Source organism: Indicator indicator, chromosome 5 (genome assembly GCF_027791375.1).
Source record: "Indicator indicator isolate 239-I01 chromosome 5, UM_Iind_1.1, whole genome shotgun sequence".
NCBI lineage: Eukaryota > Metazoa > Chordata > Aves > Piciformes > Indicatoridae > Indicator > Indicator indicator.
In genome coordinates, this window is record NC_072014.1 from 34,668,076 (window position 1) to 34,812,254 (window position 144,179).

The window sequence follows — 144,179 nt, forward strand, 5'->3', positions numbered from 1 at the left end:
GCCCAAGTCGCACAGCTCCAGGGCAGCAAATAATAAGAGGGTGGCAGAACAGTCAAAGCCATTTCAATCTCTCTCCCTGGGCTGTACCCTTCAGTACTTTGACTCCTACACACCATAAAATACTGCAGAATGTGAGATGTTATAATTCTATGCATATCTCACGCAGAAGAGGAATAATCCCTATTAGTGACCTAACACATCTGAGGCTGACATGAAAACTGGTTATTTGTGCTCACCCTTACAAGCTGCTCAGACTAACGTTGCACAGAGGATCTATGAACTTTTCAGCAGAGCTGGTTCTGAGTCTGGTACCCTTGTATTGGGTGCTGTGCAAATAGCGAGCCAAACCTACCTATGCATGCAGAGAATGCATGGAAAGACCAGTGAGGATGCAATAGTGCAAATGGACTGCTGTACACCATTCAAAATGCCTTGCCATAGATTATGAGAACATGAGTCAGTGTAGAACTTTGAATAACAAAAAGATGATGGGGGAAAGCCCCTTTCACAGTCCAGCCACTTCAGATGTGGTGAGCATCTCATAACCCGGCCAAACTGATTTCATCTGAGGAATGGGATTGGCACAATTTAGGCATCTGGGGAATAGCAAGAGCAGTCTGAAACAAGATCTGGCACATCTGGCAACAAGCACAGGATCAGATGGATCCAGCTTCTGCACCACAGGTTGTGTAACCAAAGTGCTACCTCACTGGTTAGATAACAAAGGGAGGGTGCATTGCAACCCTTTTCTCTGACTCCAAACTCCTGTTCACCTGGAGTGCGATGAATAAAGTTTTTGAGTAAGATTGGGTAAGGTTAATCTCTCTCAGGCTGGCCAGCCACTAGTGTTGCTTCATGTTTTAGATTTCCAGGACAGATACTGTTTGTGATCTTGTTTGTAGGAATGTATTTTTACTACAGTAGTTCTATTTGTCATATTCCTTAATTAGGATTCTCAAACCTATTCTCAATTCAATCTTTTAAAACCAATTCACTCCTTTTAAATTTTGGTTTCCTGAATTGTTTTGGCCCCTGGTTATTGCTGGAAGACAGGTTACCAACTATTACGTGATTTTATATAAAATTAAATACAATATAAGTTTTGGAAAATAGAAAGACCAGTTATGCAGCCATAGATTATTTGTCATTAGCCCACAGCAACTTCAGTTTAAAATTCTGCCATTGAGTTGTCTACTACTTGCCTTGTAAAAATAAAATACTAACCATCTTTCCAGAGAGGTGATTGGAACAATATATTAAAAATGCAAGTCGTAGTGCCTTCAGGATATACTGTTTCTCAATAGGCCTTTGCTCAATTAATCAGACATAAAGAGTTTGGCAGTATCACCATCTGTATGCTGGAGTCAAGGACATCACCCATGTGTCACTCCTGTAATCAACCCAATTTGCTAACTCCCAAGTTCCTTGCCATGGCCTTTAAATGGAAATAAAGACCACTTGTTAATCATGAGGATAATGGATTTTGCTGTAATTGACAGTGACAGAAGTAAAAACAAATTGCCTTGGGCAAACAATGAACTAGAAAAAGCCTCAGCAGCAACTGGCTATGGTCTGCATTTCTGAAATAACAAAAGCTACACAAATCATGCTGAAAGTAAGCAGCAGTGAGAAGTGTCTGCATTTCCCAGTATTACTTGAGCCATCACATTCCACTGGCAATTTTATCCAGAGCAATGGGAGTCTAAGACATCTTAGGAAACTGAAACCCTTATAGTATACTAGAGTGAGAAACAAAGTCAAGTCACCCAAATCAGCTCAGAGGTGTTGAAAACTGTACCTGGTCCCCTGCATCCAAGCATTCATAGATTCATAGAACTGTTTGGGTTGGAAAGGACCTTAAAATCATCTAGTTCAAACCCCCCACCATGGGAAGGGACACCTTCCACTAGACCAGGTTTCTCAAGGCCTTGCCTTGAAAATTTCCAGGGAAGAGGCATCCATGACCTCTCTGGGCAAACTCTTCCAGTGTCTCACCACCCACACTGGAAAGAATTTGTTCCTAATATCCAGTCTAAATCTACCTTCCTCAAGCTAAAAGCAGTTCCTTCTTGTCTTATCACTACAAGCCTTTGTAAAAAAATCCCTTTCTGGCTTTCTTAAAGGCCTCTTTCAGGTACTGGAAGGCTGCTATAAAGTCTCCCTTCAGCCTTCATTTCCCCAGGCTGAAGAGACCCAACTCTTGCAGCCTGTCTTCATAGGGTTCATCGACTTCAAAACAGAGCTGGGCACTGGATGATGGCAGCAAACACTCTCCCTGCAGCCAGCTTGTGGCTGCACACTAGTTAGCCTAAAGTTAATCCCACCACAGAGATGGGGGCAGCCCTCAGTGATACCAGGAGAAGAGCTGAAAACATTAAAGCAAGCACAGCCTGGATGTAGCCTGGATGTAGCTGGGCCAAGTCAGGCTTACCTGCCTGGAGGCTGCTCTACCTCCAACCCGCTGAACCCAAAGCAAAGAAGCTATGCTTGGGTGGGTAAGGCCCAAAACATCCAATTGCACTTGACTAAGTGCTACAGCATGGCTCTGGTCTGTATCTGGACATGCAGCATCTATGTATCTGCACACATGGCTAGCCTGGAGAAACCATCTACAAACACACACTTGAGAGCTGCCCTCAACTTACAGTCTTCTCACAACATGAACAGAGAAGAGCATTACCTGGAAACCTGTGCACCTGCTTTAAATCAAGCAAGACATTTCAGTGTTTGCTGGTGTCACAGTGGTACTATTATGCTTCAATGTCATGAGAGGCATTGTGCCAGATGCAATATATATCAGAAGACATCTCTCATTCCACAATTAAAGGACAGGAAAGATCAGAGAGGACCAGGGTGAAAACTCAAATTGTCCAGCACACCACTGCCAGGGTGTTCTCTCCTCAGAAGCCTGCATTTGAAATATTCAGCTACACAGTGCTGAATTATAGTTTAAGATATTAAAATATCTGTCTAAATGTAAAGAAGGAAAAGCCTTTTTCTGTTAAAGTTGTACTACTCATAGTTATAGCAATAATTTAATTCAGTGCCATTTAATTTGTAAATGGTGGGCAGTATAAAGATCTAGCCTGTTCTTACCATGCAATGCAGAAACAAACAGTTCGAAAGCAGTGAAGGCCAAGATCTACAGGCAAAACTTATCTAGAAAAAACGGCATAATAATGGTCATTTTTATTTGCACTCTGCTCTCACTCCAGTGGGTGCAATCCGACAACAGATGTCCATTTAGAATTATTTTAAAAAGAACTAATTCATCATAACATTTCAGAAAAACCATATCCATTTCAGAGCTACCAGCTCCCTGGCTATGGGTTGCAAATTTAAAGGGCTACCAAGAGAATAGGATGGGGAAACAGTCAGTTTAGAAAGATCATACATTCAGACCAAGCAATGTAATGCAATAATCAGAAAGCAGGATGCCTTGTTAACAAGTGCGAATATCCAGCCCTGCTATTGGTCTGGGAGCTAGGGAAAGTGCTCGCTCTTTCCAGACATAACTTTTCCTTTGTCAATTTGCCATATAACCTTATTGCACTGTGAAAACAAGACTGCATTTACAATGTAGTTATTTGAAGATTTCACTTAGTTTAGCTTCTCTGGGCACCCACAGGAGGCAAAAGATTTCACATTTATTTTACAAAAGAACAAACCGAGTAATAATTAAATCAGGAAACTTGCTAAAGCAGCTACTTTTGTGACACTTCAGCAAATAAATGAAATTACAGTACTCTATATGTTGTATTAGAGCTCCTTGAGATACTGAGGATACAGTAAATGACAAATCCTATTAGAATAGAATCATAGAATCATAGAATCAGTCAGGGTTGGAAGGGACCACAAGGATCATCTAGTTCCAACCCCCCTGCCATGGGCAGGGACACCTCACACTACATCAGGCTGGCCAGAGCCTCATCCAGCCTGGCCTTAAACACCTCCAGGGATGGGGCCTCAACCACCTCCCTGGACAACCCATTCCAGGCTCTCACCACTCTCATGGTGAAGAACTCATAAGAAAAAAGGCTTCTGGGCACAGTTCAGTTTCAGGAGCATGGGACATGACAAATCACTGGGGTTTTTGCTATATTGGTCTGTTTCTGCAATAAAAAGGTTTAATGTACAAAGTAATATTAACACATTGACAGACATCATTAACACTGATGCTGTAGTACTGGTTCATTACCTCTTGTAGCTCTGAATTATTCACATTTAAGAGGTAGAAATTGTAGGAAGTTTTGAGATTTCTAACTTTTCCTAGGTTTCTTTTTCACCTTTTAACTTTTCTACCAGAAACATTGTGGACATCATGTTGGCATCTCTGATATAGTGCAAAGTACTTGAGCTCATCCTACAACACTCCACACATATCATCACTGATCCAATGACTCACAGGCTGTTCTTACATATCTTATATGTACAACATGAATTCTGAGAACCTGCTGTCAAACAGCATTATGAAAACCCTTTAGAGCCAAGTTCTTTAAACATTTATGGCTAACTGCTCTGCAAGTCGAGTGCACTGTTTACATTACCAAATGTCATATCTAATTCCCTGTTATGAACTCCTGAAATAAAATTATGTGATAATTACACAATCTGTTTGAAACCTGACAAATACATTCCCAGTACAAATGATTTATGAAAATAACGTGTTGCTATAGCATAATGGTACTTATTAATGGAAGCAGTAAAGCTGTTTGCTATACTCCAACACCACAGTGATTTCTTACACAACTACTGATTAAGCAATAGATAATGTAGGCATTTTGGAAACTCTATATGTCACAGATCTGTTCCAGGCTTTTCAAAAATTATGGCCTGTCTACCTAACTGGTCTGTTAGCAAGGTATAAGCTCCGTTTGGGCTGTTTCACTTACTCCTACCCAATTTAGTGCCACTGCAATAGATTTATGTTTAGAGTAACGCACAGTTTAGTCTCTTTTTGTAAGAACCCTCATTAAACAGAAAATTAATGATGTGGCTCATGTGGTGTGAGACATTTGTAATGCCTACTCTGGTCTCCTTCAAGGGGCTTGGGATTACTAACTGGTGAGAACGCAACTCCCACACCTGGGAAAGGCTCTTTGCTGGTGATTCACTGGCTCTGATGAGCAAGCTCTGCTGCTCAAAGATTGCCACTAGGGACAGTAATTGACAGGCACACGCAGCAACACCTGCATGTGGCATAGTGGCATCTTTGGCATGCCCCTCCACTATGTGCTCTCCCTCCCACCAAGAGGGGAAAGAATTGCTTAAGAGAGAAACTGATTCAATAGTTTGCTCTGTTTAAGAGTGGCCCTACATCTACATATTACATGACTTTCCTACCTCCTCTTCCTACCACATGAGAAGACAAATCTCTTCTCAATTGTTTCAGCATCATTATAATTAATATGTATGGCAGAGAATCAAATTAATTATTTCTGTGTTCAAATCCAATACTGGTAAGATGTTAACAATTTAAATGAGACCCTCAATTTTCTACAAATTTCTGCAGAGAGCTTAGTAATTGCTTTAGCTTTCTTCATTCTGCCAATGCATGCTTCATAACACTGATTTCATTAATGAGCAGCTAAACATGACTGCCCTGCTGATGATTTGTCCCTGTGCTACCTGTAAAATGTCATTTGAAATGGCCTGAGCTCAGTGAAAGGGCACTGAAAATTTTTAAGTGGCAGCACTTTGTTTAACTCCAAACTGTGACATTTAGAAGAAGATTGGTATTTTATATAGCCGTACTGAAAAATACATCCAGAAATTACTGGTACATGTTGCCAAATCATATCTGGTGTGGAGAAAGATGAAAACTCTTCCTATGACAATTTTCCTGAGATTTAATCAGGATACATATATATTCTTCAAGTGTATGGGTACTAGAATCATAATCTAATTAAAGAGAGGCTCTAATCTGGTTTGTGCTTGCCTTCACTCCTTTTTCATTAATACTAGATCTGTGGAACATGAACACTTAATATTTCAGAATTAATGACAAGAGGACCTCAGGAAAGGGAGTGGTTTAGAAGAAAAAGAAGCAGTTTAGGAGAAAAGGGGAGTTGGTTAGGATATGGCTAGCCTTCAGCAGCACAAAGGCCATGTTCATTTTGAAGAGAGGAGGAGACAAAGGGTGTCTGACATTCGCCTCTGTGGCTAGAGCACCATTCACAATTAAAAAACAATTGGCATGGGGAGAAATGTACTGTGCTGTTATCAAAATTTAGTCATCATTTTTTTCCTGTTTACAATACAAATGTTACAGAAAGAGTCTCCCACAAGAAATCACCTTTCATATAGAGGCTATCATGTCAAATGGGGTTATCCAGTTATTTTAATCTCAATATTCACTTACTGTACTAAAATCACTGAAGGAGATTAGTCCATTGGCACCTTATGAAATACATTAATAAAACTTTGATATTTGCAAAGTATATTTTGATTAGTTGCAGAAGTTACACATTTTAATACATCTAAGCTTTTAATCTTTGGAAGAAACAGATGGTTTGGGATACATAATTAAAAACAAAGCCTTACACATTTTGGGCTTGTTTGAGCTGACCTATTGAGAAGCAATCACACGGAGATCCACACCTAGGGATTCCCCAGGTAAATGAGCAGCAAATTTGTAAAAGGTGCTAATACTTGTAGAAGATTTGTAGAAGCTTTCTGTGAGGTCTCCCTAACACCTTCGCCCATGTTCTTTTTTCATCTAGAAAATGTTTTTATGTACTGAATTGTTTAAAGGGCTCACAAATAGTGTGTTTTTATGAACATATCTTTAACACTTCCCATGGTGGTACTTCACAGGGCTCATACCTTTCTTTCTCATCTGAGGATTCACCCTCTTGGTGTGGGGTTACACTTTTAACATGAGGTGATAACACCACCCAGCTAACATGTAATTTTTGCCAGATCAGATATTTGGGTTGATAATTTTTGTGATAAGCATTTATTTTTAACCACATTTAAGTTCCCACTCAGCTGAAAGCAAGATGAAAATTATATTACTTCTTCCTTAGTGATAGTCTATATTTCTCTGTGCTTAGCTGAGAAATTCTGCTATCTCCATGCTTTCAGGTGGGCAGGGGCACACTGGATAAGGAATGCTGCTTGCTATTTTAGTGAAAATTTATCCTTATTCACTCAAACCTTCAGGATCTTTTGTTATGCAAGTTTATACATGCTCAGAACTTGACAGATAAATCCAGCAGCTGGGACAACAGGAAGGAAGCCAGCCATCCCACAGTTGTCCTTCCTGACAGCCAGGAAAGAAAGAAGGTAGAAGCAGAATTGGTAAGAGATCACTACTGTGGATTGTGACACTGTCCAGTACAAACTCTTACTCAGTCACTTACTTGGGGAGCAATTAGCTATGCTGTACAAATTAATTAGCTGGAAAGGTTCACATTTGTACTGGATTTTGCTTCTACATCTCCCTTCCTACAAGCTGAGGTTATACTTCTTTGTATAAAAAGCTGATTTTTTTCAGTGATGTATTGCTTTCAGATGACCACAAAGCCTACAGGCACTGCTGAAAACTCCCATGAAAATATTTTTTGTGTTAACAAAATAAGACTTTTTTTCTTTAACTTTATTGTGATTCAACAAGTTCAGTTGAAGCATTCATAAGAAAAACAAGTCTTGTGACACACTAAAGGACTGGTACTTGGAAAAAGGTATATGCAAACCTATACTGCCAAAGGAAGTGTCAGCAAAATACTGTTCTCATGAATAATTTTAAGGTAGCTATTTAAATTAGAAGTACAGCAGGTGTTAGATACTAATCAGTTGTGCAAAGTAATTACATTAGTTCTATGTAATGTAATTGCAAATGAGTGTAACGGGCATTGAAGTATGGGTAGGAGATAAGAGCAACAAGGGTAAAAGCCTGCAACTACACAGGTGAACTTCATGCATTTATTTATGAGGCAAAATAGGGAATTTTATTAGTTTTTACCAGACATGTAAGCATGCCATGGCTAAGCAGAGTTACCTGAGTGCAGTGGAGTGTACCATGCCAACTGAAAGGCAAGTTGTCTATTCTCCACAATATTTAAAAGAGCATCTTGAAAAATTCAAAAATGCAAACAAATGTTAACCGCTGTTTAATATTCCCATGAGGGAATAAACTTCACAGCTATTTCAGGACTTCTCAGATAGAAGAAGGGAACTGCAAGGAGCCTCAGACAAATTTGATTCAACTGCTGGCTGCCCATCTTCCTTTCCACTGCCTTTCATGCACTCACATGCTGCAGGTCTCCCTTCAGCAAAGCTGTTTTGTTGACAGAAAGCCCGAATGTCTCCTAAGAGAGGAGCTGACTCACCATGAGGCCACTCTGCAATCTGACTGCAGGATGAGGCAGGTCCACTAACTATCCTATACCGTTGCAGATTAGCAGCATTTTGCCAGCAGTGGCAAGGACCTACTGGTACTGGAGAAACTGGGTTTCCTGCACAGAATGGGTTGTAGGCAACAAGTAAATATTTGAAAAGGTGCAAGGGTTTTCCTGGGAAAAAATCGTTGGTGGGAGGAAAGGGTTTGAGGGAGCCAAGACAAACTTCACAAGAATGCAAACTATTTCTGACTTGGGAAACAGGATGAGGTGGCTCAAGGCTGAGACAGGCCAGAGAGCAGAGAAGGAAGGAGAATAGGTTTCCAAAAATTCAGGCCACTCTTTTCAAAACAGGGTGAAGATTATTGAAGACCATTAAAATTTAGCAGTATGGCTTAAGATCACATGGTCAAAGCCAAACCTACTAGAAAGAACTTCCCAGGTGTACCACATTGCCACCAGCAGAGGAGCCATGCCCACAATGCCAGCCCTTCACAAGGCTGGCTGCACAATTTGAGATGCTTCTCCACAGGTAGAAACTCCTGGTTTCACCTTGACAGACATCTCTTCGGCATTTCCCACTCACAGAGTACTTCAACAACAATCACATGTCCAGGGACTGAAACTCAGGTCCTAGGGGTTCTCTGGTGAACCCGTGGTTCAAAACACAAAACCAGTCCTCATACTCTGAAATTCTGCATTCATCCAAGACAAGCTGTTTGAATTCTCCAAGAATCCCAGAGTGACGATTAGATCAATTCCTGTCCATTACAATTTGAAATTAATCTATTTTGCAACTAGTGAGTGCCCTTCTAGTACTTCACTGAACATTTTTGATAGATGGATGAATTTCAATAGAACAAAAATGTATCTGATAATGAAGTCATTATGCTTGTTCTGATTTAATCAGAGTATTTGTACTATATAAGCCCATTAGAATATCAATGAGAAGATGATTCATGCCAGGTTTCTTCAAGGCAATGATAAGCATTTTTGGCATGATTTGTCTCTCACAGGCATCCACTTCACATCAAACTTTGGGATGTTAATTCTGTGTCTCTGCAGCTCTATGATTCTATTTCAATGCTTTCCTATCAAAAGAAGGTACCACATGAACAACTGCATTTTACCTTTAAAAGGTATTCATGATTCAGATTAATACATAGAGATGAGAAAATGTGCAAACACACGTGTGACAAATCTTCTGGGGAAAATCTGGTGTCCATTTCTCAGTCACATGAAGAGTCAAAAGCAGGAAAGGACCAGGAAGACAGCAGTACAGTGCTGCAGTACAACAAAGTCCTCGTTCCCACACAACCCAGGAATCAGGCTTTGGGGACAAGTTGTTTATGCCCATTTGGCAAACACACGCTGCACCTATTTTTGAAACTGTCTCCCAACTCCAACAACTGTGAGGCCATCCCTCCTTCCAGTTCCAGCAGGTTGGACCCACCCACTAATCCTATATATAATCTGACGACACAACTCTGATCCCAAAGTTTGTGAGGCTGCTTCCTCTAGCCCCAGATAACTGAGGATCCACTCTCCTCCATCCCTAAATGACTGTTGAGCCATCCCCCACCCCAGTTCTCAATTCCTTTGGGACTCAGCCCCAAAAACTGTAGGGACAGGTTCTGACCCAAAGAAATTGTATCCCACCCCTTGACCCCAACAAAATCTCCTAACACAACGTCACCAGTTGTGTGGCTGCACTCACCAGCACCATGTTGTCGTGGAGAGGGTGAATAGGGATGGAGGATGGTGATTATTAATTATGAATTATGAAAATATGAGTTATGAAATTATTTTTATTATTATTAATATTCAATTAATTACTTTCTATATATTTATTCGGATCACGGTTGTAATAATATAGACCATAACTGATTTAGTATTTACAATTATACCCAATTATAATATTTACAATCAATTTCTAATTAAGGGGACGAAAGGGTGCAGTTCCGCCGCTTGTCCACTAGATGGAGACTCGACAAGGCGCTTGCGGCTGCTAGCTATGTAAGAGATGTTTATAACGTTATCACGAGGCAGGTTAAGCTGGAAATATCACATGGCTATGCGCGGGCGCTTTGAATAGAACGTTACTAAATGTTACACACATGAAAGATACATGCAGCGAGACAAATTGCCGGATCACGCGGGCTCGCTGGGTATCTGCTTCTGCCCAAGAATGGCCCCGTTCGGGCGGCGCTTGCTTTCTCCCTCCCGGCTCTATGGGGGTGCAAGGTTGGCTTTCTCCTCCCGCGGTCTGCGGGAAGGGCAGTTCAGTTCTTTGTCCTCCCGCGGTCTGCGGGGAGGGGTGCGGCTCCCTGACCGGAGGATGGCTCAGGAGGGCCAGGGCTTTTCGGTGCTCGACCCTACAATCGAGGATCGAGGACGGTTTTCCCGTAGGCAGGTCTCCGGTGGGGGGTGCGGTGACGCGATGCTTCCGCCCCTCGGCTCGGCTCGAGGTGAGCTGACTGCCGCTTCTCTGGGCGACTGCTTCCATTTAAATTATAATGGTACAGTCATTGCCTTGGCTTCAATGGAGAGGCTAATCTTTGTTCTCTCTCTTTTCCCTCGGGGAAAAATCCCGGGTGTTTCGCCCTGATACGGGCTGCGGAGCGGCCACAGGGGACGGCTCCTTTCACTCCCGCGGTCTGCAGGGGCCACGCAAGATGCGTTTCTGCTTATTTGGCTGCTTAATTAGCTTGCAGCGTTTCTGGACAGCCAGGCTTGGGTAGTCCTTCCCCCTTTGGGTTACAGCTTACCCTCTTTGGGGGCTTCCCTCAGTCCTTTTCGACTGGGTCTACGTCGCTTCTGGCGACGGGGTCATCCTTTGCGGGTCCTCGATGCACACTCCGTGGGCTGGCTTCCATGTTCACAGAGGCTTCCAAGTATGCTTGTGTGAAAGGCTTATAGCTTACACAATCGTGAGTTGCATGATGGGTGAAAGCAAAAGGAGAGAGCAACATGGCACCAAAATGGGGCAATACTTATAGACACTCGAGGCTGGACTTAGCCAACGGGCACACTTGCCAACAACCTGCTTCCACCTATAGAAAGGTGAAGCTAGAATTATGCCCGTAGATGGACAGAGCATAGGCATCCCATTGAGATGGGTGCCTGATTCTTGTTTGCCCCTTAGGAGACAGGCAGGTGCCTGAGCCTTTTGTCTTCCCTTCCTGAAAGGAGGGTGGAAGGGGGACTTCCCAGAACGTGTTGGGACAAGTTAGCTGGTATCTGGGGGCATAATTCTGGGCATGTGATGCCTTCACGACACATGTGAATGAAGGACCAATCCCCAAATCTAAATACTTTTGGAGTCAGTCCTGGGCCCCAACAACTGTACTCATACCTACCCCTTCATGGCCCCTGTTAACCTTGGAGCCTCACTCAAATGCCAGGTATCTTCTTCCCCAAGACTACATCCCTGTGAGACTTACATGAGATTTACCATCATTCTGCATTACCTACCAAGAGTACCTTGGTCTTAGAGTAAAAGCAATCCCATTAATGGGTTTGCCTTTTCCCAAGAACAAAGGAACCCACATGGTCATTGCCAGTCAGTGCTGGGACCTCATCTCCATACACAATATAGTGGGTTGGTTAAGGCATGGCCAGATCAGTTAGCACAGCTTCTAGCATTAACTAGACAACTGGCTTAGGTTAAATTTTCATCCCAGGTCTTGCCTGTCCTGTTGCCCATTGCTCTAAGTGCAGTCTCTAACAGTTCATTTCATCTTTTAGTCTTTACAGAGGCTGATGCCTGAGAGGAGTTGTGATAAACAGCACCAATTGCGTGTTCCTTGGCCCAGGTGTCATATTGTATGTTTCTTACCTTATACTCCAGTTCCCAAAGGCAGGTCTCCGGTACACAAGCCTGCAGTCCATACACTTTCCTTTGGACAAGCCATTGTGTAAGGTTGACTGTTAGCATTTCCCCAAGGCACATATCATGCAATGTCTAGAGAAGAAGAAAAAGTATCCATGTAGACACAATTCAAGAACGTGATTCATTGCTATTCTATTCTATTTCTATATTGAATCATACAAGCTGAGGACAACCTGATTGTAAGACATTTCATTGTGCCAATAGAAAAGCAGAAGAGGACAAGATTAAAGTGAAGTAGCTTTATGGGAAAAGGAGGAATTAACAAAATGTTCATCAAATTCTGCTGTTTGCATGACAGTTTTTAAACAAAATTTTAAGTCTACGTGTTATATAATCAGTATATTTGTAAGGATGTGAAATAACTAGTTACTAACGTAACTAAACTTTAGGACAATTTCTAATTACATCCTAGATATCTAAGTATCTCAAATAACAGTGTTCTGACTTTAGTTAAAGTGTTTCTGCTCTACATGTTAGTGTAAATGGTACTTCAAAGGTACATCTCATTAAGTAAAACACTTTAGGAAGAACTTAGACATTTCGGCTCTGGCATATCACAAATTTCAACTCAAGTCAGGCTGTAAACTGTGACAAACCAGAGGATAATGGTGCAATGAAACTTGTAAATGGTCCTTAACAAAAAAAATGAAAAAACCAGTTGCAGTAGTTTTAAGCTTCACAGACATTTATTTTTAAATTAGAATTGCTTTTTACTTTTGTCAAGTATGAATTTAATTTCCATGTTTGGAGTTACTACAGGCACGCTGAGCCTCACATACTAGGTGCTTAGCAAAGGTTTCACAGGCAGTAGAGTTCATTCGGCTGTTTATGACCCCAATACAGCAGAGCCATATTGCTCTCCACCCTCTCTAGCCTCCCTCTGCTTTATGACAGTTGTGCAGATCTCCCCTCCTTCTTTTGCCAGGTCCAGAGATTTACCCATCACCAAACTTCAATTTAAATTAAGAGACTATTATCCATTTCCTTGTGCTGATTTTGTCTTTTTGCAGAAAGTGATGCGGTGAGGACTAGAGCAAGTGCAAGTCAGGTGGGAAGAGCCCACAGCCAGAAAACTCTCCCTTCCTGGTGGTGTGAAGTCATTGCACCTCCTCATCTAGGACCTTTATCCTCAAATTCAGGCAGTTGGCCTTCACCTGCCCAAGGCACAGTGCATTTCAAGTCCACAGTGAGATAATCTGAGATCCACTTTCCTCTCAAAGCAGTGAAAGATTAGTTTCTGATCCTTATCTACATCCCAGAACAGAAAACACCCCTCTGAATTTCATATATTTTGATTCACATCTAACCCATCTAGAGGTCCCAACTGCATTCAAAAATAAATGCTGTGATGAAAGGCCTATTTGACCTCTGGTGGATATTTCCCCTCCAATCATTACCTTTTCCCAATCGCAATTCAGCTGAGACTGCATTTGGTCTAAATTGCAATTTATTGTTCAACAACAACCCATTTGATGACGGGTGAGTTATGGACTATTGACTGACACCAAATGCTGTCTCATACTCTTCTGTTAATCATTCAGCCTGCATAAACCATTTCAAGAGTAACACAGAAAGGAGTGAAGAAAGGGTGATATTGCATGGCAGAGGATATTGACTCTCATTCACTTTGTGTTTGGAAATGAAACAGTGATCAAACCAAGTCTGAATGCACAGCTCCTCATAAGAAACCAGGCACAACTAGAAGAACTGGTCTTAGAGGATTCTTTTCTAGAAGACTGAAAAGGCCGCTCAGTGTGGAGGGATCTTTCAGCAAGAATTTCTGCTCTAAGCATATTAAGATTTAAAATCTGCTTTCAGGAAAGAAATATCACATGTAGTTTCATGAACTCACCCATTTTTTCCTGCCATGGATAGATCAGCTAAAATTGCAAGAGAAGGTTCTCATAAAACAATAAGCAGTGGAGACATCAAAATGTGTCTTTGGCAGGGTTAAGAGTAGTTAAAATTCTCTGACTCTTACCAAGCATCAGAGTTCCTTATCTCCAACATACCTGAAAATTCACTATTAGGAAGCTAGGTTTCAGAGTTTTAGCTACTCTATTTATTTTCATAGAGCAGATAAGAGTCAGTGTTGACTAACTCAAGCCATATAGTCTGCAAGAGCTATCTGTACATGTTGCACAAATCTAAATTCACAGTGTCTTCCAGAGTAGCACAATAAAAATCTGTGGTCCAGGCACAGCAATGATAAAAAACAAAAATCTAATCAACCAATTGGATGCCTAGAAAATGTGATAGAAAATACTGAAATTAGAATAATGTGCTCAGATTAATATTAATCTTTCAGAATATAAAGATTGAACAGCCTAACTGCAAAGAAAGTTGAAGTTTTAAGCTTCAGGTTTTATTCAGTCTGCAGAAAGGCACAAAGATTGCTGAAAAAAGGGCAAAATGACAGTGCCCCAGTTTTAAAAATTGCTTGGTCCCCTTATTACAGCAATCAGCGTGAACATACGCGAGGAACACAAACCCAAAGCTCTGTCAGCATCTTCAGGCTCTCCTCACACTCTCAATCTTACAAGCAGAACACTTTATGGCTCAAGCCATCTGAAATAGATACTGTGGACAGCAGCACAAATAGTGAATTTGTCAAGAGAGCTGACACTGCGTTCAGCACATCTGTAATTGCAATCTGGCCCCTGCCAGAAGTAATTCCAAGCTACCACTTAGGAACAATATTTTTCTCCCCCTCCCTTTCTATTTTTAAAGAAACTCAGAGAAAGTCTCTTCAGATGACTCAGCACTCCTCACTGCTGTGTCCAGCCAGACCAAGAAGCTGACCCATATGTGCATGCACACCCACGCACAGGAGGAAAATAGAGCGGCTGCTGCCCATGTCCCCACAGGATAAGAAGGGTCCTCTCAATCTCTGCACTTGGTGAATAATTTCAGAAAAATAAGTGCTTTTCTTCAGTAATCTGGTAAACTCCTTTCCCTGTTGCAATCCTGTCAGCATCCTGCCTTCTCAGGACTGCTGCACCACCAGGGAAACTACCTGTTTCAATAGCCAGAAGGAGCTCCAGAGCTTGTCAGAGAGCATAGATACCTAGGCTATCACTTTCATTACAATCACAAAATAAAAGCATTTACAGCTACGTTTATCAGCAGTCTCTGAAAGCACAAAGAGGAAATGTCTGAAGCTTCTCTCTCCAGAACTTCTTTTGGACAAATACAGCATTTTCAGTGAAGGCAAAAGAGTTTTACTACAAAAAGTACTTTTGCTATCACACCCGCCTAGCACACAGCACACATTTATCCCATAAGGCACAGTCAAGAGGGAATTTTTGGTACAGGTGACTTAATCACAGTGTTACTGATAGAAAGGCAGTGCCAGGCTGTTAAGGCACACAGCAGGTGATAGAGACCTGCTAGCTATCAGTATGCTCTTAAATCCTTCAGTACTCAGCAACAGATAGAGTTAAGTGCTTGCTGAATTGAGATCTTCAGCATAATAGCATTCAAATGGTAACAGACCTTAAACCCATCTATTAATTTTAGAATAACAAAAAAAAAAATTCTGATACCTTAAACATAAAACCTCTGCTTCCCTTCGATCAGTGAAATTGTAGTGTACATCTTGCAAATTTAGATTAATGCATTGTGAAACTTGATTTGATTATTATGCACCTTTACACTGGGTTTTGTTTAAAACTGCTTATTCACTACCACATTGCATAAGATCACAACTGAAGCTAGAGCAAACACTTGATCAAAGCTGAAGTTGTTTTGTAGACAGGACAAGAACACTCAAAGAATTAACACACTTAAGAAAGGGTAAAGTTACTCAATTAAAGAAATCGAAAGTATAAGCTAGAAAACTGTGACCAGTTATAGTGTTTCTATTTGAATGGAAATGGAATGGTTTCTGCAACTTTATGAAAAGAATTTCTGTCCTGGCTTGTCAAAGACTGGTGCCACACTGCAGACACTCAGACCCACAACTTCTTATACCACAATTGCCAATCTGTCATAGAAAAAAAAAATAATCTAACATTTTCCAGGTAAGTCATTTTGCCAATGTTTTAATTTTTAAACAAATACTACAAGTTTTTTAAAGACAGAAATCAATGACTACTAAAATGAGTTCAATATAGCAGTTCCAATGCCAAGAAGTAATTATGGTTTATTAGATTTGCCATTTTACTGGAAATGCCCACACTGATGATAAATTATTACACCACTCAGTCTGGATGCTAGACCACATCCAACATCAGAAGAAATGACGACTTTAATTACACTAGCTGTGACATCATGCTGGTTCCTTGCATTCAGTGGTATCATCTTCCCCATGACAAAACAGGAAATGGCTGAAATTTCAATTCCATATAGCTATTGAAATAAATTGAATTTCAAATTTTTCCACAGAAAACTTTTTAATATTAATTTAAATTTTAAAAGTCTTTTTTATTAGCTTGCTTCCATATTTGCTCCACAGTCATTTTAACTGTATCTTTTGCAATTATGGGCAAGCATATTTGATTCAGAAAGACATTCTTTAATCCTTTATGTGGCCTTTTTTTTGTTGTTGTTGTTGCTGAGAATGTGGCACTAGCATCAGTGAGAGACACTACAGTACATGCAAGTTTGAAACAAATTGAGCAAGCCCGAAGCAGTTACCCCTTCACAACTTGCAAGCTCCTTCCCTTCACTATAATGCAGAGGCCCACTTGAAAGAAGGAGTAGAAATGAAAGAGGTCGTTACTGGCAACTGGGTGTGCTGGCCATGCTAAGATCACTGCCAACAGAAACCTCAGGAGTGGCATGGTTCAATGTTTGTCTAGAGATTCTGATTAGGGACAGAGGCATCCAAAGTGCCCACATGTACCTTCATTCCCCCATTTTGAGGCAGCGCTGTTGTTCCAAGCTTGGCTCAGCTCCCGCTGCTGACCTCCCAAGGCCTAAATACACAAAGCTGCCTGGCCCTCCTGTCATGGGATGGGTTGAATCTGATGAAGAATATGTTCAAAACTATTCTGCTATCATGCCAGCTTCAAAATCAAACTGCTGGTGGTTTGGGGATGTTGGTCATTTCCACTGGGGTGACTTCTGTGTGGTTGGGTTGGTGGGAATTGTTTTATTTCTGGGTTCATCTCAATCCACTTTTTTTGTGTGTGTGTCCTTTCCTCCCTTCTGTGTGGGGAGAGAGGGCTTGTGAGAGCTAGCTGTGTTAACCCAGAACACCTCCTCATACTCCCCTGGCCGGTCTACCCAGACAGCCCTGGAGCTGCTCTAGATGGATAACAGCACGGGATCATCCCTGAGGGGCTGGCCATAACCCCATCAGAGTGTTAGGTGGCTGCAGCCCTTTTAAGAATGACTGGGGAAGAATGGCCCCAGGCTAGTTACAGCCATGGCTACAGACGAAACATTACTTTCCTAAACTTAGTTCCTAAAGGGAGAAAATGTCTGAGAATCGTTAAAGAACTGGGGCTGGGGGGAGGGGAGGGCAGGGGAGGCATAAAAAATGGAGAGAGAGAAAAAATATTAAAAACAACTTACAGAGGAAGATGTGGAAATGTCAGCCTGCCAAGGACTGCTCCTGACGACACTTTGGGTTGCTAGCTCTTGCATGCTCACTGTCTCATTTTACACTTGTGACTGAAAGTTTGAGTTTGTTTATAGTCAAGCCTTGTGCGAGGTGTGCCTATGTCCAGGTGCCGGCTGCAGAAGCTCCTCCGTGAGGCGAGGCCAGGGCTGCCCCACACCAGACACAACTGGTTCCATCCGGCTCTGAGGGAGTCCCACCACGGCGCACAGCTGAGCCCATCAGCAGTGCAAGCAGCCCTTCAGAAAGAGCAAAACACCATGAAGGCAGTGAGGAAAACAGCACGAGGAACAGCTCAGAAAGTGCCCAGGGCTAGGGAGGAGGACGAGGGGATAGATATTTCTCTACAGACAGTGAAAGGACCATGTTGGAGCAGACATCCACCCTGTAGCCCATGGAGGAGCCCCCACTGGAGCAGATGAACATTGCCTGAAGCTGCTACGGCCATGAAGAGCCCACACTGGAGCAGGCGAAATGTCTCGGAAGGAAGGAACAGCAAGGAGGACTGACAGCCATAGTGGACTGACTACAACCTCATACATCTTCAACATGCTAAAATGGTGGATGTCTTACTTCAGTTGATTGACTGAGTCATTTAGAGCACAAATTCATTTGCAGCACCCTCCTCACCATTACAGACACACTGTTTATGATTCTTGGCCCTTCTGTCTTTACAGCAGGTCCATATTCACTGCACCACAGGCTGCAGTTCAGGCACAATTCAAAATGGAGAGGAGCCAGCTCAGAGCATGCTGGTATGGCAAACCTCTGAGGACCACATGTCTTGTAGTGCTCCAGGAGCGTAAGACTCTCCCTTTGTATCAAAAAACCTAGCAGATTTCTAGGGAATTCAATGTTGTTAAATAATATGTTTCTGAGATCAGGAGTGAAAAACAGCTCATGCCAAGAACTGGTCAAATTTAATCAAAAGCGTTCATCAGAAAATAGCTACAGTAGATGAAGGCTGAAATGTTTTTCTCTAAATATCTTTAGCTCAGTGGACTTTTGCTGAATCCTTGGCCTGGCTCACAGAGCAGAGCTGATTTTAGGCAGGCCTTGCCAAGATCCATAGATCGAGTGCAGATCTGCTACAAGGCAGATTTTCTATGAAAGGGGATGTTATCTCCAAGTTCTGTCAGCCGTTCCAAGACTTTTTCATTTCTGCCATACACTTAGGAAAATAATCTTCCAATAGAAAGCCCCACGAGCATTAAATGGAGCTGGGCTTCAACAGCTTCCAAATTCTTGCTGCAAAGGTAGGACTGAGGCTGGAATGGAGCATCCTTTATTTGGGTATTTGAGATTTGTTGGTAGAAAATTTTGGAAGTTTTCAGGTTTTCTTCACTTAGCATTGAACCTATATATCAAAGCAACACAGGCAGAAAAAAATCCTGGTAAATCTCTCTAATCTGTCCTTTAAACCTGAGCAGTGAAAATCTTACAGCCTTTTTCACTGCTGCTCAAATGAAAAAGAGACTTGGCAAAAGAAGAAAATCTTTTCCCAGGATCCATACACCAAGGGAGAGTGACAGACTAACCAGATGCAAGTCCAAGAAGCATTGATTTAGACTATATTTTAGCACACCATGATGTATTTCAAGCATCCTTATAGAATCAGAGTGCTTAGCTAGCACAGAAGTTCAAACATCTTCCTAATACCTAGGTCCTCCTTGTTGCATTTAAGTCCTTTACCTGTCATAGATCTGGAAAGAGTTTCTTTCTCTTTGCCACATTTTCCTCAGCTATATTGCAGGGCTGAGATTTTCTATTGATCCTCTCTCCTCTACAGGACACAGATACAGCACCTCAGTCTGCTCATACATCTCACTTTCAGTAGCTCAGATCTCTCTTGGATAGATTTGCTTCATATTATTAAGGATGGCACTAAGTATACCAGTGAGACCTTCCAGAGTGCTGTGTACAAACTATTTCAAACATTTCAAATGCCACATTTGTCCTTAAATGTTGCAGTATTTGCTATTTCGGAGGGGAGAAGGAGAGGTGCAAGAGTATGATGTTTATGATTTCCCTGACGTATCAGAACAGCTGGAGGATAAGTCATTGTTGCTCAAACTTCCATTTTATAAACATCATTTATCACCTGATTTCTACTTTATGTAACAAGTCCTTTTAAAATTTCGGGTCACTAAAAGGCTTACATTTCAACACCCTACCTCCTCTCCACAACACTTTTCTCTTAAATTCCTTGAGGAACTACCATTCTTCCTCAACCAAGCAGAAATCTTACCAATTACTGGAGGGAATCAAAGTGTGCTGTGTTGAATTCATCTTCTTTGTTCTTGCCAAAGGTGAGGACTGGGCTGGTCACTAGATGATTGGCACTCTCTATTAACCCCTCTCCCTTTCCAAGTGTTTTAAGAGAAATGGGACAGAAAAGAGAGAGGAAGGTGATGGTCAGAAATTCTTTCTTCACCAGTTTTTTTTTTTATTCATCATTTTGACTACATAGAAAACAATTTCACAATTTGTTGGTCATTGTCCTGGTTTTGCTGGAACAGAATGATCATCCAGACATGGTATGCCAGTTGTTAGCAGTTTTGAATCAGCCAGGGCAGTTGACCCCAGTTGGCTCACAGGTGTATCCCACACCAGAAAAGTCACACTCCGTATGAAGTGGGAGCTTTGCTGAGGATGGGGCTTCTCCTACTCCTTATTGTCCTTCTCATACCCATCCTTGGAGTGGCTTACTTAACATTCTGCTCCTGAGGCCTGCTTTCCTATTTAATGTGACCACCATGCATTCGCTGGGCCAGGTATAACTTTGTAGACTTTATACTGTCATTGGTATTAGTTTGGCTGTTTCATTAAATCCATTTTCCTTTCAAACCATGGGTCTCCTCTCCTTTTCCTGATCTCACTTCTCAGCTGGGAAGGGGCCACTGGGTGACAGAACAACTCCTAGAGTTTAGTCCTAGATATGGGCTCAAGGAAGACAGTAATTCAAGTATTTATGCTTGTTCTATGGTCCACTTCCAATACTGTAAGCAGAAAAACTCCCCAAATCTTGCACTGTTGCTGAATCCTTACACACGCCGGTGGCTATTTACATCAAATAAACAAAAGCCAATGCCCAGAGTTGCTAATTGGATTCTGTGTAATTGAGTCTCTCCAGGAGCCGCAGGGAGATGCTCCCCAGCTCTGCAGAGCACTAGCACACAGACTTTCCCAGCTGCTCAGATGAGGCTGCTGCCACATCTTGCATGGTTCATTGCAAATGAGCTTACAAAACTTTCCTTGAAAGTTTCACAATTTACCAAACTCTGGACAGTTTGCAGGATCAGGATGAACACTGTAATTGCTGCAGAAGCCAGCCAGATTCAACTGTTGAGATTGACAGCAGCTAAGAATATCAGAGGATTTTTCTCTCATCGTTCAATAGGAAATATCTCTGTGTATCTGCTCGGTAACTGCAGTCATTACCTTGGGGTTTGGCAAACTCTCTACATCTTGGCCTAGACCAGAGAACAGAAAGAAAATTGTGGCAAGGACTGCAGGGCAGTGTCGGTGCAAACCACATCTTGGAGTTAATGAAGTCAAGGAGTGAAGCTCTTCAAGCAATGAAAATCCCCAAATTAATGAAATTTTTCATTTCATTAGGAAGCGAATACTCTTTCTTTTTATCCAACATCACTGAAACCATAAAGACAGCCTCTATGGAAAGGGAAGATTCATCTGAAAAACTGGTTTCACCTTTATCCATTATCTTTCTAAAAGTAGCATCTTAATGCCTGTGCTCTGAGAGCTCTCCAGAAAGCCAATGGGCTTTCTTAATGAATTCTGTGCCAGGCTGTGGGAGGATGGCTCTGGCATTTATTTTCTCCCATTACTTCACCCAATGTTATAAATGTAGCACTGAAACTGAGGAAAGATGGAAATCATCAGTTCTTGCCTTACATGTGAGAATCTCTCTTTTTCAGTACATTTGGGTAGGTTTCCTGCCAGAGAGATCTCCAGTCCAAATTTCTGTGTGATATTTAAAACATAATTGTGTTTAACAAACCCAGGAAAAAGTGGCAAGTAATACAATATTGAAGTAAAGCCCAGATTTGTTTCCAAACCAGCCCTGCACTAGCTGATCCAGGCAGCTCTCAAGGGCTGTGCCTGAGGATGTGTCTGGCAGCATGGGATGTCACTAGGCATCATGGGGCTCTGACAGGGCTGGGTGTTGCAAGAGGGGTGGTTGGGCAGCCTCTGTGCCTGCTTTCAGTTCTGTTGGTTTCAGTGGCATCCCTGGACTCCTTGCAGGAATGGGGAGTGCAGCCTGGTCCTGCCATCCCTGTTCAACAGCATGCTTGGGGAGTGGCAGACTTTGGTGTTGGGATGTAGGAAGGTGAGTGACTTCACTTCTGATTACAGAATTCTGCAGGTTTAGCTTGACCACTCATGCTGTCAGTAATTAAATACTACTCTTTTACCTCTCTAAAAGCGAAGTAGTTTTTGTTTAACCAAAGATGCCCACTCTGGGCTTAAGACAACTGGTTATGATTTGAAAGCACTGGGAGACAGTGAATCAGCTGCTTCACTTGGTAATTTGTTCCAGTGATTAATCATCCTCACTGCTAAAAACTGGGCTGGCTTTCTCATTTGAATTTATTTGGCTTCAGCTTTCAGCTATTCATTCTTTTTATATATTTTTTCTCCCTGAGCCACTTAACTCTATAGTAACCATTACTTTTCCTCTGCTGATTTTCACCATAATCAAGTTACCTCTCCATCTCCTTTCTAACAATCTAAACTATATAAACTTTTTAAGGCTGCCACTTTCAGGTGGAGCCTAAGCAATCCTGTGTACAGCTTTTTTTTTCTATATGTCCAGCAGCATTCTTCAACATCTTTTTTAAAGTACCAGTCTCATTAAAATCAGATTAAAATGCATTTTGCCCACATAAGCCATACCTCCCAGGTCATCTGCATTACTTTCACAGATTTCCCCCTCCTCATGTTAGTTCTCTCTTTGCACCAGCCACGAGTTCATAATCTCTCTTGTTATATCTACTTTGATGAAGTGCAGGAGTGCTGAGGGGTGCTCCTCTCCAGTGACCCCAAAGCCATCTGGGGCAGGTAGCAGCTCTGTGTGCCACATGACATCTGTCTTTTTCCCAGCCTGATTCTGCAAAGCTATGAACCTGTCCCTCCAATGATAGAGAGCTGAAGCAGTGCCTGGGTGTTGTACCTGACCATCCAGAGTACAGCCAGATGGCCCAGGCAAGCTCCAGCCCCTGCGCCCCTCCGGGTGAGCTCCAGCCATCTCTTCTGTCTCACAAGAACCATTAGGTTTGTGTAATACAATGAGATTCACTCATCTTTACTTTTGTCAAGGTATTTTCTAGGCTGGCAGCATAATAAATAAGCAAAGCACACAACACACAGCTTTTGCTGATGTGTCTGGTGCAGCCAGAAGTCTCATTGCTGTATACCAATACCATTTAGCCCCTAAGGAGATGTGAAATAAGCAATTGTAACTCTGAGACCAACTTCATCTGTTCAACATTTTACAGATTCTAAGCAAAAGACAGCTCCTGCAAATGGGAGTGCCAAGCCTAACCTGTTGGGCTTCCTCAGAGAAATAATAGGACAGCATCTTTCCACAAAATCATCTGGAAAACAGCCTCTGTAGGAAGCTCTTTACAGCAACTTGTTTCTTGTGTTGTCTTAAGCTAGGTCAGCCATTACTCAAGGACCTGCCATAGCTTATAATTTGGCAGTTAAAGGACTGTGTGCGCGTAGAAGGTGGCTGGCAGAAAGGAAGGTACCAGCAAGTGTGAAAATGGGCAGCAGTGCTGGTTCCTGGCCACGCACACCCTCCTTTGAGGAGAACATGGTTCAAAGTTAACAAAGTCTGACTGAATGTTTAGGGGTTTACGACTAAAGATAATACAAAAGCCTCAGCTGGTCTTCTCGGAGGGAGGGAGTTCATACTTTAGGAGTTATTTTTTTAGAGTTAAGCTTAATAACAGAGAAACTCTTACCAAATACCAAGCTTTTTTCATTGCCTCTTTGCTGCTTGGTGTGATCACTATGGCAGGGGATTCTTCTCTCCCACTGTGTGAGGAGAGCACTGGTACAGTGCTGAAGGATACACAGTACAGCCAGCTCAGAGCAGCAGACAATTGTAAAGCATATGGCCTGAAGTGCCATACAGTACTAACACGTTTTATGTCTCTTTCTCCCCACTGTACCAACCAGCTGTAATAATTTTACTGTTTGGTTTGCTAATGGAGTCAAAGCAATCAAGAGAAGCGGCTTTAAAGCTTTATAAAACACACCTGCCTTGGAGTGCAGAGGGTGTGAAGCAGGATGAGGGAGTGCTGAAAGTCAGGTCCATTGTTCTGTAATGTACCTGTGCAGTGAACTTGATGTCTATAGCTAGAACTGTTTGTGCTGACAGATAATATATTTTCCTTTTCTCTATCACACTGCAATAAGAGTCTAAACAGTTTTAGTCTTTCTAATATCAATGAAATGTACTTTCTTTACCATTTTGGAAAGTTCTTTCTGGTTTTATTCTTTTTCCTGGACAAGGACTCTTCTTCTGTCTAGTACTTCCTGGAATTGGTTTTTAATTCCAATTACTCCACCTGTAGGTCATCCTGTTAACTTGAGAGGTGCAGCCATTCTAATTCTGCTTTCTCAAGTTTAGAACAAATTTTTCCTTGTTCAGATATCAAAATTAGCTCTCTTCACTGCCAGAGGAGCAGCAGTTACAAGCACTGCACATCTTGAGCAGAAGAAAAACAAAAAGGAGCATTAAGTGAAGCCCTAGCAGAAAGCCTGGGGAGTGTACCAGTGCCCTACTGCTGTGTTTGCTTGTAGTTAATCAGGCCAAAACTCAGGGAGCAGCCTGAGATGTGGGAAGATGGTTGTAGTGAGAGAAAAACAGGTCTGTAAAGGTGCAGCCATATTGCAGAAACACCAATTCGGTGGGCCTACAGGAAAGCTGGGGAGGGACTTTTTAGGATATCAAGTAGTGATAGGACTAGGGGGAATGGAATAAAGCTGGAAGTGGGGAGATTCAGACTGGATGTGAGGAAGAAGTTCTTTACCATGAGAGTGGTGAGACCCTGGAATGGGTTGTCCAGGGAGGTGGTTGAGGCCCCATCCCTGGAGGTGTTTAAGGCCAGGCTGGATGAGGCTCTGGCCAGCCTGATGTAGTGTGAGGTGTCCCTGCCCATGGCAGGGGGGTTGGAACTGGATGATCCTTGTGGTCCCTTCCAACCCTGACTGATTCTATGATTCTATGATTTACCTTTGGATGCAGTAATCAAATCTGTACTTTGATGTGTTTGGGCAGGTCTTTCCAGTTCATTTTAATTTGTGGGGTTTTTTAAATCCAGTTCAAATTTCCCATGAAAATCTGATTTGCATTTGGGATGGAAATTTCCATTTCCCATCAGTTCTGCTGAACTGATACACTTGGAGTTTCTCCCTTTTCTTCTCTGAATGTGGCCAGGGCACTGCCTCTCACTGCATGCATTCTCCTGTGTAACTCCTATTTATTCTTCTGTTTCCATGCATGTTGGTCACCTTCTACACTTGGGAAACTGCTTTAGATGCAAATAAACCCATTCATGGCCCCAAAATGAGGATTTTAAAAGTTACTAGAAAATTCAAAGTAACATATGACAGATCTGAGACTTTGTTGCTAATTCACATAATTGTTTTTAGGGGGTTTGATTTTTCCATTTTCTTCTTTTATTAACAGATGTTGTCTTTCATTATAAAGGGCCTCGAAGTGTTAATTGTTTACAATACTAAGCCTGATCATTCTTATCCTCTCTGGTTTTCTGCTTTTTCCTTCAGCAAGATCACCAATCAGTACACAGCACATTTAATTCACTTTGTAGATCTCAGTAACAGATTAGTAGACTGACTCCTTTTACACAGCATGCTGAGATTTAGAGAAACAGGAGTAAACAGAAAACATTGGACTTTAAATAGGGATTCAGACTCAAAACCAAGTTACCCTGGCTTGGAAAGTTTACAAGGAGCAGCTGGGCTGCAGGAACTGTCTATGTCCATATTTTTAGTGTGAGTCACACAGGAAAATATTGATTTAGTTTTGTCTGCAGGAGAGAAGGATGGGCAAAATCAAACTATTTGGTATTTCCAATGGGCTCAGACTAGGCACAGCTCAAGCTTCCTCAATTAAGGTGCCATTTTGCTGCCCTTGAGCCCTACTTTGTCATTGACTCAGATGGACCATTTTGGATGAGCTGTAGGGCACAAATTCTTAATTGTATTCCAGCGTTTGTGCTTGATCTTCTTGTAGGTTTCTATGCAGGTAAGCACTTCCAAGTCCTGAATTTTCACCTGGAGAGTTCTGGCTCCAAAATGTGACTCCAACAACAAGCCCCAGAGCCCTGGAGTGCTGCTAACTTGGAGTTGGTACCCATGCCTGAAAGGGTAAATACCTTCCCCTTCTCTCCTCAGCTACACTTCCCAGACCCATTCACAAAGGCCAGGGCACAGCAGAGGAGAGGCCTCAGGGTGGCAGTTATACAGACATCAACTTCTTTCCACCTAAAGGTGCTTCTCTAAGCATTCTGAGCATAAAGAAATGTTTTCAGTTGCTGAAAACTGGTGAAGGTGGTCCAGTGAGTAGGCAGTAGCAATGATGCTTGCCCTTGTGTTTCAACGCTGCTGTTTTCCCTGCTTCTTGGACGCATCTGTCACAGAATGCTGGAAAAAATGAGGAGAGTTTCCTCACTCCCCTAGGTGTGTTTGTGAGTCTCAAATAAAGGTTTTTCAAGGCTTGCCTGGAGAACACTAGAGAAATTCAACGTTCTGTCAGTGCTGGGACACAGGCTGACTGAGGAGATGATGCACAGCCCTGGGGCTGCCTCAGGGAAGGGTTTCTTGTGTCCTCGTTCCCATCTCTAACCATGTTGCAGCTTCAGCAAAGAGCCCTGGGATAAACACGACTTGGGCCTTTAATAACGTACAGCTTACATAGAGCAAGACAGCAGCCTTGTGTGCTGTTTCCATTTCAAACAGTGCTTCTGTTCCATTTTCTTCTTTGAGGTGAGGGGTAGAAGCACATTTAACTCTTCCCTAGCTAGTAGCAGGATGGTTTTGTGATGGAGCAGGGCCAAGCACAGAGGCTCAACATCCAGTGCTGGGGACAGCCAGAGCAACGTCAAACAGAGAGCACACTAGGAAAGTGGCACAGAAAGGCTTGGACCTACTTTCTTCAGTTCTGACAGTAATTCATCACTCTTGTTTCACTACAAACAGATTCAGCACATGATGTAGTGGCATCTTGTCATGTTAGAAGGCTACTCTGTGCAGCACTGATATGAAAGTCTAGTGCCATCTGAGGAGCAATTCAAGGGCATCTGAAATAGCCTCAAGTCTGATGTGGCACAGTACCTACAGATACCAACCCAGCTGAAGGTGGAGCAGGTTGCTGCATGGAGCATCTCAAATGGCACCAGATACCTATGTTGAAGCAGCTCAACCAAGCAGCCACCTTGTAGACATCTGTTGTCCCATTGGACTGTAACTTGGGAGTACACTTCTCAAAAATGCACATTTTGTACCTTAAAAACATTGAGGAGGCGTACTGGGATATAAATTACAGGTCCAAGTGACAACCTTGCCTGTCAATATTCCCAGGCAAGATCTTTCAGCTGGGCCAGTTAAAGCCTGATCTGCTTACTACCTGCATGTCATTTCTTTTAGGCTTTCAGCAATAGGCCTGGCTGCAAAGTGACCTTTCAGAGCACTTTCTTCTAAGCTGAGGCATTTTCTGATGATCCAAGCCACCCTGTGAAGTCATGAGCAGTGATCTCTTCAAAGACATAACCCTCCTTGTCTCTTGTACGTCATTGCATCACTACAACATGATATATACTTTATTGCTACTAATTTTTCTGACACGTTATTTAAATAGATTCCTATTCTATCTTTTGAAGATTTTTATTAGCCGGAATAATTTTCACTACCTCTGGAATTGTAGGGGTTTTCCCTAGTTACTCAAACTCTAAATGAATTTCACTGTTAAATTTTCTGATATCCATTTGCTCAGTATAAATGCATGACTCAGATGTCCTGTCAGCTGTTCCCTATTGCTATGAAATACATGCAGCTTCTCTATGACATGGACAATCTCACTTCTTCTGTGAGGGTGAAGAGATATATGCAGAGGATATGTCTTGAATGACTAAAAACCGAAAGCCTTCACTAGCTGTCTCTAATCACCAGCACTGATCTTGGTCAGTGCAGAGCTGGCAGAGAGGCAGATAATAGAGAAAATAGGGTTTCTTCAAGACATGTGGCCCCAACTGAGGTCTTCCTTGAGCAAGGATTTCTCTTTGCACATTGCTTTCCAGACCACCTTTCCAAGTAAGTGGGAAAACCCAATGGAAACAGTTTTTAAAACACCCTGGAGCAGAATAGGAATTATTAAAAGTGTCACACACTACCTATTGCTTGTACCTGCACCTGAGTCAGCCCATGCCATGCACAGTGGTATCAGATATTACAGTTACTTCTTGGGATTTTCTGGATGTTGTTTCAGCTGGTTGTAGAAAGTGAAGTTTAGAGACAACTTTTCTAAATTCTGGAAGTGATCAAGTGTGAAGTTTGAGTCTGTTTCATCACTGGGATAGGGTAGAGCAATACACTACTCCCCATATCATTCTGCATAATATATTTTTTTCTGTCTCATTCTGTCAGCTCTCTCTTCACAATAACTGCAGCACAGCAAATTCTCACTTCACGGATATTGCAATTCTGGGCTAGCTCTTTCCTGTCACCAGTTACAGCCATCTCTAAGCATGTGGAATAAAGTTGCTTTACAAGCCACACAGAGACAAAGAAAATCGTTGGGGCCTATCACATGAAGGGAACCTCCTAGCACTAAATTTCTTTTTCCATTTCGTCTCCTTAGAGGAGAGAGTCTAAATGGAGCTTGCAATTCTGGCCTAGCTCTTTCCTGTCACCAGTTAGAGCCATGTCTAAGCATCTGGAATAAAGGTGCTTTACAAGCCGCACAGAGACAAAGAAAACCATTGGGGGCTAACACATCAAGGGAACCTGCTAGCACCAAATTTCTTTTTCCATTTGCTCTCTTTTTAGGAGAGAGTCTAAATGGAGCTTGGAATTCTTGGCTAGCTCTTTCCTGTCACCAGTTACAGCCACGTCTAAGCATGCGGAAAAAGGTTGCTTTACAAGCCGCACAGAGACAGAGAAAAGCATTGTGGGTTAACACATGAAGGGAACCTCCTAGCACCAAATTTCTTTTGCCAATTAGTGTATTTTGAGGAGAGAGACTAAATGGAGCTTGCAATTCTGGCCTAGCTCTTTCCTGTCATCAGTTACAGCCATGTCTAAGCAGGTGGAAAAAAGCTGCTTTACAAGCCGCACAGAGACAAAGAAAAGCATTGGGGGCTAACACATGAAGGGAACCTCCTAGTACCAAATTTCTTTTTCCATTAGCTCTCTTTTGAGGAGAGAGTCTAAATGGAGCTTGCAATTGTGGGCTAGCTCTTTCCTGTCACCAGTTACAGCCATGTCTAAGCATGTGGAAAAAAGTTGCTTTACAAGCCGCACAGAGACAAAGAAAAGCATTGGGGTCTAACACATGAAGGGAACCTCCTAGCACCAAATTTCCTTTTCCATTTGCTCTCTTTTGAGGAGCAGGACTAATTGGAGCTTGCAATCCTGGGCTAGCTATTTCCTGTCACCAGTTACAGCCATGTCTAAGTATGGGGAAAAAAGTTGCTTTACAAGCCGCACAGAGACAAATAAAACCATTGGGGTTTAACACATGAAGGCAACCTCCTAGCACCAAATTTCTTTTTCCATTTGCTCTCTTGTGAGAAGAGAGATTAAATGCAGGTTGCAATTCTGGGCTAGCTCTTTCCTGTCATCAGTTACAGCCATGTCTAACCATGTGGAAAAAGGTTGCTTTACGAGCCGCAGGGAGACAAAGAAAATCATTGGGGCCTATCACATGAAGGGAACCTCCTAGCACCAAATTCCTTTTTCCATTTGTTCTATTAGGAGGAGAGAGTCTAAATGGAGTTTGCAATTCTGGCCTAGCTCTTTCCAGTCACCAGTTAGAGCCATGTCTAAGTAGAGGGGAAAAAAGTTGCTTTACAAGCCGCACAGAGACAAATAAAAGCATTGGGGGCTAACACATGAAGGCAACCTCCTAGCACCAAATTTCTTTTTCCATTTGGTGTATTTTGAGGAGAGAGACTAAATGGAGCTTGCAATTCTGGCCTAGCTCTTTCCTGTCACCAGTTACAGCCATGTCTAAGCAGGTGGAAAAAAGTTGCTTTACAAGCCGCACAGAGACAAAGAAAATCATTGGGGCCTAACACATGAAGGGAACCTCCTAGCACCAAATTTTTTTTTCCATTTGCTCTCTTTTGAGGAGAGAGTCTAAATGGAGCTTGCGATTCAGGGCTAGCTCTTTCCTGTCACCAGTTACAGCCATGTCTAAGCATGTGGAAGAAAGTTGCTTTACAAGCCGCACAGAGACAAACAAAAGCATTGGGTGGCTATCACATGAAGGGAACCTCCTAGCACCAAATTTCTTTTTCCATTTGCTCTCTTTTCAGGAGAGAGTCTAAATGGAGCTTGCAATTCTGGGTTAGCTCTTTCCTGTCACCAGTTGCAGCCATCTCTAAGCATGTGGAAAAATGGTGCTTTACAAGCCGCACAGAGACAAAGAAAATCATTGGGGCCTATCACATGCAGGGAACCTCCTAGCACCAAATTTCTTTTTCCATTTGGTCTCTTTTGAGGAGAGAGTCTAAATGGAGCTTGCAATTCTGGGCTAGCTCTTTCCTGTCACCAGTTACAGCCATCTCTAAGCATGTGGAAAAAAGCCGCACAGAGACACCAGCCTACATGCTATTGTCTCTTTTAATTTGCTAGGCAGGACTTCATCATGCCTTACATGGTCCTAAACATCTCCTCTCATACTACCCTCTCACTGCATTTTGTACCATTTATTTTCTATCTCTGGACCGTTGCCTTGTAGTACTGTTGGTTTACATTATCCTTGACTATATTATCGTCCTACTGAGTAGTTTTCACCTTCTGCTTTCCCCAGTGTTTTATTTCTCAGCATTTTAATTTATTTTGCTGGCAAGGCTTTGGTGTCATTTCACCAAGTAATTCTTGCTGTCACCACCTGCTATTAACATGAATTAGATGACCTCATATCTTTGAGAACCTGAGCCCTAACTTTCATGGGTGTTAAGAGGAATCAAGCAGTTTAGGGCTGACCAGCCAGTGTGAAAGCCCTGAGATCTTCAGATGGTTCCTCTACTGGGCTGGGTATAAGAGGTCTGTAGTATGTTGACTGAGGAAAAGAATAAAAAGAGCAAACATACTGTGTTTATTACACCAGTAGCAATGTCACAGTCAGTATGTGTTGCCTTATTCCAGATTTATAGCTGGTATCTGTGAATGCCCCAGGACTCAGCACACAATCCCAAATACACTCAATTTGCATGTACTCCACATTCTATAAATAAAAAATGGAAGTGTCAGAGATGCATTTTAAAACACTCTGTTATTAAGCAGTTACCAGCACATCTTGTGCTTTTCGGTCATTAGTCTCCTACATGCTCACCCTGTGTGTTGTGACAAGCTGTAGATGTCCTAGCTTTGGTGCCAGACTGAAAACCAAAGCAAAAGGGAGAAAAAAAAAAATAAGGGGAAACCTTCTCTTTACATCTGTGTTTCTTAAGATAAAACCTGCCTGCAGACAGTACCAGCTTGGCAGGAGTGATGGCTAAGCCCTGTCTCCTTCTGTGAACAGCCACTTCACTGACAACCTTAGACATGCAGCCCTACACACCAAGGGACAATGATGGTCCATGAAATCTGAACTTGTATCAATGTTACATTTAATTTTCCATCCTTTGCTCCAGTTTCAGATAGATATAATTCATACAGGATAGGTTTTGTTGTGAGCAAAGAGAAAAGAACCCGCAAAAAGGCCAAATTTTTACCAATCCATTCTTTTGCAATGGAGATTCAGGACCTGAGAGATGATTAAAGCAGCACAAGATTATTACTCAGGCAGAAACTATGAGGATATTAATTTATTTTGAGGTGTAAAGCATACAGAAGCACAGAGACCTCCAAGATCTCTTTAACTAAGGCCTCCTCTCACACCTCTGCCTGCTTTTCAAGCTGTCTGCACCCTTCCTGGCCCAGCTAGCTCTCACCTCTGATCCAGAGACATAGGACCATCATAACCTGCAGCATATTCACAGAAAGAGTGATTTGCCATTGGAATGGGCTGCCCATGGAGGTGATGGAGTCACCATTCCTGGAAGTGTTTAAAATAAGACTGCATGAGGCACTTAGTGCCATGGTTTAGTTGATTAGATGGTGTTGGGTGATAGGTTGGACTAGATGATCTTGAAGGTCTTTTCCAAGCTGGTTAATTCTGTGATTCTGTGATCTCTGCTTCCCAAAAGCCTATGCAAGTGGGCTGACACCCAGCTCTGTTCCCTCTGTTCCCTAATATCAGCAAGGCTGAAGCTTAATATCCCCTTTCAATAGGGCTTCCAGCTCAGACAAAACCAACAAGTGGCCTGGTGGAAGGACACTGCACACTCATTAGTGTCTGTCCCATGGTTACCTGTTTGCTGTATCTGAGCACTCCTGTTCTCTACTTTGCTGTCCCTTTTTCTGATGATTTCTCCCTTACCAGGATAGTTTGATTTCACTTCTGGGCATTGCACAGGTTCATATCAACTAGATCCTCCAGGGATGCATAATGTATTTAACCACTACTGTCAGCTCCCTCACTTTTCACTCTCTAGAACATAACTTCTATTTTACTTTTTCTTTTCAGCAGAGGGCAGAGCATTGTTATGCAGTGACCTCTCAGAGATGAACAAGTTTATAGTTCTTTCACTCCTGCAAAGGCAAAAGCAAAAATTTAATTTGCTTTCCTAAGGCAGGACTCTTCCAACTCCATTATGTTAACACTTACCCACTGTCAGGGCCACACTGCACAGCATGAAAGGAAGAAAAGCAATTCCACAGTCATAGAAAATAAGATCATTTGTGCTGTATAGTATCTGAGTTGGGTTTGTGTTTGGGCTGGAAAGGAAGGATGGGTCCTACCTCATAATAAAAACCAAATGCAAAGTGCCTTGAAGCTACAGACACCAAAGCTGAGGCACCAAAAGAGAGATGGGCATGTGGAAGGAAACTTGCATCCACCAGCAATCTCTCCACTGCCATGTTCCATCTCAGAGGGTTTCTATGGTCCACACCTTCATGACATCTCCCTCTGGGGATGGAACTGTAGCTGCCTGCTCTGTCCAGGCAGATGAGTGCACAGGGCTTCTCACCCCAAGGAAGAGCAACTGAGCCTGAAAGTCAGGGGCAGGTAAAGTCCACTGTGCAAACACCTTAGCAAACTAAGTGCTTTTTGCAAGGACGCCTGAGACTGGGTGAACATAACTTGTGAGCCAAACTCCATCCCTAAACCTGACCTAAGCCCTGGACTTCCCAGAGCAGGCAGTCACCAGGTGGGCAAGGCCACAGGGTCAGAGAGCAATGAATCCCCATTTCCTCAGAATGGGAAAGCAAGGACTACTCTCCATTTCAGCAATTTCAGGAGCCACTTTCTAAGGCAGGCCCACGACCAGTTGCACAGGGAGGAGTGCAGGGTCAGCAGGCTGCAGTGAGTGGCAGGTGAGAGGAGAGAAGGAAGAAGTTTGCAAATTGCCTTTGCGTTTCCTACACGTCTTCACGCTCGTTTTTTTTTCCCACATGTCAGTTAAGGGCCCCACCACATGTGAAATTACCTGCACCCCCACAATCATTTTCCTGATTTACTGTTGGGTCATCCCAGTAAAAGCACCACCACAGATGAAGCTGTGAGCCTGAAAATCACTGGCTTGAGCTTTTCAGATTATTATTCTGTTTCCTCTGTGAGAGATGAGCTGCACTCCCAGCTCTGTGTTCTTTATTTGCAGGTGATTTTTACTTAACTGCACTATTGATCCAAAGATGGATAGGAAGCCCAACAGCTTAAGCCCTGTTCCTGAAGGTGTGAAAGCTTCATTAGATTTATTAAATTCTCCAGGATACACTGAGGCTCTGCAGTCCATCTAGCAGAAAGGCTTTACATTTTCCTCATGCTCCTGTTGTATTCCTTGTTGAATTATTCTTTTATTATTCTTATTGTTTAGACTCAAGGTTTTTCCTCTAGCCCAACTATGTGTGAAATGCAGTCAGTCAATAGATTCAGAAAGGAGCAGCCCACACAACATGAGTCTCAGATACCCCATCTCTTAACCTCACTTAATGCTATAATCTCTTGTTCACATCCATCTGGCAGGACAGATTTGGCATTTTCCTCCAAGGGAATTAAAGGGACTTCAAGAGCTCCCATAGTTTTCACCTGTGATAAAAACAAGCATCCTTAGAAGCAGTCAGAGAAAAGCAAGAAATAAAGATCTAGAGGTTAATGATGCAAATAAAACCTGCAATTTCCTTCTGGTAGTGGGAGTATCAGCTGGCAGTGGGGCCAGAGCTGCATGGCAGCATGCTGCACCCCAGGTTTCCTGTAGAAATGCTGTCTGTGTACTCCAGGGCAGCAGCTCCCCAGCACCTGAGGAGAGTGTGAGTTTTAGACCACAGTTACTTGTTTAAGGAAAGAAAAAGGACCAGCAGGATAAGCATCCTATCCCCATACCCAAAAGGAAAGTCTTGCTGCTCTCATCCCACCTCCAGTGCCTGCCAAGTTACCACAGAGGGCAAGACAACCCTGGGTCATTTCATTGTCTCTTATGTAATGCAATAATGCTGGCTCAAGTGTTAGTGGGCTACCAAAGGGACCATCTAGGACCAACATTATTTAAGATGTTCCCTTGCCATGTGTCTTGGGGAGTTAGTAGCAGATTCATGACATTTGTAGAAGACACTAATTCAGATGTTGAGAATTCTGGAGAGGGTAGTGAAGTTAGATAGATATCAGGTAAATGAGAGAGGTAAAAGGCCGTCTTATATATACAGAAAATATAATCCAAAATGTGGGACTTTTATTCAGAAAGAAGCAGTCCAAGACAAGAACAGACAATAAAGTAACTGTAAGCAGAAACCGGTAGATGTCACCAAAACATGACCATGTGTCGTGGAGAGGGGGAATAGGGATGGAGCATGGTGATTCTTAATTATGAATTATGAAAATATGAGTTATGAAATTATTATTATTAATATTCGATTAATTACTTTCTATATATTTATTCGGATACACGGTTGTAATAATATAGACCATAACTGATTTAGTATTTACAATTATACCCAATTATATTTACAGTCAATGTCTAATTAAGAGAACGAAAGGGTGAAGTTCCGCCGCTTGTCCACTAGATGGAGACTCGACAAGGCGCTTGCGGTTGCGATCTGTGTAAGAGCTATTTATAACGTTATCACGAGGCAGGTTAAGCTGGAAATATCACATGGCTATGCGCGGGCGCTTTGAATAGAACGTTACTAGATGTTATACACATGAAGATACATGCAGCGAGACAAATTGCCGGATCACGCGGGCTCGCTGGGTATCTGCTTCTGCCCGAGGTTGGCCCCGATCGGGCGGCGCTTGCTTTCTCCCTCCCGGCTCTGGGCGGGGGAGGGGGGAGAGCAAGGTTGGCTTTCTCCTCCCGCGGTCTGCGGGGAGGGGTGCGACTCCCTGACCGGGGGGCGGCTCAGGAGGGCCAGGTCTTTCCCTACGAACGAGGACGGTTTTCCCGTAGGCAGGTCTCCGGTGGGGGGTGCGGTGACGCGATGCTTCCCCGCCTCGGCTCGGCTCGAGGTGAGCTGACTGCCGCTTCTCTGGGCGACTGCTTCCATTTAAATTATAATGGTGCAGTCATTGCCTTGACTTCAATGGAGAAGCTAATCTTTGCTCTCTCTCTTTTCCCTCGGAGAAACCCCGGGTGTTTCGCCCTGATACGGGCTGCGGAGCGGCCACAGGGGACGGCTCCTTTCACTCCCGCGGTCTGCGGGGGCCACGCAAGATGCGTTTCTGCTTATTTGGCTGCTTAATTAGCTTGCAGCGTTTCTGGACAGCCAGGCTTGGGCTAGCCCTTCCCCCTTTGGGTTACAGCTTACCCTCTTTGGGGGCTTCCCTCAGTCCCTTTCGACTGGGTCTACGTCGCTTCTGGCGACGGGGTCATCCTTTGCGGGTCCTCGATGCACACTCCGTGGGCTGGCTTCCATGTTCGCAGAGGCTTCCATTACGCTTGCGTGAAAGGTTTATAGCTTACACAATCGTGAGTTGCATGATGGATGAAAGCAGAAGGAGAGAGCAAGGTGGCACCAAAATGGAGCAATACTTATAGACACTCGAGGCTGGAAACTAGCCAACGGGCACACTTGCCAACAACCTGCTTCCACCTATAGAAAGGTGAAGCTAGAATTATGCCCGTAGATGGACAGAGCATAGGCATCCCATTGAGATGGGTGCCTGCTTCTTGTTTGCCCCTTAGGAGACAGGCAGGCGCCTGAGCCTTTTGTCTTCCCTTCCTGAAAGGAGGGTGGAAGGGGGACTTCCCAGAACGTGTTGGGACAAGTTAGCTGGTATCTGGGGGCATAATTCTGGGCATGTGATGCCTTCATGACAACATGATTTGGGGCTGTTTTCTGGAATAGCTGTAGGCTTTAATGCCCCACTAAGAATACAGGCAGGTGGTACCAACTCTGAATGGATACTCTGGTAGGGTCAGGGAGGGGAATGCCAAGGACTGCTGAGGAGCAGCAGGAATGGCCTTGGAGGGGTATGCAGTAGACATGACAGCTACACTCCTGAGGATTTTGTAAAATTAGAGTATCCAAAGAACTGCCAGCAGGTTTCAATGTGTGGAGGGAATATAAAGTAGCCAGCTGAAAGAGCAGGAAAACCTCCCTGACAGGCAGATCAATTTGCATGTAACGTCCTGCAGCTTCCAAGAGGTAGGATGGGAGCATCATGCACCCATTTTGGACCAGTGTGAGCTGTCTCACACTTGGTTGTTCAAGCAGCCTGTGGATGTAATGCTTAGGGACAAGGTTTATTGTTGATCCTTCACTGCTGGGTCAAAGGTTGGACTGGATGATCTTCGAGGTCTCTTCCAACCAGAAATAATCTGTGATTCTGTCTTCTCATGGCTGCTGCCACCCAGGCCTATCCACAGCCACAGCCCAGCTGCCTCCTCCCTGCTGCTGCAAAGATAACCTCCCTCCTCCCAAGGCAATGCTGCTGTGGCAGATTCCATTAGGCCTTTTCCACATTTTTGGCAAAGCTTCAGCGTGAAAAATCCTTGCAAAAATTATAGCTTTTTAGATGATTTCCAGGTTTTGGTTGTAGCATAAAACCATGATTTTATTCCCAGGAAATAGTGATTGTCCTCATTGTTAAATAGATTTTTATTCTATTTCCTACTTGGAGAAATCATTGGACATGGGCATTTCTTTTCAAGCTAGCTGTAGCAATGATAGTAGCAGCAATAATTAAAATGGAGCTTTAAAACACCCTTTACACCTGTTTGATTTTCCTCATTTCTGCCCTTAGAGCACCAAAGTTTTTGCTTTTTTTTTTGCCTCCTTTTTTTTTTTTAATCCAAGGCAGTGTCTTTCAGGACTCCTGGCAAATTTTTAAGGAGACCAGTATCCCTGGGTCACAGCAGAATCCATTTTGCACAAGCATAGTTTTGGCTGCACCTGGTGGTATCCTGGAGCAGCCTGGGGTGAGAGGATCACAGCCAGACCAGGACAGTTGTGTGCAAGGTGTAGGATACATGTGTCCCACCACCAGCCCTCAGCAAGCTACAACCAAGGTACCCTCACAAACAAAGGCCCTTGTCCTCCCTTGCAGTTGCTTTGTGTAAGAGGACTCCTTTAGAATCTGATGAGTTATGCCTATTTCTCTCCCTTTGCTGCAAAAGGAGCTGGTGTGGAACAACCCAGTGTCCCAGCCCCACTGCAGAGGGTGACATTGGAGCAGACAAATCTCCTCCACTGCATGCCCTTCACCCATAACCTCCTTCATTTAGTGCAAAGCTACACATGTCAATCAGTCCCAACACAGCTTCATTTATCCACCAGTAAAGAGCAGCAACACACCAGCCTCGAGTGGGCAGTGACTGGGGATGGTTCATGAGGTGGAAAGTTCCTCGAGCTCCTCAGACAAAAAGCACTGTCAGATGCACCAAGCGTTACTGTAATCAAAATCCTTTCGCTGGAAAACAATTGCAATAGGCAGTCTTGTGCTAAGCAACTACTTTCAAAAGCAAGCCTCCACGTGTGCTTCTGGCTGACCTTTACAGAGCTTTTCTGCTCTGCCATTAATTTTCACTGCTCCCTCAGGTGGGCGATTTAGAGACTTTTCGCTCTCTTTGCACACTGTGGTTCCAGGGTTATGGCGTTCCCAGGCACCACAGCCAAAGAATCACGCAGGCTTCTTTTCCTCCATGTGTATTTTTATACACTCTTTTAATGAAATATTTGGCTGCTGCAACAATCTTGATTGAGATTGTTTAATGACTGGGTCCTTCTCTTCATTTCACACCCACATCACATCATTCTTCACCAGGGCTAGATGCATACAGCATCTTGTCAAAATCTAATTTAGTATTTCTATGAATGGCTAGAATTTATTTCTTCCTCTTGAATTAGAATCTGAAATACTGAATTGTTCTCCTATAAGGTAGGCTACCTACATGATTAAACTTGTGCCCATGTTGTTTAATTAAATATACTATTTTTAAAAGCTATTGGAAAAGCCCCACATCTCACCATGGCCATTTTTCAAAGTCCTGCTTTATTTAAAATCATGGCCCTCATAAAAACCTCTGAATGAAAACACTAAACATATTTCAAAGCTGCCCAGGAGTTATATGGGCTGATTTAACAATGCCCATGCATTACAGCTAATCAACGCCAATACTGCAGGGACAAAGAGAGGCCAGGCAGGTTAAAGTCCTGCTTTGGAAAATCACATCTCAAGCAGCAGCCACTGCCCCAGAAGAGCTCACAGTAATTAGAGCCCCACAAGGGGTGTAATGGGACATAATCTAGAGTGGTTTATGAAGTTCAAAGTACACCTGTGGTGCATCACAATTCTACAAACAACTGTCGGAAGCATTATGCAGCTTTTCTTTGGGGACAAGTGAAAATTAAACACATAGGGACTAGAAATCTATTAAGTTATTCAGCAGGTAATAATTCCTGCCAAATCAGGAGTTGTGTTAGCTGCTTATTAGCTGCATTAGGTTTCCACAGACAGAAGACATTGTTCTGCAGCACAGCATTATCCTTTGATTTGTTTCAGGCCACTTGTATTTGTCACCCCTTACCTCAGGAAGCCACCACCTGAAATAGGTTAGCTGTAGGTTTCCACTCTGTAAATTGATCTTTGTGAATTAAGGGGGCACGAGCTGTGGGCTGAATTATACCCAGCTGTCTGCAGGGTTGTTTTAAGAGAAGATGGTGCTTTAAACTCAGGCAAGTCAAGGAAGGGATGAGCACTTTTTGCTGCTGCCATACATCATATCCTAAAGGCTTTGTGGTCTTCCCTAAAATAATGTTGTATAATAAATGCATAAAGACAAACATCTCGAGTGGTATTAGCATCTTAATCTGACATAAGGCTTAACTGATAAAAATAGTCTGTTCTCCTGCAAGAATAGAAAGAAGAGGAATCAACAGGCATTTTTCTAGACATAAAAGTTAAAAATTAGATTTCTGTAAGTTATGTGGCTCCTTGACCAATTATTGTGTAGCGATCTTGGGGAGCGATCTAATTTAAATGTCTGTTTACTGTTACTACTTTATGGCCTCTAAGAACAACAGCCAACTCCCTCCTCTGCTTTTCTCTTAGTTGCCTTTACAGTCTGACTCTGGAGCTGCTTATCTTAAAGTCTATCTGAAATTCAGCTGCCCCAGGACTACCTTTGGCTGTTTTGGTACCTCAGGTGAGTGCTTCATGCCTGGAAGCTATGCCTTACTACTGGATGGAGAGTGGAGTGGCAAGGACAGGGGAGCTCTCCTTTGTCACTAGTACATGTCACTGGCAGTGTTCCCAAGTTTTTTAGTTACAAATTTCATTGAAAGGAAAAATGTGAAAACAGGTGAAGTGCTGGTGTCAGTGAAGCATTCTCCTTGGACAGATCTACTTTGTTAAAGTCTAAACCTGGTTGTGATGCAGTATAATAAATATTACAGAAATTTCAGCAGTGCTGCTGGGACATGGGAAATTGTGCTGCTGTTATTGGAGAAATAACTCCTGAAGATACACAGCACCACAATCCAACCTTTGCACTGAACTACCACAAAGTAAAACAAAATAAAAAGGTCCTACTGTTGTTCAGTCTCGGGGCCAGGGCAGATTCTGAGGCATGGAGCAAATATCTGCTGTCACTCACACAGGATGGAACTCCTGTTGATCCACAGGTCCCCATGCAGAGGTACTGAAGCTGCAGAATCCTCAGGCAGACCCTGCTGGAGCCACTGTCTGGGCAAGGGGAGGAGGATGGAGGAATCCAGGAAATACTCATAGGCACACAAGTTATAACACCTGGGGCTAAGAGCTGGCCATGCTGTAGGGTTAGCATCCCTACTTGTGCATAAATAGCTCAGGCACATTAGTGACAGAAGTGACACTGTCCTCTATCATATAACTTACCTAAATCCACACTGGATTTTAATTGCTACTTTATTTTTATGTAATTCCTAAAAAATCATGGTAGAGGTGTCATATAAGCTATATAAATAAACATCATGCAGCAAGTCACAGAAGACTTGTGCTTGTCATGTAAACACCTGGTTGTTAAATGGTCTTTTCCATCCTTTAATTTAAAAGGTCAGATCTAGAGTTATTTGAAGTCACTGCTACTTAAAGTCTAATATACATGATTAACATGAGGTAAAGCTCGAAGTGGGGAGATTCAGACTGGACATAAGGAAGAAGTTCTTCACCATGAGAGTGGTGAGACCCTGGAATGGGTTGTCCAGGGAGGTGGTTGGGGCCCCATCCCTGGAGGTGTTTAAGGCCAGGCTGGATGAGGCTCTGGCCAGCCTGATGTAGTGTGAGGTGTCCCTGCCCATGGCAGGAGGGTTGGAACTGGCTGATCCTTGTGGTCCCTTCCAAACCCTGACTGATTCTATGATTCTAACTTTGTGGTATGTGATCCAGCCATGAATGAGCCCTTTCACTTCAGTACTGCCTGTACAGAGTTTTGTTTTCATACCAATATAAAGACAATATTGAAAAGTCATCTTTGTTTACCTACTTAACACATGGATTTTATATGCCCACTTAAGCCAGCATGCAATTTCAGAGGCAAGCCAAAGCTGTTATTAAGATGCATACAAGTATTATAGAAAAACTTAATTCATTTTTTTTCTTTCTTTGCAGTTGTCTCCTATTTTTTTTCACTGTCCTGCTCCATTTTCCTTCCCCATGTAAAGTGTCAGTGCCATTCCTCTGCCAAAATGCTGACACTTCCACTGATAACCTCATGGCAGTGGAAAAAGAGCCCCAAGAAGATGGCTCTGGATCTCACTAGCAAAGCACTGGGCAAGAAGCTGGAGGATGATGGAAGTCACTGAGCTGGGCTGGTGGTGCCACACTAAAGTGCTGTTCAAAAATCTGAGGAACGTGTTTTGAAGCAAGTCTCCCAGCCATGCAAGCCCCTGCCTTCTGCTTCCTCAGTGGATATTGACTGTTTCTCAGGTACTGGAAAAGTGCCTTTCTTGATCTACCATCCCAAACCAGTGAGCAGGAGCCCCTGTACCATTATTACCTTGCTCTTTATATGTCTGGACATTTGTTTACTCCTGTCGCAGGACAGTCTCTAGGAATTCTCAGTCCCCATCTTCTCTGCTCCTCATTTTTTTGAGCAAATCCTGATGTACTGTCTTAGATTTTGACCTCCCTGCCGTCCCCAGAGACTCTAGTGCCTGTTCTCCAGGTTGGTTTGCAGGCTTGTGTGACCACCTCTGGGGAAGCTCAGCTGCATGAGGGCCACCAGCACCAGCTCCCCCTCACCATATCACATCCCTGCACCCATGGGGAGCATGATGTTTAGCTGTGGCTTTACAGCAGCTACAACAGAAAGAGACTAGAATGGATGGACAGGAGCTACCCATCCCACACTGCCCTTTCCAGCAAATAGGATGTGGGCCTGGGAGTGCCCTAACTGGAGGCTGGGGGCTGCACCAGAGAGGGCTGCTGACAGGAAATCTCATTGAGCAGCAGAGAAATGTTCCTAATGGAAACATCGTGCTGATGAGAAACTCTGGGTGAGAAAAAAAAATAACCAAAAAAACCCAAAAAACCCACAACATTCCCCTTTTACAAATCAACTCAGGTAAAAGCATGCTTTGCTCTGACAGGCCTGACAAGCTGCACAACAATACTGTGACATTTGTGTGCTAAGTATCAGCATGTCAGGGCAATATTATCGTTATCTACACTTTGTGGATGACAAGTACACAACACTAATGGCACCTGCTTACAACAGGTCTCTACCCAGACTCTGATAGAGCAGAGCTCTGCCTCACTTTATCTCTGCTTGTGGGTGCATCAGGTCTTACAAGACATCAGCACTGCCCACAGCATTCCCAGGTTGTCTCTTAGGCACTCCCACAGATACAAGGAAAGGTTGAATTCAGTCAGAAGTGAATAGGAGTACAAAGGCCTCCCCATGGTTATGTTCTGAAGTACCTTCATGTACTGCATTACATTTCTCTATACACTGACTCCTCTCCAACATATCTCTGGCACCCCTTGCACTGAGGGACACAGTCCAGCTCAGCATCCAAAGCTGACCTCACACCACTTCTGTTGGCTGGAGCATCTTATAGACATCTGAGCACTCACATCTGCAGGGAGACACTGGTTTATTGGCTCCAAATGGGAAGACAAGGCTCTAATCTTCCTCACTTTGTTGTGATAGAAGACATCTGCCTTTCTATGAAGGTTTGCCACCAGATGTTTTCAATTAGATGCTTTTTTTTTTTCAAGGCAGTTTTTGTGCTAAAGGTTTTCCCAGGCTGCAGCAATGCAGGATTACTTGTGGGAAAGTGCCATCCCGTGGCTAAGTGTGAAACTGAGAGTGAAACCCTGACTCATCATGCCTGCAAACACACCAGGCAAAGCCTCCTCAGACAACTTGAACATAACCAGTAAATACATATTTAAGCACAGCCATACTGCAGTAAGGCCAGATGCCCACCTCTCATCCCCAAGGTGTTTCAGCAACAAATCTGCATTATGACAGACTTTTCCATCTTCCTTATTTTCTGGCTTCCTTTTTTTCACTAGATGCTTTGTATTTGTTATCTGTTAGTTATCATTCTTTGGGGCAAGACTTCTTGTTTTTCACTATTAACAGGGTCTGGCCAAATCTCAGAGTTTAGAAATTGAAGAAAACAAAACCAAACTCAAACTAATCAGGACCCTGACAGCTGGGGAGGGTTTCATCTCAGACCAGAGCCACTGCTGACAGACCCTTTGTTGCACCATTGGCAGCAGCACCCAGCCTCAGGGATCTGCTGCAAGGAAGGGGTGGGAACGCTTTGGGTATGCCTGCCCAGATCGCCTGCCCAGATCCACAAAGCTAGGCACCTGGACACATTTTTGCCTTCCCAACTCAAGCCAGTTTAGAAATTCCTTTTCCCCTGGACCCCAAGCCCAGCTTCAAAAATACATCATCTTCAGAAAAGCCAGACTCTCATTGCCTTGAATAGCTAAACTTCAGAGATCAGTACATCAAAAATACCTCCCATAAGACACAACACAGAGTATTGAGCCTACATCTACAGGATTTCTATCTGAAAAGAGGCAAGAGGACAATGTAATCTGATCTCCATGTTTATTTAAACCTTGACCCTACCTATGCTTGGAAGATTTCAACAAATAGCACTAAACTGTGCCAAAAAACAGCTGCATGCTTGCCACAGGTTTGGAAAAGTTTTCGTCAGAAGTTGGCAGGGTTTGCTATGACAGATTTCCAGGAACTATGTATGGGAGCAAGAGGCAGCACCCACCATGTGTGACCCAAAGAGGGTGCAGGTGAAGTGAAAGAGGGCAGGAACGGCAGAGCCCACCTGTGCAAGCACAAGGAGGTCTGCATAGGGCTCTGTAGATCAGGGGTGGGAGTTGAGGCTGAAGTACCAGCAGAGGATGCAGAAAGGGCTGCAGAGCTGCCATCCATACCATGCCTTCCTACCATCCATACTTGTCACACCTCAAACTGTATAACAGCAACAGTGAACAGAGTAGCTGTGGCATGTTGCCGCTCTTCATACAGAGTTTTTAGGGTCCCCAAAGACCTGCTGAGGTTCATCCATCCTCACAGGCAGCACTAAGCTGAGGCCTGCAAAGGCTGCTGGTAGAGCTGGGAGCTGCTCATCCCAGCCAGGAAGGGAAGGGCAGAAGAAACAGCCTGTCGCTCAGTTCAGCAGTGAAAGGAGATTAATCACCCAATTCAAAACGAAGGGAGATAAAAACCTGACCTCCAAATCATGAGCTGCAAGCTTTCTCCCAGGATTGGTCACCCAAACAAGACCAGGAAGAAGACCTACCATACAGCTTCAGAGCCAGTGCTGCAGTTAATAGAATCATAGAATCATAGAATCAAGAAGGCTGGAAGAGACCTCAAAGATCATCGAGTCCAACCTGTCACCCTAAACCTCATGACTATCTAAACCATGGCACCAAGTGCCACGTCCAGTCCCCTCTTGAACACCTCCAGGGATGGTGACTCCACCACCTCCCTGGGCAGCACATTCCAATGGCAACTCACTCTCTCTGTGAAGAACTTTCTCCTCACCTCCAGCCTAAACCTCCCCTGGCGCAGCTTGAGACTGTGTCCTCTTGTTCTGCTGCTGGTTGCCTGGGAGAAGAGACCAAACCCCTCCTGGCTACAACCTCCCTTCAGGTAGTTGTAGACAGCAATGAGGTCACCCCTGAGCCTTCTCTTCTCCAGGCTAAACAGTCCCAGCTCCCTCAGCCTCTCCTCATAGGGTTTGTGTTCCAGGCCTCTCACCAGCCTCGTTGCCCTTCTCTGGACATGCTCCAGCAATTCAACATCTTTCCTAAACTGAGGGGCCCAGAACTGGACACAGTACTCAAGGTGTGGCCTAACCAGTGCTGTGTACAGGGGTACAATGACCTCCCTGCTCCTGCTGGCCACACTATTCCTGATGCAGGCCAGGATGCCATTGGCTCTCTTGGCCACCTGGGCACACTGCTGGCTGGTTTACATAAATCAGAACTTTAACAAGATGTTTAAAAAACTTTTGTCCTGGATGTTCACAAAGCAGCACATCTTCTGAGCTTTGGAGAAGTGAAAATGACTGCTGCTGTGTTAGTCTTTCCTTTCCTGATCTTTCTTTTCACTAAGAAAAAAAAAAAGGGCAACAAAAAAAAAGGCAAACAAAAAACAACCCACAATTTTTCCCAACCTCATCAGTGTTCCATGTTCCATACCAAACACTACATCTTCAATTTCTACAGTACAAGGGCAAGATTTTATCTGGGTATCTCTCCAGCATTAAATGCAAGTTTAAGAAAAACACTGCATCCACTCTGTAGGTTACTGTGAATCAAGGCAGATGAGGTGACCTTCCAAACCTCTGCAATAGAACAGAAAAACCCAGGAAACATCTTGAACCTCCACTCAAAACATTACTCTGCATCTATAGTTTAGCTTCAGGAAAGGTGCAGAAACGTGTTTGCCAGTTGGAATAGCACCACTCATAAAAGACATTTCTGAGTAATGCACACTACCATTACCAGAAAAATTAATACAACCCATGTGATATGGAACAGCAAAAGATGAATTCCAGATGTTGCCATCTACCCACTGCCATGAGGATTCACAAGGGAGTGCTATGTCCAAACACAGGGCATTGCTTCACATATGAGTGAGGCATATCTACAGCTAAGCCCAGGTCAGGCTGTGCCTTCCTTTTGGTAATCAAGTTTTTGACATGCATCATAAAGAGATGAAAGAGGCACCTGATTGGCCACAGGAACTGGATAGCAGTGTTCTGTTTGAAACTGAAAACTGAAATGCTTCGGCCAGCACAGGGAAAGTGACCAGCATTGGGAGCTGATTATTATTCCAGTGCTTGCTTCTACAGAGGAAAAATCACAAAACTAAACTAAGTGACAATAATAGCTAACATATTTATCTTCATTTTACTGCTACAGAAATTTTGAAAGAAAATAATTCATCCTACAGAGAAAGTGACATGGTTACAGGTGGTAAACTTGGACAATGCCACACCAACAGCTGGTAGCAGAAGCGCACACAGCTCAGCCGTTGCCTGTGGCCAGCTTTTCAAGTAATAACTCATTTGTCCCCTTAACGTTTGGTCACAAATGTTTTCACAAAACGAAAAGATGAGCTTCAACTGGCTTGGCAGTGACCTTTGATTTATTTTAAGTTCACCAGCAGAAAAATACAAGCTTTGAACCACAGAGCCAATTAAACCCCCAACCTTTCTTTGTGTCATGGAATAAAATCAAACTCCTGGAGATCAGAAAAGTGAGCCAAGTTCAGGCAGGCCACTCTGACACATTTTAGTGCTCCCTGCAACGTTCTATGCAGAAATTGCACTGCTCCAGGTCTCCTGCCAGTCACCAAGACAACAGACATACGAGTCTCTGCTACTTCATAACATCAGTCCCATTAACTCCTCCACAACACAGCAAGCACAGTGACCTCATGGTGCTTTTGAGGACTAAGAAACACCAGTGTAGGCTTTTTGCCACCTCACACTTCTGTGCATGCATTTTGGATACTTCCAGCTCAGTCACCCACCACATCCCACAGCCACAGCTCTGCCCTAGCTGCATCTAGCTCAGCACTAGGGGAAGGGTGTTACAGCTTCATGCTGCATCCATCCCTTGCCAGGTTGTCCATTTGCACTTCAAAGCAATGAAGAGATTAAGTAAAGGATTTTATGTAATTTTGGGATGCTAATGACAAACACAACACAATTTTGAAACCAAGAGAGGAAAGAAAAAAAAAAAAAAGGCTAAATCTGTACATGGGTGTAAATTGTAATCTTCCCAGTAAAAAGTGTTAGGAGGAAAAAACATTTAATTCCAATCTTTTTTTTTCATTTAAACATTTGCCTTTGCAATTAAACTTGTACCTCTCATTGTTACTCTGTGCTGGGTGGGTTTAAAATATCCATAAAGGCTAAGGAGAGCAGAGAGGTTTTCTGAAACTGCCCTCTACTCACAGCACAGTCTGTCTTACATGACCCCTAGGATGACCTACCCACAGGCAGCCTTTCCATCACCTCACCAGCAACACCAGCTCAGATTTGGATCCAGTGTTACAGGTGCAGAACCATTCCTAAAGAATTATTCCCAGCACACAATAATTGTACAGGACTGCAATTATTATCTGGTCTAAGTATTGGTGACTCTCCACTCAGTCCAAGTCATTAGTAAGAGCTGGTCATAGATTTTTAGTTCCCCAACAAACCAAAAATCAGCCATGGCTGTATCTCTTCCCAGAAATTCTCTCTACAATATAAAAAACATCATAAAAGCCTTCTGCTTATTTCATTCTAGAAGCTTAACATCATTTTATTTTACAAGAAAACGACTGCTGTGTAAAGGTTCTGGTTCCCCTTTCTCTTCTACACAAATTACTAACAGAAGTTTAAAGCAACTTTCTTAGAGCCACAGGGAGATCATAGAATGGTCTGGGTTGGAAGAGACCTCCAAAGGTCATCTAGTCCAACCCCCTCTGCAGTAAGCAGGGGCATCCTCAATTAGATCAGGTTGCCCAGAGCCCTGTCAAGCCTCACCCTGAGTACCTCCAGGGACAGGGCCTCAAACACCTCCCAAGGCAACCTGTCCCAGTGTTCCATGTTACATGTCCCAGTGTTACTCTCATGGTAAAGAGCTTGTTCCTAACATCCAAGCTAAATCTACTCAAGTTTGGTGCTACTGCCCCTCATCCTATCACTAACAAGCCTTTGTGAGAACATATTAGAACAAACAAGTATAACAAAAGACTAACTACAAAATCAGGGATGTAGGAGCTTAATGTGTAGATCGCTAGGTAAAATTGTACAGATAGTACCAGAGCAAGCTCAGCAGCACTTGGGACACAAATGCCACATCTTCTGAGTGCTACCAGCAAGACAACACTGAGATAAACAACACAGCTTCTCTTCAGAGCATGAAATTTCTAGTTTTGTATACAGACTCAAGAGTTTGTTGCACAAAGCGATGAAACTACACTGTCCTGGGATGCTTAGCTACTTTTATTCAGTTTGGCAGCAGGGATCTCTCAAAAGTTGGAAAGAAAAATCTCCTTAGACCTGAACATTACAAATTAATGATGAAAACTCTGGTAGTACCTGCACTTCCCTCACTGAATACAGCTGGAATGCACACCCCATCTTATTTTACACTTGGCAGCAAATCCTGCTCTCAGTCTGACAGCTTTCATGCTCAGATGTCAACTTTTCCTTCCATCAAAGAGCTTGTTTACAAGCTGGCTTGTTTCCTTGACACACCAGTAGTTGCTAATCCAGTTACAATTGTGCCGGAACAGATTGCAGCTGTAGAGGGCTCCCAGCACTAGGCAGTGCCTATTGTGGTAAAATACCAATCTCACAGACCTGCCTGAAGCAGCAAGTCCACCAGACACCATCCCCTCCTTGTACAGCCTCTTTCTTTCCTGTTCCCTCTTCTCCTGTCCTCCAAGAGACCAGCTGCTGAAAAGCAGTACATGAAAATCACCTGGCTCTACTTGTTACCCACCACATCCAAGAACAGCCAAATTCTGAATATTTGGATGCCACCACTCTAAACCAGACAGCTGTGTGCAAAGCAACTCCACCTGAGCCCAAAGCATCTCAACTTACAGCCTGTAAGTGAACTGTACAAAACCAGATTCACTTAGAGAGCCTCACTCTTGAGTACCTCTCTGAGCCTCCTCACATCATTCACAACTGCTCAAGCTCCTGCCTCCCAGCCCTCATCCCCTGGGCTCCTTGCACATCAGCTGAATTCTACTGCTGCCTTTTCACTGACTGCCAGAGCTCCTTCGAGATCATAGACTCATTAAGGTTGAAAAAGACCTTTAAGATCATAGAGTCCCAACCATAACCCAACTACCATGACCACTAAACTATATCCTGAAGCACCACACCTACACACTTCTTGAACACTTTCAGGTATGGTGACTCCACCACCTCCCTGGGCAGCCTGCTCCAGTGCTTTACTCTCTCAGTGAAAATTTTTTTCCTAATGTCCAATCTAAAACATCCCAAATACAATTTCAGGCCATTTACTCTTGTTCTACTGTTAGTTACTCAGGAAAAGAGACCAGCATCAGCCTCACTACAACCTCCTTTCAGATAGTTGTAGAGAGCAGCAAGATCTGCCCCTTAGCTTTCTCCTTTGCAGACTAAACAACCCCAACTCCATCAGCCACTCCTCATATGACATACCCTCCAAACCCCTCACCAGCCTCATTGCTCTTCTCTGGACATGCTCCAGGACCTCAAAGTCTTGCTTATACTGTGGCATCCAGAATTGAACACAGTACTCAAGCTGTGGCCTCAGCAGAGGCCTGAACACGACAGCAGAAGGAAATAATAGAAAACACATGTCCAATCTGGGTTCCTGAAGCAGAGCTATGATTACATCGAGGGCTAACTGCAGTACAACCTTCAGCTAATACAAAGGAGGCTCATGCCTCAGCTAAGAGTTATCTCCATCCCTAGACATTCTGTGCATATATGCACATAATCCTAGAGGTCTACATGCAGCTGTGAGTGCCAGGAGCTAGCACTTGACTCCTTTGCACTTCACTATGTATTTATGTTTCAGGAACTACTGTGTTTTTCATGTGAATTTTTAAGACACTACTTCCTGTGGGGGAAAAAAAAAACACAAAACCTTGCTGTGTGTTCAGGCTGTTCTTCAGGCTGTTGCTGTGTTCCAAAAAATCCCATCACCAGAGCACGATGCAGCTGCAGAACCAGAGGGCTATTAGAAAAGCACAACTTAAATGAACATCTTTATTTCACACACATTTGCCTATCAGTCTTTCCTTACCACAGTCAGCAGTTATGACTCAAAGTCACTATTTGAAAAACTCTAAAATCTGTACCATTGATAGGGAGATCCCTAATAATCAGAGTTTTGTAACATAATTGTTTAACATTTTCTTTTTTGTGCCAAGGTTCTGTTTGATTCTAGCATGTGAAGTTTTATCACGTTTGCCATAAAAAGGCATTCTCGTATTTATCCTTGTTTTAGAGTCTCATTCATCATGCTTTGAATCAATTGACTTAGAAGCTCAGGCAATTGAAAAATTTCTCTGACAAAAAAAAAAAAAATCTGAGGCATCTTTACAATGCAGAAGAAACCAAGAGACCTCCCTCTTGTGGTCTTCTTCATAAACAACCTTAACTACATTTGTGAGTTCAGGGGTGCCTAAAGAAGAGTTTTCATTCATCAGTTAACAGAAATTGTAAATCATTCAATCCAACACATGAAGCATTCTTCCTAGAAAGAATGAGAATGAGATTGTTTTCACTTTATTTTTATCTACATGGTATTTTCTTGCAGAAAAACCACAGAGATTGAAAACGCAGTGCTGTCTCCTGTATACCACCACTTGAGAGAGAGTGGGGGGGGGGAAGTTACAGAACAAAGTAGATGAACAAACCTAACAACGGAGGAGGTGTTAGGTTTATATAGGTAAGTGCTATCTAGATGAACATCAAGACTGCAGTTCTAAATTGCTCACACTTCAGTTTACACAATGCACACAAAGATCTCTATGTTACAGACCAACCTTACTCTTCAAAAACCACAGCGGATATGTAGCAACCCATGCTCACAATTTCCCATGGAAGGAGATTAACAAGTCTGACACAAACATAAAAAGAAATTTTGTGCCTTTATTGGAATGGTGTTAGGCTTTAAATACACCAATTTTGATAACCTGATTATTTGGTTTAATTAGAAATGACACTACAGAACTGCAATACTGGTCCAACAGTCTTGTCTTCACTTTTTTTTTTTCCTTTTTTTTTTTTTTTTCTTCTTTTAAAGCAAGAGATAGTATGAAAATGCACCAAGTAATCAGAAAGCACTAGCAGGCGTCGGTTAATCCAAGATACTAGCTTCTTAGTTCCAAAAGCACTCGCATTGTATGGAACCCAGAATTTAGACTGGTCATGATTTGCAAGAAGTAGTTGCATGAGTCATGACTTTCTTTTTTTTTTTTAAATTTACTTTCAAGTTGGTCACTGGTAATTTTTTTTCCTCAAATATTACAGTATCTTAAGTTCATATTTTTCCTCAAAGTATAAAAAAGTATGAAATATAAACAAGCTCCTGCGTTGCACCCATGAAAGGGTACAACAGAAGCATTAGAGCTCACTATCTACACACCATCAAATCCCATCAAATCTTGGATAATCCATTAATATACAAAATATCAGGGCACAGAAAGAACTAAAATCCACCTTTTTGTTTTGTTTTGTTACGCACAGGTTCAAATAATCAATCTAAAGAAAAACGTGATCATTTTGGCTTTCCACTACATCCGCATGTTGAGACGCTTATTAAAATAATCCTGCTTGTGTTTGGTCTTTTTCTTATTGTCAAGTCGTTTGTTATCTTAATACCAGCCATCAGACAAACAAGTAATCAGAAAGACTCCTCTTCCTCCTCCCCATCTCCCTATCCCTGACCCCTCCAAGGTCAGCTTTAAGACATGACTCCAAACACAGGGTTGTGACGACAGATGCTAGGACCAATCTCTTCATAATCTTTTTTGGTATGGCATACTTGGTAGAATTCAGGCTGTAAAGGGAAGGAGAAAAAAAAAAATTAGTCATTGCTAGGTACGCTTTATATTGCGAGGACAATTACATAACAAATGGGAAAAAAAAACAACCAACCAAAAAACAAAGGTAACTTGAAAGTCCTGAAAGAAACAGTACATCACACACGGCTGAACAGCGAACAGTGTATTTTGCACCATTTAGCAATTCACACAAAGCTGTAACTCAGCTTTCATTTGCCTTTTCAAACCTTTAAAGTCTAATGCAAAAACTTCAAAGGGGGCAGAGAGTGTCTATTTGTTACCCAAGGCCTACCAGAAATCACCCAGCTGCATTTCAAGTGTGGAGCTGAGAAATCCAAAAGTGTAGCCAGAACGACTAAAACACTCTCAGCTTTACAAGCTAACTTACTGTGGAAGCCAGCATTGATCCTCCAAACCAAACAGCATATCTCTGCATATGGTGTGTAATGACTTGTACATCGATGGGCTTAGGCTATAAAAGGAAAAAAAAGGAATCATTAGAAGTCACTTTTGCTGGTAAAAAGTAGGTCTTTGTTTAAAAGGAGTGCATATTTCAAGCTTACTTTTCACAAATTACTATTTACTTGAATGCTGGGCATGTAAATTTGCAATTATAGCATCAGACTGTCTATTGAACATTCCAGAATAAGAATCAGCTCTTGCTTATAAATTGCCAGTTGCCTGCTTTATCAGGCATTAAGATACTTCCATTCAGACCAATTTTCTCCCAAGTGCTCCACTACAGTGTTTCTCTCTAACTATCTAACACATTCTGTTTTCTGATTAATTTCTTGAGGGACTGTTCATGCATGCAGTTTTAAGAACAGATCCATACTACTTGGCCCTTATAAAAACAACGCTTCAGCTAATTTTTAAGTTCCATGAAAAATCTGAACAATTTGAAAAAGTACCTAAAGATCGCTGGTAATACATGTGCAAAACTCAAGCCAGTGATTACATCAGAGGTAGTTATCCACAGTTTATCTAGCTGAAACTCAGAAAGCTCCAAGGACAGAGACTGCACAACCTGTCTGGGTGTTTGTTCCAATGCCTGATTACCTCCACAATAATAAACTTCTCCTTTTATCCAAGCTGAATCTTTTTTGTTTCAATTTTTATCTGTGGTCTCTTGTGCACCCACTACTCAGAACCAGTAAGGGTTTCTTCCCGCCTATACTAAGGGGCAGGTCGTAGGAGTCCCAAAGCCTTCTTTTCTCTAAAGAAGCCAGTTCCCTCAGCCTTTCTTCAAGGACAAGTGCTCCAGTACTCTGACTACCCTGGTGGCTCAACAATGAGCTCATTCCGTCTCTCTTAAGTTCAAAAGACTGAGGATGATGATTTGCAACTGATCGATAAGCACCAAAAAAAAAAAAGCTGGGGAGTGACCAACTGCTTTTATGTAACAGCCAGAAGCCCCATCTTCTTGTTCGGTGAGACTGATTCACTTCAATAATAAAGGACAGGCAGCACAAGTGCGTACCTGGAGAAACAGTACTGTAGCTTCCTACAATGAAAGGATTATGCAAGCATTTTCCAACACCAGTCCAGGATTCTCTACAATACACAAAACTCTGAAAAGCTTCTGTAAGAACTTTAAATAAAAATAAAGACACTTCAGCAAGCAAGAGCATCATTCCAGTATGTTATTTTGGCAAGTTCCAGGTTCACAAGGAAGGGAAAGATGCTTGTTAAACACAATGTCTGCAAGAACTAACCTTCAGTCTGCCACCACTAAGTTCTTCACTAAGTTTCAGTCTGGCATCAACAGTCCTTTTCAAGTCTCGCTGTAAACGACGACCAAAGTCCCTGAACATGGTTGAGCCTCCAGAGAGGACAATATTCTGTTGTGAGTAACAAAAATCATTAACTGCTTCTGAAAACGTAAGTCCCCAACCTCATCCAGTTTTAGATTCTAAATATAGTTTTTAAAACTACAGTTAGGAAATATGCTTTTAAGTTTTAAATTACCTAACACTTAAGCATGACAGAATATGAATTCACAAAGAGGCTGTCATATTAAAATTGCCTGTGCTTTAAAACCCATTTATATCTTAGTACACCTCACTTCTTTCACTCAGAGTTCTGTTGTCCTTATTCACTTTATCTTTTTTTTTTTTTTAAAGGGGTTGAATCATGAAATATCACATCTGAAAAAGTCCAGCTGAACAACCTAAAGCCTGCTGCACATTGGACTCATTTCTAGAAAAAGGTTCATTTAGTTGTTGGATGGTTTTTAAATAGTTTCAAATAGCTAATTCAATATAAAGCACAATCCTTCTGAAAAAAGCATTTTAAAAAAATGGCATTACCACTACTGACCTTATACAGAGGACGTCTAACATCAATGGGACAATTCTGAATAACTTCATCTACTACTTCTGAGATAGGTTGTGTAAAGTCAGGATTAGCAAACTACAATCAAGAATAAAATCAAGATGAGTCAACGTGTAGGATCACATACTGCAAAGGAAAGGGGACAAAACAGGGAAAAAAGCCCTCCAATTATATAAGAGACATCGTGAAAACTAGTAATGGAAATAATTATGTTAGCTCCTTTTGCTGCCACTTATACAGGGGGCTGAAATAGCAAGCCTAAAGCATCCATTTTGCCAGCTCTTCTCTTAGATAGCTTCTCTTAGATGAGCCATAACAGGTCAAAGGATACTGGCGCTTCTCAGATGCTGAGCACCACAGCAAAACTGTGCAACATGAAGAATCTGCAATAGAAGAGTGCATGAGGACTTGGAGGGGGGGGAGGGGGTGAGAGAAGGGTGTGGTGTGTTGAAAAGGCTTTATTCCATTACAATTTTTCTCAGCATTGGAAGAGGGACTGAGGATATAAAGGCAAAAGACAGAAATTGAGAAACTTGACTTTTCAGACATGGTACAGCGCACATGGAAATTCTATATAAATTGGGAGGTGAAAAGATGGGGTTAGCAAACCATTTACTTACTACATTGTTTAGTACAAGACACCTAAAACGAAATGTGGACAATTCAAACCAACTTACCTCAGGATGGAAGAAAATCTCTGGCCCCAGGAATCTCTCATAGCCAACATCAATGGTAAATTCTTTCTTTGAGATAGCGTTAATTCCAGTATACTGTTTAATCCACTTTGTACCATCTGTGTCATACTTGTTAAATTCTTTTACTAAGTCAGGGCAAACATAACTAAAGCGTTCCTGAAAATTGAATATGTACAGTTACAAATATCTTCTTAGGTATAGTAGAGAAGATGGGATGAACTTTTAAATTACTACACTTAAATTTTAACTTTTAAGAGTTTTACACTGGCAGAGAGAGAATAGGCCTCAAAAATGGCTGAACTTACATTTACTGTATACAATCAGATAATAGCTCTGCTACTACAAATCACTCCTGTGCAGCACTGAAAGCTGCACATCATGCTGAGCTAAATTACTTCTATTTTTTCCTCTAAAATTCTATGATTGTGATAAATGAGTTCTAAAGTATATTAAAGAATTGGCATAGAAACAAGGTTTGAGTGTCCTTTAAGCTGAATGTCTTTCAGAATACCTTTGTACTACAAAAAAAGAACACATCAACATTCAGAAAGAATAAAAGTCATTACAGCCCTTTACATTACACATTCCACCAAGAACATTTCCTACTGAGTATTAGAATAAGGTGAAAGAGGAGATAAGAGTGCAATTCTAGGCCAAACTGAGTACAAGCCAAGTGTATACCTCAAGTCCAAGGTATTTCATGTTATTATATCATTTAGACACTTTTACATGATTTAGAAACAGAGCACAACTATTTGGAAGGACAATGATTTGAAGAGATGATTGCATTTTAAAAATAGATGCCCAAGCTACCTAAAATAACCTTCATCCCTGCAACGTTCACATTACCTTCACTGCTTTAGCTGTTTCCAAGGATTGTTCAGGAGGAATTCCTACTTCTCTCTCCCTCAGCAGCTGCTGAATGAAGTATGTGATATCACGCCCAGCAATTGGAATGTGTTTGATACAGCTGCCAATCACATAACCTTCAGCCTGTAAATAAGACAGGAACTCCTTTCAACGAATCTTAGGAGGGAGAGGGAAAGACATGGACTGTGAACTCCTGTTCACTACCTGCAATTGTGAGACCAAAGCCCTTTAAGACTGGCTCATTTAATTACCAAAAATCCAATTCTTCAGTAGCTTTATTTTACTTGTAAAGTTTTTGCATTGGTTCATAATTCTTACAAGGATACGAGGAACAGAAAGGTCACTAGTACATATGGCAGACAAATAGCTATACTCATTATTCCTTTGCCTTTATTTTCTCTTCAAAATGAGGTTACTCTTACCAAAAAGGTCAAGCAACCTTGTATCATGAAATATTATTTTAGAATAAATGATGTGGCTCTGCAATCACAGCCGCTGATGCAAGACGTGACAATCCACATGAACCAAAATTAATTTTCTGAAAGCAGGGAGAAAATGCATCATTTCAGCACATTAATTGAGACTGCTTAAAACATCAGACTGGCCCATACTTATCCATCTGTCGACCCTTGTAAGTCACACTCTTCCTAGGGGCCAGTTACCCAGGTATTAAAAATACCTAGTCTAAATGCAGAAAGTAAGTGCTCCTTCAACCTCTCTAGACCTGATACATCCAAACAGATGGATCAAGACATCACAGTAAGATTAAATGCTTGAAGCTTCCTATATACATCATACATGCCTATAAAAAGCTACTTCAAACACAGAAAATAATAAAGTAACCAAAAACGTACCACTGTTGTTAGCTTCACTAGAGGTAAGTTGTTAAATCCTCTTTATCTATTTCATTATAGAAGTGGTATATACTATTGCTGTCAACTAATTCAGCGTATTTAAAAATTCCAGAAAAATCAAATCATCTTATCTGAAATATGCCAACTTGGATGAACAATCTGAACAGAGATTTACCCACTATATTCTGCCAAGATTCCTAAGAAGCATCTACATTAGAGCATGTGCTTCACCACCAACAATGTTACTATTCGGTATAATAAATCATTTTTTAAACTGAATTTACTGTGGCATGAAAAAGCTTTGTAAAGATTTTAATCTTAAAAAGTGCAACCTAGCTTCATTTTGAAAAGACAGATGTGTCTGGTGTGCAGGCATGCATTTAACTTTCCAAGGAAAGATGGGCAGACATACTGTCAGCCACCTGAAATAGAAGAACACTATTAAATACTCAAATTATAAAATTCTAAGTACGTAACTTTGTAAAAGGAAATATATACCTACAGCAAAACCAATATGACACTTAAGCAACTGCAGCTGTAATGGTTAATTATTTACTAAAACATCATAGAATCATACTAGTTTTGCTTTTAGTAACTTGATATATTGGAAGAGATATTCAACATTAATTAACCTTTGGGGTTGTGGTTTTTTTCAATCGGGTAGGAACTCTTCTTTTTGCTTGAATTGCTGATGCATGATAGCATACTACTAAACACTGGTCAACAGATAGAGAAAAATTGAAACAATACTACATCTGCCTTCAAACAGGTTGTATGATTTCTATTTGATATATGAATTGACTGAATCAAACAAAAAGTTTCCAAACTTTTTAGACTGACTATTGCTAGGAGTATATTCACTCTTACAAGCAAAACAAACTGGAAATATTAATTTCATTGATCTCGTAGCATGGCCTTGGCAAATCACCTTCTAAGATAAGTCACTGAAAGACATGTCCTGATAGACTCAAGGTACAGAGAAGTTCTTTCACAGTTTGCTCACTACAAAATAAACAGAAGCCCACACCTACAACCTTGGAAATTACCTGACATTTTTGAAGACTTCACTCTGTATAGCTCTAAACTTCAGAGAAGATACAAAACAAACTGTTCTCCAGTTAATTTTTTTCCTATAGTTTTGATGCATACTTACCACAGGAATAACATGAGTGACACCATCACCACTGTCTATAACTGTGCCAGTCAATGTTCGTTCTCCTACTTGTCTTGACGTCCAAGATGCAGCTAAGGCAAGGACAGCCTTGTAAAACAACACACAAAAGCCAAATCTTAACAAAAGCATCACACTGCTGATGCCACCTTCCAACACCCCTCCCTGTAATACCCAGACTGACACCCACATGGTGACTTACAGCATGGAAAGTTTACAAAAGAGAGGCTGCATAAATGTAGGGTTTGACTCCTGCCTGATACTTTTTTAGCCATGTCCAAATATCTTTTTCCTGCTTCATATAAAGAGGGATTCAATTCTTGGTCTTCATGGCTGTTTTTTATTTATGATGCAACAAATACTATACTGATTAGAGGCCACCTTCTATACAGGTAACAGAACAGTATCTAGCTAACAGACCACAAAAATCAATGCATATCAAGTATGTGATGGTGAAGCTGCTAACCAGAAGTACACAGAAATGTTCCAAACACCACTCACACAGTTCTCATAGTGAAACCAGCTTTAGCTGAAGCAGAAACACTGTAAATCTAACTTTTAGCAACCCTGCCCTTACCTGAACAGCAATATATAGCCCTGGAACATTGAAAGACTCGAACATTATTTCAGCAGTATATTCTCTATTTTCTGGTGTATTCAAAGGTGGCTCAGTCTGTGAGACAAAAGAAACCCCAAGTGTTACTTACATTTGATCTAACACTTTACTTTAAAAAGAGAAAAAAAAAAAAAAAAAAATCAACAGAACACCACAAAACCTTAATTTTGAAAAATGACTCATTCAACAACAATAGCATGTAAAAATACTCATGTGCAAAAAGTGCTTTTAAAGGCAAATGCTGTGATTTAAGAAGCATCTAGAAACTCTTCTGATAATAACAGAATTTATGCAGATTATATTGTAAAGAGATGGTGATTTGAGTGAAAACAGAAAAAAAAGAAGTAGAATAAGAACTTTATAATAATTACTACTTCAGAATTTACATCAAAGGTCCTATTTGTGGGTGGGTTAGCTCATTATTGCTTTTTACTTCACTTGAAAAAAATCAAAGGCTATCAAGCTAAATGAGTCAAAAGACAAAGACTTCAGCATGCTTAAAGAATGACAGTTATTTGCAAAATTCATCAGTGATTTATTAAAGAGAAGCTGGCTCTCTTCAGAAGGCAATCACTATAAAACAAATCAATATGATTAGCTGTAGAGATGTACTCAGAGAAGCTAGCCATATACAATACACAATTCCAAACATACTTAACATTGTCTCTCCTCTGAAAGAGCATTTTGGATGTTCTACAAACATTACACTAAAATGACCTATTTCAATGGCCTTACCTAAAATACTAAGGAATAGTAGATGTTTCAGAATAATATTGACATTATTTCATATCTAATCTGCCCAAATGTAAGAATCAAGCCTTCTGATTTCACTCAACAAACCAACCAACCCACATATACAAAAAAAACCCCCCACCACATTCTAGACATATCATCCAGGTGGCAGAGCATTGTAAAAACAAAATTATCACAATTACGTAGTCAAAACACACAAGTGCTTTTTCACCTCAAAAGATGTAAACTTGGTGACCAAATTCAGTGGATAAGTAACAGGAAAAAAACAAAAACAAAAAAAAAAGTGATGAAAGAAACAATTTGGAGGGAAATGAGGAAAAAAAATTGGCAGTTCAGACACTCTGACACCTTTAGATAATTCAAGAACCTGGATGAGATAAGCTAGGTCAGGAAAGTTCCAAGTAATTTATATTTGCTTTAGTTTAAGATAAGCATGTTCATATTTAAGAATTATTACATGTACTAGCACATTTGTCATATGCAATTTCACAAGCAAGATGTATTTTTACCTACCAAAAGAAAATAATGATCCTCAGGTTCTGCCCTTAGATACTTGAAGATTACTTGCTCCATAAATCTCTCCATCAAGTCCCAGTCTTCAACTATACCATGGCGGATGGGCCACTGTTGCAAAAGAATAACAAAATATAATTTGAAACTAAATTTAAAAAAAAAATTACAAAACTGTGTTTTCAACTGCCGTAAAATCTTATGATCTATATATGCAAGAAACCTTGCACTACCCATTTGCCCTATTCCAATCTGATACTTATTCAAAATTCTGATTCCAACACTGAAAGGCAGAGACAACAACGGTTCCTCAGCCCTGTATCCTGACTCTGGCGTTGCTGAAGGAAGATGCCAAGGAACATGAAAGCACGTGGTGTTTCCACTTAACTTTCCCAGCCTCCCTTCACTTCAAAAGGAGCCTATAGTGACATACTGCACTGCAAATTCCCACAGGCTCCTGAAGGTCAACCAAACTAATACCAAGACTAATTTTCCATTAAAACAGAGTTAATAAGAAAATACGGTTAAAGTTAACCAAAACAGCATTCTTAAGAAGCAGCTTACTGTATAGCTGATGCTTCCTAAAGAGTACTGGGAAATTTTAAACATCTCTTTTAATACCTTGGTTGCATAAGTTGGTTTTTCTATTGCTTCATCCCCGATAAAGAAGTCTAAATCATCGACACCTTTCAAAACCCTCCTTTGTGCTTGATCGACCACTTTTGCTGATTCTTTGATAGCAATACCTGTAACAGAGAACACAAACAATATTGTAGATCACATTCCAACACTGGAAAACAGGAACACAATGTAATTTTATTCATCCTTTGTCTCAGGCATAAGCACAGAAAAGCTAAATAAAACAGGTATTCTGAATTCTAATCATAGGTAAACAGAATTAAGATTTATGAAGTAACACAATAGAGAGCTAAATACAGACTTAATTCTTAGACACTCAACATGCACTCAGGGAGATAAAAATATAAAAATAATTACTAAGACAGGATATGCCTACAGATCATGTTTTATTCAACATGTGCTAATTTTCTGCACGCTCAACTAAAAATAATTTTTTTTAAAATAATGCAGTAACAGAAGTTGTATAAAGAGAAAGAAAGAAAACATGTTGCTATTATATAAATGGATGTTTTCACTTACTCTGATTTGACTTCTGAACATATTATCACAGCGAGATACGGCACACAAAAGGGATCAAAGAGCAACTAAATAAGCCAAAAAAACGTGAAAAGGTAGGAAAGAAGCAGCAGGAGAAAACATAAGGCACACAGGAAAAGAAAATTGCAAAGAAACAGATACAGCATTTGCAGAGGGACAGAAATTTGTATTGCCACATGATGCACCTTTAGATACTCTAAAATAGATTTCACATACTGTATTTAATTTCTCCCTTTAAATCCTACTTCTATCTTATAGTTAATAATAGGGCGAAGAATTTCATTTAACAATGCCATAACACTCTCCTTCACTTCAAGGAATAACTGGGAAAAGTTAAGAGCTTGTATCTTGGCAATTTATTCCTTCCAGGGTAATTACTCATCATAAATATAGCAGAAAAGCTTTCAATGAGAAAATTATTGGCTATGGCTAAACACAGGATCCTGGAAAGATGGATTAGTGATATCACAGGAACAGAGATGTTCTCTTCCCTCATCTTCTGTATTACCCCCCTGGCTACCAGGGCTTCAGTGCCAGCAAAAACTGATGTTATTTTGTCAAGTCTTAGCAATTTCCTTTAATCACTATCTTTTACACAGGTGAGGAAATTCATATATCTAAGCAGCATTGTTACCAGCCTCAATTTCTTCAAAGGTTCTAATCCAAAAGGTCTTTCAAAGGCAGAATTGTTTTGCCTTCTTACTTTTAGTAAGAAGTTCTGTTTGCTCACAGCTAAATTAGGAAATGTTATTATAACAGCTGCTGTAGCCCAAAGCCCAGCAGACACAGGACTGCATGGCTACAGGATCTGGAAGTCAATAACACACTAGGGTAAAGCACCACGCATCATTAATGCTAATGCTCCCCGTCCTTCTCCTTTCTCTTTCCATAATGAGCAACAAAAGCAGAGCTGCGAGCCAGAGAAACTAAAAAGTTAACTATTGTGAAAGACTGAACAGGATTCAAACAGAAGACATTTTGAGCCCCGGAAGAAAACTGAATCATACTGCAACTTCTGTAGCAGTTCACAGGAGAGCAGAGAGGACGCTGAATAGCATGGAACCTAGATAGAAAGCAGAAGCTACTATGGTGGTGAATATGTTGCAAGGCCAGCTACTTTGCTGCAAGTGAAAAGATACTTGCCAAGTATTTTTCAGGTCCTTGTTACACAGAACACGCATTTGAGTTAAAATTTTTGTACAGATGTATGTTATCTTCAAGAATTTTCAAGTGAAATACCATTGCTTGCCTTGAGATTATGGAAACTTTCAGGTCAAAGCGGTTTCACCCTATTATAAGACTAAGACAAGATGGGAGCTCACAGTATTTTGCTGACTTTGATGTTAGCCTGTCCAGTTCTGGTTTTGAAAGTCACAAATGAGAAGGAAACAACCTGAATAAAGAATCGTATCCTGAAAATACAAACAAGAAAATAAATTTTGCTGAAAACAGAGCCAGTCTGCGGTGGTGTCTGAAGATGGGCAGCACTCCAGCAGGAACTCAAAGTATTTGCCATTGGTTTGCTTGGCATAAGAATTAAGAGATTTTAGAAAAAAAGAAAAAAAAGCAGAGGACATACATACAGTTTTCGTACTTAGCCACTATTCAAGTCTTTTTTTTTTTTCCTCCTTCAGAGGTAAAGAAAGGAGCATCTAACACGTAAACCATCATAGATAAACTGAAAGAGATGATAATCAAGGGAACTACTGAGTAATGGAGAGAAGTTGACTCTTATTTTAACATAGAGCAGGAAAAAAATATTAAGTGAATAAAAATCAAGCAAAAATTAATGCACTGAAAGATCTAAAAAGCAGTCATGGAAGAAAGCAGTGAACCCAAGCTTCCTCGCAAATTGCCCCAATATATTCTCATTTACTTCATTTTTCAAGCAAGCATTTATCATCTCTACAGAAGCATATTCAGAATTAAATCACAAACAACATAAGGAGATAAAAGTTTCTTAAGAACAAGAGTGAGTTAAGCAGCAAGTGAACAAGGCAGAAGGAATGCTGCTCAAACACGTTTAACAGCAAACATTTTCTAGAGAATCAAATTGATAAAATGCAATCACCATTGCTGAAAGTCAAAGGAGAAACCAAACCATTTCTCCACTGGGGATAATATTAAGGAAATTAAATCCACCAAAGTGCTTTGAAAAGAGCCACAGGATTTTTTTTTTCTTTTTGGTAACATTTTATTTTGAATCTAGGTGCTGCTATACACAGTTTCTAATGTGGGCACCACTGCTATTTCATTTGAGGCAGAGAACACTGCAAAATGATGTTGTCAGCATAATTACCTAACTTGGATTACAGTACAAATGAGAAAAATGCCTTACCATTAACAGAAATGCAGCCAAGGACCATTTCAGTTGTAGGAGCATCTAGACTAGAGTCCTTTTTTTTTTAAATTACATCACACTGTATCAAAAAGCTGTCAAAAAAATCCCATTTCCCCCCTTTCTCTTCTACTTTAATAGCATCCCTATTGTATAAATTTCTCTGCTTAATGATCTGACAGGTCATTTCATTCCCAGAATTTGTTTAAAGTGTCATGATAGCTCTTCTCCTTTTCTGGAACAAGAAAGTTATTTTAAAATTAAATAAAACAAACCCAAAGATGAAAAAAAAACTATGTAAACTATTTATTTGAAATTAAATAATCATTTGTTCATTTTTAAAGACTGATATCAAGTCTAAAGAGCACTGTAAAGTTTTTTCCAATGGTTCAGTAACATTTTTAATCTGATGCTAAAACCAGCTTGTGCGTGATAGAACTGTGGAGTATATTTTATATGCTGTTTAGATAAACCAAAAGAAATTCGTTGGGAAAACCAAACAAATTTAGAACTATATATTAGAAGCCACTATAGAAGAGATTGAAAGGATTCTCTCACTTGTATGAAAACAGAAGAATGCATCTCAGCATTCCACGAAAATTGCTTTTTTGAAGCGTATTTCCTAGAAAAATTAACTTCAGAGCTTGAAGTATGAAGTTCCATTTTACCGTGACTGCACTTAAGTATTATTAGTTCCAGTTCTTTTCCTGTTGCATTTACAAGGAAAACTGGGTGTACTAACTATTCCTTTTTATCAGGATGTAATACGTGATTACTTTGGCACAGATGAACAATGACAAAATGCCAAGTGGTGTAAGAGGTCGAAAGGTGAAGTATTTCTAAAGGAGTTAGAAATTGATTGAGTTCCACTCTCTGGAGCAGAGCTGCATTGTTTTAAGTGAGAAGACAGGGAGCAAATAAATAAGCAATTTTACGGGGGGGGAGGGAGGAATTTAAAAGGAGAGGTTTATTCTATTCACAAAACAGAGTAAATTAACATAGCTGTAATATAACTGAAAAATATCTGGCAAGTAAAGATATTCATCATCCAATTTCCACCCCCCCGTTAGAATTAACTTGTGCTTTACCTGATAAATTATTAACAGAACAATCTTCTAATAAAAAAGTAAATACAGCCACACTACTATATTGTAATATGATTCTGATGTCCAACAAATTCACTTCAAATATTAGTATACCACTTCAATGAATGTAACTTTGTAATCTGAGCATCCATAGTAAAACAGAATAGAGCCATGCTATCACTCTGTGTCATCACTCACAAGGTCCTCCCAAATCACTCATTTTTTACTGCTTTTTTTACATAACATTTTATAGAAATCAATTAACTTCAAGATTCATATACAAGTAACAAATACTTACATGAAGGAATAATGAACTGGGGTTCAGTATTACCAGCATATCCAAGCTTTGTATATCTATTAAGACAAAAAAAAAAAAAAAGTTAGGTTATAGTATTTAGTATCACAAATACCAAAGATACCTCCTTTTTTCATGAAGGTAACTCTCTGCCCACATCAAAAAGAACCATTGACTTCCCTCTTAAAACAAAAACAATAAACACACACAAAACCAAGCTAACAAACAGACAAAAAAACCCCAAACAAATAAAGAGCTTCTCTTTTAAAAAAATGCAAACCAATGCTCCCTACCACAAATCAAACATCATTGCTAGCTTCTGGAGTAAAATGTTACTGGTGTAGAGCACAAAGTAATTCAATTTATCAATGCTCAAGAGCATAATTTTCAGCATCAGAGTAGTTCTTCCCTGCTCACCAGTCAAGATTTCTATAAAAATATTTTTATATAATAAGTGTTAGTGGTAGAAGTGTTTTTGTAACTGCTAACTCTAGGGGAAAAAAGTCCCTTGCCCACGGACTGCCAGCTGGGCATGTGGAAAGGCTGGCCACTGTTACATCACAAGCATTCCCCAGGTGGCAAGTACTGACAACTGATATCGACAGTGGTAACAAAAGAAATTGATCTTTGAAATAATTTTAATAAGACTAAGAAAAGCACAAGGAAAAGTGCTACACACCCTAACTCATCCAACTTCCAGAAAGCATTGTGGCTATATACATCATGACAATGATGTAAGAAAACTGAAGAAATTACCTATGTTCATGAAAAATAACTACAAAACTCAGTACCACAACCATCCAGCTGCTGCAAATGTTGTTATATTAACAGCACAGGCAAATTTTGTATCATGCAGACTAAAATGCATGCTACATCCAAGAGTTTCAGCCTACACACAAGTTTCTAACAAACACAGACATGACCACATTCTCATTTTTCTTTACACAGACAGCTGCACTAACTGAATTAGCACTGCCAACAAAAGCACCAAACTCTGTAGTAGCACCTCTACAATCTTCAGCACTTGGATATAAACCTGGAAGATCTTGGGCAGTATGAGGCAGCACTGATTTTAGTAATCCATACGTTCATGTTGATAATTCAGCCTGGCAACAAATACAGTAAGGACAGAAGAGGAATGCTGCTTCAGGAGGTTTTCCTGTGATGCTGCTACTGATGCAGCAGTTCACAGCGTGCTCACATGTCCCCTAACACCTACACAGTATCTATCACTGACATTAATTGCTCACATTAATGCTGGGCCAAGAAAAGGGTATCCTCAAAAGGAAGATGTATTTCCCTCTGAACAACAATGTGGTTAGCACAGGACCTCATCTAATACTGAAAATGCTTTGCAATAAAATCATTTTTGAAGTTGTACCTGATCTTGTCCATAACACACTAACAGCTGCGAGTAACCACGCAAAAAAACCTTGACTTCATATGGATTACAGGAACATTCAAGGAAAGCCTCACAGGCAAAACAAGATAAATAATGGGGGAAAAACCCAAAGGAAGTATCAGAAAGAAATTCACATTTCCTGAAGAGATTAGCATTATGCAACTTGTGTACTCAGAACATGCAAGTCAGTCTTTGGAGACTCAAGATACAAGGGTCTTTTAAATCTTCTTTTTCAATATGTAATGCCTAAAATACCAAGAGTCTCACAAACTGATGCTTCTATAACCTCCTATGCAGAATAGAACTGTTCATTGTTCACATTGTTTTAAAAGGCTTTTAGTGACACAAGAAAACTAGCAAGAAAATCAGCAAATACTGACTCACTCACTCTACCTTCCCCTGCAAATCAGAACCTGTGGCACAGAGATTCTACAGCTACATGTACACAGTGACTTTGGAGCCTGTGGCTACATAAATCTACAACTAGATCAGCAGTGCCTCAACAAGCAAAAATGTTAGAAATGATTATTAAACTCAGTATTTTATAGAAAACAAAAGCGAAACTGTTACAGGTAACGGACTACATAGCTGCTTGTGGTATGGGAGACTGCCCAGCACATACACACTGCCAGTAGACTAAAAAAAAAAAAACACTTAAATGAAAGATGCATTTTACATAAAAAGACAGTATTCAGACATAAATCAGCACATCTAAAAACACTATGGCCTACTCAGCAAGAAGTCTCCTGACTCATTAGAAGTTGTCACATTTTTAGGCTTCCAAAAAAAAAAAAAAAAATTAAAAAAGGGACACACACACAACCTTCATGGCTTCAGGTCTCTGCTGACTATTAAAGCATTCTATCAGCAAGTCTCCAGTGTAGTGTCCAGTGCAAAGCTTCACATCTCTAGTGTGCAAAAACTTCCTCACCACACTCATCCTTCAGCACCAAGAATGCTACCACTGTTCACTCCTGGGTCATGGAAGGGATTTGATGGTAACTCCTGCTCCTCAGACCTGCCCCTCCAGCCTCACAATCAGGCACAAGATTTTTCAGCATTCAGATTGTGAGTGGCACTACAGGGCTCTGGACAGTCATTAGGGCTGCCAGGGTCTACAGTAAAACACATAAACAATACGCTTGATTTTCATAACATAGCTCTATACTTGAGTTAAAATAGAGTTTAAAAACGTGTAGATAAGACCAAAAAAAGTTAAGTTGAAAAAATTAAAGCTGATAAAACGCTTCAGTTCTCTAAATGCATAACTAGTAACAGCAGGTTGTTTGGGGTTTTTTTAACTAACTTTTGCAAACAGAAGGCTTTATTCAGAATGATCAGACCTATCCCACTACCGCTACTTGGTGTAAATACTTAAAAAAAAAAAAAAAAGGATAAAATGGGCAAGCCAGATTTCACAGGTACAGTTTCCACAAGCAGTTCATATAGGGCAAAGTATGTCTGACTAATGTGTGATTCACAAGGAAATGAGGCACACTTGGTCTTCTTCAGAGCAGCCATCATTGTCACTACAGAAACTTCCATGGAGAAAGGCAGGCTCATGTCATTTAATGATACATGGACTCAGCTCTCTCATACTGAATTTGGGGCACTCAGCAGTAAGTAGCAAGGGACTGTACAGATGAGGATAAAGGTATAAGCAGATTTCTATTGAAATCTGTAACACAGAACCAATTTACAAAATCCCAAAGGTGAAAACCCGAATTCAACCTTGATCATTCAGATGTTTTCCTTTATTTCTCCACATTCAATGACCTGAAGTATTTCAGCAGGCCTATACTAGCTAAGTAGAAAAGGAGGGCAGGGGAGAAGAAACCAAAAACCCAAACATGGTGGAAACTTTTGTTGGATAATCACAATCTTCCAATTTACTTCGGAAGATAAGTTACAAAGTACCCAATAGCAGTCCACAAAGTCTTGTGTGGATGTATTTGACAACCATAATATATACACACACCCCCACACTACCTGTCCATATACATATATATGGTGCTGATAATTCTCAGTGACTTCCCTGCAACCTCTTCTCCAAAAGGCAATGGGGTATCTATCACACAACATCCTCTGGCTTATGCAGATGTAATGATGTGACAAACAAAACACTTTTTAATAGGGAACATTAATGTCACTAATGGAGTGGGGGTAGGAACTAATGGGGTTCCTTCTCATTCTAAGCTTCTTCTACTAATCTACATCTAAATTGTGACTATCTTTAGCATCACATCCATCTCAAAATCACACTCTGAAACTGCAAAGTAGCTCGGTACTAATCTGCCCGAGAGATGTCTGCAAGGACTGCCAAAAGGGTCTCCACAATGTTCTCAACTGCACTGATGGGGTTTCTTATATTTCACATACAAGATATGTTTCTGAGGCTATGACAGGACAACAATGTCATCTGAAGGTTATGCATGTATTAGTCACACAATTTTAAAGCCAAAAGGAAACAGCACTTCAGGTAAGAACTTCTAATGAGACTGTCATTAAAACAACCTCCTTATGCAAACCACAAACCTTGACCACATACCTTTGCTTGACTTCTTTACTGTCCACCACAAATGTCGTTCTGTATATATTCTCCCGGGTTATACACCCTAGCTCTAGCAAAACTGCAATTTTAACAAAATGGTGAGGAATGGAGGCACAGCCACTTTATGGGCAATGCGTTTCTGTAGCTGCTCACAGAAGTGCAACAGAAATGGGGTGCCCCAACACAACTTGGATCCTTGTCATTCTGCCAGCAGCTCCATGCTATGACAGAAGTTAGCCAAGTACAATTAGAGACGAGCTCTAGGGTACAAATGCCACCTGATCTTCTGTTCAGCAAATGTGAGTTACAGCCTACCCCTCATATACCTCTAATAACCTCAACTAAAAGCAATTTCGTGCATAAGACCCTTGGGTTTTCATTTGGGTTTGTTTGTTGGTTGGCTTTGCTGGGGTTTTTTTAATGTACAAACAAACAGGAGTAAGATGTGCCTCCCATGCTGGCCCACAGGAAAGATGTAATGCAACTTTAAAGGTGGAACAAAAAAGGACCCCTTTCCTGTGTAGACGGGGGAGTAATGGGAATAGAAACAACAAACCTGAAACTCTGGAAAGTCAGGACTAGCCTGAAATCAAAATGGTCTCTTTCTGGTTTACCTTCAAGGTATGTAAAGTTAGAAAAGTTTTTGTTGGTTTTTTTTTTTTCATCTAATTGCTGCCTTTTCATGACAGTTCTGAATTAGTGCCCACCTTCTGAGACACAGCAACCCTTCTGTACAGGCTCTCACTTGAAATGCAGCAATTAATTGCCTTGCATCATCTTGCAGATGTAATGCCTTCCCAAGTACAGTAATCTGTGCAGTACATCTGGTTAGCTTGTGTACACAAGTCCTAAAATTCTGTTTTGGTGTATACCACAGCCTCTGCACTAAGCCAAGCACAATCTGTCTAACTAAGCACACGTCTGCAGTGTCCTATGCAGAACCCATCCGAAGGGTCATGCTTCAAGCAAGTCAGTGCTGGGATTATGCTTTACACAAAGTTAAATTGGATTTATTCTTAAAAGTAAGGTGATGCTGTCTTTTTGCAAGCTGCCACACTTTCTCAGGCTGCAGGAGATCCTTACTCTCTATCTTCTTCCATCCAAATGGGTTTAGAGTAAATCTCTCATTTCCTGTAAGAGCCTCTTGCCATTTTGCTTATAAACTCTTCTGAGGCAAGAGCACTTGAAATTTCTTTCCTGAAACAATACGAAAAAGACTCTAAGAAACAAATATCAAAGACAAAGTAAGATGATTGCCCCATAACCAGAACACATATCTTTGAAGCATTTTGATCCCTACTCCAAAATCTGCTGAACTAATTTATTCTGTGATGACATAGGCATGGATATGGCTAAGTTATAGACATGTTATGTACTTTCTGGAAGAAATGTGGAGTTTTTCAAGTGATGTTTGTCCATAGAAGTCAAAAATTACTATTACAGCATATTGGCCAATTACAAGAAATAGTAACAGATAAGCAGTTTAAAAAAAGTAATCCCTGGTAATTTCTGAATGCAATATTGATACTCCTGATGCCTGGGAGTCTCAGACCTGGGAATCATTATTTGATTAAACTCTTTTCCTACAGTTTGAATCAGATGTCCACGACCTGGAAATATTAAAGGCACCCTGGCATTTCTGTTGTCCTGCTTAGAAAATTCCCATATACATGCTAACATCTCCAAATCCTGTGCTAAGCAGCCAAACACGCCAATCTGGATTTTACTCCACAGCTTCCTGAAGTTCCTTCATGGATCTAGCCCAAAGAATTTAACTGGAAGAAGGACTGCATAGAGCTGTTTCTTTGGATCAACCAAGAGGCAAAGAGAACCTCCCAACAGAGAGGCCTTAATTATATAAAACAAAGAAGAAATTTAACAAGTCTGTTGCCTTTGCACATGAATTTTCTTCATCACCATTTAAATCCAACCTCATGATCTCAACTTCTCCCAAGACACTATGGCAGTAAATTCTGCATACATACTGCTCAAACACCACCAAGGGACACTGTAATATTTGTATGTGAATTTGCTTGCAAAAATAAGCTCTTTGTGCAGATGTTCAACACGGCTTGACACTTTGCTGCATAACAAATTTAACAGATAGTTAAAATAATTGTGCAAGAGTATTTCTCTTTGATACTTCAATTTATGACATTTCAAACATCATTTATATCTTTAAATACTATTAAGTAAATAATGATATGAAGACTATCCAAGATGAGAGAGATAAAACCAAGAAATATTTATTTTAGGATTTCACAATTTTACAATTTCTCAGTAGGCTCTGTCTGAAGGCAAACAGGATAGAAAACTTAAGTTGCATCTGCACTGAAGCATGTGATTTTTTTGTTGCAGGTGTGCACAAAGCAGCAAAATTTTTCAACTGGCTAAGTTACCTCAACTCTAGGAAAATTGCAATTAAGTGAGCAGATCATTGAAGGCACTACAGAAAACCTCAGAAAGTGGGGAGAACCTAAGGAGAAGACACAAGTGGTACTATATTTAAAAGGGCATGAAATAAACAGCAAAACCTCCCATGTTATCAAACAGAATGGAAAGAGGTTCTGCTTTTGAATCCCAAGGGTCCTTACAGATCTCTGTCCATCAAACACTTCATCAAAAAGGGTTTAATATCCATTCTTCTTTCAAATGGATAAATTCTACACTGAATTTTCAAGTGTTTTTACTGTCTGATGAATTTTATTAACAAAACTGCTTTAAAAATAAGTGGAAAACTTCTCAAATACAAATGAATCCCTAGCCTTCATCTAAAGAGCTTCCTGTTACTAAAAAGCCTGTACAAGCCTTTATGTTTTTATTTGTTGCTTTTCTTCTATCATCCTTTTCATACACCAGATGACATTGAAAAACCTTGGAAGTTACCAACTTTTTAAACCACCATAAAGAGAAATAAAGCAAAAAATGATGGTGAAGAAAGCCATCCCAGCCCTTTAAAAAAGGTTCCAGCTTTAGCATCAGGTACTAATTGGTTAAGCAGCAGATCAGAAGTCCCTGAAGAACTGATTATATTAGGAAAATGGGACTTGTGTTAGTTTACTATTTCCTCTCAAATGTCCTTGATAGAACTCAAGAGAGCAACAGATTTCTAAATGAGTCATGCTTTTCCCACTTTTATATCTTTAGTTAATATACTTTAGTTAATATAGATTTCCTTTTACACATCACTAGTTTGCGTTTTTAAATAGCAACAGCTTTTGCCAAGTTTTAAAACACTTGTTGATTGAAAATGTTTTAAGTAATCAATATCAAAAGCCAAAGAATTCGCTCTATAAATGGAAAAAAAAGCACACAAGAGTAGAAGCGCTCTCAGATGACAAATCTTGAGAATTGTGGATGAGACACATAGAAGGATGGTACAATTTACAATTTCAATGACAAAAGGGACTCCTAGACACCAGGGCTGTTACAAATCTGGCAGTCTGCAATCTTGGCCTTGGAATTATACTGCATTAGTGTACACTTGAAACAATTTTCTTACAGTTTTTCTCCTGAAAAATATCAGTCCACTTGAATGAGAACTTTCACCTTGACAACAAATACTTCTTGGCTACATACTGTAGCTGTCACAGTAAAACAAACCATAAGCACATTGAAGTGGTACACAATTTGAAAACTGAGTTCAAAAGCAGCTTGGAAGAGAAATGCTTTTAACAAACATTTATTTCCTAAATAGGAAAACACCACCTCTATAAAGGGTTAGCTTACGACTATATTCTGGACAAAAATATATACTCAGCACTGCTTTTTATCAGCAGCTATATGTACAATCCAAAGCACAGACATGACTGTAATGCTTGCTAGTAAATCTAGTTAAAATGGGTAGCAAAACCTACACGAACAGCCAAATTAGAACCCTCCAGGTGCATGACAAAGTGGAAGGTTGAGGCAAAAGCAGCCTGTGCTATACTGCACTCAAACTCACGTGTGTTGTAGTAAGTCTCCAGGTAACAGTTTTTACACCAGTCTGGAGAACAGAGGAAGCTACCATACTGTGCTGCTTCTAATTTTCTTAATACTTGAACAGAGTAGAAGAAAAATCAACATTCAAATTTGCTCTATGTTTACTTGCATCAAAACTTTAAAAAGAACAAACCAAAACCAAAAACTACCAGCATTGATAACTTGAAAGTATTCTCCTAAAAGTAAACAGGAAGTTAAGACGTATTTATTACCACAAGACACTAGCTCATGACTGAGTCATGAAAAGCGTGTAGGAAAAAAAAAAAAAAAAAAAATCAGCCTGTATTTAAGTGTTTAAGACTAACGAAATCCGAGTGCAGGCATTCTGATGAGACTACCATCTAAATTCAGAATCCTCATCAATTTTATTTATACTTGTAAAATTAATTTCAAATATTTAATGCTGACATGTACTTTAACAGAGAAAATACAGTTAGCTTTCCTTCGATTACATTTTCCTCAAAGTAAGAAGAGCAAATGGCTTTGGATACTATCTTTGTATAATTAACGTAGTTTGTGTTGGCACAAGTAGAATGCTCTCTTTTTACTTACTGCTTCCTTTGAGACTAATTTATTTTTAAAAGTGTCTTAACAGTGCTTCTGTGTTACACCGCACCCACACAATACAGCCTATACCAACAGGTTTTATAATACATTTATTTCACTTCTATGCAAGTTTTCAGAACATTTTCCACAAGTCTGATCACTCCATGTAATATTTTCAAATGATGAGGCAAGAATGCCCCAGAAGTTTGGAAGTCTGTATGATTAATTCCTTAATAACATAATTTACTTATGAGAGGGAGATTAATTTGGCAACTTTACACATCATTTGCCCAAAATAAACTACCATTGTAGAGACATTTTTCAGGAAGGAAAAAAAACCCAATAGATTAACTATACATAATTCTCAGCAGGTAAAACAAGGAGGGATAACTGAATCAACAAATACATAATTTCCAAGTAAACAAAATCTCACACTGGAGGAAATTAAATAGGCAAAATATAAGTCATACAATACAGAAAGAGACATAGCAGAGAGAAACCTAACAGAACTTGCCAAATAAATGCAATACAGTGGCTGAAACCGTGAAGTTATTACACATAAAGGAGTGGAGTATATGTGCTTGCTACTTGCACAATTTCAGCACTTGAGAGCTCCAGCTTTGAACCAACAGGTACCATACTATCATCCCAATCTCACCAATCTGAGCAGAGGGTAAAATGAAACCAGAGAGAGCACAGACAGGAGAAAAGCAGCACACTGCAAGCACTGCCCCAGCACACTTCCAATCTGCCAAGCTCACTGGCTACCATTTCAGCATTTCAGTAGGTAACCAAATGTTTTCCATCAATAACAGGCCTACATAAAATATATGTATATATATATATATATATATATATATATATATATATATAACTTTACATATTTACCATGTTACCCCACGCTTTTATTAAAAGACAGTTTCTAGTTAGAAACAGTTGTCCTGCAGAAAAAAATACCCCACTAAACCGCGGACAAAAACATACCACTGGATTTTGTTTAATATAAAAAAGCAGGTCTCTTTTAACAAGACCACAGAGATTCTGAGGTCTGAACGCAAATATGCAAGCAGTCATTGTGAAAGCTCTTGCAGATGATAAACAGCATGATAAATCTGAAACAAGTCATGACAAAGAAACTGCCAGCATTGGGGGGGGAAAAAAAAAAAAAAAACAGGTAAGAGATCATCAACTGAATAAGTATTTGGATTCATTCATTGATAGCAGGGTACAACCAAAATAAATTATCAACAGACCGTTTCCATCTTGCTCTCTACAGACTGAGCATGCCAAAACACATCCTGTGAACAGCTGCAAACACTTGCAATGACCACAAGAGAATAATAAAAAGGAAATCCCAGAGAAAACAAAAAAATCTAAATTTATCTAGAATTTTTCCATGTCTAGTCTTAAAAATGCAAACTCATGATCAGAATTAAAAAAAAAAAAAAAAAGAAACTGAACTATACCCTTCATCGGTGGATGAAGCAATTACTTTTTCGGTTTTGGTTATATTCCTTCTTGATAGCTGATTTTTACCAAAAAAGAAGTGCAATATATTATCACCACTAGCACTTGGAAAGGTCAGATGCTACATTTTTTTTGGTTAAAATAATCATAAAACTCTAACCATCTTGCAAACAAAACAGTATTTTTAAGCATATACTGAAAGATTGTTTTTGTTAGACTGGTGCATCTAATTGTATTTTGTTGTCTAAAACAAATCAAAAATTAAAACAATAGAAATTCCTTTTCCTGTGCAGAGCAGAAAAAAACTCATGAATTTGAGGACAAACTGAGATAAGTTTTTAGTTACCTTTGAATTTAATGCTTCCCCATAGTTAAAACTAAAGTTTGCTTGAGACTGTCAAAGCCTTTTTGCATTTCCCAAAGAATGTCTGCAGTCACGAAACTAAATGTTGAAACATTATGTTGAAACTTCTAAATTGCATGAACTAAAAGACCAACTGCAAAGTTTTATAGATGTACCTATAAAGTAATAGATGATGGATTATGACTTGGAGCTTGTACAGTACTTCTGAACTCCTAGCAACTCCTATCCATCAGACTCACAAAATCAACAGCCTTCCTGGGCAAAAAGTTCAAGCCAGGTACTAAACAACCATGAAACAAGTAGGGAACCTTCCCTGTCCCACCCACAACCCTATCCTCCCTCCAACATTTCCTCACAATCCAGACCATACTCTGCTGTCAGTAACTCAGTACAAGCTCTGTTGTACATAGAAGGTGGCTCATTTATCATTAACTTTACAAATTCATCCCATGGATCCAAGTGGGTTTGTCCTCCACTCTGAAGTGCTGATCCCTTCTCCCCTTTTAAAATATATATATATATCTAATCTGTCAAGCTTAAGCAGGATGGATGCAAGCGAAAAAAAAAAAGGTAGAAAGAGGACAACTGGAAGGTGCTATGCATCTTGGATGGCTTCTGACACATTCGAATAAGATAAAAACCAATTCCTATAAAGGAATTCAATAAATAAATGGGCATATAGAAATATTTATATCTGGATTCCTGTTATTGCTAATGATGTTGTACGTTCTTTGCACTTAGCACTACAACACAGGCTGTGATCTATTAGAGTCATTAAAGAGCCACCACAGGACATCATGGGTCTTCAGAACCCATTTGCAATTATTTTTAAATAATGTACTACACCACAATTCTCAGCTTAGCACAACTCCTTGTTCCACGGTAAGGACGAAGCATTCCCCCTTCCCTCCCTAAACCCTTTGGGTAGTGGCAAGCAAAAGATACTCCTAAAATCCTGGAAGAATATTTTTTCCATATTCCATTATGGAATTATTTTGTTCATGGTTTCCATACTGAAAATTTACTTCTGCGAAGACATATAAAGAGAATATTTTTATGAACACTGTAACCCACAGAAGGTCATGACAAGATATCCAGTTGAAATATTAACTGCCACAACATCACAGTGCTGAAATATGTGTACTAAATACAAGGTATGATTTGAAAATCTGTGGAAATAACCCATCTGGACCATTAGGAAAGAAAAACCATTTCACAGTCCAGTATAAGATACTAAAAAAAAATTGCAGAGCAAAGAAATACAGGCTGCTACTTCCCCTTACCTTGCTTTATAGCACTGGATTTCCTGTCTCATGTATCTTTGCTGTCTAGTGAAGATTAATAGCTCTTCAGGGATCTTGTACCTATTTACACTATCAAGTTCAAAACCCAAAAGAGAAACAGGACGTAATCCTGTCATAACTTCTCACATCAGAAGATACTCAACTCATAAATACTTCGGTCTACATAAGAACATGATGCTATACAAATGTTGTATGAAAATTAGAGAATTTGGCTTTGTAGAGAGGTCCCTCAATGCAAAGCTCACTCCATTGTGCACACCACCTGAGTACCAGCCAACTTCAGCTTCTCTGAGGTTTCATGTGCCAAATTTTATCCTTCATTCACAGCAAAACTAGTTAAATAAACTGAACAGCCAAGAAACTCAGAGATATGTGTCTCATTCCAACGCACAGTCTGCAAATTCACACTGAGAAAGCTTGGAAATCCCGAGCAGCCACAATCACAACTTTCCAGGCTCTCAGCTCAGAGGGACCTCAGACTGCCTTGATGCAGAGAGCCTCTTGTGCTTCTTATCATGAATAGCGAGTCTTTCTCCAGTAAACTCCAAAACCTTTTCCCTAGCATTCAAGAAAGGAGGAGGGAGAAAACCCCAACACCCATTTTTGTAACCTGTGAAAGGGAAGTGAAAAAGGGGTCTAGCTTAGCATAGGAGAGGAAATCTAAAAAAGCAAGATGCAAGAAAAGATACTTTTTCCCCACCACAAATCTACTCAAGAGAAGGCTAACATACACAATACTACCAAAGACTCTACGGTACTTTAGAGGAACTGGTCACCAGCAACACTTTGAGTGTTGAATAGATCTACCTGGCAGCCACAGAAAAACTGCACACAGGCCTATAGAAACCAGAAAGTTTAGGGATAGAATACACAAATAGTTTCCTTTAAATCATTTTACTGCTAAAATTAAGTTATTCTTTTGGAACTGCAGTAGGTTACACAGCCATTTACTTTAGCTCAGCTTGAGTCATTAATTTGAGCACTTGCAATTATCTGCCATCCCACATGAGCTAATTCAGTGTTACACAAGTTTACACCAAGGTGAAAAGAGAAATGCATTCACACAGAAGGACACAGCTAAAATTTACTTGTCAATGTAATCAAGCTAAATTCTGAAGTGGCGAAGGAAGAGCTTTTAATCATGACTTGCAGGCTGTGCCCTGTTCGCCTGTAGAACAGGCAGCAAGGACTACTCAAATACCCAAAAGGCACAGAGCAAAAGATTGCAGCCTACTGAGATCACAAAATGAGTAAGAGCCTTTTTCATTCTTTAGTGTATTGTTCATACACTTCGTGGAAATACTTCCATGTTATTTTCCCCTTTTTGTATTTTTATCTTAAAACATGTAGATACACCACATTCTGAAGTAACTCACACGCAGCATCATACTGAGTTAGTGAACATCATAAAAACCTACCACTTTTGATGGATATGAAGAGAACAGCACACAAGTGCTTCTTCATAGGTCATTGCTGAGGGACATGGTGCCCGTATTTTGTGGAAAGAATGGAAAGAAAGGGGCTCACAGCAGTTGAGTGAAATCGAATTCAGCATTAATGTGAACAAAGACTTCTTGACAATGAAGTTCACAATGTTTTTTTATAAGTTTCCTAACAAGATAGCAACATACTTTAAACCAAACAATGCTATGAATTATAAAAATAAATAATCTTGGGTTTAAATTGTGCTAAATCAACTAAACTCTTCAGATTTTTCATTTCTGTGCCTGTAACTTTATTGTGTATAAAAGGACACTGCTTCAGGCAAGTAGCTTTTTAAAACCACAATTAAGTATTTACCTACTCTTACTAGCATCAATTACCTTATTTTCTAGGTATCAGGTTTGCTTAAACAAAGAATGCAAATTTCTAGATAACAAATGTAACACTGGAAGAATTTTTGCTGCACCCATAATCTGATTGCTATGTCACTGACTTCACCCATTTGGCAGCTCCAGCTGTATGGCGTGCAGTCTTACGGTCCCCAAGTTTGACTAACCTGTTAAAACCTCAAATGACAGAAATTATGTTATCTTCCCAACCTCTTCTGTGCTTTGGTCTCCTTATGCTTTCAAAGGGGTTCCTAAAACATGGTTTATCTGCGCAGGCTGATGCTGAAAAGCACAGCTCTGACACCATTCTCATTCATGTCTATGCCCTCAATTTTAGCTGACAAGAACGAACATACAAAACCATAAAAAAAAAAAAAAACAACCAACACTCAGATCAACAAACTGAACCCATGCCTACAAGCACAAGACACATACTAGGACATCTTTAACACCTCTCCTACATTTGCCCTTCTACTGATTCAGTTCTCCTTGGGCTGTAAATTATCATCCCCTCCCTCTGAAAGAAAATCATACTTATTGGAAGATTTGTGCCTTGCCTATCCTAAACAACACAGTTCTTCTCTGATACAGTTGTTATTTTTGGAACCTCTTCCTGTTTTCAGAGGGTTTTCTTTAATTTCTCTGCTTTCTTTCACTAGACAAGACAGTACCCTAGGTGAGATCTCAGCTGATCTGCAGAGAGCACAAAGCTGACATAAATTATGTCATGCACTCACCTATACACACAAAATGAGATGAGCTGGGAGTGCTGCACCAGTTAAACCCAAAGCTATAAGCATGATTATGCTATCACATCCCACTGCACTACTACCCACCTGTTCCTTATTTACCTCAAGTTTAGGGTTTTTTTTTCCCTCTGTAAAATCACCACTTTACACCTTTCTCTAATGAATTCCATCAACTCCAATGCTCTGTAATGTTTCCAGTGCTAAAAATCTTTGCCTCCAGTTTCCTGAACTTCAGGAAAAAAACAAGCTTGGGCTAGAAAATGCACCAGAAAGGAAAGCTCAGAAAGCAGAAAAGGTTGGGCTGCGTTAAAACAAAACAGATGAACAAAAAAATGTGTCTTAAGAGTTCTTTGAAGACTGGAGGGAAATACATAAAATAGGAGTGAGACTTGCTTGACTTCATATTCAAGTATGTTACAGAGTACATCCCATACACTTAGGTCGATTAATGGAGTACTTACAGATCTTCGTCAGGAACATTTGCTTTAACATACAGGTCCCTCAGTACACCTCTCATTAAAAATAGGAATTTCTTATGCAGCTATATGCTAGCATGCTGTTCCTGCTTGGGATCTCTAAAAGCTGTAAGTGAACCTCTGTACTTCAGTGGTCAGAACCTATGCTCTGCAAACCTATAAAGGCATAATTACTGACTTTAATGGGACTACTCACAATGCACAAACAGGTGGGATGGGAAAAAGCCTTTAGAGTGCATTACAGCACTCAACACTGCAGCAGAGTACATTACACATCTTTTGTTTTGAAAGATAAATAGTGCATGTACACATCATGGTCAACTCACACAACTTCCATTACACTCAGCCACACACTCTCATTCCTGTTGTGCTAACCTTCCTTTATCCCACAGAATTCAAGGCTTTAATCCTTGCTCTAACTACATGTATGACTTCATACAACTGTCAAACATGCAGACTTTACAAACGCATATATATCCTGCTCTTCTTAAAGACCAACTTAATACAGTGTACCAGACACTTGAAAGGAAGATGAACCTGTGCTTTCAAAAAACAAGTGCCTGAATTTCAAATGAATACGTCATTTCAGAGTACTGTATCTGTACCTACTCCGCAATCTTAGAAATTTAACTATGTCTAGCAAGACAAATGAGAAGTGAAAGAAAAAGACAAGTTAAACAATCAGCAGGCCATCAGTGCTAGATGAAGAGCTTTGAAAATATACCAATACTTTCTTTTTCAGTAAAATCCTGATGCATAATGCCTAAAATTAAGTATTTAATCCTTAAAATCACCCCACAGATGGCAGGTCACAGAGTAGTTTTCACTTCCTGAGTGCATTCCTGTAAGCTGTACCACATAACCCTTCCAGGTCGATTTCCTAGACACCTCTAAGGGCTTGCTCCCCAAACCAAAGCCTCCGGGAGCCATGCCACGGTATAAAAGTGAACCTGCACCCCAAGGGGCTACTCTCGAATCGCTTTTTATGCTATATATCTCTGGCACCGCATTCTCTTCATCATCTAGTAGATGCTAAATAAAAAGATGAGTTTCTAAAACAGATTTGGTTCAGGTTTGACACTGAAAACTGCCTTATAAGGTATAAAAGCCCGAAAGCAGGAAGAGGCTTTGACAAAACTAAGGAAGTTCCTCTGCGCTTGCTCAATGGAGGGGGAGGGTTCTTTTTCTTCCACAGAGAGAAGTAACCCAGAATAAATGACATTATCCACATATTTAAAAAAAAAAAAAAAAAGTAAAAATTAAATACAGGAAAACCCCCAGACGGCACCCAGCAGAGAGATGCCCGCTCTCAGCGGGGGCATTTCAGGAGCTCGCAGGCAGCCTCACAATCCTGGCTCCGGCAGCCGCACAGGGTCCTCCGCACCCCAGCAGTCATCAGCCGAGAAGCTGCAGGCGGCTGCTCTGAGTGTCCCGACCCGGCGGGCGGCCCGAGGGCTCCGCGGGAGCGAGGGAATGGGTAGGGGGCGCGGCTCCGGTACTCCTCGGCTACCAGAGGCGCCGACTGACGGCGAGGAAGCAGGGCCGGCCCGGGACACCCTTCCCCACAGGGTGCCCGTGAAGGGCCCAACGAAGAGGGGAGGGAAAGAAAAGGCAGACGGCTGCTTCCCTCAACCTGGCCCGGCCCGGCCCTCCCGTTACCGGCACCGCAGACCGTTCGGGCGCGGCTACCCGGCCCAGCCACGGGTAGCGCGACCCCCGCCGCCATCTGCAGCAGCGGAACCCGCCCGGCCCCGCCCCGGGCGGCACTGAGCTGTCAGCGGCCGCCCCAGCCGTCGCTCACCCCGTGCCGCAGTCCACCACACAGGCCGGAAGCCGCCCTGCCATGCTCCTCGGTAGCGGCGGTGCTGGGGACGGCGGGCAGCCCTAGGCGCGCTCCGGCAGGGCTCGGCGGGACTGGGCTCAGCGGCGGGGAGTGAGGGCACTTCCGCAAGGCGGGCGCTCCCTCCCCCCCCCGCTCTCTCGCAGGCACGGCCCGGCGAGCCCAAGATGGCTGACCCGCCCCTCCCTGCGCGCGGCGGCGAGGGCGGGCGCGACAACCCCAGCCCTCGGTGACGTCGGATCTCGCGGCCTCGCCCCTGTGAGGCGGTGCGGAGCGGGCAAGATGGAGAATTCTTACCGAGCCGCTGGCGGCTTCCTCAGGCGCGGCAAGCGAGGGAAGAATTTGAGGCGGTAGTGTAATGCTGAAAACCTGAAAGAAGACGGGGTAAGGGGTTATGCGGTGTGAGGAGTGTGCTGGAAATTACGAGGGGACGACTTCCTGCAAGCCCTGCTGCTGAGAGGTGAAAACCCTTTCCAGAAAACGTGCCAGGGAAAGTGCAGGAGGCCCCGGTCGTCGTGGTCATTGTTGGCACTGCCAGACACTAACACCTGCTGGGGAAGGTACCACATACCCCACAACCCCAGCCCTGGGCAGCAATACTCTCCCTGACAACCTGATTCCACCTAGCTGTATTCAAAGGAAACCCTCAAGCCCTTATAACATACACCTCCACAGGAGTGCCAAACCCACCTTTCATGCTCTCCATCCTTTAGAAGCCACAGCCTGACATGGGGGGAGGGGTGGCAGAGTCAGGCCAGCTGAGCATGTAGCTTTTCCCAGCCTCCCACTAGCACTGGCTGCGTGTGCCCACCAGCCTGTACCGTGCTCCCATGTAACCTCAACAGACAACCATGGCCGTGCCCTGATCAGCCATCGCAGCACACCTGCTGATGGGGCTCAGTGGTGTCCATCGCTTCTTGGGCTCAGCCTTAGGCCTCCATTAGGGTTTTTGGCCGCAAAGGGGGCAAGGACATGTGCTGTTTGGCATTCAGGTGAACAAAATCAAAAGCTCCATTCTCGAGCTTGCTTTCTCTCTCCACCTTTCAGAGCCCTTCAAACTTTGAAAGACAGACTGCTGTGTCGACCAGGCCTGGCCCGTTCTTGCCTCAAGGTGTATTTTGTGTTTGTTTACAAATATTTTAATGTTTTAACAGTTCCAGTAGTGAGGCTTTCAGATGTTTTCAGTCCTGTGCTGCTACTACCTTGGTAATGTGAGGATGTGTTTGATGCTATAATCCAATATCATGCTAAGGACAAATTCAGTAGTCCATCAAAAGGGGTAATTGTCAGGGCTCAGCATGCACTAAGGGGCCTTAATGGCCTTAATCAGCCTCACTAGGAGCCTCTGCCCCACAATTCCTGCTCAAGGGCACAGAAGAACCACTTAAACTCAGACCTGGGCGTTCAGTTTTTGTCTGATCTGTACTGTAGGTGTGTGTTGTTCTAGCCTTGCTTTCTGGATTGATAATAGAATTGCTTTGGCCCTATGGGCCTCCCTAGTTGCCATCAGGGGTCTTTGTCCTAGTCTGCAAACTGGTATCTTGGCTTCACTTTGGATCTGTTTTCACTACTATGAGCTTGTTTGATAGCCTCGACTCTTGGTTGAACCTGACTATATTTGGGTCTGCCCACCTCATCTCAGTCATCTACCGTGAGACGTGCCCAGGCTGATGAGTCCCGAGCCTTGCTGGATGTGTTACTGCATACCTTAAGGAGCCACCAGTCCTCAAGCTATCCTCATAGAGGCCTTTCCCCTTCAAGCGTTGTTCCTCCTTACTTAGTTTAAGCTGTGTCTAAGTAATAAGCTCATTCTTTGAGTTCACTGTAAGGCTAGACAAGAGTCAGTGCCAGTGCAAAGGAAGGACTAGGTACCAGCCCTTCAGGCTGAGGTAGGAGGGAGCAAGACCTTCCCTTTGTGCAGCAGCTGCTACAGTTCAGTTGTGAAGTTCAAGCCACCATCTGGCTTCTGTGGGCTGCCAGATTTGCCTGAGAAACATAATCAAGGAAAGGAGATATTGAGAATATTAGCATTTTAATGTTAATGTCAAAGCCAATTATGTATAGCACATTATGAGGCAGTTTACAGATAATGAAAGGAATTTCTGCAGTATCTTGTCTAACCTGTGAGCTATGCTGTGCTAGAATATGAAAGATGATTATCTGAAAGCCGTTCAGATAAAGTACAAACAGCCTTTTTTTAATGCACACACGTGTGTATGCATAGGTACATATTTATCTAAAATAAATACACTTAGTATATAAAATAAAAATAAATACATGTAGTATATAAAATACTATGCAGACTTTTCACTTTCCTCTTGGTTTTATAACCTGGTATGCAGGGTTATACATGCAGCAGGTTCAACTGCTGTGTCTGGCAGATGGAGCCCTGGAACGAGAGCGGTTTAGCACTCCAGTTGCCCGAGTTCAAGTAACCCCCCTGAGGCACATGAGATGAGGGCCAAAAAACTATGGCAGGCAGAAAGTGTCTGGCAGGTCTTGTCCTGGCTGTACAGCTCGTAGAGCCATCACAGAGGAGATGAGCACCACTGAGTTACTATGCCCAGCCACAGTGAGTTCTGAACATTGTAATCGGTAGTGTACCATACCTGACTGTTCTTTACTACCTAATATTTTCAAATAATACTCTGGATTAGTCTAGATAAGCTTTAATAGCGAAGTCAAAAGACAAACAGTAGACAGATGAAAGTATGATGCTGACTTTTTGCTAGCATTTCTCTTTTGAACAATCACACCCACAAGCACTTAATGTAATGTACTCTACAGAAAATACTCCATGGCTGGATTTAACTTTTTTCTGCCTTGTGAGTATGAGTTTTTTTTCTGTTCTGAGCAGGAACAAAAAATAGTGCTGTTCATATGGAAAAGGAAACAAATCTGTTAAGCAACATTGCAATCTCTTGTGTTATTCCTAAGTCTCCATTAAGAATGACATTGAAAAAGGGCAGTGCTGGTGCATTTTATTTTACTGAATTGCAATGGAATTTACCCTTGAGGACCAAAAAGCATAGGATTTCTTTCAGTATCAAGATGCCAAGTCAATCACAGTTTTGCAAGGGAAGGATTTGAAAGACTGAACTCCCTGGCCATACATTTTATATATGTAAATATAAAAAGAGAAATGTGGATGAATAAAAATGCATAAGGAATCAGAACAAAAAAAGTTCAGAAGGAAAGCATTTCTATTAGTCAACAAGTAAACACAGGAGTCCTCTAACTGTTTGATTCAGGTGGAGGGAATTTTCAGACAAATTTCCGTAATTTTTATCTAAATATTTTGGGGTTCCCTACTTTTCCATGATGCAGGTGCGAATGACTAGCTCCAACAATACTACATACTAAAATTTTCCAAGTCCTTCAGCCTGAAAAAGTACATACCTATACAAAAGCATTACGAATCACTTGCTGAGCTATGTGGGAAGCTTTTCAGCATCCTGCTCATTCTGGATCATTTTCATGCAGTTAATGGTCTGCCCTTGAGCATTCAGAAAGAAGAACTCTGTGAATCCATATATAGATCAAGTCCTGGGAAGCACCGTCAAGTGCAAGGAACAAGGTAAAACAAAAGGAAGTAAAAGTTGCAGGGGTAAAGGTACTTTGGAAATGCTCGTGAGGGCTGAGGGTCTGATCTTTCCTTTGTCGACTCGTTGCCATTTAGACTGGTATAAACTGAATTTAAAAGGCAGGTTAATATCCAGTACATCAGAATGAATATCTCATAAGCCCAAGTAAAGCTGAGAATAAAAGCTAGAGAAACAGCCAACGAAAATCAGGTCTAGTACATCACAGAATCACAGAATATTGGGAGCTGGAAGGGACCTCAAAAGATTGAGTCCAACTCCCCTGCCAGAGCAGGATCACCTAGAGTAGGTCACACAGAAATGCATCCAGGTGGATTTTGAATGTCCCCAGAGAAGGAGACTCCACAACCTCTGTGAGCAGCCTGTTCCAGAGCTCTGTCACCCTCAGTGAAAAAAGTTTTCCTTATGTTTATGTGGAACTTTCTATGCTCCAGCTTGCACCCATTGCCCCTTGTCCTATCACTGGACTTAAAATACCCTGACTCCGTCCTCCCGAGACTCCTTCGACATATCCATTAGCCAGTAGTCACTATTCTGTAGTATTTGTATTATTGTAAATATTTATTACAGAGTATATTGCTTAATCATTTATCCATCATGTTCTGATGGATATATATTTTAATATAGATAAATGTTGCCAGCTAGTTGCTAGAATACTACAGAGAGCTAAAGAAGAAACTGTTTTGTCTACCCTGACATAAGATGTATCTAGATATCTTCCAGGAAGGGCCACAAGCAAAAATAATGTTATTGGTTGATTTTTGGTTGATTTTGGCATAGCTATAGCAACAGCCATATGGGAGGCATGTAATTTCATGAGCTGCACATGGTGAAATCATGGCAGATTACCAGAATCTCATTTGATGTGGCAACTCGCCAACAGTTCTGACTTAGATCAACTAAAACCATTAACTTTCGAAATATAATTAGTGCATGCCTTTTTTAAAAATATATATAATGAGTAGCACAAAAAAAAAAAAGAAAACCAACTACAATTCTTTGTACACTGAAACAAGTTATTAGGGAGAGAGGGAAACTTACAAACTAAGGTTTATTTATATCCTGGGACTATTTATGATTATAACAGCAATGCTATGATTCTGTAATAACACTATTGCCCATTATACTTGCTAGGAATAAAGCAAAATGTGTGAAAAGATAAATCTGGAAAATACAAAGGAAGAATTTGACTGAAAATGGGATGACTTAAATAGGAACTTGATGTTCTGGGCAGAGACAAAGTCTGCAAAAGTCATGCTGTCTAGAGAAGCACTGCATTCCTATTTACACTTGCATTTCCATACAAAAATGTTTGTGCTGCCATTCTGTGGTTTTTCATAACAAATACATCTTGTTCCTTTATAAAGCTTCTGTTAATGATTTAGCAGAAAACTGTAGCAGGATTCCTACCACAGCAAAGCAGGATAAAAACCTCTGCCTTTGTGTTGTACCTGTACTGCACAGGCTCTACAGAGTCACACCTGGGAGACAAGTTATGTTACCACATACCTTGGCCATAACCAGAAAAATCTGTGTTTTTTCTTGTAATGGAAACATTATTATGTGTTCCCAGTTGTTTCTGTCTACTTTCTTGCCTGGAAAAAAATGTGTATTGCTACCTTTCTCATATGACTTATTATATACTTCAACATAATGGAGAAAACTTAAATCAATCACAGCTGTAAGTATCTGACTTGCCTTGGTGGTTGTACTTTTGGCATGAACTTTCATGTTCACCATGTCATGAACCACTAATTTGAGTAAAAATCCATGATAACTTGCAAACATATATAAATCCACCATTTAATCTAGTGATGTCTTTTTTATTATTATTCAAAGATGTCATGCATGTGCTAAATCAAAACAGTATGTCACTAAGTTGCACTTTAGCAGCTATTGCAGGTCCCTGTAACCAGTGAGGCTTCCAGCAGAACACAGAAGTTCACAGGGGTAAAATCAAGACTTTAAAAAAAAGTGGGCAAGAGCAAGAAAAGTACCATATTATTGATACTTAGGGTATCAAGATGATCCAAATGGGTTATTTCACAAAAGTCGCAGCAAGAAGAGTCACAGAGTGTCCAATGGCCCCATGGATTTTTGAGCTATTCAGGCATTTCAAACTGTCATTATCTATGGCAGGTAAACAAATTAGCTTTTGTTCTGAGGCAGTTGTTCAGACTTTAACCGATGTTTATCAACTTTTGAGAAGGACTTGGTGCTAATATTTAACCTCTCATTCTAAATGGCTTTTCATGAAAGAAAATTTTTGAAGCATTTGTATTTCACATTTCCGTTTTTTTCCTTGTAGTGTGACTTTTGGGAAAAAGAAAAAAAAAAGTGTATTATCTTGAGTTGATCCAAACCATCAACTCCTCATATTAGCTTTAAAAGACAATAGGTGCTAAAGGCTTCTAAATCACACCTATGGTCATTGTGCTATGTTACTTATTGTGTATATTTACTGCAAGGTAACAGGAGGAGGAGAGGAGAACCAGGAGAATTTGGAGTTCACACAGATAGATGTGATTTTTGGATGCAGCCATATGCTGCTGGAAATGGCATCAGCCTTTCTAGTCAGCTGGACCCTATAGCATGAACAAGCGTTCCCCAACTGTCTCCAGAAAAAATGTGACATAACTAAAAATATCATCACTGGGAAGGTTAAATTATTTGGCTGCCTTCTTTCCAGCAGGATAAGGAATGTACTCTCTAGCAGAATAAGGAACACTCTCTCCAGCAGAGCTGGGGGATAGCAATCAACAGCTCATGCTGTATCTTTTCAAATTATCACAGATTTTTCAGTTGTCACAATCTGGAGCTCAAACTTCCTGTTAAGATGCATGATTTATTTAGAAACAATGAACAATAATAGTCAAGTTAGTCAACAGATAAAACACTTTAAAAATATTGTGTTACTAAATAAGTAAATAAATCTATTTCTAGTGATAATACTGCATACATGAAAAGATGGAAACTATTTCAAAGCAGTGTTTCTGAATGCTGGATACATCTACGCTAGCTTTGTTCAGTCTGTTCATAGCCAGCACACAGAGAAAGAAACTGTTGACTCATTTCTGTAAAGCTGGGAATCTTGCTGAAAAATTGTAGGAAATTTGCCTGAAATAATAACTTAATGGGTCATCAAAAAGTATAAAAGCTGATTTGCAACTCTCTCAGCCACAGTAAGGATTACATGAATATCTCTGAAGAAGACCACAGTTAATTTGTGAGATGTGCTCTTCAGATGCAAATACATCAAAACTAACAGAAGCATTGTACCTAAATGTTTCAACCACTCTACTGCTTTGAAAAACTACTAAAAACAAACACTGGCAAATGATGCTAATGAATAGGTAAACTGGGCAAAATCTGGTATACAGATTACATGAATAACGTTAGTCCTTAATGTAAGAACAGGGTATTAAAATACCTATTTGGAGCACTTCATGCCTTTTCAGGTTTGTGTGCCATCCTAACAAGGCAACTTTCTTGACCTGTAAGGATGATGTGTTTTAAAAGCTTACTATGAGAAGTACATACTGGCAAAGCCCAAAATCAGTAGCTCTGTCAGCACAATTTCTCACCTAATAAAGTTTCATTTTTGGTACAGTTTGAGAGCACCTGCACTGAAAAGACCATAGGTATTTATTAACATTACAAGTTGTGAAAACCAGAAAGTTTCCCTCATTTCCCTGCAGAATAACGTCCAATTTAATCCATTGGCATGCTCTATATATAGAACCTATACATACACAGTACTCCTCCCACGCTCATACTCTAAGAATCAATATGGGACAACCTGTTCGTTTGCTTTAGGCCTTTCTTATGAGAATGCCTGACTTATCTTGAACATTATGCATGCCCAGCAAGGGATCAGTTAATGATTACCATATTGGGCAATACTGCCATTCCCATTGAAGAGTACCTTATGTTGCAATGAGCCTCAGTGAATCATTGCAGTTATTCATACAGGAATGTGAAAAAGCACAAATATCAAAATCTGTTTTGTTCTTCTGAACATATAGGGTTATATGACGTGATTCCAACTGCTTAGCCTTGCGCTGGGGAAACTGACTGGAAGTTGCTTTTATGGGAATATTTGATTTGAGTAAAACTCACTTTTGACTCTCTACTAAGGCCTGTTTGTTTTTTTCAATTGCATCTCCAGACAGAGCAGGTACTCGTGCTCACACATGCATTTCTGCTAGCTATGGCATTCAAATCACTCTCTACTTGTCAACACGTATGAAAGTTACACATGCAGTCCCCTCTTGTACGTGGTTTTGTTAATTATGTAATCTGGAACACTTCTGAAGGTTTACTTTCCATTTACTTTTTGGTTTTCTTGTACAGGCTTCCAAATTGTTTTTAAAATTGTCTTTTTTAAACAAATTATGACTACAGTTCACCTACTGAAAATAACTGAGTGATAGCAATTTAGTAATTTGCAGCCTGGGAAATCCCCTTCCCAATTAAGATTCCTGTTTTCTTTACTATTATAACTATGCAAAGTAAAAGGACTGAAGTAAGTGATGACAAGTTCCCCAAATGAGTCGTTTTACTAATCTGTAATCATATTACAACCTAATATTTGCAAGTAATGTTCACTAGGAAGCAGAAAAAGCTCTCAACTCTAGTTCCTTCTCTACAGCTATTATAAGCAATGATTGATTTAAAAATGCATTGCAAGAGTATTTGTGGGTTTTGCATCCAATAGATTTGTACCTGTAAGTACTGGTAGTTCTCATAGTAATCAGCATAAATTTTATTCAAAATAATACAGTTTTAAGCACTCAGGTTTCTTAGAGTTTTGTCATAAGGTAAAACTGCTAAGAAACTAGCCACATAACAGCTCAGCAAGGGTCAAAAATACAGAATGTTCATAAATACACAAAGGAGGACTAAGAACAAAATGGAAATTGTAACTACTGTGATCTAACTCATGGTATACCCAAATTTTGTTGTTTTCACTTCAGTATCTCAAGAACTGTATTGGAAGCAGGGGAAGGCAGGGAGGATAATCAAGCAATAGAACCATCCCCCCAACCACACATGCAAAGTGGGGCTTAGCAAGGACGCTTTGAGGGCAGCTGAGGACAACTATAAAATACATTAAAACTCAAATGTTGCAATGAAGGTGAAGTGGAAAAACTATTCCAAGTTATGTGATAAGATTATTAACCAGAGGGCTAAACCCTAGCAAAATGAAGTATTGCTTCAAGAGTTTGCCTAAATGCCACAAGAATTTACCTAAATAAATGCTTAACAGCTAATGTTTTACAGTGCAACTGGGTTTACAGAAGGCATTAGCCAAGTTCATAGGTCCATCAAGAGCTGTTAAGTATATTGGCTGAATTACAGACTTCTGGGTAGGGATGCTGTTAACCTATTAGTTCTAAAAACTACAAGGATGTGTCATGGAAATGGCTACCCTATAAACGCCTTGTTTCTAATACCCTTTCCCCAGGCATCCATTATGAGTCATCATGGGGGCACAGTTCTGAGCTATGTGGGCTTTTGGTCTAACCCAGCAGAACAAAGAAAACTGCTGTCATGCATCCTACACCAAGTCTAGTCTTTCAACACTGCATCCTTCGCTAAGGAGAACAGAAGTTGATCAAAACTGACTCTATCAATTTAATACAGGTTTTGTTTTGTTTGGTTGGGTTTTTTGCTGCTTTGCCTTGTTCATCAACATGAACATCTTGTTCATCAAAGATCTGATCCAAATCCCTCTGAAGGAAGCATTTCTCTAAAATGAGTAGATTCAGTTCCTTTGTAGAGATTGATTATGACACCTACAGAATAGTAAATTTCCTTCTTGAGATCTGATCTATCTCATCCAAATCAGCTAATTATGTCCTCAGAATTAGAACATACGTGAGCAGAAACTAAATTCTAATTATCAGTGCATATTAGTCTGTAAAACAAAAACAAAGATGTTTTCTCACCTGAAAATATTACAGTGCTGCTGGGAAGTAGATATAATTTCACTTTGCCTATAAAAGTGCTATTTATGTTACTAAAATGTTCACAGCAAGAAAAATAAATATGCAATATGTGTTTATATGCAATATACATACAGAGTTGGGATTTTTTATTTATGATTACTGAAACTAATTTCTAAAAAAGGCACAGTGAAAAAAAAACGGGGAAGTTTTCAGAGAAGACATGAGATCATCATGAGAACTTTTACAATAGGAAGCAAATTACTTAGTGAAGAGCTAAAAATACAGGAGTCCTGTCATGTTTCTGAGTGTAAAAAGTACAGACTTCTGGCCTTCTGACAATATTGCCCCATGTTTCTTCAAATGCCTCAGGAACCATGGCGTAAGTACCTTGTCCTGTGATGTAGAGAAGCTTGGTGCTCCATCTTAAGAACTTCATTTTCTCCTGTTGGCCTGACTCAGTCACATTGTTTAAAATCAAAATATTAGCAAGTTAGATTTAGCCACATGACTGCATTGAGATGCACACTTCATAACCTCATGAAAAATAAAAAAGAAAGCTCACATACAAGGGAGGACATGTGGAGCTACACTCAGGAAGATGGTTTTGATTCACAGTTGGGGTTTCATATACTTTCCACTGTCAAAAGAGACTGAAGGTAAAAATATATCAAATCTGCACATCTCCAGATATTTTTCATCCCTAGCATCAGCTGCTGCCTCTCACAGTGGGACAGCACTTGCCAGGGCAGTAAGAATAAATGGCCTCAAGTTGTGTTAGGGAAGGTTTAGATTGGGTATGAGGGAAATTTTCTCCACTGAAAGGGTTGTCAAGCCCTGAACAGGCTGCCCGGGGAAGTAGCGGAGTCACCATCCCTGGAGGGATTTAAAAGATGTGTAGATGTGGTGCTGAGGGACATGGTTTAGTGGTGGACTTGGTAGTGCTGTGTTAGCAGTTGGAGTCTTAAAGGACTCTTCCAACTTAAATGATTCTATGATTCACCTTTCCACTCATCTGTATACATCACTATTATTTCCTATCAGTTATTCCTGAAATATCTAATAGTTGACTTTTTCAAAAAAGTGCATTTATGTTAGCAGGTGACTAACGAATAACCTGTAGCACGTTACATACACCATTGGCTACCCATACATTGGTATTGTGAGCTCAATTCTTAAATACTTACCAACACTGCCTAAAAGGAAGGTAATATACACTACAAAAGCAACACAAACAAGACCAGAATCTGATTTTGCAATTTCATGTAAGCCTATGCTAGTTTATTTTAATCACTACTTTTTTTTTTTTTTTTTAGATTTCAAGTTTGCCTAATACATTTTATGGCTTGGTTGGTCAATAACATGCATCTCAAAATTAAATGTAAGGTAACTGTGCTCTAACGTAGTTTATACACCTATATGGTTTCACTTTTTTAAATACTATTAAGTGTGTCGATAGAAAAGCAGACATCTATTTTGAGAATTTATATTAGTTGCCACTTCTTGGTCCTGTCGGATTTTGCACTGCAGTGTAAACGATTACAGTAACTATGAAACAAAGATTCCACCACCTCACTGCATTTTAGGACGTTTCTCATGGGTATTGCTCACTGGGGTTTTTCTTTCTTCCCTTTTTTTGACAGACTAGTTTCAAGCTCCATCCCACTTCTCCATCTCCACTTCTTCAGTTTTTCAGCTCTAGTTCTTCAGCTCTCTTCCACAGTGTTCTGTTCCTCCATATTTTGGGTTCTTTTTTTTGACTAGCGTATGTCACTGCTTTGAAAAAGGCTGTAAAAGCTAGGAGATGGCTTGTCTGTCCGAAGGAAGTTCTCCATCAGAGCTATGGTACCCACTCTCTCGTTACAGATTGTCAAACCAGACGGCACAGCCGGTGCTGCTGCTGTGCGCTGCCGGAACCGCTCCCCAGAGCCAAGGCAGAACTACCCCACCGGAGGGGCACGACCGAGGCTTCTGTTGAAACCAGCAAACCTCCGGCTTTGCCACATTTTTTCCCAGCCCACTGGCGGCTTCTCGCCACTGTAACGAACAGTAGTGCTGTCAAAAGCAAAGGGTTAAGAGTTACAAAAATTCCACGTTTCGCCCGAGGCCAGGCGACGGTGTAGTGGGGGCAACGACCTTTGCAGCGCCGAATCAATCTCAAACAAGGATATCAGTCTGGAGATAAGAGAATGATCAGTTGTTTCGGGTTTCCTATGTAAAGTTGGGTGTGGCAACGACTAACCACTCCTTCGGTTTAGCTTCTCCTTTGTTGTAATTGCGTATGTAAGACAAGGCTCATTTCTCAAGAGGTACGCTAGCTTTGCCAGTTACCGCCTGGCGCCCTTTTCTGCCCAGAACTGCAATAAAACAGGTACCTCAACTCTGTGACGTCTGGTTTATGCACACTGGGTAAAGAACCCAAGGTGGGACAACACTAACTACACCGGTGAAAGCTCTCGGTGCCCCGCCGCCCTCGGGCAGGAGCTCTCCGCCGCTTGCCAGCGGCTGCTTGAGCTAGCAGGGTTCCTCTGCTGCCAGTCTTCTGGAGGCAAACCTAGCACCGGCGTGGCCGGCGGCGGAACGCTTCGTGTTTTCCAGTGAGACGTGAAGTGAAGCCGCGTTCCGCCTCCTCACGGCCCCGGCTGTTGCCCATCTCCGCAGGGCGGGCGGCCGTGGCCACCTACATTGCAGCGCTTTGGGCTCAGTGTCTGAACAGACGGAAGGGATTGGAGAGAGTTGAGCTGCTCCTCACCAGCCCCCTGCGGATCCAGGCCGCAGATCAGCAGCACCCGCCCGGTGAGGGCCAGGCAGAGCCAGGCTGCGCTGGGGCGCGGCTGGCAGGGGTGGGGAGCAGCTGGCCGAGCGGGTCGATGGAGCCGGCCTGCGGGCGGGGCCGGCGCTCGCTCGCGGCCTCGGGGATGGATTCTTGGAGCGCGGCGTAGCTGGCGCCGATCGCGCACGCCACCATCTTAGAGGGCGGGCGGGAAGGAGGGAGGGGAGGGGAGCGGGTGGTGCCGCCGCCGGACGGAGCTCCGGGCCCCTTCGCGGCTTCAGGTATCGCCGCCGTCGCGGGGACGGGGCTGCGGCGAGCCCCAAGCGGCTGTGCACGGCGGGAGGCGAGCCGCGGGATCCGCAGCTACTGCTCTCTGAGCCCTGCCGCGCCTGTCAGCCGTCACCTGGGTGCCGCGGGCGAGAGGCCTCCCCCCCCCTCGGCCCATGGGGCTGATGGGGACGAGACCAGCCCCGCCTTTGCTTCGGGACGGGAACTTTGCCCTCTCACATCGCGCGTGGGCGGGGGGGTCGTGCCTGCCCGTGCCGGGGAGTGCCGTGGTGGTACGTCCGGGTGTATGGCCAGTCTCCCGGAGGCCGTTCCGGTGGCCGTTCCGACGGTGGTGGTCGGAGGCAGCGTGTGTCGCCCCCTCCGCTCGGTCTGCTGGACCTCGGCCCCATCCCACGCACGTTTGTGGCAACGGTGTTGGAGAAAGCTCTTTTTTCTCCCCTCCTCTCTTGAGCCGAGGCTGCCCACCTTGCCCTGGGAAGGAGGGGGATGATGTGTGTGGAGCAAGCTGGCAGGTGACGAGCTCTCTGTCCTGCCTCGCCTGAGCTGCGAGGAGGTTCGTGCTTCCCCCTGCTTCAGCTGCGTCTCTCTTCTCCGCCTGCGGTCTCCAGTGCAGGAGTGCACTCCAGTGCAGGGCGAGTGCAGAACGCGTATTCACTTTTCCTCCTCTACGATCCCCAGGGCATTTACCATATTTCTTTCTCATGAGGCAACCACTTTTTAATTTTTTTTTTCTGAGTGTATTAAGGAGATTTACTCATTTCCTACGCTTCTTTGTTCCTGCTACACTTTTTGCAAGCTATCTGTCAGCAGGAAGGAAGGAAAAGACCCCGTGCACTCTGAAAGCACGTTTGTGAACGCAGTGATTTTGCCGATTTCTAGCATGCCTGGAAGGCTCAGCTTCCAGATGCAGGAATGATGGGTAGTTTTAAGAGCTGCTGTGTTTGTTCTTATCAGAGATCTCTTCTGGCTACTTGAATATATCACGCTTTGTCACAGGATAGATCTTGCAGTAGACAAGATTAGATGGGTAGCATGTGAAATGAGTGTCACGTGTAGTGCTTAGCCATATATTTATATGGCTACTGGTGGCAAAGAAGAGGTTGCTCTCTGTACATGGTAACAAAGAGTCCTTAGCAGCTTGGCATGAGGGTTGTTGTTCTAATGTTATTGGAAGAGCATAAGAAAGAGATCAATGTCAGTTCTACTTGTCAACTTTCATGCTACTAAACTGAAACTAGTATGTTTCTAATTTGATGGGGTGATAGATGTTCATATCCAACAGGGCTGTAGTCATAACTGGGATGCTGTATAAACGAATCTGAAGAGTATGTGGTTAGGTGTTCTGGTAGCTGGTAAAGACTCCAAAGCATGCAACAGATTAATATTCTTCATTCCTATTCCTATATAAGAAATTTTGTTTGAAACTTTGTTTCATGAGTTGTTTAGTAAGTGCTGAATAGGAAACTCTTTCAAGTATTCCATTTGCTCCTTAGATCCCAGGATCCAGCTGTGCAGTGACAGGTAGATACTGTGACTATTACATTGTGTGCTGCAGGATTCCTAAAACATCTCTTATGTTAAGCTAAATTTTCTTATTTTGGTGCTGAAATTAATGTGTTTTCTGTGCAGATTCTTTTATTTAACTAAGAATAATGATCTCTTTGCAGTACTCTGTACAGACATGAAAAATTTGGTTTCAGTTTCTTTTGGGTCATTTGCTTTACTATATTCTGCATGAAAATTTTACTTGAGTGAAGATTACAGGGCTGTAGTGAATGTAGTTGTCATGTTGCATAAGGCTCACTTTTCCATCTCTTCTGAACATTTTTGCTTTTGTTCTCATTGTGTGATATCCCATGAAAATTGAGTGGGAGTCAGAGCAAACTAACGTTACTTTAATATGTATTTCCAGATTTGGAAGGATGGATGTAAAATGTGTCATTTCTAGCTTATTACTAGTTAGAGTCAAAGCAGTGTCTCTCTTGTCTTGAAAGTAATGAAATATGAAATGAGAATCACCTGATGATGGTGGTAAAGGAGGAAAGGTGGTGGTGTATCCCAGAACTTGTATTATTGGAGCAGCTGGTAGAACTGGAAAAACTAAACCCATTTCTTCTGTGTGCAGGCCTTATCTTGGAATGTTGTCTTTCAAATTGCGTATGAAATAATCTTGAGTAAATGCAAAGAAGAATTTCAAGTTGCCTTGCTTGTACCGTGGTTTGTGACTGAGCTGCAGTTCTGGCTTTCTTGCTATTCTTATGTACTTTTTAAATTTTTTGGGGTGTGCGTGTTTTCTTCATAGACCAGCTGGAAGCAATACTTCTGGTTTGCAGTGATTTAGAAGTTTTTACTTGCAGTGTTCTCTGGTTGTCAACACAGTAAAAATTACTTCATATTTTGTGAGATTTGTATGATTTTTGCTTTTTACGGTGGAACTTTTAATATGAAAAAAAGTGATAATCTGCATGTTTAGTTCTATAGAAATAAGATTGTATATCTTAATGTGCAAGTATCAATGGTAGAGGCGCATCCTGTCCTCAGAAGTCAGTCACTATGCGTTCAGAATGGTAGAGTAGGACAGGCCGTTGAGCCTGTTGGCTTTGGTGTAACAAGCTATGTTGCAGACTTCATAGTGAGGCCTTTTTTTACCTTTTTTGTGTATCATAAAGTGGTGACTCAGCTTAAATGATCAGGATACTGTAATATTTTAAAAACAAAATACAGTGTCATGACAAGGAAAATTAACTAGTTTGTTTTTTTTTTCTTCCCAGTAGATCTTCGTGTAACTGGCTGGAAAATGGTTCCAAAATATGACAGCACCAACTGTAATACTGTTAAAATGGTAAATAATTTTTTTTAAAATACTTAGAAAATCTCCATTCTATTTGCTGTAATACTAATAAATGCCTTTTAAATGAATATTCAAATTTCAACTGGTAGAAAGCATATTTATTTCCTGATAATGAAAAATAAAAGGCTGAAGTTTCTACTGTATTTGTTAGAGTACACTATTGTATTTACTTTTAAACCATCGTTTCTTTTTGTTTTGTAAGGGTAAAGCCATGTTCTTAGAGAGAAGTGTCTTGTACAGTTCGTCTTTTAGGTGTCAGCTATTATATTAATATGCTAAGTTTTCCTGAATCGGGTTACTTGTTGGCAGATGAGTATTGAATGGGCTTCTGTGGGATCAGCTCCAGTGACAGCCCACAATAGATTTGCCGTGCTGATAGAGGGTAAGATACATGTCTTGCATAATGACTGAATTTAGGTGCAAGTTCTGCACCTTGTTACTTGAGTATAGCATATATGGATTAAGTAGGGGCTGACAGTAATGAACTGAGTCTTAGTGATACTTGGTGCAGTGTGCATGGAGAAAAAGAAATTTTAAGCTTCTTTTGTATTTTGTTACTGCTATTTTCAGTTCTTTTAGATGCATAAATTAGACATGCACAAACTGTTTAAGCTTTGTATGGATAAAAAGTTTTGGTTTAAGACTTGCCTGTCTGAGGTACTAATCCTAATCTCTAGTTAGGTTGGTAGCATAAGAAAAATATGACCAGCAGCTACAGTTTGTATGTGAGGACACTGAAATAGCTGTTCAGGATCTAAGGTGTGCATGGGCTTTGTTGTATGGAAGATAGATAACTACATGCCTGTGTCTTAAAACTACATCTTCCTTTTTTTCTTAACCAGCTATGTTCATTTGATAAACTGTGTGGTAAAGGGCTTCAAGTTGTTGAATGCTATGCAACGTGTAAATCTTGATGAGTTCAGTGAGGACTGAATCATAGACTTGCTTGGTCCATCCTTATTGTCTGCATCTTAATCTAATTTGCAATAGATGAAGAGCATCAGTTTAAATTTTAACCTACTGTTCACAATTTATAAACTTTCCACCATACTTGACAGATAATCAAAGGCAAAATGTAGGGTAAGCATTTGGGTTTGCACTTACTGTTACCTTTGTTCTTTGCACTGATTTGTGACTTGTTAATATAGGGTATGACTCCCATTGATATAGGATATCCCTAAAGAAGAGCTTAGTAAGGTCTCACATTAAAAAAAAAATATCCAGCACTTTCAGACAATGAAATTTACATCTTATTTTTGGTTTTCAGTTCCAGTTTTGTTGTGCCTTCTTTTGGAGCACTGTATACTTGATAACATCTGGATTTGCAAATAGTTGCAGAATAGATGGGCTTCCAATTGGTCTAGTACATCTTTTTTTTCCAAAGACCCTTATGTATGTTTCTTACCTTATGTAACAATTTTAAAGTGGATTTTATTGAATGTCTTTATAGGATCTGAGTTTAAAATAAAGAAAAATATGTAAGGGTTTGTTTGTTTGAATACAGTAATAATATTGCATAAATTAAGAAAGATAACTGGGCTTCCACAAGAAATAATGTAGGTGTTTTTTATATCTTTCTAGATTATTTTAAGACTGAAGAGTCTACATGCTCTTCCACTATCTTCTTAATTCTGTTTAAATTCTTTACTTAGGAATGTAGGCTTAAGAATTAAGGTCTTTCTCTGCATACTTCAAACAAATAGAACTTAACGTCATCAGGCTCTTCTTTCATAAGAAGGAAGGGATCATGTTCTTTGAAATATCAAAACTAGTAAATGATTTTGTGTTCTTGCAATTCAGTGCCATCCTGCTAGCATGTTTGGTATTGACTGATTCTTAAGGTTCTATATGTGTATATCCCCAGCATTTAGGACAGGAACTGTAGCAGACACTTGAGGAACTTAAAACGTTTCACAAAGATAAGTGTATAATATACACAGGCATTTTTCTAACTTTTCTTTTTTTTTTGTTTTTAGGAGACTATCTTCACTTTGACGTGATGTGTGAAGTTTATTAGCATTTTTTGTTTATTTACAGTTATTGTGAAAGGTATGTATGAGAAAAGTAAACCTTGTTTTTTCTGTGTTCATTTTTAACGGAGCAGGTTGCTGTCAATGTACAGAAAGCAAATAGAAACATGTGGAACTGTATTTCAAGACAAGTTCATGAGTACTGCTACTTTGTCACTAAGTGGGATAACATGTCTCAAACTTCTCAAAGTAGTAGTTCCTATCTGCAAGTAAAGGACTATTAGACACACAGAAATGTCTGTAGTCAGATAACAAAGCAACATCTGCTACTACTGTAACATAAAAACCTTCAACTTCAAGACATAAGTATGAGCTCTTAAGTTAGAATATAAAAATCTACTCAGGTAGAAAAGAAATGCTGCAATGTGTACTTATTCTCTTGCTAAGTAACCTCTTATCTAAGAAGTAGTAGATGTTTTGTCATCCTTTCCTTCCTTCCTGCTGAGGGATCTTAAAGCAAGGGATTTGTACAAGCTTAATATAGGCAAGTTGAGTACAATATTGAGCAACTACAGAGTGTGCACGATATCTGGGCATGATCTCTATGCATAGTGTATATGTGCCGTATGCTTTGAAGCAGTTTATGGTAAGGACAAAAGAGCTAGGGATGTGAGCATCTGATGTAGAAATGTCAAATTGGTCATAAAATCATAGAATGGGTTGGGTTGGAAGGGATCTTAAACATCATTTAGCTTCAATCGCGTTGGGGCAGGGAGGTCTGTGGGCAGGGACATCTTCCAGTAGACCAGGTATTCAAAGCCTCATCCAATCTGACCTTGAACTGTTCCAGCAATTGAACATCCACAGCTTCTCTGGGCAACCTCTCCTTGTGCCTCACAACTCTCACAGTGGAGAACTTCTTCCTTATATCTAATCTAAATCTACTCTTTATCAGTTTAAAGACATTACCCTTTGTCCTGTCACTACATGCCCTTGTAAAAAGTCTCACTCCAGCTTTCCTGAGGGCCCTTTTAGGTACTGGAAGGCTATAGTAAGGTCTTCCTGAAGCCTCCTGCAGCCTGAAGAAGCCCACCTCTCTCAACCTGTCTTCATAGGTGAGGTGCTGCAGCCCTCTGATCAGCTTTTTCAGGCTATTGTGATTCCTTCCTGACTCCAGCTACTTCTACCTCTCCTACCTGCAGCACATAACTGGTGTAAGGCTGGATTGGTTTCTATTTCTGGTATACCTTGCTGCTGTTCATGTGTCCTGCTGTAGTCGCCTGAGAAAGAAATGAGATTTCTTCTTCTAGTTCCTTTGGAACCTTTATGCCCAGCTTCCATTTTTACCACATATTACACAAACACATGAGTAATTTCTAGTCTATATATAATGTAACCTCATATAATGACTTAGTGGGCTGTTTTAATACAATGAAGGCTAAGTGTAGTCTCTGTTAGACCAATTCAGAAAAACTGAAAAAAAAAAAAAGTTAAGCTTTCAAGCATGAAAACCTTTCTTTTAGCTTACTCAAGTTTAAGGTAATATCCCTATTTATTCTCTCGTTGAGAGTAAATACATTTTCCTTTATTCTGTGTCAAATACAAACTGCAGTTCCTTGCTGAGCCTTTTCATGACTTTGCTGCTCCCTGCTTACAGGCTTCTGCTTTCTTTTGTCAGTCCCACCATTTTATCAGAAAAGCAGAATAAATATCCAGAACTGATGCCCACACATGGAATATATCAGCATAGACCTAGTTGTATAATTATACTTTAGGAACTTTGCCTTTTGATTTTTCTTTGGAAAGAAGTCATTTGAGAAACGGAGGAAAAAGTGTCAAGATTTGAACACGGCAGAGACTATACTGCAAATGGGAGGCATGAGTCAAAGGCAGGAAAACAGGCTAGTCATAAATTGACTTGTGTATATGGGGACATTTAAATCATTAATCTGAGGAACAGACTAGTCTGGCAAAAAAATGTAGCTTCCTCACTGAGGTATTGTGCAACTGTCTCATAAATAGTTTGAGAAGACAGTAAGTGTTTGTATGTTGATATGCAGAAAGAAACTTAAATTTGACAAAATATATTTGCAAAGCAAATCACCTCTGTTTACTGAGAGAGTCAGGAACTGCTCCATAAAGGTGAATTAGATTTCGGTCCCTTGAGGAATTGTCTCAAATACAGTGAGTGTTTGCGTTTGTAATGATAAATAGCAAATAGTATGTTATGTAATCTGTAGCAAATTAACTCTTAAGTATGTATTTTAAGAATCAATATATTAAGTTCATGTGTATCATTGAACTACCATATACATATCTTACTGCAGTTGATTAGAAACTATGTAAAATATTCTAGTACAAGTAGACCCATTAATAAGATACCAGTCTTTATTACTTGTATTTGAAGATTTTTAATCATAAAATTGAAGGTTTATCTAAATTTTGATCCTCTAATGGGTAGTCATAAAAATTTACACCCCCTTCCAGTAGTATTAGTGGGTACAAGAACACAGGTAGGTCTGATGTGCTTGTGATTAGCACTTGCTTGGAGTAGGTAAAGCGGGTCTTATAATTTTTTTTTTTTTTTAGTTAAAAAGCAACATTTTTAAAAGCTTGTTCGTCTTGCCCTTCTTACTATTTGGAAATTACTGACCTCCCTTCTCACTTTTTGAAAAGTAATGATGTCTTAACATAACTTCAGCATTTTCAGTAACTTTAATACTTTTTTTTTAGTGCAAGTTCTGCAAAGTCAAGTCCTAAAGTCACTATGTACCACTTTTTTGACCTACCCATCACTTTTGTTCTCTTATTGTGTTTATTCTGTGCATTGAATAAAACAGAAATACTCTGCCTACTGAGGGAAAAGGAAAGAAAGTTGGTCATGAGCTATTTACACCCTGCTGTAGTGCTTGTAATAAATGTTAATGTTTTAACTGCAAATAGACTTCTTCCTAATGGGAATTTTTACAGCTCAAGCCATATCTTCAAAATTTTCTGTTGAGCAGTATATTCTTACTTCTCCAGTGAAAACAGTTGGCTATAAGCATTTGAACCCAGCTGTGCTTTTCTGGTAATTCAATAGAATTGGTTAAATGGACACCTTTCTATTATAGCCTTCAACAAAGACTACTAGGAGTTGTGAGGTGTTTATAGGAAAATGAAAACAGATTTGGGTGTGTCAAAATCTGAAGTTGTGTTGTAATTTTTGGCAAGGCTGCATGACTTTTGTACTAGATGACAAGCTTAAAGCTAGTTTACTGCTGTAGTCTTGATTTCTCAGAATACGAAGTTGTCTTAATTGATTATTCCTGTGTGGAGCATACCGAGGCACAGTCAAAATCTTCATCAATGTTTTGGGCTGCTTTTCTTTAATAGGCAAAGCTTTCTGCTGCATATATTGTATGCTTACTCTTAGTTTGACAGGCTCTTGCATGCCTGTGTTTCATAAATTGCCAAATAGATACATATTTTTTGTGTTCAAGTGCATGTGTAATTGCGTTATGTAACTTTACAATTAAATATTCTCTACTTTTTTTTTTTTCTTTAATCACTTTATTCTTTGAAGGATCATAATTTACCTAAATGTGTTGGTATCTCTTTGGAAATGTTTGTTGATTGCTTAACTTTGAACATGTTTCTGTCTACCTTTAGTAGAATTCTATTTGACATAAAGCATCAAAGTGATTTCTGATGTCAGCTTACAGTATCTGAATTTGCCAATATTGTAGCAGAGAAATTCCAAAAAGGCATTGTAGGTCTTACCCACTTTTGTTACTCCAGTGATAGAAAAGTTGATGAAAAGTTGAGATTTTCTATTTGCCCCTAATGTCTCTCAAAATCTCAGGCCAGATCTGTCAAAGATGTGCTTTAAACAAACATGTATTACGTGGCATACTGGCTCCATTTCAAATGTATGAACTCCCCATACTGTTTGTTTGGGTTTGTTTTCTTGTGTTTTGTTTTTCTTTTGTTACTGTTTGTAATCATCTGGGTTTCGTTCCTTTGTCAATCTTGGAACAGGTTACAAATGGTGTGGGTTTTTATCATGAATCGAATGAGCTCCCAGAGCAGTTCAACCGCGCAGCGTAGGCGAATGGCTCTAGGAATTGTCATTCTTCTCCTCGTTGATGTGATATGGGTTGCCTCTTCAGAACTCACTTCTGTAAGTATGGCTCCATGCATCTTAAAAGGGACGTAAAGGCCTATTTAAGAGAAATATGCACTAGAAACATGGTCAATGACTCAGTGAGTGTTCTAGTGTAACCTTTAGCCATCTTTCCAGTACTGGAAGATGATACCCTTTGGGTTATTTTGTATCCACTGAAAATTACAAATAAGCTCCACCATGGTTGCTTCAAAACAGAAGGTGTTATTGATGACTTCAAAATTAAACAACATAAGTTCATAACTATGTGCTCTAATTAGAGAGTTCATTTTGTTGATTTCCATAGTGATTAAAATAATGTCCATATGTTTCCTCAGTGGTAGTAGTAAATGTGCTGTAACACTGCAGGCTCAGTATGGTAGATTATACTTCAGAACATCTAGAAGTCTAGGAGCAAAGGGCTCGGGTCATGGAGTTGAAGCACTAAAATTGCACACAAGTTTGTCATAATCTAGTCCATATATTCACTGTCTTGATCTAGTCTTTACTTCATGTTAAGTTTCAGGACTTGAAACAGAGCTTGAGCAGTGGAAATTGAGTTCTAACAAATTCTTGTCAAATTCAGGTTTTTGAACTGTCATTAAGTTGTGCCATTATGTATTAGTTTGGAAACTAATAACATTTTTTGTGCTTAACGTGCTATTATATTAATAAAATTTTTTTTCCACTGAGCTGGTAGAGTCATTATTGATATTGATGTGTTACTTAAAGTCATCTTCTCTGATTTTTGATTACTATGCTATTGCTTATGAAAGTGGTCTTTAATTCAGAAAGCATTTGCATTTAAATGTATTTTCAGTCCTATTTGATTTCAGTGGCATATCGATTATGTTGCATGCTTAGATATAAGTAATAAAGAGCTTTCTTCCATTGGCATTGTATTTTACAAAGTGGATCAGTGCCTCCTTGCCTCCTTGTTGGAACTGAAGATAGTTTGGCAGGGGATACCCCAGAATAGGTAGAGCCACTTTTGTCTTTTGGTTATACATGCCAGTACTTACAACACTGTCATTTTGTGAACCAGACTGTGCTGGAATATATACTTAAACCTGTTCATTCATTTTGTGAATTCTTGCCTAATTGGTAATTTTGGATACTGCACTTATTTTCTTTCCACAGTATGTTTTTACAAAGTACAACAAACCTTTTTTCAGTACGTTTGCAAAAACATCCATGTTTGTTCTATACCTCTTGGGATTTATTGTTTGGAAACCATGGAGGCAACAGTGTACTCGTGGATTTCGTGGAAGGCATACAGCTTTTGTAAGTTTTTTAACTCTGTAAATGTTCTGATAGTTGCTGAAGTTTGTACAGAAAAAAAAATGATAGGGACAAGAGAAAAGCAGAGTTTACCATTTGTGAAATAGTACTTGCAGAAACACAGTTCTAAACAGAATCATGGTACAGCAAAACATGGCAATCACAGTAGTTGTCTTTGAGAGGAATCTTGAGAAATGCTGTACTGGACCAGACCATTGGCCCATCTAGGCTGGTGTTTTATCTTGGACAGTTGCAGAGAATATTTCTAAGAAGAGCCTATGAGCCTCACCACTGTTGGCTCCCTTTTACATCCCCATCATCTGTAACCAATAGAATCTGAATTTGAACATTGTAGTTGATTTTTACTACTGACTCTTTTTGTTTCTGGCAGAACAATGGACTGCTTACTAAGAGATTTCAAGGTTAAGTTTAGGAAAGATGATAAAATTAAGTTTTCATAATTGTTATAGCCTTTATGCGTGAATGACTTGCTGAGCCTGTTCTATAACTAGACATAGTTCGTACTAGTCTGAAATTATTGTCATGTTACTGAAATTTTTCTCAAGGAAATTAATAAGAGATGCTGTTCTGTGCCAGTGTTTCAAAATGCTGAACAGCAGGGCTCAGGAAACAGTAGGGCATTTGGCCTGATACTAATCTCACATTAAAGCTGCAGAAAATGTGATCCAAGAACATGCTGTTAATCAACATGTCTTTATAGAAAATAGCTTGTGCAAAAGGAACTGACTTCAGTTCTTCTGGACATATTAGATTTCAGTGATACTGACAGCTGTAGGTGTAATTGAAGTGTTACATGACATTAAGACAAATTATTTTTATTTTAAAAAACAAAATATAAAACCCTAAAAAATGCCCCCCCCCCAGTCAAATTTTTTATTTTAAAAAAACTAAAGCATTGTCTGATAATCTTGAAATAATTTTTTTTAGATTAGCTTTTAATACTAAATGTCTGTGTATAGTATGGCATGTCATAGACTTGATGCTTTTCAGGATCTTCATGTGATATATATAATATAAATGTAATAATGGAAATGAGCAGAATTTACAGGTTCATCGCTGACAGTGATGACAAATAATGATGATGAAAGTGCTGAAGGATGGTTGGATGTACACAGCAGTTATACTGACCAAATTTATTAATCTGAGCAGATGGGTGGAATATGTGGCTATTGCCTAGTGTGAATTGCAGTGGTTATATTGAGCAACTGAACCTTGTGTAGGACTATGAGAAAGATAACTGAGCACTCCTTGCTGTATAAGTTCCTATCTGTGGCATTTTTTGTGTGGCACTTAATGTACCACTACTGGAATCCCATTAGTTTTTCTTTGTAATCCTATAAAAAGTAATTTTTCAAATAATCTGTAGGCAATATCCATTACTTTTTGATGTTTGTGTATTTCAAAGGAAGAGTGCAGAGACAGGACTGTATCCAGTTAGATTTTTTTTTTAATTTATTTTTAATTTTTTCCTTAAGGAGTTTAGTTAAGTATTCCACTGTACTGTTACTACAAGTGCTTTTAAAATATCTCCTGTTTATTAATCTTGATTGAAAGTTATACATTTATAGAGTTTTATTCCAATAATGATTGCTTAGGTAGTTATCCACATCAGAGGCTTTGCTTATTAGATTTCTCATCAGCATGGTAGAACAGCAAGCTGCAGGCCAGGCAACAGGGGTGATAGTGATTATTAAGATGCAGAAAGGAAGAGGAAAAATGACACTTGACCTCATCCTAATTTAAGTCTTGTTAAAGCTAAGGCAGTGCTCCAAGTTTTTATGCGAAGGACCTTTCCCTTGATGAAATGAAGAAACAAGAGGCTTGTTGTTAATACATGCAAAATAATTTAGTGAAGCGTGTTTTGCTAAGACTGAACTTTGCAGGTTTTGGCATTCTAGCAGCCTGATCCTGCACTGCTACCTGGGTAGTTGAATTCAGTGGGGCTCTCAAAGAGGTAGAAGGAATTACTGAAATTATTTACTGAACTTGTAAACCCTCTTGTTTCTTGTAGAGGAGGGCTAGCTAGAGGGAGAGGGGGAATTGTGATAAAATTGTGGAAAAAAATATTTAAAAAAATTACTCTCAACAAATTTCAGTTATTAATGACTCTGCTTGGATGGATTACTATATTTAAGATTCTCTAATTAGTTTGCAGATGCTGAAGGTTATTTTGCTGCTTGTACAACAGATAACACTGTAAACAGTTCTCTGGTAAGTGCCTTAGTTTGTGAAAGTCAATGCATTACAGCAGCATGACACCATTGTCCTGACTTAGTGTTTTTGAAATAGTAATAGCGTTTGGCAACAGGGATCGGTAACCCATGCGTTATTATAATGCTGCAACTAATGACATGGCTGATCATGAGAAATCCAGGATCTCAGCTCAGTAGAATACTTACTTGAATCATAGAATCATAGAATTGTTAGGGTTGGAAGGGACCTCAAGGATCATCTAATTCCAACCCCCCTGCCATGGACAGGGACACCTCACACTAGATCAGGTTGCTCAGAGCCACATCCAGTCTGGCCTTAAAAACCTCCAGGGACGAAGCTTGTACCACCTCCCTGGGCAACCTGTTCCAGTGTCTCACTACCCTCATGGTGTAAAACTCCTTCCTAACATCCAATCCGAATCTACCTACTTCTAGTTGTGCTCCATTCCCCCTAGTCCTATCGCTACCTGACATCTTAAAAAGTCCCTCCCCAGCTTTGTTGTAGGCCCCCTTAAGATACTGGAAGGCCACAATAAGGTCTCCTCAGAGCCTTCTCCAGACTGAATAGCCCCAACTCTTTCAGTCTGTCCTCGTCGCAGAGGTGCTCCAGCCCTCTGATCATCCTCATGGCCCTTCTCTGGACGCATTCCAGCACCTCCAGATACTTGTTGTAACAGGGGCTCCAGAACTGGATGCAGTAAATTTTTTTCGACCATGCAGGCAGGCCTTCTGCGAGGCTACAGAAAACAGTAGAACTCTGCTCCTACAGAAAGTTATGCACAGCCTAGGGTTTGTTATGGCTGTGCTGGCTCCTGTGGGCTGTTTTTCCTTTCTCTACAGAGCAGAGCAGAGGGCAGGAAGGCCACAGAGCCTGATCCCATATTATGTGGCTGGGTTGTTTCTGTTGTAGTTTGTGAAAGAAATTTTTACGTCATACAAAGGAAACCTTTACATATTTAGCTCAGTAGCTGCTAAAGCAAAATGTGAAGAGCTAGTTAGTGATAAAGCCAAACCCTTTTCAAGAGTAAAATCCACAACTGAATCATTCAGTTAGTTGAGTGTCTTATACACTGTGATCCTGCACTGCATTTTGAGAGAGGAAATGGGCTGCCTTCTTCCTTCCAGTGGATGGAATGGCTACTGTTTATTGAATCAAATGTCAGTATTGGTGTTCTGCTGATAAACTGCATTGCCAGATGGTGGTTTTGTGGTGATTTTCATCATCCATAAATGATGGCTTGTTACACCCCTTTTGATCACAGATTGCTGCTTAATCTGCATACCTAAATCAAAGGACACATGCAGAAATATATCCAAAACACAGAACTTCTAAAGTTCTCACCATATCTGTAATAGAGTTGGGGGAGGCAATTGACTGTTGACAAACTATCATATGGGTATTTTATACCAAACAGGGAGTTGAAAAGAGATTTTTCCGAAATTCCATTCTTTTGGGGCTTTTTCTAACTTTAGTTAACTATGTTTAGGAATAAAATCTTCATCTACTCAATTAATTAATTCATCTGACTCTAGAAGCAAGATTTATTGTTAACCATGAATAATTTTGCATTAATTTAAACATGCACAAAAATTCCAGTCATAAACAAGGAGCCTAATGAAAATGCAACTACCAGACGTTTTTCATTACTTCACTGTTTAAGTTTATTCATTTAATTTAAGCAAGCAGCTTATAGCTTGTCTTGCTTAGAAGTATTTTAAGCAATTAAAACTTCTGCTAAGTGTCTTAGATACCGGAGTTCCTTTCACAAAGTTTTTTGACTTTTCATTCTAGTTCATGAGCTTTTAGGGTCATGGGAGAAAATATGAGTATGTGTTCAATTTTGTATGTGAGCTGGTTTTTTATGTTCTAGTATATCATTTGGGCAGAAGCAATAGATCTAATGAAAAGTTTTTCATTTTCAGGAGTTCTTTGAAATAGGAGGTTTTAATTTGAGTTTTGTGTGCATGAGGAAACACACAAAAGTGAACAATTACTTTTGAGTTTTAATAATATGTTTAACATAAAATATAGATTATGAATGAATATTGGCACTGTGTGCAAAACCTCTTTGTTAAATTTTATTCTCTTAATATTCACCAAGCTTTTATTGATTTAGTTTTCTAATTCACTAAATTATTTCTATTGTTTATAATTTAAATATCCTGCTTAACTGTATTTTTACTTATACTGATTCATTTCAGAGTGAACCTTTATATGTTCCTGTAAAGTTTCATGATTTGCCAACTGAAAAAAATGGCAGTAATAATAGTGATGCAGAGAAAAGTGAGTAAAGACTTTTGGAATGCTGAAATGGTAGATCTTTGGTGAAGGAGTTATCTTCCTCTTTATTGGTATAACTGCTGTCGTGTTGCAGGACTTGCCTCTTACTACTTTTTTTTCCATCTTCATTTCTCTTCCTTAAATATCTTATTGCATGAATTGCAGTCTCATATTTACTTTCAGGTAGAGAAAACATAGGCCTGTCGTTCAGTTTACCTTTCTTGGTCACTGCAGATCCAGCCTATGTTTATCTCAAGGGACCAGCTGGGTTCAATACTTGTGATTCTTTCCTTCTGGGCTTGTATGACCATCAGCAGTGAGTCAGCCTCTGGAAAAACAAGCTATTGTCCTTTTTAGAGCAGGAGCAAAGCAGACAAAGTAAGAATTTTAATAGTCTACGTGCATTCTGATTTTATTTAAGCCTCACTATCTTGTGATAGTAGCTGAAACAGGCCTAACTGCCCCAATTATGGAAAAGTTGGCTGTCAAAGAATCCAATTATCTGATCCTCAGCAAAAGAGCCCCTGCCTAGAACAGCAAGTCTCTTAGGTGATGTGTTAAGAACCACTTTGGTAGGCTCTGCCATCCTCTGATAACATGCATTAGTCACTTCAGGTTTGTTTGAACTGCAGCTTTTCCCTTTTTTTTTTAAGGAAATTAGATACTGTTTTGTGCTGAATTAGGCCCATATTCATATGTTGTGTGTAATGGTTTCCTCATATAGGAAACTAATGGTAGTTATGATGCCCTTATAAATAAAATCTGATTCCAAGATTAGTTAGAGGGTAGATTTGAAGAGAGCAAGTGACCTTATGATCTCTGCTAAGCTTTGAGGTTTCTCAGACTATATCATCCTTTTAATGAAACACTGCAGTTAGGGAAGCAGATTTTGGCTGTTTTGACTGTTAAACTTTGTCTGGTTTTTGCTCTTTAACTATTAATTAAAGAAAGTCTTACGTGTAATGCTTAGCAGAATTCCTACCTTAAAAAAAAAAAACTTGTTACCATTTTTTGACCGGGAAGAGGGATGAGGCTTTTCAGTAAGATTTTTGTGGGTGGACAACTGTACTGATTGAAAATGGTAATTTTACTTTGTCTTATTAGTGGTCTATGAAATGGCAAAATGCTAGTTCAATAAATAAAAATAATGGCCTATCTTCTATTTGGATAAAACCCTGTTATTTGTGAAGTATTGTAATTGATACTGTCTTAGAACATCATAGTTTTATTTGCATATTGTGTTGGCTTAAATTTTATTAATAACATAAAACTTCTTTCTTTTTTTAACTTTTTCTTTTCTTCTCTTTTCTTTCTAAGCTCCCAAAAAGCCTCGAGTAAGGTTCAGTAATATTATGGAGATTCGACAGCTCCCATCAAGCCATGCATTGGAAGCAAAGTTGTCTCGCATGTCATATCCAACAGTTAAGGAGCAGGAATCAATATTAAAAACTGTAGGAAAACTCACTGCGACTCAAGTAGCAAAAATTAGCTTTTTCTTTTGCTTTGTGGTATGTGCTCCATTCTTTCATAAAATTTAAATACAGGTGCAATTAAAGCTTGTATAATAATAGTGAAACAGTGTGGAGATTATTTGCATTCTTTGTGCCTTATTTTATAAATAAAAGTAGTAAAACTGCCAGTAAAGTAAAGCTTTACTGCAGTAGTAAAGCTGCAGCTTCTTAAAGGGAGACTAATAAAAAAAGAGATCCCGGGTGTGTAGGTAACCATACAGTCAGTCGTAGGATAAGCCAAGGTGTTGTGCCATGTTGTCCAGTGCTAGGTATGTTTGATACAGCAAAAGTGCAGCTGGTGAGGGGTCTGGAGAATAAGTTCTATGAGGAGTGGATGAGGGAATTTGGGTGGTTTGTCTGGAGAAGAGGAGGCCAAGGGTGGGTGTTGGTTATTTCTCCCTAGTATGGAGTGATAGGACGAGAGGAAATGTCCTGAAGTTGTGCCAGAGGAGGTTTAGATTGAATATTAAGGAAAATTTCTTTAATGTAAGAGTGGTTAGGCATTGGAATAGGCTGCCCAGGGAGGTGGTAGAGTCACTGTCCCTGGACGTGTTCAAAGAACGTGTAGAGATGGCACTTTGGGACATGGTTTCATGGTCATGGTGGTGTTAGTTTTGACGGTTGGAGTCGATGATCTCAAGTCTTTTCCAACCAAAACAATTCAATGATTCTATGAATGTCTAGTATTACATGTATACAGGCTGATAATTGCTGCAGTGAGACTGCATGAGTTAAATGTCACTATGACTTTTCTGGGCCATCACAGAAGGAGCACCATCTTAGGTTTCAGCGTGGCATTGTGCCCTGCAGTAGTATGAAGAGAACATAGTTAACTGCCCTTAAGCTCCATTGAGGGCAGCAAGATTTATTTATGAATCTGTTAGTTGATGATGTGTAGGGGAAGAGAGAAATAACAGTGGCATTTTTGAGTGACACTAAAAATGCAGAAAGTAGATGAGTGACAGCTTTTCCAGAAGTAGCTTCAATGATACTGCCAAACGGACTGTATGTAGTGTGGACCCACCACGGCTTTTCCTCAGGAAACAGTGTTCTTTAAACATTTAAAATAATAATTAGAAATAATTATAACTTGTTAATGCATGGACCAGAAAATGGTGATGTAATGTTCTATTTCTATACATAAAGAACATGCAAGCAGCAGCAAGACAATAATAAGCTACCCATTCATGATTTTGAATGGATAAAACAGCTTTTTAGAAGATGATTTAAAATTCTGTGTGTCTGAGAATATTTTTATATATCTACACAGGCAGATTTTCTAGGGTAGGATCCTCATGTTCAAAACAAATCCTGTTTATCCTATTTCAGGATGTTGTTACTGCTGACGTGTATATGTATTTCTTCTTGGACTGTATTTCCACCAAAGACTTTAGAGAGTGGTAACTTCTCTGAGGATAGATCTGAGACTTTATTACTGAGATCTCAATCAAGAAATGCCTCTTGTCTCCTTTATGGAGGAACTAACAGACAGGAATCCTTCCAAAATATTTTTGAAGTATTGAATAAAAGTAGTACCTTTTTGGGTGGAAATGTATGCCAATTTTAAGACTAATGTCCCATGTATCTCTGAAATTTCTTTGCAGTACTTGTGCAGTTGTCATCTTGAAGCACTTGCAAAACAAGTTAAAAGTACCTTTAGTTATTATGAAATAGCTATTTTAATACAATTTTAATTATTTAATTAGTTTTAAGTTCCAAAGCATGTTATTTCATTATTAAACATATTCAACATAGTTGAATATGATTGGTTTGGACCAGTTCTAATTTTGCCTCTGTCTTTTAATTTACCTGCCACTTTAGGAGAAGTTAGAAATCTGTTTGAAGGAATAGCCTTGTGCTGATTTTATTTTTGGATAAATAGGTGGTTGGATATTTTCTTTAAGTAGAATTTTATTGCACTGGGAAACTTCGACTACATTGTTGCTGTTTAATCACAATTATTTTTCCCCCCAACAGTGGTTCTTGGCAAATTTCTCTTACCAAGAAGCTCTGTCAGATACCCAAGTTGCCATAGTTAATATCTTGTCCTCAACCTCTGGTAAGTTTTATTTATGCCACCAGATGTGCATTATAGGGCTGTTTATAACACAAAAATATTTTGATTATGATAAACTTATGTAATGATTTACTTGTGGTGTTGGAGGCTTAAAGTCATTGAAAATGCATTTAGAAATTCCATTATGTACTTGCAGGGGTTTAGGCTATATTCATCATTACCCTCCTTTTTGCTTTTCAGGCTTGTGTGTGTGTTCTTCTGTGGTTATGGCTGTGTATTAAGGAGTGTGATTTAAAAGAAAGATGGTGTAACTTTTTCTCAAAATAGATACAATCCAAAGTAAAGCAGAACTTGACTGTATAAACTCTTCTTAATTTCTCTTACAGGGCTTTTTACTTTAATCTTAGCTGCAGTGTTTCCCAGTAACAGTGGAGATAGATTTACCTTGTCGAAATTATTAGCTGTTATTTTAAGGTAAGATAATGCTCAAAAATTCCCTGGTAAAGTGAGAGAACAACTCTATGTTCTGTACCTGTGGTATGTGTGACACTGTTTTTTAAAAACTCCTTTTTTCACAGATAAATTGAGCAAATTTAATTAAGTCTTCATATCATGACCGATTACCAACTCTCATGCTCCTGTTATATTAATCATATTTCTGTTGGAAATAATATGAACTTATTTTCTTGTTGTTTAATTATGGTTTCTTTATTTTTGTGTAAAATTATGAGGGAGAGGAAGAGGCTTGGCATTCAGTGTTGTCAGCCTGTTTCATTAAATGTCTCGTGCATTGTTCAGGGAAGGTAAGAGGAGGGGGTTGGTTGTTTTTAGCTTAGGATCAGGCTAAGATAGAGAACTCCTTCTGGCTTCTCCAAAAGTGGATTTTATAGATAAAAATTACCTAAAGATAGAACCGTATTTTAATATTTATCTCCTCCCGGTTTTTCTGTCTTTGTGAAAATATTCTTGGCTTTAAGTAGCGTTTTCTTCTCTTTTGCTAGCATTGGTGGTGTGGTACTTGTTAACCTTTCTGGATCTGAGAACTCTGCTGGGAAAGATACAATAGGTATTTACTTTCTTCTTTTTTTTTCATCCTAAATTATGCAGTGATGAGTACCATCTTTTGACAATAGTCAGTAGGTCATATAGCAGCCTGTAAATTTATACTCATGTAACGTTTCACAGTCTGACTTTTTAGTTTCAAGTTCTGAAACTGGACACATGTTTTTTTTCTCCCTACATGTGTACTTAAAATACTAATATTTTTAATCTTTCTGTATTTTTCATGTAGTTTTCTTTCTGCCTTTCATGTAGTAATGGATTCTGTAATAAAATAATTTATCTCTTGACAGTTTGGTAATAGGTGTATGATTAGAATAATCGATCCTGATGTGTGTAACATGTTTGGCATGTCTTAAGTGAGATTTTTTTTTGTTTTGTTTTATTTTTACAGGTTCCCTTTGGTCTCTTGTAGGAGCAATGCTATATGCTGTCTACATAGTAATGATAAAAAGGAAAGTAGATAGAGAAGATAAACTTGACATACCAATGTTCTTTGGTAAGACTGAAAATAACTGTATTCAAAGTTTTAATTCAGACTGTTGTTAAATTGTTTCCTTTCAGGTATTAAACGGAGTGGTAAAGGGGTTCAGAAATGCCAAGGAGATAGGGAAAGTCCATTGTTCCATGGTTGTGAAAAATTCAGGAACTGCTTTTTTTGTCTAGAGTCCTAACAGTGAATGATACCAGTACCTGTAGGAATGCAAAAAGCCCCTTTGGACTCAGTGGAATTCTTTCTTTTTTTTCTTTTTTCTTTTTTCCCCAATAAATATCTGACATAGTTGTTGTCTGTGAATTTGAGGTAAAGTTTCTTATATTCCTTTTAAGGATTTACCATATGGCTTTCTTGCTGCTTTTGTGTATGCATGTCATTAAAATAGCAGAGCTTGGCTGAGGTGTTGAATGATGTTCCTTGTGATTTACTTAATACTGTTTTTATACTCAGGTTTTGTGGGGCTGTTTAATCTGTTGCTGCTGTGGCCAGGGTTTTTCCTGCTTCACTATACTGGGTTTGAAGCATTTGAGTTTCCCAATAAACTGATATGGATGTGCATTGTCATTAATGGCCTTATTGGAACAGTTCTGTCAGAGTTCCTCTGGCTATGGTACGTACTACATGCTTTGTATACATTCCATATAAGTTGTCTTATTTACATTCTCAGGTGTTGTCTTGGTAGGTTTTTTGGCTCTCTTTTCTTTTATTTTTATTTTTGTTTTGTTTTGTCTGTTTCTTCCTTTTTTCTGTCCATATGGGCAGTTTGAGTTAGAGGATGTCATCTACCATATCACAATGTTCTGTTCAAGAGCAACAGCTAACTCTGAAAATCAGATGATATGAGCTTGTAGTATTTATTGATACCAAGTGCTTAGCTCATTCTAGAATTAACATTTTGAGAGGAAAAGACTATGATACATGATTGCAGGAGTAAGAGCAGAACATCAATTTCTGTTGTAACAGTTCAGATTCCAAGGCCTTGTGCATGTTGGATATATAGGAGTCAGAATCTAGTATCCTGTAGTTGACATGGTTGTGTAAATCTTCAAAGGACTTAATGAGCTAAGTCGCATTAGACTGCATTAATCATGAAGATACAGCAATTCAAAAAGGAGCGCAGCTTTCATTTAATAATTTAATTACCTGATAATCTGGATAGGTTGACAACAGAAGATTGAACATGAGACTTCTAGATGAATGGCTCAAGAGCTGTAGCTGGCAAACCTTTGTATAGCTCTTAGAAGGACAGTGTTATTGAGTCAGGCTTGAGTCAGTATCTTTGAGTCAGGCTTCCCAGCCTGAGAGAACTGAGCTCTTCTGAGCATTAGGCTAAAATAGGGGTGAAAATTCCACAGGTTCAAAAGTTCTATTTTATTCTGGAAATGCTTAGGAAGTGTTTTCAAAACCAGGCATGCTTCCATTGCCATACAGTTAACTCAATGGACAAGGTCAATTTCAGGGCTGTATATTGAATAGTCTTGTCAGTTTGTGAGATTTTGCTCAAGAGATTTTGAGCTTCAGGCTCTTAACTCTTTGGTAGAGAGAGACTGGAAAAGCTTATGAGGTAGCTGCTCTGAAACAGGGACATCTGTAATCCTAGGATCCTGAGTTCTGTGACAATACTACAACAAAAGATCTCCCTAGAGTTCCATGCAAACTTGGTTGGTTGATTTTTTTGTTTGCTTTTAGATGAAATTTTAAATTATTTAGGAAATCTAATCATGATATTTTTTGTTTGTTGGCAAACTCTTACACCAGTCCAAGTTACAAATGCATTGCAACATGTGTTCCTTTTGTAATTTAATTTGTTTGTTGATAGAATATTCTTGTGATGTTAATGTCCTCCTGAAAGATTAGCTGGTAAAAAGGTTAAGTGCAATTTCATCATATGGTAAACAGACAAACAAGACCCAAAAAAACCTCCCAAAACTAACAAAATCCCACACCCCACCCCCTTCCGGAAAGCCCAAACTTGGCTCTCATCCCAAAATCAAGTATTAGCATCGAAGTGCACAGCTTATTTATACACATGCTATTTGTGTAATTACTCAGAATGATAATCCAGTCAATTAAAGAGCCTTTTTTATTCCCTGTTCCTTTTCCCTAGATTTTGGAGTAGGACTAATTCAGTTTGTGCCGACATCATCCTTTTACCTGTCCAGTGTGCCAGGTCTTCTTTCTTTGGAAGTAAATAATGTGTAATCCACTCCACCACATACTGCCAACCAAATAATACAGTGGTAGCTGTGACACTGAATTAATTTTATTTATTTGTTTTTACCCTGCAGATAAGTTTTCTTTGGATTCTGTACCATTTATTCATTTAGAGTGTTTTGATGGGCAGCTTGATTCTAATCCAGAAGCAGTCAGTGCAGTGTGATGGTTTGAATACAGAAGTATTCTCTTATGCTGTAGAAGGAAATTTAAAGTATTGCAGAGAAAGTTTGCAAAAATGCAGAGTATCTAAGATGTTTTATTTCCTTTCTGTTCCTTGCTCACCTGTGGACAATATTCGTAAAGACACAGAACAATGCAAAGTGAATACAAATACCCATACTAATCTGTTTTGCTTGGCTGAAAGTGGGAGGACATAATGGCTTTGTTTGGGAGTATTTTTCTGGTTTAATTATAGAAATGCATGTATGAAGTCATGTTCTAGAAAATGTTTTCCAAAAGTGGTTTCAAATCTTTGTATTTAACAGGCATTAACAAACTTTTGTGAGATAACTAAAAATTTTTCTTCACTGAATTGCTTTTCATGAATATAGTTTCAATGATTCCACATCTGTTTATTTTTCACAGTGACCAGAATAAAAATTGAGTAGGTAAAAGACAAATTTCAGAATTTTATCAAAAATTGCAACTGCAGGGTTTTCCTTCTTTAAAATCAGTTGTATGTGGAACTGATTGCAATTCCACAGGAGAGCATAGATGGTACCTTCTTCAGTACTTGCCTTTACTAATGAGAATCGTCTTTACCTTAAATAAATGATGGATGTTTTAAAAATAAGAGGCTGACTTATTAGCTGGGCATTACTGATCTGAATTGGGTAGAGACCCCATTGTACTTGGTAGAACAGGCTAGTTCACAGATCAGTATTTGTTCCAAGCCTCACTATGCCTGGTAACTTTTGCCTTGGTCAATGATAAAATGAGAATTGCAGGACTTCATATTGGATGTTATGCTCATAACTTGGTAGCGAAATGGCTCAGGCTAGCCAAGTCTTTTTTATAGAGCCTTAGGTTTATATTGAAATCCCAAAGAGCTCAGGAGCTCACATGTTCTTTTAGGTCTGTCCTACATAATTTTGAGGTTCTCTGAACTTTTTTGCTTGTTTGTTTTGTTTTGTTTGAATTTCAAAATCCAAATCTATTAATTTAAGAATGCCTGCTTGTAAAAAATACTGCTCTTTTCTGGAAGGATTTCTAGATATCAATCACCTTTCTATTTTTAATTAAACAGGCTGGGGGGAAAGAGATTCAGTTCCTGTAAGCTGGTATTAAACTTTTATTTCAAAATGGAAACAAAAATGCAGATTTTTCTAGATGAAGTTGTTGCATGGCAAGTAGTGAATTTTCTTTCATCTCAAAAGGCTTGTATGGGAATTAAAGCTTCCTCCAGAAGACATCAATAGCCTGGCAAAGAATTTTATGCAGTTTTACAGATTTATGGAGGAGTGTGGCTATCTCCATTTTTTAAGCAACGACTAACAGTTAAGCTTGAGTAAATGTCTTCTGCAATTTGATGTATTACTTTAGTTGTCTTAACTTTTAAGGAAGACTTATTTATTATTTTTATTTTTTTAATTATCTTTTAGGGGATGTTTTCTTACCTCATCACTGATAGGCACACTTGCTCTAAGCCTTACAATACCTCTGTCCATAATAGCCGACATGTGCATGCAAAAGGTAATGTACTACTAAGTTTTGAGCATTATTGACAGAACTTCTTTGAATTAAATGGCAGTGTTGCTTTTAACGATGTGTACAGCAAACAGTATTTTACTTCTGTCACTTGACAGTAATTGTTGAATTGCATCCTAATTAATACTCTCGTGGTATCAACAGTTTCAGTAATTTTGCATTTGCACGCTTAAATGAATTTGATTAAGATGAAGCTTGTATGAAAAGTACCCAAAGTCATCAGCAGTGCCTGGTCAGATGCACACCTTAAATGAATACTTTCTGAGTCTTTATAATTTTGTAGTAATCTGTCATAAATCTGAATCTCAAGAAAGTATTTTTAATGACCAGATTTTTAACAACCATTGAAATACTCCTTTTGCTAACTTCTGCGTTTATGAATTTACTTTAGAAGTCAGTAAGGAGGATAACATAAGGCTCTAACAATTGCTTTTGATTCAGTTTTTGAGAAGAAACATCAGTACTAGCTAACAATTTTTTTTTCTCCAAAATCTTCAGTTTTGGAAGTTTTCTCCACACGGGGGAGCCGCGTTCACAGGTCATGGCTCTGTTGGCCTTAAGGGTGTTTCAGAGATTCGTTCTTGTCTTTAAACCTTTGATTTTTTTATTTTTCTATAATTTTAACAGTCTTAGATGATGGCTTCTGAGTGCAGTAGTATAAATGCAAGTAAAATTTAGTTTAAATTGGGCAAATAATGTGCCCTGCCTTTTTTTTAAATGAAAAAATAGAATTTTTGTGAATCTCCAATAGCATAATGTGAGATCTCTTACTCAAAATTTTTGAAGTGTCCAGGGAAGTTTCTCACTGGTACCAGTCAGACAGCTAAAACCTAAACATGAGACTAGTTGGAGATAGCAGTCATCTTCACACCAGAGTGCAAACAGTATGGTCTTGTACAGAACAGATCAGTGAAGAAAGGTTATTCATTTATTAGAAGTAGAAGCAGCTGTAGAAATTGTACCAAATAACTTAAAAAATAATTGTAATATTTCACCCAATATTAAAGAACTGACACCACATCCCACACAATAATAATTATTCCAAACATACATTATGCCAAGTGTGTGTGGGGGGTATTTTTATTTTTTTCCTGTTGTGTTTTTTGGTTTTGTTGTTTGTTAGGGTTTTTTCCACTACTGAGTAAATTATGTTTGTGTTTGAATTCCAGGTGCAGTTTTCCTGGTTATTTTTTGCAGGAGCAGTGCCTGTGTTTTTTTCTTTCTTCATTGCAACTCTCTTATGTCACTATAACAACTGGGATCCAGTAATGGTGGGAATCAGAAGAATTTTTGCCTTCATTTGTAGAAAACATCGAATTCAGAGGTAGGGCAGTCACAAGGGATAATCCTATCTCTTGTCTTTTCCAAAATCTTATACTATTTTCTAAGCCACTCATACTGGGTTTATTTTCATCTAATTTTATTAGGCATACTAATTTCTTAGTAGCAGTAATAACTAATCCATTTATTAACCTATGTAATGATCAGAGAATGGGAATATGTTAAGTCCATTTACCTTTTTAAAAGAAGTTTCTTAGTGACTGTCACAGGGCTTTTATTTGTTTGGTCTTTTTCCCCTGAATGCCTCTGTGATAGTTTCTATAATCAGAACATGCCATGAAACAGTTCATACTTGAGTATACTTTATGAAGGTAACGGATCTTTGTATGGTTTTAATGGTTGCAGTTCAAACAACTAGCTTTAAAGAAATAAATTTTTCTTTTAAGAATGCCAGAAGAAAGTGAGCAGTGTGAAAGTCTCATTCCTATGCATAGTGTTTCACAAGATGGAGACAGTTGCTGTTCATAGACAAGAGGTGTGCTTAATAAGCATCAAACAACACAGAGAAAGGTGAGGATTGGTTTTCATGATGGCATTTTTGTTATGTAAGAACACATTTTTACAGAGCGTGGTTTATCTTGTTCTATGTTGATGAATAGAAAAGAAATTTGAAGGTTATCTTAAAAGTTTCTATTATTTGTTACCAAGTGTTGTTACCAAGTTGTTGGTTAATGGGTTTGAAATGTGAAGTAGCTTTCTTCTTAAGACTATTACAACGGTCATCAAAAACTGGACATGAGTTGATAAACCAGAAGAGGCATACAACTTGCTGGTATATACAATATGTGTGAAGGAGATCTCAAGTAATTATTTCACTCTTTTTAATGATGCTGAGGTATCAGTTTGTGGTAGTGCAGCTCATGAAAAACTGTGTTTCATTCTACGTATAGGGAAACCAGAGTAGAATATTTAGGGACTTTGCAAAATATTTGTCTAAGAGGAGGTTGCACAAATGTGTAAAATGTGGTTTGTTGGTACTGTCTTGGAGCATAAAGATAGATGTAGTTTAGGACTCTCTTAACTGTATGCTTCAGGGCTCTAGTTTTCAAATAATGCATCCATAATTACATGAGGAGAATTATATTTTTATTTTCTAATGTTGCTTAAATGTAGTAGTGAAATTAAAAATATTCTAACCAGAACAGTAACTGTGATGTCTTGCGCTTAGGACACACAAGTTATTTCCTTTATTGATAAGATGGAAGCAAATACATACGGTGATGCCTTTTTTGTAGTCTTTAATTGTGTAGTGTTGATAATTTTTTTTTCTTCTGCTTCTTCTTAGTTTAGATACGGAGTTATGCCCAGCGAAGAGACAATCTTCTGAAAAGGTCCCTAAGGAATCATGTTTCAGTGCCTAATCTGAATTTGCAGTAAAAATAAGAAGTTTCAATTCTTTTGAAACTCTAAACTTTTCCTCTTTCTTGCTTTCATCTGGTTTTATAAATGAACAGATTTACTACATGCCTATTACCATAGGGAGTCTTAGTCCATCTGAACAACCAACTTGCCTTATAACAGTGAGCTGGTGAAGTTACTTGACAAAATCAAGAAAACAAATGCTATTAAGTGATTTCTTTCTTTTTTTAACTCACAATTTTGTTAAATGCTGGACAATATTATTTTTTAAAAATACTTTCAAATGAGTTCTGTAAATAAGTTTGCAGGTCATCAACTCTTACAGGCTTTCAGATGAAAAGCTAAATAGATATGTTACCTGTAATAGGTAACAAATTCACTTTTTTATGTTGTATAAACTATTTGCATATTAATAGAAAAATTAATTTATTAAGTGCATTCTTGTAATTATTGAGGCAGGATCTTTGTATGGTCCTGGAACGCTACATTGATACTGTCTTACAGCATTTTGAGAAGCCTTGCAATGGCAGTGGGTGCCGATGTTTAAAAATCTTTTGTTACCTGACAATCTGGATGTTTAAAATTTTAGTGAATTATAAAATATTTATAATTGTAGCACACTTGGGTGTGCATTCTCAAAATCAGTTATCTCACATGGAAAACTAGATTGGTAAGCTTTCACATTAATAGCTGCCAAGTTATGGAAGAGATCAAATTAATTGTCAAAGTTTTCAGTCAGTGGGTTTGCCCTACAGTAATCTGTTGAACAACCAGAAAGATAAAAGTATTTGCATTGATTTTTTTTTTCTTCAAAGTTTCTTTCTAGTCACATTAATAAATTTATTCTAAAATTAATAATTTTCCTTATAACCTGCATCTTCCTTCCATTGAAGTGCTACTGTCGTATGTGATTCTGAAAAGTTGTGGATAATTACATTCAGCAATATTTGAAATCAGTCTGACCTATAAGACACTTACATTAAAGTTAATTTTGGCTTTTGATGGATTTTGTTGGGTAGTTTTTATATGAATTTTCAGCCAACAGTGTTCTCTTCCACATAAGATTATTATTAATAATAATCCTTCCACATAAATACAGAAGGGTAATGCAACACAAATGTCTTTTCATGTTTTGACATTCAGTAATGATCCTTCCAAAAGAAATTTTGGTGGTTTGATGGTACAACTACTAGATGAGATAACAAAGGAAAACTACATGCTTATCTATATATTTAGGGGGATCAGTAAATAGAGAAAAGGATTAAAAAAAGAACCTGGGGACCATTCTGATCAAATATTGCACCTTTATCAAATTTTGCTTTCCAGTGGTGAATATTGGATTACACTACAAGTTTCAGTGATCTGAGGTGTCTCTTTAAGATGAGATAGTAAGTCCTTCTTCTTCTTTCGACACCTGAAATAGGAATTAAAAAAACCCAACACCCAATAAGCATAACCATGAACACAAAACAAAGAAAGAAGTTTGTTACATTTATGTAGGCATTTTGAGAAACTTCACATTTCAATTCCCAAGCCCCACAAGTTGAAAATGCGGTATGCAGAACTAATTTTACATGCTTCAGTATGATTTTCAGGGATTTGGGGGGAAGTGGACTTTTCTTAGTTGTATTGTTTGGTTTGTGTTTTCTTTTTATTCCTCTCTAAATGACAAGTTGGAGGATGTTAACTTTTTTCCAAGAAACATTAAGGCCTACTGACAATAAAAAGTTAATGTCTGTTTAATGATATGTTTCACTGAGATTATACTGAATATATAAGACCAGGCATTAACTGTAAATTTGAATCGGTTGGGACTTGTGGCATCAGCAAACTAGGCCTGGGAAAAATGTGTGTGCTTTCCAATGGGTGATTCCTTTATTTCAATCAAACTATTCTGGTACTGTCTTTTGAAGTTGGCCATACTGATAGAAGCAGAGCTGTAATTAATAATGGACAATTGCTGTTTGTACTTGTCCATATGTTCATGCCTTAAAGGTCATCATAGTCCTCAATGTACAAGCAGAATATTCTTCTGCCTCTGACCCCAGGAATGTTGAAGAACATATTGGGTTTTGTTTTTTTTTTTTTAAGAAAACTCAAAGTTAGGGCATTCTTAATGTTTTAACATCATTTTGGGTTTGGTGGGGGGTTGTTTTGGTTTTTGTTTTGGTTTGCTTTTTGTTTGTTTTTATTAAATGTGTTAGTCTCATGGCACTGGGTATCTTGAGCAGTCTTTTTGCATTAAATTGGAGTCTGTTAAAGAATAAGACATAAAGCAAACTGTCCTTCTTGAAAGGATTTTTAAACAGTGGTGCCCCTGTAGTTACAAGGCATGTTACAGTTTTAATTACAGAAGCTATGACCTGTAATGTTGTTCCTGCATTTAATAGAATGTGATGAGCTTTTTCTATAAAATCTTGTGATTTTTAGTACAATAATATTTTATAAATATAATGTCTAATATGAAATGTAAATTGCATAGCTCTCTAATGGGTGCTTGGTAAATGCACAAGAGATTTAGCTTTGATTCTCAGGTACCTCTGACGTAATGGAGACATGCTGGGTTTTTCTTCCTCATGACACAACTGGAATGTGAAGGAGCTCTCTCATAAATGCTTTACCTCTGTGTGCTAGCATAAACTGTTATTGCTCTTGCTTTTTCAATTTCAGAATGTCTTTATTCTGGCTTATTTCTTGTAGGAAGCACATAGACTTTAAAAAAATAGTGAATTTTTATGTCAAGCGTTTCTTTGAATGCCATTAGATGCTTAAGTAGCAGTGATTTCCTATGCCTACAAAATGGAAAATGAATACTACATGTGTTGCTCTGTCAAACAGTTGAACTAATTACTGTAATCCTATGAGACAACCAACAATTTCTTCTGTGTGTGATAGAGGTTATGGAGCTGTTCAAGTTTTATATGATGATAATTTGCTAAATGCCACATAGCATGCCTTTGCTTCTAGGGTTTTGATGAGTCTCACATAGTGTGATGTACTGTGTACTGTGCTCCAGAACAAAAGGAGAAAAGGATTTCATTTTTTCTGGGCTAATTTCTGTTAGGTTTCAGTCATACTGAAAATGTTTTCACTACAGTGGGATGCTGTTGATGTAAAACTACTTCAACAAAGGACTGAAATACATGTAACAACAGTACTCAACAATTACTTAGAAAGCATGGGGCACATGAATGCAAATGAAGACCCTGAGGACCTGCTATTTCTGTTGCCTAGTGCACACTACATCTTGCTTTTTTGGCTGTGAAAATCCACGTGAGGGGATAGGGGCTGTGATATGTGACTGGTCATGGAGTTGGGCTGAAGTGGACTGCACACTGAACCTCAGAAACAGGGAGGCTAAGGCACTGTGGTGTTGCAAATGCGAAAGTACGTGGTGTTAAGCAGCGGTGTTCTTCAGATTGACAAACCATGGTGCTGCGTGTGATACTTGACCCAGTATGCTGGCATATGCATTGCATACCTCCTTGTAATTTATTAGCAAAAATAGGAGAGCCTCCAAATTACTTTTCTTGTGTGTGTTGTTGTAATTGTCATTCTTTGTTACGATCCCCGTTGTGCCTAGGTACTGCTATTCACAACTACGATTGCTTTAAATAAGGTGGTGAAGTGGTTTCTTTGTAGTCCCTGGTTCCATCTCTTCGTATTGAATGTTGCCTATTCCCTACTAAAATGTCCACATATTTTAGGGAAATTAAGTTACTGAGCTAAACTATCAGTAGAGGGGGAAAACAGTTATATTTTACACATAGGATAAATTTATGGACACGCAGAGTTTTTGTGTTTTGTAAATGAAGTTAAGAAGTGCCATACTCAAAAATCAAAAAACAGAAATGAACTTTAATATCACAATTTTGAGTTACTTGGCTAATTATAGGATAGTACTTTTGATCAGTTTTCTTTATTTGGGATAAGTTTGAGTTAGTTACCTTTTTTGTTATGACTGTCTTAGGTAGAGTCTGCAGTTTAATACTTCTAATTGCATTGTTATGCATGTTTTGTTTGGTTTTCCTCCCCTGCTATCTAATCCAGGATTGCATTAATGCTGTTTTCTGTTTTACTTGGTTATTGCAGGGCATGATTTCTCAGGGAAATACAGGTGATGCCATGCATTGTGAGAGCTGATAACTAATTTCTGCTTTTAGAATTGTTACAAGTATTTTCGGGTTTCACTCAAACATTTCACATCACGTAACTTTTCGTGTTGAGCTTCATTAGGCTTATGAAGTAAATCATGCTGAGAATGTTAAGAGCATATAAAGTGTCAATAAAATACACTCTGCCCAACACTTTTACTTTTTGGACAAACATCCCTTCTAAGCTGATGCTGCATGTGTGTGGTTTTTCTACTTTATTGTACTATGCTCCATATGAATTAATAGTTGCACTGCTGATTTTGGAGCTGCACTTACAGTGTGACAGTGGCATTAAATTTCAGGGTTAGGCAATGCTACAGTAATACATAATATGACTCTTGGGTAGAGTACCAATATAAATCTTCTAACACATATATATTCATATATATCATTAAATTTTCACAAACTCTGTTCCCCTTGAGGATTTTTGTTTGTTTTTCCAGTAAAGCTACTTTGGCTAGACTGGGGTTTCATCCAAAGCCCAGGAGAGTCATAGACAGCATTAATAAAGTAAAACTGTATTGAAAAGAAACTCTGCAGTCAGGTTGACCTTTATGTCTTTGCGATATTTCTGTCTGCGGCATACATTTGGTGTGGTTTGCCTTAAAATTTCAATAATATAAATTTGAGGGATTTTAGTGCTGGTAAAAATGGTAAATGTACTACTGTAACTGGTCACAAAAACATTTCCCTGTAGGCAGCTTTCAGCTTGATTATTTAGAAGGTGAGTTTGTCTTGATAAGGTAAATTTGTCTTGCTACGTGACATTAAAATCAGCAGCATAAGAAGTGCTGTTTCACTTAGTTGTATCATTGTAGGGGATTTTTCTGTCCATAGTGAGAATATATGATCATAGTCATTGTAGCCTTGAGGATCAACCTCCTCGTGATGCTTTCTGTTTTGTCATTCCCATTTCCATTCATTTTGCAAAGAATACAGTAGGGCATTTTCTCTCTAGGTAAAGCTATTCAAATTGTATTTCGACTGCTCCAGTTCTCTGTATTGTTAGAAATCTAACATAAAGCATAAACCTAAGGTATAAATGTGACTCTGCTTAATTATGTGTTCTCACTCTCCTCTGAGGTAAAGTATTACATCATTACATCTGGTATTTATGGGTACCAAGACTTCTGGAATGCCAAGTGCAATGTGGAATGCATCCAGAATTTCACCTGGCTTTCACTTCCTACTTGTTTAAAAGCATAAGAGCTTTTCTCTGGGGATTTTTGTAGAAAGTAGCTGTTTTGTTCTACAAGTGCAAACCAAACAAAACTCACACTTCTGGGCTGAAGTGAATTAGCCATTTAGCTTAGAACTGATTTCATAATATACATATTACTGTGTTTTCATTAGAGATATCGTTCAATATATTACTTATATTGCCAGCCCACAAGTCTTTTAATACTGTCTATGTTTAGGTGATGCTTTTCTTCTACCTAAAATCTGACCTCTTGTATGTCAATTAAACTAGATCCTCTGCCAGAATGAGTGACTTCTAAAAATATTTTTAAAATCTCCCTCTTTTAGCTAGAGTGACAGTAGGAACTTTCCAGCCAAACAATATGCCTTTCGTATTGGAGAAGAAAAAAAGACTTTAAAGATTTCAAGTCAAAATAAAGAATTTTACTGGGCAGCATATGGAATCAGCTGTAAAATCATCAGGGCAATGTCTCACATAGCACAATTACATATAGGAGGTGCGTAGGCAATAGGTGCATTGAATTGGTCTCTCTGGTTGATTTAATGTAGAATGTAAGTATTTTAAATAATCATTTCATGCTGAGTGCTTAGATTAAGATCTGTCATTGTAATCATGGGAAAAAATCTATTTCAGGAGAGAGTGTATATGCTAAGGAGTTTCTGCTCTGCATTTGGGGATTTTTAGTTTTTGGGTTTTTTTGTGAAGTGTTAAGTCCTACAGTTACATATGAATGCTCTATTAACTGAAATTCAAGAGAGGCTGTTCACACAAGGCTATATTGTGAGCTTAGCCAGTTGTCACACTGGAGAAATGAATGAGCAAATGATACAGCTTCAACATTGAACAGCTGAAGGAGCCCTTATAATGATCTAAAATTTGTATAAATTCTCTTTGGAGTGAATATTAGTAAACCAAAATTGTTTATGAAACTTTTGCTTAGTTGTTTATTTAAATTCATTTGTGAAACTTAAAGTATTTGTGCATTAAAAGATGCAGTCTGTATGATATGCTGATAATTCAGATGTTCTGAAAGTACAGCTAGTTCCAGGTATATATCCTCTGAAATACTTTATGCATCATCTTTTAACCATTTTCCTTAGTGAGACCAGAACCTGAATTGCTGATGCATACTACATTTGCACTTAAATACCAGATTTCAGAGGGTGTTAAACCTTGATCTGTTTTTGATAAAAAATGAAATGTAGCATTTTATCTAATTTCTGTTTAATGATAAGTATATTAATGCAGAGAAAAATGTGTAATTATAGCTTGATGCAGGGATTTTAAGCCAAGGAAAAAGCAGGATGGCAGTGGTAAATCTGAAAAGAAGATTCATGTTTCTTCAGAAACTCTGGCTTCTGGTTTCTTCTTCCCTTCTTTATAGCAAATTGATGTCTCCATTATTCCAGAACTATACAGGCGAAGCAAGGGCCTGAACTTTTACCCTTTGTTTTTTAAAAGTGAACATTGATTTTTGCCTGGAGTGTCTTTGTCCTGTCACTTCATTTTCTGATGAGGGTCAGTTAAATGAGAAGTAGAGAATAAGTATTTTTAATTAAAATCAGATTTAGACTATTAATTATTTTGAAATTCTCTCTATATTAATAGAGATCTAATGAATGGAAATTAAACATCTATATTGCAGATATCAAACAGTGCTTATATATTTTTAACAAAATCAGTATATATATATATATATGAAAATTTGAAATGTGTGAAGGTGAAAATTGGAGGATTGTTCTTGTGTGTTAATAGGTTTATAAATTGAAATTCTGAAGATCCAATACCAAAACCCTATAAAAGGGCTAATGAAAAAAATAATGTATTCTGATGAACAGCCTGTGTAATACAATCAATGGATGTGGTGTTTTTGGTCTGTATTGTATTTATTATATGTAAGTAAACAATAAAGATCATAAATCTTATTTTCTTAACAGGAATAAGTATTTCATTGGGGTTAATGCTTTGAATGTATTTTATACCATCAGTTACCAAAAAAAAAAAAAAAGTCACGTAAGGGTGGACAGATTATAAGGGGTTGGAAGGGACCTCAAGAGAGCATCTAGTCCAAACCCCCTGCCAGAGCAAGATCACCTAGTGTAGGTCACACAGGAACTCATCCAAGTGGGTTTTGAATGTCTCTAGAGAAGGAGACTCCACAATCTCTGGGCAGCCTATTCCAGTGCTCTGTCACCCTCACAGTGAAAAACTTTTTCCTTATGTTCATGGGGTGCCTCCTGTGCTCCAGCTTGTGTCCACTGCCCCTTGTCCTATCATTGCACATCATGGAGCCTAGCTCTGTCCTCCCAAAACTCACCCTTCACATATTCGACATTAATGAGGTCACCCCTCAGTCTCCTCCAAGCTAAAGAGACCCAGCTCTCTCAGCTTTTCCTTCCAAAGGAGATGTTCCACTCCCTTAATCATCTTTGTGGCTCTGCACTGGACTCTTCCAAGCAGTTTCCTGTCCTTCCTGAACTGAGGGGCCCACAACTGGACACAATATGCCAGAAGTGGCCTCAGGGGTCTGGGGCTCCTGAGGGCAGTTTGCAGCAGTATGGACAGAGAGGGTGCATTTAGTAGCTCTGCCTATTGCAGTTTAGAACATAGTGGTAAAAAGGTCTTGAACTGATGCACTTAATTTCTGTCTTCCACCCTTAAAAGTGTCTTGGTTTGCCTGAAGTCAGGTGGGATGCCAAAAGGTTATAATTTGTTGTCAGATTGATCTGCTAATTTAGGTAGTAAAATACCATTTTGAAATACATTTTCATGGCTGTAAGTGATTTTTAACTTGCTAATATATGAATTACAGCATGTACAAGACTGTTTCATCAGCAGGGGGAGCTACTGTAGTATCCATCTGTTCCAGTCCTGAACTCCAGTATATGAATTTATATAAGCAGTAAAAAGACAATTTACCTGTTTATCATCCTCGATTCTGGGAGTTAAGTAGGACTGGATACTGATCTTCCATCATGCAGCTGATCTTTCCTTGTCAATGTCCTTAAAAATTTCTTGGGGGTGATAGGCATGTACATAAATAAGAGAAAAATTAGAAAAAGTATTTTCTGAGTCTTGTGGGTTACCGACATCTGAATCCTGTCTACATGTTGCTGCACAGCTGTAGCAAGAAGCAGATTTTTACAGTAAAACAAGGGGCCATATCTAAAATACGCAAAATTCTGTATGATGTTACTGACAGTACAGGTACCAAATAGACAAATCTTGAATTTCAAAAGAGAGTTTCTTAGAAAAATCATAAGCATAGGCATAAACACATCATGCCAAATATAAATCACAATGAGGACTCAGGACAGTGTGATGCAGGGAGGATTCCTGTCTGAGTCACTTTCGCCTTCACAAATCCACAGAGAGGAGCCATGGATGTAATGAGCAAAAAATGAGCAAAAATGACATAATCAAAACAGTTGTTTCATGGGAACTGTTCTTACAGTGCCTGTTGCACTGTCTCATGACTGTTCCAGGACCAAGATGATCTATTATAATCTAAGAATAATTGGCCTGTGACTTTTCTTTTTTTGTTGTTGTTTGGGTTTGTTTTACAGTATACTAATAAATTGTGTTAAGGAATTTGCTTAACTGCTTTAAAAAGATTTTAACTGTAAAAAGTATTTATAAAAATCCACTGAAACAGTTGCAACAGTTTATTTGTGACAGCATATGGGCAAGTGTCATAGTGCTTTTTTTTTTTTTTCAGAATGAAAGGTCTTTGTTCTAACCCACTTGGCAAAGAACTTTGAGAGGCATTTAATTTAGCAAAATGTCTGTGTCAAAGCTGTAGTGCAGCTCAGTGCTTTTAGTTTTGGGGGGATGTTTTAACTAGTTAACGTAGACTTCATCTCATGATGTTCCCTGACAAGCAATGGGAATTGTGGAACTTGAATTTGAATCCAGCTGGCTTTAAAAATGTCTATATTCTTGCAAAGTCAACTTGGCAATAACATGCTTGTTCTTTTTTCCAGTGTCCTAACTAATGGCTGCAATCCCAGTCATTGTGTGATTCCTCATTTTTAAGTCACAGAGAAGTAGAATGTGGAATAGTTTTCCATTTTTTTGGCAGGTTCTCTCCTTAAACCTAAAATTTATCACTTTCTTGACCTATATCAGTACTTCATGAGTTGTGCTGAATCGACAGCTGGCTGCATAAATGGCCAGGGCTAGGGAGTTGTGTGGGGACCCAAAGGAATGCTGGGAGTTGGCAATGGTTTATTGTTCACAAGCCCTAAGAGTAGGGGAGCTTCTGAGTAAATCATAGAATCATTAAGGTTGGAAAAAAGACTTTAAGACCATTGAATCAAAGTGCAACCCAACTACAATGACCACTAAACTATATCTTGAAGTGTAACATCTACACTCTTCTTGAACACCTCCAGTTATGGTGACTCCACCACCTCCCTGGGCAGCCTGTTCCAATGCTTCACCACTCTCTCAGGAAAGAATTTTTTCCTAATGTCCAGTCTAAACCTCCCCTGGCATACTTAAACCCATTTCCTCTCATCCTATTGTTAGTAACTTGGGAGAAGAGACCAACACCAGCCTTGGTACAACCTCCTTTCAAGTAGTGGTAGAGAGCAGTAAGATCTTCCCTTAGCCTTCTCTTCTCCATACTAAGCACTCCAGCTTCCTCAGCCACTCCTCATATGAGATGCCCTCCAAACACCTCACCAGCTTCGTTGCTCTTCTCTGGACACACTGCAGGTGTTCAATGTCTTTCCTATACTGTGGTGCCCAGAATTGAATGTTCAAGCTATGGCCTCACTAGGGCCAAGTACAGGGACACAATCACTTCCCTACTCCTGCTGGACACACAGTTTTTGATCCAGGCCAGGATGCCGTTCGCACGATAGATGAGAAGTAGTTTTTGGTTTTTTGGAGTGTGTTGGGGTGTTGTTTCCTTTTTTTGTTTATTTTTTTTGTTTCTTTATCCAAAATGTGAATCAATATATTTTTATTCTGTTAGGCTAGTAAGATCTAAACTATTTTCTGTGATACCTTGACACCTGGTAGTTTTCTGTGTACAGTTGGATAAGCTAGTGCAAGCTGGCTAGATTGCTTTCAATACCTAGGACATCATTTGTTGACATATTATCTTATTCTACTCTATATACTTCTCAGTTTTAGGAGACATTTCATGCATGGAACTACCTCTTGTTGGAAGCTCAATGTCACTTGCTAGAAGGTGGTGTTTAAAGCTTCTGAGAAAGATGAGTTAAACCTTATTTTAAATGTCTTCTGCTCATAACTATCTTTGTGGGAGACACTCTTGGGTTTTATTTATGTCTGCAACACAAGTATATCCTATTTATATTGATTTTTTTTTTAAGAAAGTGACAAAGCTTAAGGTTTCTAGATAAACAATGGTTTATTACCTCAGTATGAACTCTTCTTCCTTTCTTCCCCTCATTTTCCCCTCCTGTGCTCCCAATCCCTACTGCAAGCCTATGTGAAAGAAAACCTAATTCTAGTTTGTGTTACAATTTTCAGTGACATGACGAAGTTCATACCAGAAAGATGCCTCAATTATCTAAATAGGCTCTTTGTGAGAACCTCCCAGTGTTGTGCCATTTGCTAGTCATCTTTGATTTAACTACTGGGATCCTGCTGTTAATGATGATGAAAAACTCATGATTATACTGCAAGTTTTATACAAAGTGAAGGAAATTTCATAGACATAAAGGAACATTCTGTCTTCTGTAATAGTGTCCTCATTTATAAAGAAGCTCATCTGCCATACATCTAGGTTTTTTGGTTCTGTTGGAATAAATAAAATAATTCAAGTCATAAGCAGATGGCTTTTGTTGCTGTGGCATTGCAGGCAAAGAGGAGAGCAATACCCCAAGGCAGGTTTCTGACCATGCAGCATGTGATGATCTGAGAGAAATGGGAGATGAGGAGGAAGTCTGGTGCCAGGACCACTGATGAATATAGAGTTTGATCTTAAGGGTATCTTTTCCCAAGTCCTCCTTGCCTTTTTATATATTCCTTTACTTACAAAGGAATGTGCAGAAGACTCTTTGCACTACTTGTCAGGACATCATTAGTTCATAGTATAAATATTTTAAAATATTGTGGAAGTGCATTAGTAATTTAACAAATGTCTTTTGTTAAAAAACACATTTTGACAAAAGTGCTGACACTGACTTGTAACCCCCCCCCATCTTCACTGTTAGGTAAAAGCTGATACAGCTCCATCTGTCACTCTTTTGCATGTGACTTTTTCCCCATAATTTGCATATGATCAGCCACTAGTGAATGGAAATATATCTTGACTTAAGCAGCTGGTGCTGATTGAAGTGGCTCATTCTTGTAAGCAAGGAGTGCTTAAAAATGAAGTTAGAATCATTACTCTTCATACAGGAGTCTGTTGACCATAGTCAATTTCAATCATAGGAAGAGAGGCTCCTGAATAATATTTTGTTAGAACAGGGTAAAAGAGAGTCTCACCAAAGCATTTTTCTCAGGAAAATGGTTATGGACTAAGCCAGTGTCCTTTCTGAGATGGAAAGGGGAAATTGGGACCAGCCTAACCTAGAGAAGAAAAAGAACGAAATTATGACCTACCAGGAGCTGATGAAAAGCCATGGTAAGGGAATGAGCAGCCCTTCTGAACTAGGAGGAGATGTGTAATGGATTTCCAGTAAATGAGGTAGACCTGAGCTCTTGCAAAAGGAGTCAGCCTGACCTGAAATGATTTCTTTTCTGGTCTGTTTCTTTTGTATTAAAGGGTAGGGTAGGAGGCAGAGCTCTTGATAAAGTTCAAGACAGAAAAATTCTGTGAGATTCTCTACTGTTAAGTGAATAGTGGGTGAATAAACTTCAAATTCTCATTGATTAAAAGTTTAAAACCACCAAAAAAAAAATTAAAAATACTATTTGATTTTAGGAGTCTAACTGATACAAAGGTTTGGTATCACATACCTTTTAGGGGTCTAACTGATATAAAGGTTTGGTGTCATGAAATAATATTAATGTCACGTTGGCTCTCTACCAGAGTAATTCTTCAAAACACACAGTTAATGCTTTAATGACGTGTCTCTGCTTTCTGGCTGTGGTCTGCGAATATACCTGCCAATCTACCTCCTCCCATTGCAGATGATTTCTAAAACTGATATTTTTATATCTCCCTTTATAAATCCTTCATTTTTCACTGCTTTTTTCCATCTTACTCACAGGTTTGAAAAAAGACTGTTCCCTTCTAAATTGTTTGCAGTATTGGCAACAGAGGCCTCTGAGAAGTATAATGAAGAGGCACAAGGACAGAGGAGTTGAGAACAACGGCTTTCTAGATTTCTCCCCACATACCAGACTGTAGTTAAATCTGAAAGTGCACATTGGCCTTGAAGTGTGTCTTCAAAAATGCTCTTAACAAAGCTTCTTGTTTCACATAACAATATTCTGGAGTGTGCTACTCTGCATTAGAGAACATGGTACTTTTTGCTTATGTTTGTTTTCAGTAGAGGGTAATAGTTTTTATGTACAGGTTGCTATGAGTAAATTCAACACAAAATAGATTCTAAAGAAATTCCACAGTCTTACAGTCAGTTCCATAGTGTTCCTTCTGAGTTTGACCTATACCAAGGACTAGATCTTTTATGTGATGCTTTGAATGTTGAGAGTGGACACAATACTACCTATACCTTCCCTATCATTACTGATTATCCTTGGAGAAAGTTCCTTCACCTCTCAGTGGTCTGAGTTTTTCCCTTCCTAAAGTTATGGTAATGAGTATAATTTTTTTTTTTTTAATGAGGTAAAAACATGACATATTGTTGGCAAGGTTGCTGCAGGGCTTGGGCAGACAGCTGTAGTTCATACTTCCTTAACAATGTCCCAGTTCTTGAGGAAGTGATAACTATGGCTTTCAGCCCAAGCCCTGGTGCAATATTGCCGTCTTTTCTCTCATATTCCCTTAAATCTCCTTAATTCCTCCTGTCCTGTCCGACCTGTGATACTTGGGCAGTTGGTCCACTTTCCAAAGTCCTTAATCAGTCCTCACTGGAGATGCCAACACTAATAGATCAGTGCTATTGCCAGTGCTGGGCCAGGACATTTAATACAGATGCCACTAGAGAGACACCAATGAAGATTAACTACTATTTGTTAGATTTTTAAAGGCAGTCTTTTAGCTGTTTAAAAGGGAGTAGAGATTGCTCCCAACAGCTAAAAGATTTATTTCTTCAGCGTAACAAATGTCAGTTTATCTCAGTTGCTGCTACTGCAAGAGCTGTGCCTGTATCAAAGTGACCAGTGTAGCAGAACCACAGTATTGGTGATACAGAAAAGTTAGAAATCACCAGTGAGATTCATAATGCTTGAGGAACAGACCTAGGCTCCCCCAAAAAACCACATTTGTAGGGGGCTAGGAAAAGGGATAAGTCAAGGAGGAGAGAGAGGTAGAGAGAGAGGTAGAGAAAGAGGCACAAATGCAAAATGAACACGGTACAAGTTCTCTCCACCTGCCTATATCTAGTTCTACCTCTTAAGGTAGAAAGGTGGAAGAAATGGACCAGATTGAACCCAAGTTTGAAAGCTCCTTCATACAGGACATCTCTATAGATTAACTTAACTTTGATAAGATGGTCCCTGAAGATACCAGTAAATGGAGAAAACTTAATATTTGCATCAAATTCATAGGAATCTAGCAGGTCATGTTGCAATGTTTAGATGAAGTCAATGCACTTGATAAGCTAAGCAGCAATCTCCATCTAAGTGTAGTAAAGCAGAACCTGATCTTCAAGTTCTGGAGTTTGCTAAATGCTGTAATACAAGTTGGACTATACTGAACACAGCACTCTTGATACTAGTTTATCTATGTGCAGAGATATGTCTTATTCTGGAGAGTCACCTCAGCGTCCCTTTTGCACAACTGTGCTTTTAATGATGCAGTGTAGGACCTGTAATGACAGATTTATCCTAGTATGAGTTTTCTAGCTGCTTTCATAGCCAGGAGATAACTCACAGAGAACATGACAGACAGGCCCAGTCTAGACACAATATTTTCCATGTTTAATTATTCTGTGAGCTATTCCGTTTTAAAGCAGTAAAATAATTTTTATGATCAGGGTTCCCTTAGCCCAGATGTGCCTTGCAGCATCAAAACACCCAGGAGATATCTGCCTGTATATCTGCATATAGTAAAAAACATTTTGAAAACATCCTGGTAGCAATAATATTTCATCACTCTCCACTCACGATCTATTGAGACTGGATGTTTGCTTCTTCTGAGCCACATTGTTGCCTGTAAAAATGCTTGTGCTGCACTCTGCAAATCACCAAGCTCAGGTTAGGTAGGAGAAATTCCTCCACTGGTAAAAGGACTGATTATAGTGGGACCTTGGTGTGGCTTTTGCCTGTTTATTAATCATGTGGTAGTCCCACAAACCCAATCCATTTTTCTTCTCCCTGTCTTTGTATGCGCAAAGGTACTCCTTGGAGACAATGTAGCTTCCAAGAGATGTGAATCCGAAGTGTGTGTCTTTTACTGAACAGTTAATTACTTACATGTAAATCGTAGCTCTCTGAAGAGATATCTCAAAAATTACCCCTCGCCCACATGCTCACTTTCCCACTGAGCTGAGGTTTCTTTGCATTTTACGAAGTTTAAAAATAGGGCATCCCGATCCCTCTTCTTAATTTGCTGCTGTATTGGAGGTTTTTTAACTTTCTTTTGCAGACAAAGTGGACTTTTAGAGAATTCAGGCTAGCTGAAACATCTCAGCAGGTGTGGTGAGAAAATCTACTTGCTGTGAACACTGACTTAAAACTTTGAGTTCACAGGCATCCCGCTGTGTCTCTGTTCAGGTGAACAAAATCCATGTTACAGGCTGGATCATCACCTGGGACAAAAAGGCATGGCCCCATTTGTTTGAATGGTGCTATGCTAATTTACATCCATTAAAAAAAAAAAAAAAGCTGATTTTAAAGCATAATCTGCAGTTAAGCACACAGCAGGTAAGTAACTGTCTCTAAATGTGGCCATTGTGCTACTTATTTTTTGTTAATTTGATTTTGCACCTTTTCTGTAGAGTTGTGGGGTTTTTTTGGGTTTTTTTTTTGGTAGAGATTTAAAATTTATATGACTGGAAGGGAAGATATACCTGGGGCTCATTGTTAAAGTGAGAGAGTGAGGAGTGAGAAAGTGAGGAGGAACAAAGATTTGTCTTTCTTCTTGCTGATTGCATAAGGCAATGTGGATCACGTGAATTAATTCTTTAATATAGTGGGTTTTCTTTGTTGCCCACCCCCTAAATGTGATACAAAGTATCACATGTATCCTTTTCTTTCTTCCTTAATTACTGCCTCCTTTCTTCTCTGCACTCTGTATTCGGAGTGATGTCTTTTAATATTCTTTCAAAAGATGGTTTTTAAAATTAATTTTATTCATGTTACAATAATTACATATTGCTAATCATTTAGTAGCTCGAGTGCATAGCTTCTTGGTTTTAATAGTTTAATGGCTACAGGCTTGTTAGAAATTTTTGGGCATGACTTAACAACACATGCCAGGAGAGCAAAAGGGCAGGCTGCCCTCTACCCTAGTTACTATTGTTGGGTTTTGTGTAGGAAGTGGTTCTTATGGCACTTACATTGATCCTTTTGTAAAGTAAGTATGTATTTGCTATTCCACTTTTCAGTCTGCAGAGCATTCGTTCAAGAATCAGTTGTGCACACTGAAATAATGCTAGTTTTATTCATGGCTACCTTACTGGTAGTCTTTTATTTTAAATCCAGGGGTGGCAACATTTCTTTGCCTGAAACAAAGATATACAACTAATTGAACCCCTTGGATCTAGTCAATGGCCTGTAAATATCCATCTTGCTCAAACAGCAGTATAGGATTTTCCAGGCTAGCAGACTGGTCTGGTATTCAGAATTGAGCTTTATTCACTCAGTTCAATTATCATTTGTCCTAAGTAAAAGAAAGGCAAAGACACCTTGTAGTGAAGTATGCTGTAAAAATTAGGAAACTGATTCACTCTTCAGGTGTTTAGTTATCAACCTGAGATCACATTCTAATATACGCTGTATGAGTTGATTTATCTAAATAGTAATACCATATTATGCACAATTACTCAAATATTCAGACAATTGCAAGGTAAATGCCGGAAGACTAACCTGAAATTGCTGACACAGTATCTGGTGTTCAGCTCAGTAGTTCTCCTTGGCCTTACAGATAGCAAGACATAGCCAGTCAGATGCATGTGTTGCATTAACAGATCGTACTAAAATGTGTCTTTAAAATTCACTTTAGAAAACAGCTCTAGGTATATAAGGTGCAATAACAAAGTAATCAGATGTGATATTGACTGATGTTGAAGGGCTTAGATACATGGACTGTTTTGCCAAATTGAAATAAATGTAATGTTGTATCTTAGTGCCATTTGCATACCCTGGCTGATTGTTGTTGTTTTGTTCTTAGAGATGGCAGGCAGTGTGGACACACCAGCAAGCTGTGCCGCACGAGGCAGTCTAGAAAGTTTAGGAAGGTGCAGGATCATAACAGCTGTGCTCAGCCTCCCAGGTTTAAACATCAGAGGGAGACGAGTGAGTGAGAAGCTGCAGTTCACTGCCAGCAACGTGTATGGATGAAGAGGCTTCTGGGAGTTCAAAACCACTATTTTAAGTTCTTGTGTGGACAATGAATTTTCCCCATGGAAAGCCAGAGATGGCTTAATGCAGCACAAAGCAGATGATGTGGGTTGAATTTGGCTGAATGTCTACTCAGCTGCCCTCTTGCTCCCCTCCTCAACAGGACCAGAGAACAAAACAAGAACAAAAAGCTTGTGAGTCAAGGTAAAGACAGGGAGATTGTTTACCAGTCACCCTCACGGGCAAAAGAAACTCAACGTAGGGAAAATGTATTTAATTTATTGGAATATGTATTTAATTTATTGCAAAATGTATTTAATTTATTGCTTGAACAATAGGAGCACCTCCTCCTGCTCCTCTTTCCCAGCCCTGGGCACTCACTGGACTGTTTTTCCCACTTTTTTTCCTGCTCCTCACTGCCTATGGGCCATTTCCAGAAGCTCCTGCCACAGACACATGTGTGTGAGTATGGGGGTTTGTAGCAGTCTGGAGTTCAGAAGCTGGCTAAGCTTCTGTTTGTTTATTCTTTCTCCACGAAGAAACACCTTTCCCTGTGTCTTCCCATAACCTTGTCCTTCAGCGGCCTTGTAGTCCCAGCTGCACACACATGGGATTTTGTGGTCAAAGTGGTTTGCCTGTTGCCTAAATGACATGCAATGGTTTTCAATGACCTGCCAAAATATGGCCTTGAAATCGTAATCTTATTAACATAAGCTCATACTGGTGCTGTTCCGTTTTGATCTGCTTATGTGGTCTCTACAGACGTGATTTCGTGTTGCCTTTGTTTCATCCCAACAAGACAGTGCGGCCTGCGTGAGGGCTGACTAAATTCATTTCACCACTGGCGCTAGTGGGATGGTACCATCCCACACAGCTGGCATGCTGTGCTCATCATTGGGATCACACAAAAAAGCTCAGAAGAAGAAATTACAGTTTTGTTTACTTAGTACATGTCTGCTCTAATGGGATGGGGAATGCATTGCTCCCATAGACCCTGCAGTGCCTTTGCCTTGGTGTGGTTTTGTTGCTGTGGGGAGTTTGCAGGTATGTGCTTTCTCTGTGAGATATGAGAATTCATCCCCAGCACCTATTGCTCTGGTGATGGCAGCATGACTTTGCGTGGCTTGGTCAGATGTTTGGTGGGCAGCAGGTTGTTGGCAGAGATTTTAAGGAAAGATTTTAAGTTCCAGGCTGAAAATTGCAGATAGAGAGATTGCCTCTGTCCCTAAACACTTAGGTCTGAATCTGGGTGCAGTCAACAGCACCTGTGCAACAGGATATAAGGAAATGTATTCTCTGGATGAGGTATGTCCTCTCTGAGTGGACAGTCCAGCTAGCCATCCAGCCTGAGGATCACAGGGCAGAGACAAACGGGTGGCAGATCACTCTCTGCCCTGCAGTGTTGCTCTTATGATCTCTGACTGCCTGAGTAGAGCTCAGTATCCTAAAAATATGCCATTTCTAACAGCAAACAATGTATTTTTGTCTGCTGCTCTCTGATTTGAAATGTAATGTACAAATATGTACTAAACGTTAAAATTTTCATCCTCTCTTGCAGGACAGTGCATTGTCTTTCAAGCCAGGCCTGAATGTAATAGCATTTGTAATTTTTAATTGAATATGTGGACTTTGAAAGCAAACCAGACCTAATGGCTCCAGTTTAAGTAGTCCATGATTTTCTGAGGAAAAGATTTTAGCTTCTTTGTCCGAATATAGAAACTTTTTACTTGAGTAAAAATTTTTGAAGATACAAGGGGGGGAGCTAAAGGATCTGAAATATAAGAGCATTGAACACAAAATAATTTAGCAATAACATACATCTTTGTGTGAGTTGTTTGGTTTTTTTTTACTAAGAAAGAACATGTCCGTCACAAAGTGATGCTCTTTCAGGCAGTACTAGCAATACTGCTCTTCTGCATAAGAAAGGAATTTAATTCAAATGGACACAGTTGCTGTTGCTCCAGAAATTACCTTTCTTGAAAAGTAAATAAAACAACCATGCAGAACAGCACAGCAAAATGAAAATTTCTTGTCTAGAGGTAATTCTCATTTGCAGCCTCACAGCTGAAGAATTACAGAGACAGCAGATAGTCTTAGCCACTCAGAGAGACTTCAAGTTTGCATGACAGTCAGGCTGCATTAAGTTGTTGCTTTTCAAAGCTTCTCTCCTGGCCCCCAGTTGCCAAGACAGGCTTAGCTGCCTAAGCCAGATTCTCATTAGAGAAATGGGAAAACATTAAGAGTAGTAGTTTAGAAAAGAAAAAGGATATACATCAGTGAGAGGACAATATCAGGAATTAAAAATCCATTTCCCTGATGGTATGCGGGTTGCTCAAGCTGATGGAGATAATATTTCAGGTTATTTCATCTCTACTTCTGTGTCTGGTCAGGACTTCTTCAAATGTCATGTAGATGAGATCTGGATGCCTGACCTCAGTGCCAGGGAAAATCATGGAGCAGATTGTCTTGGGGGCAATCACTGCGCACCTGAAGGATGGCCAAGGAATCAGGCCCAGCCAACATGGATTTAGGAAGGGCAGGTCCTGCCTCACCAACCTGATCTCCTTCTATGATCAGGTGACCAGCCTGGTGGACGTAGGAAAGACTGTGGATGTAGTCTACCTGGACTTCAGCAAGGCCTTTGACACTGTCCCCCACAGCAAACTCCTGGCCAAGCTGTCAGCCTGTGGCTTGGACAGCAGCACTCTGCGCTGGGTTAGGAACTGGCTGGAGGGCCCAGCCCAGAGAGTGGTGGTGAATGGTGCCACTGCCAGCTGGCAGCCTGTCACTAGTGGTGTCCCCCAGGGATCAGTGCTGGGCCCCATCCTGTTCAATATCTTTATTGATGATCTGGAAGAGGGGATTGAGTCCATCATCAGTAAATTTGCAGATGACACCAAGCTGGGAGCAGGTGTTGATCTGTTAGAAGGTAGAAGGGCTCTGCAGAGGGACCTTGACAGGCTGGACAGATGGGAAGAGTCCAACATGATGGCATTCAACAAGTCCAAGTGCCGGGTGCTGCACTTTGGCCACAACAACCCCATGCAGAGCTACAGGCTGGGGTCAGAGTGGCTGGAGAGCAGCCAGGTGGAAAGGGACCTGGGGGTACTGGTTGACAGCCACCTGAACATGAGCCAACAGTGTGCCCAGGTGGCCAAGAGAGCCAATGGCATCCTGGCCTGCATCAGGAATAGTGTGGCCAGCAGGAGCAGGGAGGTCATTGTACCCCTGTACACAGCACTGGTTAGGCCACACCTTGAGTACTGTGTCCAGTTCTGGGCCCCTCAGTTTAGGAAAGATGTTGAATTGCTGGAGCATGTCCAGAGAAGGGCAACGAGGCTGGTGAGAGGCCTTGAGCACAAGCCCTATGAGGAGAGGCTGAGGGAGCTGGGACTGTTTAGCCTGGAGAAGAGGAGGCTCAGGGGTGACCTCATTGCTGTTTACAACTACCTGAAGGGAGGTTGTAGCCAGGAGGGGGTTGGTCTCTTCTCCCAGGCAACCAGCAGCAGAACAAGAGGACACAGTCTCAAGCTGCGCCAGGGGAGGTTTAGGCTGGAGGTGAGGAGAAAGTTCTTCACAGAGAGAGTGGTTGACCATTGGAATGTGCTGCCCAGGGAGGTGGTGGAGTCACCATCCCTGGAGGTGTTCAAGAGGGGATTGGACGTGGCACTTGGTGCCATGGTTTAGATAGGCATGAGGTTTAGGGTGACAGGTTGGACTCGATGATCTTTGAGGTCTCTTCCAGCCTTCTTGATTCTATGATTCTATGATTCTATGGATGGTGTCATACCATCTAAGGAGCTCTTGAAGAACACAAGTCAGGAGAAGCAGCAAACTGTTTAGAGTTTGTCTTTATGTGGGTGCCTAACAAAAAATCTTTTGTAGCTACCACAAAGGGACTGGTAAATTACTAACTATGATCACTATATTTTTTCAAAAATCTATTTTTAATCTATTTCCACTGATTTTCTGGTTCATTCTCTTCTTGCCTTCTACTCATCAGAATACATATCTTGGTAATATTAGTAATATATATTTGGATAAATTTGGATTTTTTTTTTTATACTAAAAGTTGTACAATATTCATGATCACTGGTAACTGACCCTTTATGAGCTTTTATCCATGCAAGAGTGGTGATGTTCAGGATACCTTGGCCCCAGTTGTGCACATGTACAAAGAATGAATTTATAACCTTACTGAAACCAGTGGGAATGCACCTCCTTCAAAGATGGGTATGAGAGACACTATTTTGGGAAATATAAGTACATATATTTATATCTTTTTATACATCACCTTGAGATATATGATGCTATCCATTAAAAGAGACTACAATACCTGTTGTGTTCTCATGGGATTCCTCCCTGTCCAGCTCCCATCACAGTGGCTTTTAGTGAGTTTTGAAATCTGTAAATCTCTGACTCTCACAAGTACTTTTAATGTAACTTTAAGACTTAGAAGTCTTATCTTTTTTAATTCTAAGATTAATTAATTTAAATTTCTTAATCTTAAAACTTTGAAGTCTTACATGTCTTACTCTTTGCATTGTATTCTGCAAAGGAACTATATTCAGTTGGCCCTTATAGAACAGTTCTTCCAAGTAAGTGTATGGGCTAAATGAAATGTCAGGCATCAAATAACAAACATAAGCATGCACTTAAACACTGTGGATTTCATACAAATAAATGAGTATGCACCATTCATTCTCAAACAGTGTGAACAAAGCTTTCCTGTATTTCAAAGATTTCTTACAAATCTTCATGATGGCCTTAACCTTAATTATTCAGTACCTATTATGAGCCTCCAAGAGTGGAACGAGGAGTGCGTTTCCTAGAAATGAAACATTGATGTGTTTTCTAAGCTATTTTAATGCTAATTCTTTCTTGTTCACTTTGTCAGAGCTTGAGCTTTAAACACCACAACTGTGAAAAGATCAGAGCAAATTGAGAAATGTATTTTGGCCATAGAGGTGAAATTGTGAATTGGCACTTAATCGGGGGAAGTGATTCTGTAGCAGGTCGGTTTAGATTTTTCAGTTGGTGTGAGTCAGTGAGCTTTTACGCTAACAAAATTGCACAGTAGGCTTTAATTGCGCGTAATTATTGCGCTGCATGGTGCACAGTACTATTTCTAGGCGTTCGACTGCATTCTGTGACATTTTTATATTGAGCTCTGTGAAGAAGTTTACCTGATGGTATTTGATATATGCTTGTTTAATCTGTTTATGCCTTTTTTTGTCTTAGGAAAATGAAAACAATCATCATAGAATACTTTTTTCTTTTTGTTTCCTGTTTCCAGATGACTAACTATACTGTATGGGCTACTTGTGGGCACCTGCTAAAAGTAACTGAAGTCTTGTTTCTGATTTCAGCCAACAAGAATCTTAAGGAAGGTCTTGGGGTTTAGGAGTGTTACTGTAAAGAGTCATAAAATCACAGAATGTTAAGGGTTAGAAGGTACCTCTTGAGATCATTGAGTCCATCCCCCCTGCCAAAGCAGAGTGACCTAGGGCAGGCCACACAGGAATGCACCCAGGGGAGTTTTGAAAGTCTACAGAGAAGGAGACTCCACAAGTTCTCTGGGCAGCCTATTGCAGTGCTCCATCACCCTCATCAGAAAGAAGTGTCTCCTTGTGTTGAGGTGGAACCTCCTGTGTTCTAGCTTGTAGCTGTTGTTTCTTATCCTATCACTAGGCACCGGCACCACCAAAAAGAGACCTTCATCTTGACACCCACCCCACAGATATTTCTAGGCGTTGATAAGATCCCCTCTCAGACGTTTCTTCTTGAGACTGAAGAGCCCCAGGCCTCTCAGTCTTTCTTCATAGGAGAGATATTCAAGTCCTGCAATCATTCTCATAGCTCTCCATTGGACTTTCTCCAGCAGATACAGGGTTCAGTTTTTCTTACTTTTATCTGTGCATTCTTAAGGCTGAATGATACTTCCTGAACTTTCATCTCGTTACTTTCGTAATCTGTAGCTATTTCAATTTGATTGTTTTTCTTTCCTGAGTACTTTTATGTTTGCTGGATCTGACTAAGGCATTCAGCTAGAACACAGCTTGTGATTCAGGATCAGGAAAATTTTATTTTCTTCTCTAGAAGTAAGTAAAACTTTTTATCACCATGAACCTTGTGATTTGTGAAAACCCATGGTACTTCATTTTTTCTCTTTCTAAGCTTTGAAGTTGTCAGCAGTGATCTGACTGTTTCCCATCTTTTCACCAGTAATGGAACCCAGGTCAGCACTCTGTTGCTGTCATGGATTCAGTATCATATCTCTCAGTCATTAAAAAGCCTTTATGATGTTTCTGGGAAATGACATTTCTGTGGAAAAACAGCTTTGGGTTCAGGGCTTGGATTTTTGGGGGGGATGAAAAAATGAAGTCTGATATTATTGTAATTACTCTGCCACAAGGTTCTGTAGTTCTCTTTCCCTGCCAGGGATGAAAGTACTGCATAACAAATAATAGCTGTAGCAGATCTTTTTCTGTCTGTATCGATGAACTTGCCATTGTTATGATCTGGATAGCAAACCTTACAGTAGTCCTCTTTCTTGTTAGAATCTTCCAGCATAGAAACTTCTATAGTTGTCCTCAAAGTACAAACCCCAGGAAGAGTGAATTTTGATTGCACCACTTCAAAGCCTTTTTTGTTCTTCTCATTTGTATAGTAAAATTGGAGTAGTAGAAAGAAGCTTCATTTTTAAAATCGTCTGTTCTATATTATTTCAAGACACTGAAGTATGCTGTTACAGGTGAGGTTAAGCCTGCAGGGTTTTTTTACCTCCTTCCAGCCTATTTACCTGCACTTTTACCTGGTGATCTATACAACTCAAAAGAAACACATGAAAATGTCTGTAATGGCTTTACAGTTCATTCTATAAGAACATGTGGATTTGGGAACAATGTGGGATTGCTGGCATCCCACCCTACTCTGACTTGCTGAATTAACCAGGTGGGTGAGTGGCATCTTTTATCATTTCTGCCTCACTGCTTATAGCAATGGGAAGTAACTGTATGAACACAAAGTCCTGTCTGACATCTGGCATCCTATGGTGCACTCAGCCAAGAGTGCAGAGAGAACTGACACCTCTGTGGGAGAGTGAAGGGTTAACTGTTGATAGGATCTGTGAGAAGAAACATTTAAACATGTTTCAAGACTCCTCTCTTCTTTATAGGCACTTGCTGTTAAGTGGAGTCTGATCCACAGTTAAATAAGGTCATTTTACAGTATAGCAGGTTAAAATGTTTATTAACTTCAAAAGCC

At 39.9% G+C, this 144,179-nt stretch overlaps 2 protein-coding genes across 2 annotated transcripts; one reads left to right on the forward strand and one right to left on the reverse strand.

Annotated features, from left to right (window-relative positions):
* Window positions 1–50,875: 50,875 nt before the first annotated feature.
* On the reverse strand, window positions 50,876–80,885 carry ACTR3 (actin related protein 3). Its single transcript, XM_054381512.1, has 12 exons — window positions 80,831–80,885; window positions 64,358–64,413; window positions 60,082–60,206; window positions 59,464–59,574; window positions 58,159–58,254; window positions 57,564–57,671; window positions 55,536–55,679; window positions 54,669–54,842; window positions 53,977–54,069; window positions 53,373–53,498; window positions 52,046–52,129; window positions 50,876–51,653 (listed from the first exon to the last, which is right to left on the reverse strand). The coding sequence occupies exons 1-12, from the start codon at window positions 80,872–80,874 to the stop codon at window positions 51,558–51,560; spliced, it is 1,257 nt and encodes a 418-aa protein (XP_054237487.1). The 5' UTR covers window positions 80,875–80,885; the 3' UTR covers window positions 50,876–51,557.
* Window positions 80,886–102,321: 21,436 nt separating this feature from the next.
* On the forward strand, window positions 102,322–119,057 carry SLC35F5 (solute carrier family 35 member F5). The gene is made up of 13 exons (XM_054381123.1): window positions 102,322–102,463; window positions 103,586–103,729; window positions 105,896–105,958; window positions 108,163–108,244; window positions 109,559–109,749; window positions 111,730–111,811; window positions 112,156–112,243; window positions 112,771–112,835; window positions 113,223–113,327; window positions 113,775–113,934; window positions 117,143–117,233; window positions 118,418–118,572; window positions 118,976–119,057. The coding sequence occupies exons 1-13, from the start codon at window positions 102,329–102,331 to the stop codon at window positions 119,055–119,057; spliced, it is 1,443 nt and encodes a 480-aa protein (XP_054237098.1). The 5' UTR covers window positions 102,322–102,328.
* Window positions 119,058–144,179: the final 25,122 nt, after the last annotated feature.

What these genes read in the sequence shown, in the direction of transcription:
- ACTR3 (XM_054381512.1), bottom strand. Translation starts at nt 80,874, where the DNA reads ATGGCAGGGCGGCTTCCGGCCTGTGTGGTGGACTGCGGCACGGG. An exon ending in AACCAACTTATGCAACCAAG is followed by an intron (nt 59,575 to 60,081) that starts GTATTAAAAGAG and finishes CTTTTGCAACAG; the next exon opens with TGGCCCATCCGCCATGGTAT. An exon ending in TCACTCATGTTATTCCTGTG is followed by an intron (nt 55,680 to 57,563) that starts GTAAGTATGCAT and finishes TCTTATTTACAG; the next exon opens with GCTGAAGGTTATGTGATTGG.
- SLC35F5 (XM_054381123.1), top strand. Translation starts at nt 102,329, where the DNA reads ATGGTGTGGGTTTTTATCATGAATCGAATGAGCTCCCAGAGCAGTTCA. An exon ending in TCAGAGTTCCTCTGGCTATG is followed by an intron (nt 113,935 to 117,142) that starts GTACGTACTACA and finishes ATTATCTTTTAG; the next exon opens with GGGATGTTTTCTTACCTCAT. An exon ending in AGAAAACATCGAATTCAGAG is followed by an intron (nt 118,573 to 118,975) that starts GTAGGGCAGTCA and finishes TTTTCTTTTAAG; the next exon opens with AATGCCAGAAGAAAGTGAGC.